The sequence below is a fragment of the Furipterus horrens genome, unplaced genomic scaffold (genome assembly GCF_987537825.1).
Source record: "Furipterus horrens unplaced genomic scaffold, mFurHor1.1.pri manual_scaffold_8, whole genome shotgun sequence".
Lineage (NCBI taxonomy): Eukaryota > Metazoa > Chordata > Mammalia > Chiroptera > Furipteridae > Furipterus > Furipterus horrens.
In genome coordinates this window covers 87,686,264-87,829,297 of record NW_028327178.1, presented here as the reverse complement: position 1 = coordinate 87,829,297, position 143,034 = coordinate 87,686,264, and the positions used below count along the sequence as shown (strand labels likewise).

Genomic DNA, 143,034 nt, shown 5'->3' with positions numbered 1-143,034 from the left:
CGACTAAGGCCACGTACTGTTACCGAGATACAAAGTCCCTTCCTTGAAGGAGTTTATGTTCTAGTGAGACAGACTATAAACCAAATGAATAGGTATAGAAAGTAACATCAGAGTGATTTGTGAAAAAAAAAAAATGAAGTAGGGTAGGGGGACTGAGGGTGATGGGTTGTCACTTTGGCTAGATGATCAGGGAAAGCCTCTCTGAGGAGTGCATGTGAACGAAGACCTGAATGAAGGACATTGGGACATTTCTTACAAAGGAATTCATATAGTACGTGGTCTTCAGTGACTGCCTTATTTCACTTAGCATGTGCTTTTTTAAATTTCATTGTATTTTTCCCATTACCATTTAAACCCCTATACCCTCTTCCCCCCCAACCAACCCCCTTCACCCCCTCACTTAGCATGTTTCTGAAGTTCATCCATGTTGTGGCACATATCAGTACTTCATTTCTTTTTCATGGCTAAATAATATTTCATTCTATGGATATATCACTTTTGTTTATCCATTCACAGTTGATAGACATAAAGTTGTTTCCACCCTTTAGTTATGAATAATGCTGCATGAAACATTTATGTGCAGTTTTCATGTTGACATGTGCTTTTATTTCTCTTGTGTATATACCTAGGAGTGGAACTGCTGTGTCATATGGTAACTCCAATAGTTTGAGGAACTCCCAGATTATTTTACACCAAGTGTGTGAGAGGGTTCTGATTTCTCCACTTCTTCACTGACATGTTATTAAGTGACTTGGATTGATCCATCCTAGGGTGTGTGAACTGGTATGTATCTCAATGTGGTTTCGATTTGCATTTCCCTGATGACTAATGATGTTGAGCATCTTTTCATGTACTTATTGGCCATCTATATATCATTCTTGGATTATTTGCTTTTCTTACTGAGTTGTAAGAGTTCTTTATGTATTCTAGATACAAATCCCATATCAGATATATGATTTATAAACATTTTCTCTCATTCTTGACTGTCAAAAAAAAGGTATATCCATACACTTTCTTGATAGTGTCCTGCACAATAGTTTTTAATTTTGTTAACGATTTTATTCACTTATTTTTAGAGAGAGAGGAAGGGAGGGAGAAAGAGAGGGAAAGAAACATCATTTGGTTGCTTCTCACATGCCTCCAACTAGGGACCTGGCCTAGTTTTTAACTTTGATGAAGTCCAGTTTATCTATTTTTTCTTTTTTGCTCATGCTTTTGATGTCTAATCCTTTGCCAAATCCAAGATAATAAAGATTTGGCCATGTTTTCTTCTTCTAAGAGTTTTATAGTTTTAGTTTCTTACGTTTAGATCTTCGACACATTTTTAGTTAATTTTTAAGTATGGCATAAAGTAAGGGTTAGACTTTATTCTTTTGCAGGTAAATATCCAATTGAGGGAAAGGAAGGGAAAAAGAGAGGGAGAGAAACATTGATCAGTTGCCTCTCACATGCCCCCAACCAGGGACCTGAAATTGAACCATGACCCTTCGGTTTGCAGGCCGGCGCTCAATCCCCTGAGCCACACCAACCAGGGCTGTTGTCATTTTTTAATTTGACAATCTAAGGGAAAAAGAAGCAGTGCCCCTGGCTAAAAATTACATACACAATTCATATCTGCATCAGTCTAGGTCCAATGAGGAAACAGAAACCACACAATAATTTATATGGGAAATTTAACATAAAGAATTATCATACAGTGACAGGAGAGTAACTAATAAATACTGAAAGAAAACTCTCAGCTGAGGGAGAGCTCCTAAGGAAAGAAAAACATGGAAGGAGGGTTCCCTCCCCAAGGCTGGGGTTCAGCCCTCACTAGAGGTGCGGTTACAGCCCACTAATGGTGGAGAAGTTGATTACCTATCATAGGTAATCAAAATATTGGTCTACAATCTATCCTAGAATAGTCACTTTCCCAAGCTGCTGCATAATGGCATTAAGATTACCAGCAAGAAACAAAAAATACAAGGGTAAGTTTTATGGCCAAATTGACTCCATGTCATAATTATTCTCCATGCCAATAGTATCAGAGGGATCTCCATTATATAGGCATTATATTGGGGGAGGGGGGATTGCACAGGCCAGAGCTGGCAAACTCCAACTGAGCAAACAAATTTGCTAGAGTCTAGGCAGACCCTCTCTCCAGTGAATAGTGATTGGCACAGGACATAGAAATCAAAGCCAGGGACTGTGGAGTTTTCAAATGAGGCAATCTGGGCTCTGAGGGGCTGGGACTAGGAAAGGGTTTGGCCAAAGGGCCAGGTCCTTGAGCTGAAGAACAATGGCTGGTGTACAGCTAGGCTGTCTTGGACCAGTTAGTAGAAGGATGATGTGAGTGTCATTAGCAGGACCCTTGGATTGGAGGGCTGAGGGCACATGGCATTGAAGCTACAGTGAGGGATCTTTAGACCTCTGAGTAGCTAGAGGCCCAAAGCACCGACTCATGGCTGGAGAACAGGGCATGGTTAAAGGGCCTGAGCTTAGAATATGGAAGACAGCAGAGCAAGTGTGCTTAAAGGGTCCCTGAAAATGCAAGATGTGAACAGGCCATTAAGGAACGGTGATGCTTTGATGGGGATGAGGATTCAGCTGAAACCTGAGTAGTGCCTAGAAGGAAGAAAATCCAGGGAAGGGACTTTCACAGAAGCCAAAGGGAGAAGAGGCAACCCCAGCCTGGAGACCTGCGAAATTCCCTCCCCTCACCTGGCATGTCTGTAGAACCTCAATCATCCTCTCCATGCAAAGGCTCAGATTCTGCAACAAATCTATTAGATTTATTTGGGGCTTATTTTTTCTCAAGGGTTGGATTCATGCAGGAAATCTGGGCTGTGAATGTGAATTCTTTTCCAGGTGGATGAGAGACTAAGGTGCAAGCTTGAGATTATTAAAGATTCTACTGGAACAAAAAGACAAGAAAACATGAGAAAAAATTGGTGTATGAAAATAAAACAAGTTGGTCATTTTTAGGTTACTTAAATAAAACCTTTTACTTGTTTGTTCCATCTGATGACAAAAAATGGAAGAAAACATGTCTCTTTAGTTGCCAGTGCCATCTTCACTCTCATACAAGAGACTGGGGTGGGGTCAAGACTTCTGGAACACCCTCAAAGGTGAGTGAGGTAGTGGTTTGTGGTGGCAAGAATGTCCTCTTAGTCTGCGGAGGAGGTACATCATGATAAAGCTCCACCCACAAACCCTGCCTGAGTGTCCTCTGCTGGAAGATGAGATAAAACATTGCTAAAGCATCTCACAGACTCCATCCCTATCGATGTAAAGCTTCTCCCAATGTAGCTGTTCTCTGATGTATCCTGAGGTGTGCTTTTCCTGAGTCTATGCCCATTCTGCCCACACACACAGAGCTTCTATGTATGAATACATGCTGGGGTTTGCGAGGGGTGACATGGCCACAACCACGTCCACGCTCCTTGTACCCAGAAGATGTCTTACAGTGGAGTCCCTGGAGAAACAATGAGATAAGAGAATTGGGTGGGGTTTGGGGGAATAAGGGCTGGACTGGGCAGAGGAAGGAGCTCACCTGCAATGTGTTCACAACTGAGATCTTAAATGAGCATCTCTGGATCCAGGATGACCCTTTGGACCCAACTGAGTCAAGGAGTGGGGTTTTGTCTTCCCGTATCAAGCAGTCATTGGCCAGGAGTGAGCCCTGAGGAAGGTGCAGTTCCCCGCGGCGAAGGGCAGGTCTTAGGGAAGAGTTCCTCTCTGCAGCCAACAGCAGTTTTCAGGAGCTGCAGGCGTGCCGGGCCTGATGAGGTTATCTGGGCAGAGCTCCACAGTACCCCACAGAAAGATCTCCCTATGGCATGAAAGGCGGGCTGATCCCAAGAGCCTTGCCTACCACCCCTGCAAACACACAGCTCCTCCCGAGAGTGCCATCTTGTGCCTACCCTTCGGCCACGGAATGTTCAAGAAATGTTGACTTACTGCTAGTGCCTCACCCACAGTCCCTGTACACACACACTTCCCTCCTAAGTGTGTCCTCCTTGTGCAATGACAGTTGACTTACAGCTAGAGTTACCTGCACTCTGCATGCGTAAGGCTCCTCTGCTGAATGTGTCCCTGATGCCTGATGAGAGTCAATACATCTCTGAAGGTTCACTCACTGCACACACATAGGACTATTCCCCAGGTGTCTCTGTGATATAACAGGAGGTTTGCCTGATTGCTTAAGTCTTGCCCATGATTCCTGCATACACAAGGCTTCTCTCAGTGTGTCCTCCGGTGCCTGATGACATTTGACTTGTAGCTAAAGTTCCACCCTGCAAACATGATGCTTCTCCTTGAGTGTGTCCTCTGTTGAATAAGGAGGAGTGATTTCCAGGTAAAGCCTCGTCCACACTCACTGCACGCATAAGGCCTCTTCCCCCAGTGCGTCTTTTCATGTATGATGAGGGTCGACTTATCGAAAAAGCCTCACCCACACTCCCTGCATATATAAGGCTTCATGCCTGAGTGTGTCCTCTGTTGAATAAGGAGGAATGACTTCCGGCTAAAGTCTCGGCCACACTCACCACACACATAAAGCTTCTCCCCTGAGTTGAGTCCTCTGGAGTTTTCTGAGGGTTGACTTATCACCAAATCGTCGTCCACACTCCAAGCACACATAGGGCTTCTCCCCTGAGTGCATCCTCTGGTGTCTGATGAAGGATGACTTCTTGCTGAAGCCATGCCCACACTCCTGACAAACATAGGGCTTCTCCCCAGAGTGAGTCCGCTGATGTCTAATGAGGATGGAGTTATTTCAAAAGCTCTGCCCACACTCCCTGCACGAATAAGGCTTCTCTTCTGCATGTGTCCTCGTGTGTCTATTCAGGTTGGACTACTGGCTAAAGCCTTGCCCACACTCCTTGCACACATACAGACTCTCTCCTGAGTGTGTTCTCTGGTGATTAATGAGGACTGCCATGAGGCTGAAGCCTCAGCCACATTCACTACACACATAAGGCTTCTCCACTGAGTGTGTCTGATACTGTCTGATGAGGTTTGACTTATCTTTAAAGCCTCGCCCACACTCTTTGCAAACATAGGGCTTCTCCCCTGAGAGGATTACCTGGTTTGTAATAGTTTGATTTCAGGCTACAGTCTAGTTCATGCTCGCTACAGCTGACTGCTCCAGATCTTGGGGTTTCTAATTCCTTCATCCTTTTGTCTGTCTGCACAGGGTTTACCCTTTGGGATAAGTTGGGCTCTATTTCTGCCACTGTGTTGCATTCTCTAGAACTCACTGACTGTCGTCGGGGTGGGCTGGGGAACGCGCCTGAGCTTTTTCTCTCCTCTGTCCTCACAAACAAGAGCCTGAAGCCACCTTCTCTCTCTTGACCTTCTGTGTTTTCACTCCAGGAGCTTTGAGAAGTAAAGTTCAACTCCTGATGCCCTGGGCCAGAATGTCCTGGATGGAAGTCACATAAGTCTGAGAAGAGTGGAAGCACATGTTGGCTGAGGAGTGTCTGACGGGAGAAGGCCAGAAGGCAGGAGGAACAGGGGTCTGTTTCTGGCTTTGGTTCTGCTGGAGAAAGAGTGTGCATTAGAGAAGCCCTAAGTGGGGCTGCTGCACTGTTCCACCTTGTCTTAGGACAAAGGGGGTCTTCCTGCCATGCCTGGTATTGATAATAGATATACAACATAATTTGTTTTCTTCCTGCCACGCCTGTTATTGATAATAGGTATACAACATAATTTGTTTTCTTCCTGCCACGCCTGTTATTGATAATAGATATACAACATAATTTGTTTTCTTCCTGCCACGCCTGTTATTGATAATAGATATATAACATAATTTATTCCTACCAATATTTCCTTTATATTCCATTTCTACACATTCCATTTTCTATTGCAATCCAGTAAAACCATACCAGAAACATCTTCTACATGTTGCTCACACTAGGAGCCTTTCAAGTAAGCATTCTACTTTGTAAACAGTTTCAATACCATCAGCCATTTCTTTCTAGTAAATCATCTAAGTCATCAACACTCACACTGATATACTGTTCACGACCCTGTTGTACTTGGAGGTAATAGTCTCTATGACCTATGTGGAAATCTCCTTTTATGATACACATAAAAGTCATTTGATCTGGAGGGCTTCCAAACATAGAAGACAGTATATGAAACAATGGTTACAGAGATTGTATATGAAATAAATCTGAATTTCAGGTTGCCCAACCTCAAACAAATACTTATTTAAAGAGGTGGTCCATGATTTGAGGAGTCTGGCACCTTGTGCCCAAACCAATCCCATCACAATGACATCAGACTTGGCTACAGCATTTGTTTTTGCCAATGGAGATGGATGAAAAGTTAGTGCCGCTTTCAAACACATTTTAAGAGCCACAGTGTAGTTCCTCACTGCTCTTTTCCCCTCGTCTTTAAGAATCCCATGACAGACAGAGGCTGGTCCTTTTGCCTAGATGCCAGAGTCAGAAGAGCTGAACCCCACCTGAACTGTAGACAAGAGGTAATATAAGTAAGAAATGAACATCTGCCAAAGTTTGGGGTTGTTTGTTATCACAGCATTACCTAGCCTATACTAACTGAAATATCTCTTATGAAAGCTTTAAGTATTATTTCAGGGGAAATGGGCCCATTTATTTCTAAGAGTACACTTAAAGAAGAGACATTGTAACATGAATTTGTGAAGAATTAAAGAGAAAGAGGTTTAGGAGGGAAAATAGTATGATCTCAATTTTTGATAAGTTTGAGAATAAACTTGTACTGTCTTGTAACCAAACAGAAAAGCACAGGTGAGACAGTGATAGAGAAAGTGGTGGGTTCATCATAATATGTGATGAGTAAAATCATTCAAGTTCACAAATCATTTAAGGGTGTGAATATAGACCCAGAAAAAAAGAGCATGTGACACTAGTCCAAAAAATAAAAAGAAAAGCCAAAAAGAGAGACTTAAGAGGCTGGGGAGCTACAGGATATTGTGGTGTTGAGTAAGACACAGGAAACAATTTCAGGAAATCCAGGCTTTCCATATCAAGATTAATTTGGATCAGATCATTTTAATATTTTTCTCTGAACCCATTCAATGTATTAACATAAAGAGAATAATATGACCAGACCCCAAAAATAAAAAATAAAAGCAAAATCTAGTTAGGTTGACTAGCTAAGGCCAAATCAAAACAGACAGAACAAGAGTCAAATGGATAAATCCACACTTAATTAGATGGAGCACAAACTAGATAGAATCAGATCAAAATGTATCAAAGAAGATGAAAATGGAACAAAGAACATCAGATTAACTGATATCAGGGAAACAGCCATGCCATTTGAAGAAAACTCCTGAAGGAACTCCTGCCTGAAACTAGTTTGTGTCTCCAAAAATGTGACTCTCTCAACATGTATCTACATGGTCAGTGTTACCTCCTCATTGATTTCAAATACCTGACTTCAAAATTCAGCCAGCCACCCTGTCACACTCAATACTCCTTTATCCCGCTTCATTTTATTTTTATTATTTGTTTTTAATTCTCACCTGAGGATATGTTTATTAATTTTAGAGAGGAAGGAGGGGAGAGAAACACCAATGTGAGAGAGAAACATCCATCAGTTGCCTCCCATATGCGCCCCAACCAAGGAGATCAAACCTGCAACCTTGGTATGTGCCCTGACCAGGGATTGAACCTGCAACCTTTTTGGTGTACAAGATGACTCTGCAACCAACTGAGCCACCCGGCCAGGGCTTCATTTTATTACTTTTTACTAGGTAGTGCTTATCCCCTTCTAAAATACCATATCATAATATCCCTGTATGTGAAGCTTTTTGCTTCTTGTCTGTTTCCATACACTAGAAAAATTAAGCCCGCCACAGGCAGGGGTTACTGTTTCATTTACTAATGTGTTTTAAATATCTAGAACATTTTCTGGCACGTAGTAGGTAGTCAATAAATTAATGAAGGAAAGAACACAGCCTTACCCAGTGAGAGCAGATTCCTGTAATTCTCCAGTATCACTTCTTTGTATAGGCTCCTCTGCTCAGAGCTCAGTCTCTTCCGTTCTGCCTCTGTGAAGACCACAGTCACATCCCTGAATGTAACTGGTACCTACAAACAAGCAATCCATTCGTGAACAGCAAGTCACCAGCAATTTCCCAGTGTGAGGAGTATATCCAGTAACCACAAAGAGTCTGGATATGAAAGGCGCTGGTCTAATTCTTTTCAGGGTGCACATACTAAATTCTCCTGGCCATTACTACAGCTTTGTTTTAAAATCTGATGGGAGCATATCTGGTGCACACAACACATTCCTGGCCCCTGGACACTTATGATTTCACTGGAGAAATAATTTGTGAATCAATCTGAAGCATGAAGCAGTGCTCAAGAAAGTGACCTTGAGGATTTGTTATGGAGGAATTTTATGACGGAAGAGTTCAGCCCCGACCAGTGTGACTCGGTTGGGCGACATTTCTCTCACACACTGATGTTTCTCTCCTTCTCTTTTTCCCTCCCTCCCTCTCTTGCTTTAAAAAAAAAAGAAAAGAAAAGACGGAAGAGTTCAGAATGGGCTGGAAAACTCCCATTTAAAAGGAACTTTGTGTTCCCAGTGTATCTTCCAACAACTCATAACCTATAAGGGGAGGATAAATTTACAACCCAGTGAGATTATAATTTAACACAGAACTGAAAAGTTTTCATTTACATACCAGGAAAATTTATTTAGACTTTCTCTCATGCCCATATTCATATATTCTTTCTTTCTTTCTCTCCCTGCCTCTCTCCCTATCTATATAATTTTTTGTTGAATACTGGACATTTTAGGTAAAATACTGCAGCAACTCTGTACAACAGCCCTGTTCCCTTCCCAAGCTGTTGCTTTGGTCACTTATTCAAGTTTTCTGACTTGTCCGGACTAGTTCAATAAAAGGCTATTGCCCTGAAGAATGTCAAATGCCTTGCAACTGGATGTCTTTCTGATAAGACAGTCCTACAGATTTAGAGACTTGTATGTGGGTTATGTTACATAAATTAACATGTGTTTTCTGTTTTCAAAGGGCATAAGCCTATGATCTCATTACCTGAGTGATTGTCTCTACTATAGGCCTCACTTAATCCTGTCTGCATCGCTGCCTCCTGAGACTCAATGGTTTGGCTGAACTAAGTGGCTGGGTTGGTGAAGTATGGGGTGGTCTGTGGGCTTCACTTTAAAACTGGTTTCTCTTTTCTGTCCTAATGGCTTGGACAGAAAGAGTCCAGAGGTCTGAGAGGGGGGAAACCTAAAATATTTCCCTCAGCCCAAACTAAATATAATGGGCAAAAGGGTTTTGGACAGGTGAGATATACCTGGCCCACCTTCCTCCAAAGAAGCCCTTCTTTTCCCTAATGTGGGACATTGAAAAATTAATACCTGTCTTTTGTCATCTAGTGGTTATGGATTGAATGATGTCTTTTAACCCTGTTGCCAAATCTGTTGTCTCCAGAATACAACAAGGATGCCAGCCTGTTAAACCAAGCATGCCGTTGTCCGGGGACAGCCAGCTAACCTGGAGTCTGCACAATCCTTCCCCATATGGGAAGGCCACCCTCCCCTCCACACCCCCACTCTTATTAGGGATTTCTGGACCCAAGGGTAGGTAGGACGACGACCATGTCCAGCTTGAAGCAGCTAGAAGAGCTCGAGACCTTTGCCCATTGTCCTTTATAAGATTATAAAGGGTCTTAAGTCTGAGAGGGAGGGATTGTTCTTTTTTATTGTTTAATTAATTAATTAATTAATTTTAAAAAGAAGAATAATAGTATATGAAAGGGTGAGGCAGGAGAGCTTGTATGTACAACCCATGGGCATGGACTTGGGGGGGCGATTGTTGGGGGAGGGGGGGTGCTGGATGGAGGGGAGCAAAGGGGAAAAAATTGGAACTACTGTAACAATATAATCAATAAAATATACTAAAAAAAAAAAAAGGCTATTGCCCTGAGGATGTGCCTCATCAGCAGGTGAAGCCTCAGACATGCATAGTCACTTGGACCATCCCTGTAATGGGGTAGGTCAGAGGAGAGGTCCCCTGAAAGTAGGGGAACCCCACCATCCCCCCAAATTCTGCATAAAGGCAGGGAGGGGGTGGGGAAGGATGCCCAGAGTGGAAAGCACAGCCTTTGAGACACATTGCATAAGGAAGGCAGATTAACAGAACCTCCCTGAAGGGAGGAGCTGTGGAAGAAGGCTGTTGCCCGGGGCAAATTGTGAACAGGACTGGGACAACAAGCCCTGGCAGAGTGACTTGGCAGCGGACTCCTGACATAGCCAGGGGGAATCTCATACAGCACCTGCATGAGCTGCAGGGGGCTGGATGCACACCCTGGATGCCCGTGCGAAGCTGATAAACTCTTGCCCTGACTAAAGATGGCGGCTGAAAGAGGGTTACAGACACTGGGGAGCTGACAAAAATGGTGGGCACTAATGCACCATGGGAAGAGTCAGAAGTTAGGCGGCACAGGAAGTTCCGAGCCAAGACTTTACGCTGGAGCATGCTGAGAAACAAGAGGTTGGCCTGTGGGTTGGTCTGTGGGTCTGTTAGTGGGTCTGTCTGTAGGTCAGTAGGTGCAATGGAAATGTCCTCAGTGCTCCTTCTGCACAGAAGATGGTGACAGAGCTGGAGGCACCGCGGGGGACCTGCCCGGCCAAGAACACAGACACACTGGTGAGTTGATGTCTGGAGTAAAGGCAGCTCCAGAGGAGAGAAACGGACACTGTGATGACTCAGGCCGGCGCACACAGATTGGTGAGAGATGCTTGGAGCGGAACTGTGACCAGGAATGCTGAGCTGCAGACTTCTGCTTTTCTGAAGGATGGTACTTTTGAATAGCACATTCTGAAACTGGTCTGGCAGAGCGAGGCAGGGCTATGCATCCTTGGGTGTTTTTAAAGGGAGTAGGAGTTAACGGCATAAGGCTCTCGCTACTGCTCTCTCTCTCTCTCTCTCTCTCTCTCTCTCTCTCTCTCTCTCGTGCTTGGTATTGTAAGGGACACAGAAACTGGTGACTCTCAAACCAGTAGGAAATAATTAGCAGCAAAGGACAAATGTAATCTCGAATTAGGGGTTCTCCGAGTCAGAGTCCACAGTATTAGCACACTTACAAATCAGGAAGGTGTAACAGAACCCCTGGGCTGCTCCAATTGAAACAGAACCCACGGGCTGTTTAGTTAGGGGCACAATTGCCCGCCGCCAGAATCTAACTCTGAATACCAGAGTTTGGTGAAAAGAAAAAGAATTGTTTATTTACACAAAGTCCTGCATCCCCCTCCCAGACCTGGCCAGTCTTAGGAAAGTCAGAAACACTGTTTCCCTACTCTAGGCACAGTTCAGCTTTACCAGTAGCTGCCAATCACTCAGTTCTGATTGGGGCGGTCCTTTCTGTGCTGTGGTGCCCTCCAGCTCTCAATGCAGGACCGCCTGGATTCTCAGCCTCCTTGCAAACTGCCTTCTTCCTGCAAACCGCATGGACCTCCTCTCCTTCTCCAAGCAGCCTGGCAAGAGCCTCTTCTTAAAGCAGCCTGGAGACCCTTGCTCCAAGCCAGATGGAGGGAGCCCACAAGAGCCAGAGAGTGAGGGCGTGAGGGCCAGAGAGAGCCTGAGAGAGAGAGCCTCCTAGAGCCAGAGCCAGCCCAGAATGTCCGCAGCTGCTTCTCTCTTCCTCCCTGCCTCCTCTCTCCCCCTGCGTCCTCTCACGCAGTGGGTGTTGCAAACAGTTCTGACCAGTCACAGAACCCTACGTAGGCTCTGTCTGCTTCTTCCCTACCAGCCCACAGTCCAAGATCCCTCCCATCTTCCTGAGTCTTGGAAGTAAAGCGGATCTTTGCAACAATGTATCCAGCCACTAGCTCCAGGCATGCAAGGGCATCCTGAAAGCTGCTTCCTGCTGCCTATCTCCCAGCCGAAAACTCTGGGGTTTGTTTTTGGACTCCCCTGTTTCTGTAACAAAGGGACATTCCGCAGCTCAGCACAAATGCCTGCCTCTGAGATCAAAGGAGGAAGCTATTCATCACCAAACACAGGGAAATGGGAAAATGTAGCTGGACAGCCCAGCAAAGAAGTTAGGAAAACTTCAAGGGAGAGCTGGAGATAGAACTATAACCAGATCACCCTTAGTTAGTTACTATCAGTTAATTTAGTTAATCGCATTATATTGTAACTCTGGAGTATCCAGCATGGAAAAATGAATGCAGGGGTGGGGGGTGTTACTCGCATTAGGATAAAACCAGCCTGCTCCATTTGTCAGCCTGCACCTTTGATTTGGCTGCAGCCGGACCTGCAGACCCGGGAATAAACAATGCCTTATCTACTGCTTAAGTCCTGCGTCCCAGTGTTTTTATTGTGAGCGTTTCTCACAGTATGAAGACATCACTCCCTTGGTAGAGGGGCTCTTGATATGGGACTTTGGAACTTGGTACAAGCTCTTTCCCTCTGGGCTTTTGGCATTTGGATGTTCTGGACCTCTGGCCCTGCTCCCCGCATGGATGGGAGCCCTTGTGGGACCAGGAGCTGCTAGGTACACCAGGGGCTTTGACCCTGCAGAGGATGGAAGTCCACTCCTGAAGGCAGGGTCCCATGCAGGGACACATGCAACCCTGGGCCCCAGCCTCTGGGACACTGTGATCCAGTGTAGCACAGCACACGGTTCCGGGACTGCTATGTGAAGACTGAGAACAGTGCATCCCAGATCCTGAACGAGAGAGCTGCTGTGAGAAGATGGCAACTCTGAAACCCACGGGTGCACATTCCACAGAGAATGGAGATTTGTTTGTGTGACCCGCTTAAGGACAGATAAGAAAATGGAGAACTTCTGGGCACAGTTTTGGCTTGTAGTCTTTTGGGGAGCAAGAGAAGTTCTGGGTCTCGAGAGAGAGACAGGCTCAGAGCAGGAGTGCTATCAGTACCCCCAAGGCTGGAACCCTGTTAATAAAAACCTGTTTCCTTCATCACAAATCGAGTCATATATAAGGGCGCCAAGCAGCCAAAACCCAGTTTGCATGGTTACATCCCCTCCAGAAATGGCAGTCCTTTTAGCAAGGCTCTCTTTGTATCTCTCCCTGATCTCTCCGGTAAGGCTCTGGCTGGCCTGCCTAGTTTGGTACCAGACCCACGCTCCACCAATCACTAGCTGATTGCACTACTGTTTTCAACAATGTCTTAGGGAATAAAGGGCTCCACTGTCTGACTCAATTAAAAGTCAGGTCCTTTTACAGGGGTAGTTTTAAGGCCAGTATTTGAGACTCCAGCAGGGCTCGTTAGCTCTGTCTTTCCTGCTTCTCTCCATTAAACCTTCATCTGATCTGCCATTTTGCTTGTTGCTATCATGGACCTGCCTCATTGCTCACCACCAAAATCTCCATTGTTTTCAAGAGCACCCTTATGTTTCAACTTCCTTGTGCTCTGTTCCAAATAAAGCCAGTGCCCGTAGGGAGTGCCCTATTGGTCTCTGTTCTTCCAGCCTGCCTGTCCCCCTTGGCAGGATCTCTGCGCCAGTGCTTAGATTGGGGAAGGAGGATCAGAAGCCACTTATCTCAGTGACACTCCAGCTCTAAGAGCAGGAAACTGGGGAGTGGGGGATGGAGGCTCCTTTTTTCTCAGCTCCTTTCGTCTGTTGGCACAGAATCTCTGCCCTCTGAGCAAGCTGGGGAGAAGGCAATCAGGTCCCTACTGATCCTTGACCTCCTTACCAATAGGGGTTGGGGGAGAAAGAAAACCCCAGACCTCTCAGCCAGCTTCCTTGCCAACACTGATCAAGGGGGAATGAGAATTGCTGGTGGCCTGCCCCTCCCAGGGAAGAAGTATGGTCCTAGACTGGGAACTGGGAGGACAAAGAGTCCCATCTTCTTGACTGTACCACTTGGAGTAGAGCTTTCATTACGCTGAGCTGAAGAGTGGACAGACGGAGCAGGCTGTGGGACTAATGCCAGACTTGGTGTTCTCAATGAGACTTGGAAGATTTTCTAGAATAAATGTTTCTCTATTTGTTATATGCCCTTAGGACAATTTCCAGAGACTTTAAGTGGCTGAGTTTAATGGGTTTTTAAAACTCATTTGGCTGTTTCACTGGGGAGAGTGTCTGCGGAGCTCCTCACCACCATTCCAAAGGGGCTCCCCGAGTCCTGTAAGCTTGACTGGCAGTAAACTGAGTGGCTGTACAGTGTTATGAAAGCTTTAGGCTGGCACTTTGTAGTGGCTTTTACTGCACCATTATGTAACCATTTCAACCATTATAGCAAAAATTACTGTTATTGTCACCATTTTTTGTTTTTATACATTACTTTTCCAAAGAACTTGTAGGTTCCTTGAGGATAAGGATGGTCTACTTATAAACCTATTACTCCAGCTTGCAGAATCTTGCACACCCCATTCACATGAAAGAATACAACAAATTTCTCATAAAGGAGAGAACGGGAACAAAGGGAGCAGAGTGGAGGCGAAGCACTATATTTACAGAAAACATTCTATATGAGTCATTCATCATATAATACAGGCCCATTCCCCCATACTAGATAATACGCTGCCATATTTCTAGATAGGGATTTATGTGGCAGAAAGAGTCCAAAAGGCAAATACAATACATTGGAAGATGCAGGAGCTTGAGAATCAGAGAAAACTAAGTTCAAATCCTGGCTCTACCATCAACTAGATCACAAGCCATAAACCCGCCTAAGCCATGCTCTGGAATAAATAAAATGACCATCACCACTGCCCTCTTACCACTGCTGTGTGTTTTTTTTTTAATCCTCACTTGAGGATATGTTTATTGATTTGAGAGAAGAAAGGAGAGAAAGAAAGAGAGAAACATCAGTGTGAGAGAGAAACATCGATCCGTTGCCCCCCACACGTGCCTTAACCAGGGAATCAAACCTGCAACCTAGGTATGTGCCTGACTAGGGAACAAACCCACAATCCTTTGGTGTATAGGATGATCCTCCAACCAACTGAGCCATGCAGCCAGGCCCCTCTTACCAATGCTTTTTAAGAATTATGGAGAAAATGTTATAATCTCTGAGACTTGTCTAAAATAATCCAGTGAGGGACATGAGAAGGGTAGAAATTACACAGGACTGGCCATTGTAGATGATTATTCAAGCTGGATGATGTACCTAAGGCCCTATTATTGCTATGCTTTCTACTTCTATATATGTTCAAAAGTGTCAATAGTAAAAAAGTAAAAAGATGTCCAGTGCAACAGATATCATTAGATAGTGTGGATATGAAATGAAGTTTAATAGTACATTTAAAAATTTTAATAGCCCTGGCTGGTATGGCTCAGCGGATTGAGCGCTGGCCTGTGAACCAAAGGGTTTCCAGTTGGATTCCCAGTCAGGGCACATGCCTGGGTTGCAGGCCAGGTCCTCAGTTGGCGGCGTGCAAGAGGCCACCAGTCAATGTATCTCTCACACATCGATGTTTCTCTCCCTCTCTTTCTCCCTCCCTTCCCACCTCTCTAAATAAGATAATACCTTTTTAAAAGTTTTTTTAAATTTTTAATAATCTCAGTCTTTCAAAAATATTTCTTATGTTTCAAAGTTTCCTGGACTCTAACTATTAATCTTGGGTAAATTTTTCAACAAGGAAAATAAAACACAAATGCAGGTATCATTATAAAGTGACTAACACAGTACCTGACACAGGCATGAACCTGCCTAAATGCTGATTGCCTTTTCTCTTCCCAAGAAAGAGAATATACAGCATGCCTATTCGCTGGAAAATGAGCCAGCATTTCAGGGAAAAAAAAAAAGTAACCGCTACTCACCAATATTTCAGGCTTCTCCTCCTTTTCTTGGAGCCAGTCGGTATCATTAGAAGGAAAACCTACAGGAAGAAAAAAAGCTATGAGACAGCAGCCCCCCGCCCCCCCCCCCCAGGAATGCTCCCAGAGTAGCTCCTCTGAGTCTTGGGATGGAGGAAGTAGTCTTTATTCACCTAACCCTGGAGTCTTGCTCCCCTGTCTTCACCTCTCCAGACTCTTCACAACTCTCACCTTTTGCCTTATAATTTTGAGTTTATTTCTTCACGATCTGCATATCTTCCCTATTCTTCAAAGGCAAAATCTGCCCCCAGTCCTGCTCTCCCCAGGCAGAAGGATCAGGCAACATTACGGTCCCAGAGTCAGCCCAATGTTTGCCTTGAAATTCTGCCATAAGGCCAGATAGAACTTATTTCATCGCAAGACTGATTTCTGCTGCCCGGGCTGCTCCAAACTTCACTTGCAAAAGTTCACCTTGTTTGCATGAAGCCAGGACCTGTGGAATAGAGAAGCAATTTGACTTTGCAAGGATATTTATTGGAGGCCCTAAACCCACACCTCCTCTGCAAGGATCCTGTCCTCTCACACGCTCCTCATTCAATAAATGTGGCCATCTCAGTCCACAGGGGGTCTTTGGGGTGGTTTTTTTTTGTTGTTGTTGTTGTTTTTTTTTTTACCTCATTTCTTTCCAGCCTGAAGAAGACAGGACCCTCAGCGTGAAGTGGAGAAAGTGGTCTATAAGTTAGGATGGGCCAAGTTATTCTGTAGTAGCAAATACTTCTGCCAAAAAAATCTCAGTGACTTAAAGTCATGAAAATTTATTTTTCACTCCATCTCCATGTCCATCATGTGTAAACTGTAACTGTTTTCAAAGCCATCTTCACTCCAGGACCAAGGCTAACAGTGCAGCCTCTAGTTGGAACATGGCCAGTAGGAGCAGCAGAGAGGAATGAAAAATGGAGAGCCATACTCAAGCTCTTAAAAATTCTACTCCAAGTGACACGTCTGACTACATAGGCAAATCAAGTTGTTACAGAAACAGGGGAGTCCAAAAACAAACCCCAGAGTTTTCGGCAGGGAGATAGGGAAAAGAAAGCAGCTTTCAGGATGCCTTTGCATGCCTGGGGCTAGTGGCTGGAAACTTTGTTGCACAAAGATCCGCTTTGAAATTTCCAAGGCCCAGGAAGATGGGAGGGTCTTGGACCGTGGAATGGTATGGAAAGAGCCTACAGAGCCTGCGTAGGGTTCTGTGAATGGTCAGAACTGGTGGCTACACCCACTGTATCAGAGGACGCAGTCAGGAATTTAAAAGCAGCAGCAGACATTTTAGCAGGCGTCTCCAAGCTGCTTTAAGAAGGGCTCTCGCCATGCTGTTCTGAGAAGGAGAGGAGACCCACGTGGTTTGCAGGAAGAAGGCAGTTTGCAAGGAGGCTGAGAATCCAGGCGGTCCTGCATTAAGAGCTGGAGGGCACCACAACACAGAAAGGACCTCCCCAATCAAAACTGAATGATTGGCAGCCGCTGGTAAAGCTGAACTGTGTGTAGGAAGTAGGGAAACAGTATCTCTAATTTTTCTAAAACTAGCCTGGTTTGGTAGGGGGAGGCAGAACTATGTGTTTGTGGGTGTTTTAAAGAACATAAGACCTAGCGGCAGAAATCTGCAAATAATCTAAATATATATATCTTTTAAATAAACAATTCTTTTTCTTTTCATTAAATTCTGGTATTGAGAGTCATAATTCTGGCGGCGGGCAATCGGGCCCCTAACTAAACAGTCTGTGGGTTCTGTTTCAATCGGAGCAGCCCAGGGGTTCTGCTACAAAGTCACATGGTCACTCTTAAGTTCAATACAGTAGAGGCATATACTTACAGGGGGAGGACACACAGAAGGAGGTCATACAGGGAGAGGCCAGGATATCTGATAAACAATGACATTTACTACTAGGTCTCTAGCCCATAAATCAGTTCTCGCCCAGCCCAGTCCTCACTATTAATTGGGACTTCAGTGAGCTAGGATCTGTGGCTATGTCCAGGATACAAAAATAAGGCACACAGTCTCTGTATTTGCCACACCATCAGAGAACAGGCAAGGATACTGATGAAGAAAAACCTGACTCAGCACAGAAAGAGTAGGACTATCGGGGAAGATCCAAAGAAAGAAAAGAATGCTGCTGTTTAAAGCATAACATGAAGTCTGCTCACCTATCTAAGAAGAAACACTCCAGGCAAAGGGGGTAATCTGATCAAGCAGGTGAGGGAGGAACAGGGAGGGAGGGACAGGGATAGAAAAGAGAGGGGAGAGAGAGAAGACCAAGAAAAATGGGGAATTTCCTGGGAGAAAAATTTGGCTACAAATCAAGTCAAAAAGAAAAGAGAAGAAAAGAAAAAAATAAAGATATTATTAACCAAAGAAGAAAATGAGAAGATAGTCAAAGATCTTCTCTTCCAAAGGCAATTTTACCCCCTACTCCAGTAAAACTCTGAGGAGTAAGTCATTCCTGCAATACACAGTAAGGGTCCAAAAGAGATTTTTTTTTAATCTCCCTAACCCATTCATCAAGGACACCAAAAGCAAGCAAGCACATGGCAGAAAAATAAACTAGAGGTCATTTCCATGCATAAAAGCAGATGCAAAAATCCTAAATAATACACTAGTAAACCATCGGCTATACTTTAAACAAATACTAATACATCATGACATGTAGCCTTTATCCCAAAAATGACAGGATAGTTTAACATCAGAAAACCTCTTAGTAACCTAACAATTTAGTATACTTTTGTTACCATAGATTAGCTAATTATTAAATAGAGGGAGTAAAGGGAATTAGATGTTGAGTTTCATAAACTGAGGAGCACAAGTCTGCTTGCCTAGCAGCAGGCTATAACCTTTACAGAATCACTCACACACTCCGGGGACTCTGCCAAGGAGACTTAATTCTAAAAGCATAGCAAATCTCCGCAGATGCACTGTCCACTCTCCAGTACCAGATTGTTGGGGGGATCAGAAGGAGGTGCTTAACCATAGAGGCCTGTCATCCTAATGTTACAGAAACACGGGAGTCCAAACACAAACCCCAGAGTTTTCGGCTGGGAGATAGACAGCAGGAAGCAGCTTTCAGGATGCCCTTGCATGCCTGGAGCTAGTGGCTGGATACATTGTTGCAAAGATCCGCTTTACTTCCAAGACTCAGGAAGATGGGAGGGATCTTGGACTGTGGGCTGGTAGGGAAGAAGCAGACAGAGCCTACGTAGGGTTCTGTGACTGGTCAGAACTGTTTGCAACACCCACTGCGTGAGAGGACGCAGGGGGAGAGAGGAGGCAGGGAGGAAGAGAGAAGCAGCTGCAGACATTTTGGGCTGGCTCTGGCTCTAGGAGGCTCTCTCTCTCAGGCTCTCTCTGGCCCTCACGCCCTCACTCTCTGGCTCTTGTGGGCTCCCTCCATCTGGCTTGGAGCAGGGGTCTCTAGGCGGCTTTAAGAGGCTCTTGCCAGGCTGCTTGGAGAAGGAGAGGAGATCCATGTGGTTTGCAGGAAGAAGGCAGTTTGCAAGGAGGCTGAGAATCCAGGCGGCCCTGCATTGAGAGCTGGAGGGCACCACAGCACAGAAAGGACCTCCCCAATCAGAACTGAGTGATTGGCAGCTACTGGTAAAGCTGAACTGTGCCTAGGAAGTAGGGAAACGGTGTTTCTGACTTTCCTAAGACTGGCCAGGTCTGGGAGGGGGATGCAGGACTTTGTGTAAATAAACAATTCTTTTTCTTTTCACCAAACTCTGGTATTCAGAGTTATGATTCTGGTGGCAGGCAATCGGACCCCTAACTAAACAGCCCGTGGGTTCTGTTTCAATCAAAGCAGCCCAAGGGTTCTGTTACAGTAACTAGGGAGCGGACTTATCAAAAACCCGAAAAAGCTTGGGAAGTTAGTCATTTTGAAAAAGCTCCTGGTTATAACCCCAGAGGAACTAAGAAGCACACACTCATGGGCTCACATGCTCTCTCTCTCTCTCTCTCTCTCTCTCTCTCTCTCTCTCTCTCTCTCTCTCTCTCTGCCTTTGCTTTGGCCTTGCTGAGGTCAAGGTTGGACTTTTCCCATGGTGGGACAGAGGGAGGTGGGAAATTGGAAATCCAAGGAAAGATTTCCACTCAAATAAACCATCTTGCCACATCATAACACTTTTACCTGAGAAAGTCAAATTTCTAGCTTACACCTTACATAAAAATAAACTTCAAGTAGAGTAAGTGCTGAACATTAAAGCCAAAAAAACACATAAATTATATAGGAATATATAAGCAAACTTTATTTAAAAAGAAAAATACTTAAAATCCAGAAGCTACCAAGGAAGAACTGTATAAATTTTACTACATATCAATTAAAAACTTCAGTTTAACCAAAGACAACTTTAGGAAAGGTGGAGGAGGAGCAAAAATATGTAGGTGTGTGTTTAATAAAACTGATCATCTATGAGAGCCCTGCTGGTGTGGCTCAGCTGGAGTGCCATTCCATACCCTAAGGATAGAAGGCCTGGTCTGCAGTCAGGGCACATGCCTAGGTTGCAGGTTTGGTCCCCGGTCCAGGTGAATGCAATCCCCAGTCCGGGCACGTGCAATCCCCAGGCGGGGCATGTACAAAAGGGAGCCAATCAATACTTCTCTCTCACATCCATGTTTTTCTCTCTCCTTTTCTTTCTCTCTAAAAGCAATGAAAAAAAAAAAAATGTCCTCGGGTGAAGATTTTTAAAACAACTTGATAATCTATGGGAAATAAACCTGTGTTTATTTGAATTGACATGATTGTGTCTAAGAATCAAAAACAAAAAACAAAAACCTAGAATAGTGAATTTAAATTTAGCAAAGTGGCAGGATATGAAGGGTCAATATCAAAGCATCAATTGTATTTTTAAATACCAGTTGGGAACAAAGGGAAAAAGTACTTTAAAAATATTTCCAAAAGCATCAAGAACATAGAATGACTAGGAATAAACTTTAAGGGTGTCAGAAAGTAAACAAGCCCAAAATGGAGTCACCATTTTAGTGACATCAAACCAAGACTTAAGTGCAGCTTTAACCTCTCCCATGAATGTGACCTTTAAAGTCAAGTGGAAATTCCTGATCAGCACTAGTAAGGTTACTCTGTATAACAGACCCTCTGCCCTATCCCAGAGGAAGGTGACCTTGCCTGAAACAAGCCTTTTTCTTTTGCTAGTAACTTCCTTGTCCTGCCCCATTTCTTCCATTTTGTATAGCTCCCCAGAGCTCCTTTCTATTTGCTAGATGGGATGTAGCTCTACTTGTGAATCATTGAATAAAACCAATAAGGTCTTCAAAGTTACTCCATTGAACTTTTTTTTTTTTTAACAAGAGAAATGTTGCTGGGGCAAGGATAGTAGTAACCTAAATGGCAGCACTGAATGGGGTAATAATGGGCACTTGCCCATAAATCAGCCCTGGTATCCTAGGGAAATAAGCAAGGGATCTGAGTCTCAAACGGGATACTTCAGGACACAGATGTCAAGATGAGCAAAGAAAATTCACCCATGGTTTGAAGTAAAAGCAAACACTATAAGAATGTGAAAAGTGAGTGGCACCCACCTTAACAGGGGCTGTCAGGAGCCCACTTTCTCTACACAGTCCACTCTGGGCTGGCTGAGATCTGAGTACGTGGACCTGAGGATAAAACAGGCAGTGTAAGCTTCGGAACTGTCTCAGCTCCAGATACCAGGCTAGAAATCTCCAAGTTTAAAATGAGGGTGCTCCTCACCCTTTAAAAAGTCTCAGATCTGTCAGAAAAGAAGGTAGACAGCTTCTGGAGACAGAGTCAAGTGTGGGCATCAGAATACAGCCTGCCCTGGTATGTTGCTACTAAGTAAGAAATCCATCTCTTTTACCTTGTGAGGAAGAAATTTTCCTTTAGCCTTCTAGATTCTTCTAGCTGGCCTAATAATTAAATCTACCTGAGAGATTAGATGAACAAGAGAAAATAACCAAATATAATTACATACATACCTATGCGAACCCCACATACATGAAACTCAAAGACCATACACACATGAAAGGGAAAATGAGGTATGTATGGCATTCTGGGTTCAGGATGAAGTAAGGCACCTTGGGGCTTTAGAGAGGAAGCAGACCATTGCAGGATGATAAGAAGAGCAGATATTCAGTAATTACATGTTTGCCCTGTCCCATTGGTCATAAAAAGTTATTTCTGGTGATAACTCTTATAGGCAAGGCCCCAAACTTAAATTCTTTAAAGGAGAAGTAAAAGTTTCTTGTGAGCCCACAGGGTCTCAGCTCCCTTCAACTCAAAATCACATGTCAAAGCAGCATATCTTGGGGAGGCCTATTCTGAATCCTTCAGTGTCTATGGGCCTCAAGTTGTAATATTATTAGTAATATTTAACAATTACTAAAAACTCTTACAATATACCACGCACTATACAACTTTAACCTCCCAAAGGCCCCATGAGTTAGGTCCTGGGATAAACTGAGGCAGAGTTATGAATCTTGCTCAAGTCAAAGAGACTTGAACTCTAGCTGGGGAGTACATGTCCTTAGCAAGAAACGTCAGGGGTAAGGTTAGTAGTGGCAAACCCCTGTGGGGTGTGACTAGTCTCAAAGTGTATTAACACATAGGGTGGAGGACACATATATAAAACAAGATTAGCTATGAATTAATAAATGCTGGATCTAGTGATAGGTCCATGGGGTTCACCTATGGGGTAGGTTTAAAATTTGTCCTTACCAAAAATTTAAAAGGAAATTAACATCCTGATACCTGGGCCCAGCCAGATGCCAGAAATGATCTGGATAGTCAGCCAACATCCCTCAGAGGTTCCCACCCTACCTAACTTCCCTAAACCCTAATCCAGAGGTTTGACCCCAATACATGAGGGAAAAGCAGACAAGGAGAGTGAGAATCAGGCAAACTTGCCACCAACATTACAACCAAACTGGGATCTTTGCCACAAAGCAGAGTGGGCCCCAGCCTCCTGACAAGCCCTGGGACAACAGGTCCCACTGAAGTAGACTTGCCCCCGTCAAAAAACTGCCTAGATGCAGGTCCGGCGGTACAGTATTCCCCCACTTATCGCGGGTATTACGTTCTAGACATCCCCTGTGATAGGTGAAAATCTGCGAAGAAGGAACCTTACATTTATTTTAGTATTTATATATATTTTAAGGCTTTATAAGCCCTTCCCACACACTTATAAACCATTCCCAGTCCCTTATTAACCTTTCCCACTCCCTTATTAACCTTTTCCACATTTTATAAACACTACTTATGTTCTTAAACATATTCAACACTCTTAAACCTATGTAACTTTAACAACATACGTATAAAGTACCGCAAAGTCCCGCGAGATAGCGAAAAATCCGCGATAAATAATTAAATATAATATTTTTTTAAATCCCATGATACAGTGAGGCCACAATAAATGAACCGCGATATAGAGAGGGACTACTGTATACCCCACCATCACTGGAGGATGTTTGTCCTCGACGAAAACCGCCCCACCCTCTAAAGCCTTGGGGCCTCCAGACCCAAACCCTCCTCACACCTCCTAGTGCTATTCTGCCCACGTCAAGCTCACCCACCTCCAACAAACCTAGGAATTGCAGGTCCTGAGATTCTCCCACCCTAAACCAGCCTTCACTCGGTCACCACTTGGGCCACATTCAGCCCCACCAAAACAAAACAACAACAACAAAAAATAAATAAATAAATAAATAAAAATAAAACGCCCTGGCTGGTGTGGCTCGGTTGGAACATCCTCCCATAACCAAAAGTTTGCGGGTTCAATTCCCAGGTTGTGGATCCTGAGTCTACGCGCCTACAATCCCTGGTCCAGGCACAGAAGGGAGGCAACCAGTCTATGTATTTCTCAGATCGATGTTTCTCTCTCCCTTCCTCTCTGAAAGCAATGAATCCCTTGCTAGAAACAAGGCGGGGGGGGGGGCAGGATAAGGCTGAATCCGCGCCCCCACCCCAACACAGTGGATGTCTATTTGGCCCTGACGGAACTCGTGCCCCAACCCAAATAAACCCGGGGGTACACAACTTCAGCCGCATCCCTATTCGTTAATTGTAGGGATCCCACCTCCTTTTAAAAAATGAGAGTTCCAGGTCACTCGCTGCAGCTGGAGAAGGAAGATCCGCGTGGCGCCCAAGAACTCAGGTATTTCCAGCGAATGGAGTCTCACCCTACTTCCCGCCCTCAAATGCGAGTCTCCAGCCGCGCCCCCTTCAGCGCCCACCTTATCCCGCCCCCCCCTAAAAAAACTTGCCAGCCTAGCCACAGCACTCCACAACCAGCCTCAGTCTATCCAGGTCCCTAACTCTATGATAGGGCTTCCCCCGCCCCTCCCTTCGGCACCGTAAAGGACCCTGGAAGCCTTTGCTCACCAAAGCCAGCAACAGAGGTCCATCCAGCCCTCTGGCTCAACTACGCTGGAACTACCGTTTCCAGAATCCCTATGGGTTCCGCCTCCCATTGGCCGCCACGGGAGCGGCTTCCGTACGAGTTTATTTTACCTGGACAATGTCTATTGTAGTGACAGCTTACCCGTCTCTTTTCTTAAGATACTCACGCATAAAATAGGCAATGATTCCGGAATGAAGCCTGTTCCCTCTGCCCATTCGCTCAGAGGACTACACTTCCCAGAAACCTCTGCAGCAGCTTCTTCAAAGGGTTTCCGCATCACACCCCTCCCGGGCTGCGCTGCGGTCAGGTCCCTTGTACCGGCTGCTTGGGTCTTATACGCCTTGGGTTGTCTTTTTCCCCCTCCCAAAACCAAGTTAAATCCCCTGGCATAGGCTGTATAGCGTACACACCATCTTCTGTGAGCACAGTTTAAGTGTGGCTTCTGGCTACCCGCGTACCCCTGCGGGCATCCCCATTTTGCTGACACGAGAAACGGAGGGCAAAGCATTCTCCCACTTTGATGCTGTGTAGTCGATTTCCTCTGTGCAAGTTCTCAAAATTAGTGATAATTCCCATCCAGTTCCTGGAGGACAGAAGCCTCACACAGGCTGGAGCTTGGCTCTCTGTCCTTTTATCTGAGTACATTTGAAGATCTAATTGGCTTTATTCAACTGTTGAAGTAGCAACCCATCTAGCAGATAGAAAGGAGCGCCAAGGGGCTCTACAGAATAGCAGACTTTCATAAGCAGAAAGGGGTGGAAGGGGGACAAGGAAGATATGCCAACGGGTGGATTGTTTCAGGCAAGATCACCTCAGGCAAGGAAGGGGTCAATGGGCAGGTTACCTCACTAGTGCTGACCAGGTCATTCCAGACTGACTGGTTTAAGATTTTGCTTTTGGGAGAGGTTGAAACTAAGATACTAGTTTTTGGTTTTGTGGCATGGGCTTAGCCCAAGTGACTTTTGGGGCCTGTTGTCTCTTTTTGTAACAGGCTCTGCAAAGCAGACCTGCAAGATCTGTTCGGAAAAAGTCCAGCCGTTGTTACTATAATGAGAACCATTTGCAGGACATCGATGTAACCTGGCAGCCAAGGAGAGTAGACTAGAATGCACAAGCATGAACAATGATGACTTCACTATACTAGACAGTGGGGGCAGTAGACGCCATTGAGTGAGCATGTGTACCGTGTGGTCATCACATTCAAAATGACTGAGTGAGTAGAACAAAGAATATGCATCAAATTTTGCATTAAGGTTGAACATTCCTCCGCAGAAACTATTCAGATGATTCAGAAGGCTGCAGCTACAGGCAGCTGGGAACTGGCAGCTTCATCACAACAGTGTGCCCACTTGTGCATCATGTCTCCTGCAGAGTTTTTTGTTGAAGCATGAAATCACTCAGATGACTCAGCCCCACTATAGCCCAGATTTGGCACCCTGCAACTTCTGGCTTTCCCTAAAACTAAAATCACCTTTGGAAGGGAAGAGATTTCAGACCATAGATGAGATTCAGGAAAATATGACAGGGCATCTGATGGCGATTGGGAGAACTGTGTGAGGTCCCAAGGTACCTACTTTGAAGGGGAATGAGACATCATTGTCCTATGTACAATGTTTCTTGTATCTTGTATCTTCTTTTTTTATTGCATGGCTGGATACTTTCTGGACAGAGCTTTGTATTTCAGTTCATAGGAAGGACATTTAAACAGTAATGGTAAATGAAATTTAAATTTAAATTCACCTTTGCCAAAAAGGAAATAGGTCATTTCTTGTGCCCTTTTTTCAGAATGTTTCATTGAGAAACTTATTTATAAATGTACTGTCGTCGTCGTCGTCGTCGGCGGCGGCAGCCGTCCGTCTCAAGGGACGATGGCGTAGCTTCTTGAGAGTCTATCTGCACCGCCGAGAATGGCTGTGCAGTCCGACTCAGTAGTGACAATCCCTGCCGCACTTGGTACAGGTGAAGGCAGATGGCCGTTGTTGCTGCTGTTGACGCTGCTTCCGCCTCGATCTTTTCTGGGCCGCCTCCTCGTTGCGCGCAGCCTCTGCGCGTGACGTACCTTGCCTGACCGCGAGCCTCCAGGCTAGGCGGTCGTCTGCTTGAACTTCCCATGTGTTGAGATTGATGGAGCATTGTGTCATGTCCTTTTTGCAGATGTCTTTGAACCGCAGTTTTGGGCGCCCTGTCATCCTCCGGCCTTCTGCTAGCTCGCCGTAGAGGAGGTCTTTGGGAATACGGCCTGCATCCATTCTTTTGACATGGCCGAGCCACCTGAGGCGTCTCTCACTAAGAACTGCATGCAAACTGCTCATGTTGGCTCGCTTCAGCACCTCGGTGTTGGGGACCTTATCCTGCCAGGCGACATGCAGGACGCGTCGCAGGCACCTCATGTGGAAGCTGTTGAGTTTCCTTTCGTGCCTTGCGTAGGTGGTCCACGTCTCGCTGCCATAGAGGAGAGTGCTGAGTACGCAGGCTTGGTAGATGCGCAGTCTGGTTTTCTCAGTGAGGCTGGAATTGTTCCACGCTCGCCGGTTCAGTTTGGCCATAAATGTACCACTTTGATATATATGTAAGTATTTGTAAAGGTTGATCATTTTATAAGCTAGGAATGTTTTTCTTAAAGAACTGAGAGCCATGTCTTTGAAATGTAAACATTAAGGAAGATACTGTTTCTTTCTTTCCGTCGCTCTGAAAGTTTAGCTTAGATGCCTTACTCCAAACTGTAAACACCTGCTCATCACAGAGATAAGAGGACTTCCATTTTTATTTCAAATAAAGGCAATTAACTAGCACAGGCAGCTACCCCAGTTACCAGGTGACTGTGTTAAGTGTGGAAAACATATATAGCAAACAGTGTTGTAAAATCCTCTTATAAGAGAACAATTTACCATTGATTTTGAGAATATGTGATGGATTGTATCTACTCAACTATTTAAAAAGTGGAATTTCTCATTGTCTTTGCAATCGCATTAGTAGATTGCCTATAGTGTGTTTTGCAGTCTGGTTTAATTTATTCAATATAATAATAATAAGCTTTTCTTTTTTCATTTGTGGAGAGGATTTTCTGAGTTGGTAGGAGATTTTATTTTTAATTTTTTCCAAAGCCATCTCTTCTTCCACCCTCTCATTTCTCTTCACCTTCCTTGTATCAGCCTTTTGAGCTTCTGTGTTGTTGAGTACTCAGGAGACAGAAAAATGGCCACAAGACAACTATGAGTCAGAAGAGAGATAAGACTTTTCTGAAATTCTGTCCTGGCTGTCACAGAAGGGACTAATTCCCTTCTGTTGTCTTGAAGACTGCTGCAAGGTCAATACATGGCTCTCCCACCACTCCTGACGAGGGCTGGCCAATGGGCCTCTGACCAGAAGGAATGTGTACTGTTTTGGGAATGGATTGTAACTCCTTTTTATCTCCTTTTGGGAGGGGCTTCTTGTCCTGTAACTGTTTCTTGCTGAATGTACGCACTGAGGTAATGTAGCTCTGGGCCACACATAGGTTTGTACTACCTGGACCCATGCTGCCTTTGTCTGGGACCCCTTATAATGAGCCTCAGACTGAAGGAGGTGCGATCTCTCTCCAACCCACTGCCATTGGTGCACTCCCCTGTAATGTGGGTAATAAACGGAATGTCCACATCTGCTAGCCCTCTGGGTGGATTTTTTGGAATATCACGAACACTTCAGCAGCAACCTGATTTGGGATTGGAGCTCCTGTGCTACAACTGCCATGTTAGCACTGAGTATAATAAACATGCCCTAAATCTGAACAACTCTCTCAGCATCTCTCTGTGTTCTATTGTGACTCCTTTATTATTCACCATGAGAACAACATACAAGGATCAGGTCAAATAAAAATACAACAAAGGGGATGTCAATAAAAAGAAGGAGGTAGCTCCAAAGACCTGTCTCTTCACAAAACATGAAAAATTAAGCAAAATATATCAGAATCAGCTTTGTCAGAACACTGGAAAAGAGTCAAATTTTTACAGAAATCAAGTGAACTCTGAATTAAGAAAATGTTGATTTAAAAATGGTAGGAAATTTGGGAGAAAATATTTGCAAAAGACCCATTTGTAAAGAACTGTTATCCAAAATATACAAAGAACTCTTAAAACTAAACAATAAGAAAACTATCAACCCAATTAAAAAGTGGGCAAAACGTATGAACAGATACCTCACCAAAGAAGATGTACAGATGGTAAATAAGCATACGAAAAGGTGCGCAACATCTTATGTAATTAGGAAATGGCAAATTAAAACAACAATAAGATATCACTATACACCTATTAGAATGGCCAAAATCCAAAACACTGACAACTCCAAATGCTAGAGAAGATGTGGAACAACAGGAACTCGCATCCATTGCTGGTGAAGATGCAAATTGGTATGGCCACTTTGGAAGACAGTTTGACATTTTCTTACAAAACTAAATACAGGGCAGAGCAAAAGCAGGTTTACGTTTGTTTGTATGGAAAATAACACAATAATGAATTATAACGCAAGAATAAACTATTTCACATACAATTGTAAACCTACTTTTGCCTCACCCTCTATACTCTTACCATATGATCCAACCATCATGGTTCTTGGCATTTACCCAAAGGAGCTGAAAACTTATGATCACACGAAAACCTTTACATACATGTTTATTACAGCTCTATTCACAATTGCCAAAAATTGGAAGCAACCAAGTTGTCCTACAATAAATGACAGACGAATAAACTATGGTACATCCAGAAAATGGAATATTAGTCAGTGCCAAGAAAAAATGAATTATCAAGCCATGAAAACATAGAGTAAACTTAGATGCATATTGATAAATGAAAGAAATGGATCTGAAAGGCTACATACTATATGATTCTAACTATACAACACTCTGTAAAAGGCAAAACTATGGAGACAGTAAAGAGATCACTGGTTGTCAAGGTTGAGGAGAGGAGGGTATGAATAGGCAGAGCAAAGGGTATTGGACTTCCGGCCAAGATGGAGGCCTAGATAGACACGCTGCTTTTCTCTCCACAACTAGAGACAACCAGAAGTTCCAGAAAATTGAGCTTCATGGAAGTCCAACAAACAAAGATATAAAGAAGAAATACTCATCCAGACAGGAGGGATGAAGCCAGGGCAGTGTGGCAGCAGCAGCAGGCCAGCAGAAAGCACAGTCACACATTTTTAAAAAGTAGGGAGGGACACCTGGAGAGCGCTCCCAGCACAAGACCAGACCACACAGCTCACGGTTCCAGTGCCGGGGAAAATAAAGCCTCATTGCTTCTGACTGTGCAAACCAGTGGGGATTGGGGCAGAGGAAGAAACTGCCAGTCTCTCAGTAGAGTCCGCTTGTTTAAAGGGCCCTCACAGCCCTAGAGCATCCACAGACCCACCCACTCTGGGAACGACGGCCAGGGCAACAGCTAGAGGGGCACCAGTCCCATATAGGAAGTTGGAGATGTGCCTAAAAATGGACAAGTGCTGAGCAAGCGGCATTGTTCCCTCTCAGACCCCTCCGCCACATACAGCTCCACAACATGGTGAAACGGATCACCGGTACTGATGAATACCTAAGGCTCCGCCCCTTGCAACATAATAGGTGCAACAGCTCTACCTAAGACACAGAGGCAAACAAACACAGGAGCCTGTCAAGATGAGGAGACAGAGAAGTATGGCCCAAAAGAGGGAACGGATCAAGAGTCCAGTGGGAGAACTAAACGACGAGGAGATAGCAACCCTAACAGACAAGGAGACAGCCAACCTAACAGATGTAGAGTTCAAAGCACTGGTGACAAAGATGCTCACAGACTTGACAGATATGCTAAAGTATGACAAAGGCATAAGGAAATAAGTGAAGGCTATGCTAAGTGAAGTGAAGGGAAATCCACATGAAACCAATGGTGAAGGAAAGGAAACCGGGGTTCAAATCAATGATTTGGAACATAAGGAAGAAAAAAACAGTCAACCAGTACAGAATGAAGAAAGAAGAAATGAAAAAAATGAGGAGAGACTTAGGAACCTCTGGGACAACTTTAAACGTGCCAACATCCAAATCATAGAGATACCAGAAAGAAAAGAGCAAGAAATTGAAAGTTTATGTGAAAAAATAATGAAGGAAAATTTCTCAAATTTAGCAGAGGAAATAGACATACAAGTCCAGGAAGCACAGAGAGTCCTAAACAAGCTAGACCCAAAAAGGACCACACCAAGACACATCATAATTAAAATGCCGAAGGTTCAAGATAAAGAGAGAATTTTAAAAGCAGCGAGAGAAAATCAGAGAGTTACCTACAAAAGCGTGCCTGTAAGACTCTCAGCTGATTTCTGAAAAGAAACTCTCCAGGCAAGAAAGGACTGGCAAGAAGTATTCAATGTGATGAAAAGCAAGGAGCTACAACCAAGATTACTCTATCCAGCAAAGCTATCATTTAGAATGGATGGGCAGATAAAGTGCTTCCCAGACAAGGTAAAGCTAAAGGAGTTCATCATCACTAAGCCATTATTATATGAAACATTAAAGGGACTTAAGAAAAAGAAGATCAAAACTATGAACATTAAAATGACAACAAATTCACAACTATCAACAACTGAATCTAAAAAGTAAAAACAAAATCCAACTAAGCAAACCAGAACAAGAACAGAATCACTGGTATAGGGATCATTTGGAGGGTGATCAGCTGGAAGGGGGATGGGGGAGAAATGGGGAAATGGTGCAGGGACTAAGAAACATAATTAGTTGGTACAAAATAGACAGGGGGAAGTTAAGAATAATATAGGAAAGAGTGAGGCCAAAGAACTTATATGCATGACCCATGGACATGAACTAAGTAGGGTGGGATTGCTGGGGGAAGGAGGGTACTGGGCAGAGGGGAGCAAAGGGAAAAAAACTGGGACTACTATAACAACATAATCAATAAAATATACTTTAAAAAAACAACACAGAGTATTTTTAGAGCAGTGAAACTATTCTATATGATACTCTTGGTGGTTACATGTCACACATTTTTGAAAACCCATAGAATGTACTATACCTTCTGCTCAATCTTGCTGTGAACCTAAAACTGCTCTTTTTCTAAAAAAAAAATAAAAATTATATTTATTGATTCTTAGAGAAAGGGGAAGAGAGAGAGAAAGGGAGAGAAACATCAGTTGCTTCTCACATGTACCCTGACTGGAGACTGAGCCTGCAACCCATGCAGGTGCCCCTATTACAGTCGAATGAGTAGCAAATAATGGCAGGACCCTCACCATTGCAACCTAACAACTTAATAGAGGAGGCTATAAGCAGAGGAGACATGTCTCACCTGCTAACTCAGCGGTCCTGGGCCTGGTCTGGTAATATTGCCAGGTGTTATAACATCACAAGAAAACACCATGCTAACATGGGAGGAGAACAGTCTTTGAAATTCTACGTATCCTTTCCACTATCTGGGAAAGAGAAAGCCTTTGAAACTGCTTTCATCCCAAGGCCAGAAAGGCGGGAGAGGGTCCACAGTGCCCCCCCCCCCCCAAAGCCCGTAAAACAACTTTGGCTTATTGCCTAACTCTGGTCACTATCTGTTTTACAGACTCCCTAATGCTTACAGAAAGAGCCCATAAATAACTTTGGGTAACTGCTCCAACTTTAATTACTGCCTCCCTTCACCTATGTGTTTTACATCAGGATAAATAAATGGAGTCTAGAGCAAGATAAGGATTCGGGCTAACAGACCCCCCCCCGCCACGTGCCCAAGTTTGGATCATGTTCCCCCTTGAGAAAAGCTGGCTCCACCGTTACCCATCAACCAATACGTGACTTCTTCACCCCATTCCCCGTCCCAACAACTGTAAGTCCTCAGAACAAAGGACTCAGTCTCTTGCCGCTTTTGTCACATGGGGGGCCTCTGGTCACTCTCTTGGCTCTCATGGTGCTCTTGGTGCTCTTGGCCTTCTGGCCGCAGGGTTTCTAACCACCCTAGGGTGACCTTGCCACTCGGCCTTTGGCCACCTTTACTTTTGCTCTCCCATTCACTAATAAACTTTGCGTGCACACTAACAGGCTCACTGGTCTGTAATTCTTTACTGCATCAATGAGAAGAACCAGGGTATCTCTGATAACACCCTGACCAGGAATTGAATTGGAGACCGTTTGCTTCATGAGATGATACCTAACCAACTGAACCACACCACCCAGGGCCTAAAACTGCTCTTTAAAAATAATTTTTTTTTCTTTTTTTAAATAAAAGCAGTGGTAGGAAAGCTCTGCAGTTTGTACTTGCCTTGCCCAATTCCCCTCCCTGGCTCAGTGATGGTCTTGAAGATGGTAGACCCCTTCACAGCATAGAACCCTGGTCCCTGCTTCCAGAGTAAGCAGAGCAAAACATATTCTCAAAGAATTCTAATTTTTTTTAAAAAGTTCTCAGTCCTGGCTGGTGTGGCTCAGTAGATTGAGTGCGGGCCTGTGAACCAAAGGGTCACTGGTTCAATTCCCAGTCAGGGCACATGCCTGGGTTGCAGGCCAGGTCCCCTGTTGGGGGCACATGAGATGAAAACACACATTGATGTTTCTCTCCCTCTCTTTCTCCCTCCCTTACTCTATCTCTAAAGATAAATAAATAAAGTATTTAAAAATAAAAATAAATGAACAGAAATCTTAAAAATATATATAAAAACTTCCCTAAGAATTCTGTTCTAACCTGTCTGGAGACTGCCCAAAGGACTGACATAAGTAAGGCACCTGCCTTTGTTTCGCCTAAGGAACTCACTCAAAACAGAAAATACCATATTTTTCTCTCCATAAGATGCAATTTTTTCCCCCCAAAGTGGGGGGAAATGTCTGTGCATCTTATGGAGCGAATATGGCATCACAGACAGTGATGTGTATTACCTGACCTGTCAGCGGTGGTAACAGCTCTTAAAAGAGGAAGCAGTGGGCTGACGTGAAACCCCTGGGGACACTTAAATGTCCCACTTTACTGCTGAATCTCAGGGCTTCTGGTCAGTATGAAGATAGTGGAGAAAATGATATCAGTGATTGTGAGCAGCTCAACTTCATAAATTCTGACACTAGGGATGATGAGTTCTTGAGGTTTCCAGAAAACTAGAAGAGTACTTGAACCTTAAAGTCTCTCCTCATTTGTTAATGACAGTGATGATGGTGCTGCCAGCCCCATGCAGAGGAGGGGAAGTCCCCCTGCTGAGCACATGCGGAAAGGAAGTCAAAACAGCACAGAGGCAGGGTGCTTCTGTGAGGCACAAGAAGCAGGAGCCAAGATAGTGACCACAGAGGCCTGTCAGTCTAAGCTGGTGAAAGAATGAATTAGCTAGACGGTGGGCCCAGAACAAGCCTGTGAAAGCTTGGGAAGTTCATTGGTTATTTTGAAAAAGGGCTTGGCCCTTCCCAAGCCTGAGATAATACATATCATCAAACTCCCCTCCTCTCTCTCTCTCTCTCTCTCTCTCTCCTCTGCCCCACCCCCCACCCCTGCACTGTCTCCTCTCTCTCCATAACAGGTGCTCATCCCATTCATTTCTGTGTTCTCTTTGTAGCGACCATATGGGTCTAGCAGCCACCAGGGTCCCCACAGCAGACCCCACAGGCTCCAAAGGACTAAGCTTTCACATGAAATGGAAGCTCTGGACACTGGCCTTTGCTTTGGCCTTGCTGAAGACAAGACTGGATTTTTTCCATGGCGGGACAGATGGAGATGTGACACTGGAAATCCAGGGGCAGCCTTCTATTTCCACCCGAATAACTCTTGCCACACCACAGTCTCCCACGCGTGAGTCCATAGACTCCCATGCATGAAAGAACATGATTCTCACTGGCAGCAGAGCTTTGAAGAGAGCATTCCCACAAGACACTGGAAGGAAAATGAACAACCAGCTGCCATCTGGAGCAAAGATTATGGCTGAGCCAAAAGCCTGGGAGGAAAAGCTGGGGAGATCATTTATTTGGGAAATTAGGGCATTAAAATCTCCTTATAAATACTGGGTAATTTTAAAAGCTATGCATGTGCCCAAGATAGAACACATGTTCAGAAAAAACCTGAGCTAAAAAAAAAAAAAAATTTTAAACACACAACAAAAAACATGAGGAAAACATTTGCCTCAACTACATTTTTTTCTGTGAATGAGACCAAACTCAATGTAGCTAAGCAGTATTTATGAAAATGAGCATGAACCACATACTGTTCTCAAAAGAACCTTCAAAAGGATTCAAAAGTACTTGAAAGTCCTCAAACTTTCAAAGATCTCAGAATTTCTCTTTGGAGAGTTATAAACAACTATAATGAATCAAAGTAGTACTTGTGAAAATGAGTTCATAATCATGCATGTTCTTAAATAATCTTCTTATTACTAGTGAGGGAAGCCGAGTTTTCCACCCCACAATGTGCTTTTTGGGATCCTGATCATTTTAGGCTGGTTATTTTTAAGAAACAAAAGACTCAAAGAAACTTTGACCTTTCCCCTTACCTGCCTAAAGGAATTCAGATAGGAAAACCTGCTTAAAGAAAGGGAGCTATCATCTTAGCATCAGAAAGTGAACTGATGAAGAACAGGGAGAAATCTAACAAGACCAGTTTGTTAGATTCCTCTCTGTGTCCAGTTGTTTCTGGGTGGCCCAGCAAGAATCTTTTAATCGTGTTTGCTCTTTCTCATCTACCTGTGAGTTGCCTACTTTCTCTTTGAAGTTCCAAGTCCCTGCCTCACTCACTTTCGTCCAGAATGGCATATTACCCCTAAGCTCAGTTTGTCCTGGGTTCCCATATCCTTGTAAAACCCTGTATGTACAAATATAATAAATTTGGTCGTTTTCTCCTGTCAATCTGTCTCATGTCAATTTAATTATCCACCCAGCCAGAAAAACTTAGAACAGGAAAAGAAAATTTATTTTTCATCTCCCACACTAGTCAAATCAAAGCATTGTACTGTTGAGGCAGGGTAGTGGGAAGCCAGGAGAATTTCTAGGCAAGTGCAATGGGGAAGCTGAGACAAAATAATTAAAACGAGGCAAACAAATTGACCAACATGCAGCCAACTAGTGAATCACAAGACCTTATCTTTCCTAACCAAGGACACTTGAAAGCAAATGGTTTATATGTCTCCTCCCTAACCAGAGAATAAATAACTTAAATCACACTGGTCAGGGGGATAGAGAACAAAGACCCATTTAGCGCCATTTGGGGCAGCCAAAGCCAAGGACGATGAAGACAGACGAACAAATAACAAAAAAAAAAAAAAAAAAGATTAGAGCCAAGATAAAAGAGTGGTGAAACTGACCAGAGAATCATTTCAAACTCCCTTATACGCTTATTTTGATAAATGAACATATTGAGGAAAACTAATGGATACTCTGTTAAGTGCCTCCCCTGAGATCTTTCCTAGGATTCCTGCCCACAGGAAGTTAGAAAACAATGTGGTTGTAAGCTTCTCTCTAACCCTGCTTCAATGTAACTCATCATATTTGCTCTAACTCGTCTACATTTGCTGTACCTCACCATTTCACACTTCTCAAGAGGAGAATATCCGGCTCTTAGCTTGTCTACAAATGTACTGCTTGACTGCACATAGTTTCATTTTCATTCAACATAGTAAAATACTTCTGAGAATAATGTGAGCTTCTGAGCTAGGTTTTAGTAATGCTTTTTAGATTCACCTTAATCTTGTAATTTTTCAGTTGTGTTTGTATTGTACATATGTTTCTAAGCTGGATTGTATTTATAGTTTATAGAGTACTTACGAAGCTTAACGTTTTCACTTATAATGAATGAGTATTTTGAGCTTGATGTCACATATACTAATTTAGCTATCCTGAAACTCTCCCTAAGATGTTACATTTACTTTTGAGAACAATGTCTCATTCTGAGCTTGTTCTTATTAATATACTGCTTAATTTTGACTAGAAACACTGTAATTCCCCTTAAAGAGAAGGGGAATCCACAGGACTCTGGGCTGGGAATATCACCTGTCAGCTCTGGTCCCAGCAATTTGGTCAGCAACCCCCAAAAAGCACTTGTGAACACAGAGACCAGTCTTCTGTGAGTATCAGTGGGGACTTAGTTGGGGGCAGGCAGCAGAAGCACAGCCTCCGGAGCAGGTTAGAGGGGACAGACACTAGCAGCACAGGTTGGCAGTTAGCCTCTGGAGCTGAAATGGGGACTCCACCTCCGGAAAGGGGACTGGGACTTAGGCTCCGGGGCCAGCAACGGGTTCTTATCCTCTGGAGAGAGAAGCAGGGTTGTAGCCTTTGGGGTGAGAGGTAGGGACTTCCTACGAAGCCAAAATCCAGACTCAGCCTCTGGAGGGGGAAGCAGGAGCATAGTTGCTGGTGGTCTCCTGAAAATTATTCTCTTTGTGCCAGGCCTGAGGCACTACCTTTAGCAAGGGATGGAAGCAAGACATTTTGAGATGCATGTGTGTTTCTGAGCTTGTTTGTACACTTAAAGTTTATGAAGTACTTCAAAAGATTGTAATATCTGTTTGAAATGAATGAGTGATTTCAAGCTTGATTTCACATAAACTCTTAGATATAATTTATTGAGAATGCTTGAGTCTGCACTTGTTTCAGTATCAACTGTTACATATTATTTCTAAGAAGCAATAAGAAGTTTTCTTTAAAATAAGTGAGTGAGCCCTGGCCAACGTGGCTCACTTGGTTGGAGCATCCTCCCATACACCAAAAGGCTGGGGGTTCAATTTCCGGTAAGGGCATGTGCCTAGGTCCCATGTTCAGTCCCCTGTCAGGGCGCATATGAGGCAACTGATTGATGTTTCTCTCTCACATCAATATTTCTCTCTCTCTTTCTCTCTAAAATCAACAAACAAATTTTAAAAAATAAAATAAATGAGTGATTTTGAGCTTTTACTCTAACTCCTCATAACAAGGTAGATTAAGGAATAATGACATATTTCCCAATACTGCTTAGATTTATCTAAATTGGTTGTAACTCATTTTTATTCGCTCACCACATACTGCTTGTTTATACACATAGTTTAGTTTCATCTTCATTTTCACTAATTCAAGATAATAAGGTACTTTAAATTTAGCTTACTTATACATTGTTTTTACTTAACCTACTTACTTTGCACTAAGATAGTACATTTAAGGTGACTGTGTTTCTAAGATTGTTTGCCATAAAAATTTTGTGTAGCACTTTAAAGCTCATATATCTTATTTTAAGGGAGTGATTTAGAGCTTGATTTCACATAAACCGATTTGTTCTCTAATTTCCCATATGAAGTTATGTTTAGTACTACTACTTAGATTTATCTTAATGTGCTCTAACTTGCAATAAGACATTTAGATGTGTGTGGCTGTGTCTTCCTGAGTCAATTTAATTTGTCTTTCCAAACTAATGTGCTCTAGCTCACAATAAGAAGTCAATAGAGCTTAGTTTTCATTTTGACATAAATAGCTTAGTTACATTTATATTCCGTTCCAACTCACAATAAGTTACTTTCGAGATTAAAGATCTGAGCCTCTTAATTATACTGCTCAGATTCATGTAAGGTTGCTCTAAATCACAACAAATGCTTACTTTGGCAAAGGACGTGTGATTTGTTTTTTGTTTTGTTTTTCCCGCTTACACTGGCTACGTCTGCCCGTGCTGCCATCCCCTGAATCAGTCTCTCCTTGCCACCCAAAGGCTGTTCCCGGTTCTGGCTCCAGTTTGTCCCTGGGTTTGCCACAATGGCCAAGTCACTACTTGGCCAACAGGGGGCGCCTGACAGAACCTCCAGGACCAGGGTGGACAAGGGAGCTTCCCCGCCCAATTTCGCTGTTGGGGGGTCCAGTTTCACTGTTGGGGGGTGGGGGGTGGTCAGCGACGGAAACCGCAGGAGACCCTCCACGGGCCTGTGGGAAGCCCTGGATCCCACTGACAGCAGCCAGTGAGTGCCCTCCATCACCTGGTCCCTTCCCGGCCCCTGTTCTAAGGACTTTGACCTGCAAACCTCTGGGGGTGTCCGCAGAGCATGCGGGGCCTCTTATGGGGGACCCTATGCACAGATGGAACAGAGGCCAAGGTCCCGTTCTCAATTCAGAAACTGAGTCCCTCCCTCAAAACCTACCTAGACCCCTGATGACCACACTGGTTGCTTGGTCCCCTCTCCCCCTCCAGAGGCTAAAGCCACACTGCTCCTTCGGGAGTCCCAAATTGTCCACCCCAGAAGCTGGATCTGGAATTTTTGACCCAGAGTCTAAGTCCAGATCTTTGGTTCCCGAGACTAAGATCAAGGAGGCACAGACAATAAAAATAAACTCCAAAATCGTGAGGACCCTCCAAAGAGGACATACAGATGGCCAATAGACACATGCACCAAAACACCAGAGTCCAAGACTGAGGACTGAATGAGAGTTGATCCAAATGACTAAGAGAGATAAATATTGTCCACTACAGACATACACATCTCAATAAGTGCAGTCCCCCTGCGTCTTTTCCAACTCTCTTTACCAAGGTCCAAGAGGGTGGTTTCCCAGGAGTCTTAAAAGAGGAGTAATCTACAGTTCAGTTAAGGTCTTTTTCTCCTCCCCAAATCAAGCGTGATTACTCTCATATTCTAGTTTATCAGATGAGCAATGTCTTGCTAGGAAGCGCGAGTGCTAGACACAAAGTGGCAGGTGGAATTACTGGGGCTAGGGAGTGGCAGGCAGTTCCTTCTGTGCCAGAAATGGCCAAGGAACTTCAAGCAGTTAAATTGTCCCTGTGGGCATTTCCTGTCCTGGGCTCTGATACAACCACACTGAGTTACGGCAAGCGATTGCACACCAGAGCCTGGGCTTAGTGCAGCACCGTGGAATGGAATAGAGGCTACCCCCCTCCTACAGCTAAATGGTCCCCAGAGAGGACAGCAGAGGCCAGAAGTGAAGTAACAGCAGGGTGAATTTGATGGCGCCCCCCCACCCCCACCCCTGCCACCATGTGGCCACACCTTGGTGAAGCAGTCAGACACTATAACGAACTTTGTGGCAGGTGTGTGGAGGATCAGAGGAAAAGGTGCTGGTCTATACCCTGGTAAAAGTGGGGTTTGAGATGCACCAAGGCCCAAGTACCAGGACTGTGAGCGAAGTGACAGTGAACAGGAATTCCACAGAGAACCCTCTGAACTTTTCAGGGCTTCAGGGTGTTCTGGTTACAGCCACATAATTTCACTCAATTCCCCAGGACCCTTGTGGGAGTCAGAGCAGAATTACCTCCACCAAATAGATGAAAAAAATGAAGGCATAGAAGTCTTCCATATCTTGCTTATAGCCCATACATAGTGAGGGACTGAAGAGGGGTCTTGTCACCTGTGATTCAGATGACATAAATGCAGTTTGACTTTACTCATTTGACACATTTGCTTGTGAGGAGCATTCCGCTTATTAATTTGTCCTTATCCACTATGGGAAGAAGAAATAGAATGCTGGCTCCCAGCTCTTTGTCCCATCCTCTGCCTCCTGGGGTGGGGGAGGTGGGGGAGAGGCAGACACATAACATCAGGGCCCACAGACACTGCCTGGCTGCTGTTTTCCTCACAGGCTGTGCAGGGCGTGCCAAGCCAAATCTCTTGTTCTGCCTGGCTTAACTCAGGCAGGAATCATCCCCTGCCCTAGTGGTAATGCTCCCTTGGATCCCAAGTACCTGGGTGTAGGTCTCCCTTCCTGAATAAGAGCCGAAATGGCAGAGAAAACACCAATAGTTCCTTCCAAACAAGTCCCTTCCGCTCCACAGTCAATGACGACAGAGTTAAGTCGAGGAACTAAGACACTACCCAAAGGAGCCTTAGAAACGCCCTGTTCATAATACACGCCCCAAAGCTTACAGGGATCAATGGCTGCCATCCAGCTCTCCACGGCCCCTCTGCTGCCCTGCACCACAAACTGCCCCAGTAGGGAGCTCTTTGGTGCAGGCAGTAGGTAAAGGGCAGCAGCCTGGCCACAGCACCAGCTCCCGTTATGGCCCAGCTGAGGTGTTACTTCCCGTCACCGGATCCTCTCTATTGTGCAGCTTTACAAGGTTCTGGGAGCGACACTGATGTTTTGTAAGCAGATCCCCATAGCTAATTATGTATATGTATTTTTAATTGGAGAGATAAATTAACAAGGTGGCCTGAGATGCTTTCCCATTAACAAGGGGTTTTGAGAAAAAAGCACCCCTGGATTTGGATACCCTGTGACTTATGGTTGAAGTCACCCATATTATTTTGTCATTGCCATATAAAATTTTAGGGTTTTGTTTTCTCAGCTCAAGCCACAACCCTGAAAGAGAATTACTGCAGCACTTAGCCATCCTCAACCCTAGCAATAGAAATGTTCATCATCCCCATAAAATATTAAAGAGCACACCATTCCAATATTGTTACTCTTTGAAACAATGTTTACTTATGTTGAATAAATACTCAATAAATGTAACTCAAGTACTAATTTGCCAAAACCTGTGTTAAGCAGAATGAAAACAAGAATATTTTAAAAAATATTTTATTTAGTAATTTTTTAGAGAGAGGGGAAGGGAGGAAGAGAGGGAGAGAACCATCAGTGTATAGTTGCCTCTCTCACTACAACTGCGGACCTGGCCCACAACCCAGGCAGGTGCCCTGACTGGGAATCAAACCAGCAGCCCTTTGGTTCACAGGCGGACACGCAACCCACTGAGCCACACCAGCCAGGGCTAAAAACAAGAATATTTTATGAAAAGCTAAAAGACATGTTTTTGTGCCACCTGACTTGGTTTCACTGTCCTCAAACTAGATGGGCTCTTAAAACTTGGGAATGTGTGAAGTCAAGAGGTTTCATGTTACAGACATAATGAAATCACCACAAAGGAAAGGCAAATCTTGATGAGGCAAAACTCCAAAGCAGAGCAAAGAATTGTCCCAGAGACTTGAAGGATCTCCTCAGACACCAGACCCTACCTGACACTTAGTTGGGACATAGTTTATTCTCAGAGATGAACTCCTGACCTTGCTGCATCTCCCCCAAATAAGGAGCAGAGCTTGTCTTTTTTAAAAAATATTTTTTAATTTATTTTTTAGATTTTATTTATTTATTTTTAGAGAGAGGGGAAAGGAGGGAAAAAGAAGAGAAACATCAATGTGTGGTTGCCTCTCGTGTGCCCCCCAACTGGGGAACTGGCCCTCAACCCAAGTATTTGCCCTGACTGGGAATCAAACTGGTGACCCTTTGGTTTGCAGGCCAGTGCTCAATCCACTGAGCCACACCAGCCAAGGCAAAGTTTGCTTTCTAACAGGAAGTCTCTGGATGGTCTCCGGAGCACCACTTCCTCATCCTCTGGAAGGAATCTACCTTGTGCCCCAGGGGAAGTGGCATGTCCAAGTCCTTTTTTGTCCCTCCCACCCTAGAGCAGACAGCAAAGATGCAAAGGAATTATAAACCAGAATCAGACATTTGTCAAAACATTGATTTTATCACCAGTGGACTTGGGAGCTCCACAGGAAAGAAGTATAACAAAAGCAACCTTGCTCTAACTGTGATGCCCAGTCCTGCCGCGGGAAAAGATCTTCCACAGCTATGGCTGCCCCACCAGAGGCCACAGGCAGGATACCTGTTCTCGCTGACGGGTAGTCGTAGTTGAATATTGTTTTCTGATTCTCCATAGCCAATGGCTGGTGGTCCTTAAGGATGGCAAAACCGTTAGGATTCAATGACTCAGCAGCATAGAGGTGATGACTCACCTGCTTCTAACCCTCTGTTAGTTTGAGACCTGTTTTACCCTGGAGCAAAACACTTCAGAGTTTTTTATCCTTGAAAAATGATTTGTATTCTTCCAGGGTCAAAGGTGCTATATCCTCAAAAGACAGTTGCAAAGTCTCCTCCTCAATCTTCCCAGCCGGCCCATTGGCCTCACCATCCTCTGGCCTTGCCTCAAACTTATGCACCAGCACCGCCAAGGACATGAGGAGCACTTCTTGCCTTGTTCCTGCTGTTACCTCAGCCCAAGAAGCCCTCCTCTGGCCCCTTCTCATCTTTTAAAACTCAGCTTGGCACACTGATTCCTGGAGGTCTCCCCTGACCCCTCCCCACAAACAAGATAGGGCACCCCTTTTCCTGGCATGTGGTGGGTCAAGGCCTGTTTCATACTTGAGGGAACACAGGGGCGGGAGACATAGATTCAAGCTGTCAAGTGTGGTCAACACAATCAAAGAGGCAAGGGAAGTGGGCTGGGGCTGGGCTGGGTTCCATGGGTCCAAACAACCAAACGTGTGTGTGCCTGGCCACCTGCGATGAGAGCACTGGCTGCCTCCATTGATGAGTTTTCTCTGCTTGTGAATCTTTCATAAGTAGGCACCAGAGTGAAGCATCCCAAAGGGTAGTGTGTCAGTGAGAAGAGCAGCTTAAAGAGGGAGTAAGCACCCCTGGTTGGGAAGGATGTTGCCCAAAGCCCTAAAAAATATCATTTCAGAGTAGAAAAGTCAGTCTGCATGGGCTCAGCTGCCCAGCCACAGCTCTCCTGGAGGAGCTGTTCTGTACTCTGGCTTGGGTTGAGTCCAGGTGCTTCCCTGCTGACAGGTAATCATAGCTTCTTGGCTGGCACAGCACTGGCATTGGGACCTTCCTGTGACAAAGAAAAGACAAGGACTCTTCGCATGGCTACCACAGGCACACAGAGGCATGAATGGGGATCATGGAGTGAGGGGAGATAAACGAGGTCCTGGAGGACCCAAAGCATGCAGCAAGGGCGGGCAATGCGACATGCTTTCCATTTACTGGAGTTTTCTGGCCTCTGCAGACCCTGTTACCTCCCTTCATACACTTATCCCTCACAAGTCCCCAAAGGGATCCTCTTATCCCCATTTTCCAGAAGAGGAAACAGAGGCTCAGGAAAAATAAATAACATGCATACGGTCATGCAAAACTAGACTCTGATTTCCAAGCTCATGTTCCAAATCGCTTTCATAGGCTGCCCTTGCTGGGCATCCAAAAAATTCAAGAAACATCTTTACAAGACATAATTTTAAATGTTGACTGTCCAGGCCCTGGCCTGGTGGCTCAGTAGATTGCAGTATCATCCCATACACCAAAAGTTTATGGGTTTGAGTCCCTCTCGGTGCATGTACTGGAGGCAACTGATCAATGTCTCTCTCTCTCTCTCTCTCTCTCTCTCTTTCTCAAATCAGTAAAAACATACCCTTGGGAAGCAGAAAAGTCGTGTATTCCATTGTGCAGACAGGGCTGGTGCTGGAACAAAAGAGAATTCTCCAGAGATGAAGATGAGGTAGGAAACCTTCCTCCTTTAACAGGAGAGAAACAGGAAGGGCAGGGCAAAGAGCTGCTGTGAGAGTCCTCACTCATCAGAGGACAGAGAAGGGGCAAGAGAGCTGGGAGTGCCCTCAGCCGGAAGCTGCTCCTCATTCTTCTGGGCAGGCAGCATGTTAGTGCCCAGTCAGGGGCTCTGCAGTGGGATCGTCTAGCTGGGAGAGGGGCTAGCTGCAGGCACCCCAGGGTCCCAGTTATATAGCACAAAGGACAGAGAAAAGGAGTCACCTAGCTGTCCTTGAGCTCTGCGGCAGGAACTATCAGATCAGAAAGAAAGGCGAGGTGACAAAGAGACAGTTTTAAAGCTTGAGTGTCATGTGTGCATTTCAGAGGCTGTCACATGTGGTGGCTCTTTTGCCCTTTCCCTTTACCAAGGTCACCAGCAGGTCTGAGGCTAGGTCTGCCTGCGACACCTACTTAAGCCTTGTCTAGGGGCAGGTTCTTAATCCTATTGTCACAGAATCCAAAGACCCCTCCCCACTTCTCAGAACATTGATTTTAAATCCATAAGATAAAATACTAAGATTATTGAGGAGACCAACCATCCTGAAATAGGTAACAAAATAGTTTTTAAAAACCTAGTAATTAAATAGCAAGATCTAGGAGCAGGTCTATGATTCATAATTTCAAAGTAGTGATAAGCATAAATGATATTTTAAGATAGCCATAATAGCTTAATGTACTAAGAAAAGATCTGTGACTTCTACTGGGGACAAAATCACACATTCTTAGGGAAATGGTAAATTTCAGTTAAAGGCTAGGAAAAATAAAAATATAATGTTTTCCCCCTGATCCTGTTTACAGACCCAAAAAAATTCCATACACAATTCTCAGAGTTCCAGGGACCAGGTGAAGAGCCCAGCACTCCAGGGCCTGTGACTGTCTGGCAGGGGTCTACTCTGAAACTCTAGTCATGGTTTTCAAAGCCCCCAAAGCTGCCCTGTTTGAAGCTGGGCAGCCGCAGGCAGAGCTGCCTATCTGGTACGCAGGAGGCAGCAGCAGGAAAAGTTCATTGTGGGCTCAGGACATGGTCCATCAGGATTCAGAGTGCAGAACGCTGCCTAGATCTCCCGATTTAAATGCCCAGTGGTAATCCCAGGAATCTGCGTTTTAAACAGAGCCCTGACAATAACTTTCACAAATGTCCTCGAACTTCCCTGGTGCCTTGTGCCAACACAGAACAAGGTAGGGAGAGGGAAAGGAACCTGGGATGCCCCACACCTACCCCGGCCCCGTGCAAGTGGAGATGAACAGCATCTCCAGGGCCCGCTGTTGTAAGTGATGCCTGAAAGGTGAGGCCACACCGCCTCCCTCCAGGGAAAGCTGAGCTGAGGAGTGTGTGGCCGGATTGAAGGGCTCGGCACTCCCCACCTCTCCTCCTTCCTGCCTCTCTCCTGCACTTCACCGACCTCCTCCTCGTCAGTCTCAATCGAGCCTTGGAGCCCTGGCTGCTCTGGAGCCTAAGAAGGGGGAACAGGCACTATGAGGGCAGGAAATCAGCCCAGGATAAAGGTGTGTGTGAACCAGCAAGCCCACTGAGCCAGCCCTGCTGACCATGAGCCACCAGCCAAAGGGCCTGGGGAAAGAAGGTGAGTCTGTCCCCATCTCTGTGGGGCCCAGCCCCATGGTTTCTGGGCAGCAGCAGGGGACAAGGAAGCAGAAAGGGTCTTTTGAGACACAGGGACCTGAGTTTGAGTCCAGGGCCTGCCGTCCGCTTGCTGAGCAACCTCAGTCTGGTTATCCAGCCTCTTCCTGGCTCATCTGTGAGATGAAGGCAGCCATCATTCCTTGCAAGTCCGTTGGAGGCAAAGTATGTGCGCAACTGAGCAGCTGAGGCAGGCAGAGCCTGCCAGGGTCTTTCAGTCTCCTGCTGTCTTGGTTAGAATTGCCTTTCCTCAGCAATCCCCTCAGCCAATCCTTCTGTCTGTCAGTTTGTCAGTCAGTCTGACTCTCTGCGGCAGGGGTTTGTGGGTATGTTCTGACCTCCTAACAGTTCCAGGGTGTCAGAGAAATGTCAAGACCAGGGATTCTGGAGCTTGTTAGTAAAATAAGGGGAGCCAGGCTGCAGGCTGAGGCAGCTGTAAACCAGCTGAGGGTTCCCATAGTGAAATGGGGGTGGTCCAGGGAGGGGGCTTTCCAGAGGTCAACCATTCATCCCTGTCCATCTCTTACAGCAGGAGGTGGAGTGAGAGGGAGGCCAAGGAGCGGCTCTCCAGGCACAGGTGAGATGGGCGATTCGTTTCTGGGGAGCCTGCAGTGCCCTCTCAGCCTGGCAGTCCAGCCACCATCTCTTTCATCTTCCTTCCTCTGTTCCCCCTCCCCCTCCCCCTCCCTCCATGCTGCACAGGAAGGGAGGTGCCCAGAGTTAGTGACACTTCTTTCTTTTAACATTTTATTTATTTTGAGAGAGAGGGGAAGGGAAGGAGAGCGGGAGGGAAACATTTGTGAGAGAAACCTCCACTGTTGCCACCCAAGCATGTGCCCCAACTGGGACTCGAACAGTGGCCTTCCAGTTTGCAGGTCGGCACTCAATCCACTGAGCCACACCAGCCAGAGTGAGTTAGTGACACTTTGAGTTGAGTCTTGGGAAGTGGTGAGCCCTCACCGCCTGAAGGGCAGGGAAGCTGACGGCAGGCAGCTGGTAGGTGGTGGAGCCGGGACTCGCAGCCAGGCCAGCTGACTCCAGCCGGCACACTCCTAACCTCCACAAAGGGCCAGCAGTAGTGGGTGTCATCCCCCTACCCATCCAGAATGTGACCATGGCTTTTCTGTGAGCCAGTGAGGGCTTTACCTGCTCTAGAAAAAGCCAGAGGACATCACAGGCTGAAGAGAAGACCCCACACACACACACACTGCCATTGGGAGGGCAAAAGCCCTACCCACAGGGCGGGTGCCCTGCATGTCACACCATGAGATGTATTATGGATACAATGCCATTTTCTCCCCCCTTACATCCCAGCCAGGGCCCCACTTGCAGGTGAGGAAGCAGAATCTGAGGTGCAATGGACTTGGGGGGATATGGACAAGATCTCCTCATTCCACTTTGAGGAGAAGGGACTTGTTCTGGCCCCCACCCTGGCACACAGGCCGTGGAGAAGCTGACCCCAAGGTCCACCTCAGATGCCTCCTCTGCCAAGCCCTCCTCTCTTGTCCCCCAATGCTCCCCTATTGCTTCCCCACTGCCAGGGGCCCGAGTCCTTGGTGAGGCAGCTCGATGATAAGAGGCTGTGCAGAGAAGCCAGGGCTCTGGGCAGCAGGGCAGAGGTGTGGAGGCGGCGCTGGCACCTCGACACTCCAGCTGCCCGTTGGTCACTGTCCCGCCTCCTTACTCCCACCTGCTTACCCCCACCCAGTCCTTACCTCCCTCCAGAGCCGTGACAGTGAGCACAAGGGGTCCATGGGGACAGCCAGAGCAGAGAGGAGGGCAGCTCCACTGGTGACGGTTGCCTGCGGGAGGCTTGGGTCTGCTTCTCCACATGTCATTCCCCTATTGTCTTCCAGTCACTGTTCCTTCTGCCCCCATCCTGGCTCCCCCTCCACCCCAACGGAATGGGCTGGCCTTGCGGGCAAATGGTCTTTGGGAAGGACTGAAATGGGAAGTTGTTTTGCCTAAAACACATTTTCCTACTGAAACACACACACACACACACACACAAACCCTCTACCACATTTTCCCTTTCTCGTAGAAAAAAAGGAAATGGGCCAGTATTTTTGCTTCAGGGACCCAAATGGTCAAGGGATGCAGTGAAGTTAAATAAGGGGAATCCATTAAATAAACTGAAGCCCAGTTACACAAAGATTCCAATTAAAATCTCCTCTGGACTCATCTCTGAGGGGACCTAATAGCCTATTCTTTCAGTTGATACTCTACAAGGAGAAAAATAATCCCTGAGAATGTAAAGGTCTTTTCTCAAAATAATTCCAATTCCTCATCCCGTTCGCTGAAATGGCAGGTCAGCACTGCCCTCTCCCTGCGCCTCTGCATCATTTGGGGAATGCACTAACTGTCAAGGTCTCTGAGTGAGAGACTGAGCCGGCCTTCCAGCTCCTCCTCAGCCTGTTGTTTCTCCTCTGACTTGAGTCAGGTACCTACACACAGGAGGAGGTGTTACATGTAAGCAGTGTGTGCTGGGCTTGGAGGGCTGTCCAGTGTGGCAGCTGTCTTTCTAGTTTCTAAATTATGACTCATTTGAAATCCATTGAAAACTATGGAAAAAAAACTAAAAAATATCTTGTTCTCTGTGTAGAAGAGGTTTGGGGAAGATTTAAGGACAAATTCAGGCTTGCTTTCTACATTCCTTGTGAACTTCATTCTGTTGGGAAATGCGATTACAATTGAAATTGTAGCTTGGGGAAAAAATGTATAACCCCCACCCCCAGATATCTGTACAGTTAACTGTACCCAGAATACGTGGTACAGTTCACAACCAAAAAATATATATTAGCTGATTGAGGCCACACAGAGTTCAGAAGAGGAGGCAAACATATGTTGACTTTCTTGTCCAGTCCTTGCAAACAATATGGAGCCCATCTTAGGTGAGGGCCCAGGAGACCCTTCTCCTTAATCTCTTGCCCACTCTGAGAACCTACCTCAGTCCTAGGGCTCTCCTGGGGGTCATGGCTGCGGTGACACATACTGTCTCACACCCACTCCCATGTCTTTGGAGGGACTGGATTTGTTTCTGGTCCCATCTCTCCTCCCAGAGGGGAAAGAGCCTCCCAGAGCCATGGAAGAGCATCTACAAGACAAGCCCAGCTCTCATTGGCTGATAATGACCAGCTTCCTAACTTGGATGAATTATTATGATGGTCAAAAAATCTGTCTTTACGTTGTCTTCCAAAAGCCTTTTCCCATAGGAGGTGAGAAGCAGAGAGAGGTTAGGGCAGGACTGGGGGAAGAACACCTGTCCTGCCACACACACGATGGCCTGTCTTCGAACCTGCAAATAGCACCCAACACCTTTCACTGTGCTTATTTACACCAGCCATCTCAGCGGACCCTGCAGTAATAGCAGTAGCTGGAAATCGAGTCTCAAAGACAAGGAGATGAGTAGTGGTGGAGTCAGACCCCTGTTTGACGCCTCTCCTTGCCTTCACAGCTAGTGAAGCAACCACAGCAAACATGCTCACAGGCACTGCCCTACAGTGACTGGGAGCCAGTGTCCCCACCCCACAACAGCCTCTTCAATGCTCCAGGCATGCTCCATCGATGCAGGCCACATCCCGCAAAACATTCTCCAGCTCACACCCTTACCCTCCCCAAAGGCACGTACTGCTTTCTGGGTAACCTGTTCTCTCCACGCTTCCCGCCCCAGCACCAGATCTTACCCTAAACTCAGCTCTGCCGGAGCCTCCCATGCCAGACCCCTTGGCATTTCCACTGGGGTCCCTCAATCCCCTGTTTCCCATGCTCACAACCCCTCTAACCTTGTGACCACCACCCCCTCTCTATCTCTACCCTCTTCTTCTCTTGGCAAACTCCTGTTCATCCTTCAAGATGAAGCATTTTCAACCATCCTTATCATAATCCATCACTCTATTTCCGTGGCCTTTTTTCTTTAGTACGCCATTTAGTACGCAAAATATATTTAGCTAGTTTATTGTCAAAAGCTGGCTCCCTAAATATCAAGAACACAACCTGTTGATAAGACAGAGCTGATTCATTGCTTACACCCAAAGCAGATTGCTTGCTTACAGGCAAAGCTTCGGCAGGTCTCAGAGAGGAGAAGGAAAGGTCGGAATTGATGAGAACTGAAAGTTCGATTTAAGGCAGGTCTTTCAAAGAGGGGGCTTGGTTAGGGTTGGGGAAGAATCACAATATAACAGTCCACAATAAGCAGCAAGGCCAGGATGTTGAGGCAAGGCATTCAGAAAATCTTAGGGTGTAAATTGTCTGTGATGCTTGTCATTGGAGAGTTGATGCATCTGTGGGAAAATCCTGTAATGAGCCACATGCCTGGGCAGGAGATCCCTGGAAAAATAAAGTCATGCTAACAAAGACAGGCATAGCACAAAGTCATTTTGTATAAACACCAAGGCGTAGTTTGGGTTCTCTGTGTCCAGGCTGAGCATGGGGTAGAGGGTTTCAATTCTCACTCTGTCCTGGTGGTCGTTCTCCAGCCTGAGCTGAACAGTTTTAGATGTACAGAAAAATTGCACAGAAAATAGAGTGTTTCCATGTACAATCCTCTTTTTTTTCCCCACCTCCCCCCACAGAGTCCCTTATTATTAACATCTTGCATTAATGTGGTGCATTTGTTACAATGGATGAGCCAATATTAATATACTATTATTAGCTGAAGTCCACAGTTTACATAAGGGCTGCTCTTTGTGTTGTCCATACTAGGTCTGACAAATGTATAATGTCATGCACTCATCATTACAGTATCATACACACTAGTATGTCCTAAAAAAAAATGCCCTGTGCTCCACCTATCATCCCTTGTCCCGTCCCCCTCCCCTCCTGGCAACCACTGATCTTTTTACTCTCTCTATAGTTTTGCCTTTCCCAGAATGTCAGAGTTGCAATCATACAGTATGTAGTCTTTTCAGATTGTCTTCTTTCACTTAGGAAGATGCATTTAAGTTTCCTCCATGTCCTTTCATGGCTCAGTAGTGCATTTTGTTTATCCCTCAATAATATTCCATTGTTTAGATATTCCACAATTTATTTACCCATTCACCTATTGAAGAACATTTTGTTTGCCTCTAATTTTTGGCAATTAGAAATGAAATAGGTTTTTATGTGGGCATAAGGCTTCAATTTGTTTGTGTAAACACCTCCAAGGTGATTGCTGAAGTCCATGGTAAACCTATGCTTAGCATTGTAAGAATCTGCCAAACTGTGTTCCAAAGTGACTGTAACATTTTGCATACCTGCTAGCAATAAATGAGTTTCTGTTGCTCTACATCAGAAATGGATGTTGTTAGTGTATCAGATTTAGTCATTTCAATAAATATGTAGGAGTATCTTGTTTTAATTCACAGTTCCCTGATGGAATGCGATGTTTGCTTCTTTTTATATGCTTATCTGCCATCTGTATATGTCTTTGGGAAGGTACCTGTTCAAATCTGTTGCCTATTTTTAAACTGAGTTGTTTCCTTATTGCTGAGTTTTAATAGTTCTTTGTATACTTTGGATACAAATCCTTTGTCAGATATGTGTTTTGCAAATGCTTTCTTCCAGCCTATGGCTTGTCTTTTTACTTTCTTAACAGTGACTTACAGAGCAGAATTTTTAATTTTAATGAAGTCCAATTTGTCAATTTTTTCTTTCACAGATTATGTTTCAGGTGTTATATTCAAAATGTCTTTGTAAAACCCAAGATCACCTAGATTTCCTCTTATGTCATCTTCTAGGAGTTTTATATGTTGCATTTTACATTTAGGTCTATGATCCATTCTGAGTTAGTTTTTGTGAAAGGTCTGTGTGCAGATTATTATTATTTTGCATGTGATATGATGTCCAGTTGTTCCATCACCATTTGGTGAAACATACTATCTCTATTTAACTGCCTTAGCTTCTTTGTGAAAGCTCATTTGGCTATATTTATGTGAGTCTATTTCTGGGCTCCCTATTCTGGTCTATTGGTGTATTTGTCTATTCTTTCACTAATACCACACTGTCTTGATTATTGTAGCTTTATAGTAAATCTTGATATTAGATAGCGTCTGTCAACCAACTTTGTTCTTCTTCAATATTATGTAAGCTATTCTGGGTCTTTCTGAAATTATTCAAACCAGCCAGCCCTAACCCTGCTTATTCTGCCTCATCCATTTCTTCTCTCAGAAATTACCACAAAGGCTTTTGCCCACATTTCCCCTCTCTTCCTCTGCCTCCTGACTGAACCTATGGCCCAGCACGCAGTGTTGAGGAAGAGGATCTGAACTGACTGCTGCTATTATCTCCCACTCTTTCCCTCGTGCCAGGCAAGGAATATGAGGGCGAAAACCCCTGGAGGATGGAGCCAGCTGAGCCCTTCCTGTCTCAGTGGTCCAATCTTACCAAACAGAAGCCCAGACTTGGCCTTGACCCTTAACCCTTAGGGTCAGGAGATGATTCAGCTCTGACTCCAAAGGACTACACACCCAAGAAGAAAAAAGACACGTGCCTAGATCACTATCTGAGGATAGACAAGAGTGTGTAGGAGTGCCAACTGGTCAAAAGAGGGAGACATTAATCCTCATCCCAGATCAGAGGCTCCAAAAGAGGCCTTTGGAGCCAACAAGCTCTAGGAAGCATCTTAAACGTCTGATTTCTCACAGCTGGGGGCACTGTCTGTTTCCTGCCCCTGCAGGTGACAGGTCTGGAAGGAGACCCTCCAGGAAGAGGGCCCCCAAAGCCCAGGGTGCGTTAGGCAGGCGCGTAGCCCCTCCTGGCCAGAAGGAGCGGGCCAGGGGTAGCCCAAGGCCAGAGTCTCCCCGGAGGAAGCAGGCGGAGCACAGGAGACACCAAGAGGAGCTAAGGGAACGGGAGTGGAGCACGACCCAGAGGACCCGTGAAGGTAAAAGGAAGAGGGATGGGAGGGCTTCCTTCAAGGAGCAGAGAGCACCCTCAAAGAAGGAAAAGAAGGCGCCAAGGAAAGAGGAGATGTGGAAGCAACTGAAGAAACACAGGTGTGTTGTACCTCTGATTCAGGTGTGTTTTCAATCATGCTTTCCTTCTCCTGCTGGTCTTTCCCCTTCTCCTGATGAGGGCCTGATGTTCCCCCAACCCTTGTGAATAGGCAGCCCCTGCTCTCTTCTCCGGCTTCTGTTTGCCCTGCCCATCTCTCCACATTTGGGGCAGAAGCTGGAGGAGGATCACGGCCATCTGAGTGCAGTGGTCACTGGGTACTTTCCACTCAACACCTCATGTCACACCAGAGCAAGTGGAAGCTCCTAGTGGGGAGGTGATATAGCAGCAGGGTGGGACAGGATTCCAAGACTCCTGAATTCCAGCAGGTGACTTGCCACAGCTCTTGCAGAGGAGCTGAGATTGATGAAAAAAATTGGATTTAGGACTCACTGGAGGGCTATAAATACACCATTTTCCCAGTCTGGACCTGTGTCCTCTTCTGTGAAATGCAGCATTGCTCTAAAAGACCTCCGAGGGTTCCACCAGCCCTGACGCTCTAAGAGCTGGGGTTTGTTCCATCTGTTTTCTTTCCTTTGTTCATTAGTGTAACCAAGCAACCTGTGTTCAGCCACGTGGCACCTTGACACATGACCCAACAATCAGTGTTGAAGGAAACAGGTTTTTATTAACAGGATTTCAAACTGGGGCATGGAGCTCCTGCTCAGAGCCCTCCTCTCCCACAAGAACCAGTACTTCTCTTGTTCCCCAAAAGTCTATAAGCCAAAACCATGCCCAGAAGTTCCCCATATCCTTGTCTGTTCTTGAGCTGACTGCGCAAACAGATGTTCACCCTCCCCGGAATGTGCACTTGTGGGTTTCAGACTCTTCATCCTCTCACAGCAGCTCTCTCCTTCAGGATCTGGGGTGCACTGTTCTCAGCCTCCATGTAGTGATTCAGGGAAACATGTGTCATGTTACACTGGATCATCTGGATCATGGTGGAGTCCAGGGAGACACATGTCCCAAGAGAGCAGCTTCTCCATACATCCTTTAGGAAGCAGAAGTCTGCAATTCAGCACTTCCGGTCACAGCTCAGCCCTAAGCATCTCCCACGAATCCGTGCTTGGGTAGGCAGGTCCCCACACAGCTCCATCAGCTCTGCCACCATCTTCTCCTTCTTACACCAGACCTTGTAGCATGCTCTTACTCTAAACCGCGTACCTTCCCCCTTACACACCAGACCTCGTAGCTGACTCCCGTCTATACCCTTTCAGCCCATGTTGTTTCTACATCCTTCTCTCTCCTTCCACCCTTATTTTAAATGCTCAGCCTGGAACTTCCTATGTGACCTCATATCCAGCCCCTCCTATGACGTGCTGCTTTTGCCAGTTCCCCCATCTTTTTAACCCTCTTTCAGCTGCCATCTCTACTCAGGGCCAGGGTTCCCCATCACATGGAGCATCTGCCTACCCTGGCTACGTCACAAGCCACTATACACTTTCAGAGTCATGTACACCTTCTGCCCTGAGTGGCAGTCCTCTCTGTTCAAGTTAGGCACAGCTATTAACTTGTTATTGTTATGCAAATTATCTTTAGACACCATATCATCCACTTTCCCCTATCCTCAACTGAGGAATGTGGGGATATTTCAGGGGACCCACCCCGCTCTGTACCCCATTACATTAGCGCTAGCACACGTGGGTTAGTGAACAGAACCAGCTTACAGAATCAACAAGTCAGGATTCTAGTTCCATGTTTTGCTCCCAATTGTGATGGGATGGCTGCCTCTCTTTGCTTCCCTCTCTCGCTTTACTCACGTCTCGGGATGTGTGAAGAATTCCTGTTGGTAATGGGTGAGAGGCTTTTGAAATAGTTGGAGGTATTAGGGGTGTGGGGAAGCTGACTCTTCTTCCCGTGGTGAAGTTGACACTCTTTCCCACTGGGTTCCAACAAACCCTCTTCACCTACACCCTCAGTTATTATCCATGGTACCGCTCCACCTTTACAGAGATAGAACTCAGGCTTTCAAACGGGGCCACTGATTCCTTCTGTCCCCCATGTCAGCCCTCGTTGGCTCAATTAGGTCTTCTGTCTACTGTCTGGTTGTCCCTGGACATGAGCTCACAGGGTAAAGGATATATAGTGCCCTTAACAACTTAAAAGAACTTGAATGCATCATCCATGGGCCCTGAAGTGTCCTGAACTTTAGAAAGAGGCTGCACCATCCTAAACAGACCACCGGTATCTGGATGGCAGATACAAAGTAAGGGGTACAGACAAGAACTCATTCATGCCCATGGCAGGGCACAGGGAGATGAAAAAGACTCAGCTCCTCTCCTCCCCAGATGTTGATAGACTAGTAGGGGAGACAGAACATGGGTGTCAGTCACCATAAGACAAGGCAGAAAGCAATATGTGTATTAGAAAGGATTTGATTGGAGCTGGGGCACCCAGGGTTCCTCCATGGAGAAGATAAGCATTTCAATAAGTCCTTTAGAAGCAAAGGTGGAATTGGAATAAGCAATGACTGAGTGCCCTACAGACGGAGGGAACACCCTATGGAAAGACCCAAAGGCAAACATCATGGAGTTTGCATGAGGTATACCCTAGGCTTTCCCATGTTCAAGGGCTAGGGCCCCCTCCTCTGCACCTCCCTGCTATGACTTCTCTGTTGCTCCTCTGGAGTTCATTAGAGGCTAAAACTCATGCAAACTGCTGCGAACTGGTGTCTAAAATCTGTAGGAACTGAAGTGTACATCCTACATTTCCATTATTGAACCTTGCTGAGAAGGCTGCCCTTGCAGAACTCTTTGTCTAGCCCCTCCCTTATCCCACACCCCTGGCCGCTGTCAACTCAGCTGAGAGCCACTGTTCTTACGCCAAAAGGAGGCTGTGAGGAGCATGTACAAGAATTTTAATTTTGTGGCAGCTGGAAGTTCTCTGCAGCCAAACAATAGCCCCCAGCCACACATTGGGCACTTGAAAAATGGCTAGTGTGACCAAGGAACTGAATTTCCAATTTTATTTAATTTTAACTTGATATTAATACAAAGTTGTTGCAAGAGTCAATAAATTTACTTAACTTGGACAGGCAGATGTCGTTTTGAAATCAATTTTACTTTGAAGCCAAAGCATTTCTCTTAAAAAAAAAAAAAAAAAAAAAGACTAATTTTGTCAATGCAGATGCGAATGTCAAAAGAAAATGATATTCTGCTGCTTGGTTCATTTATCAGGAAACTTTTAAGTATGTCTCAAAAAGTTTGGGTATATGAACCTACTTTTTCAATTATACATGTTACAAAATTCAAATACAGATCAAATATGCTTAATAAAAATTTAATGTCTGATTTGACAGGCACTATGAGTATTAAGATGAACACCTAACTTTGAAGAGAGTACAAAAAGAATGTAAAATATCTCATTAATAATTTTTCTATTGATTACATGTCGAAGTTGTAATTTTTAATATATTGGATTAAAAGAAAGGCGTTATTAAAACTAACTTTACCTGTTTCCTTTTACCATGTTAATGTGGTTTCTAAAAAAATTAAAATTACAGTATGTGGCTCACATTATATTTCTACTGGGCAGCACTGTGTTCGAGTGCAGTGTGCAGGGGGAACTCAGAGAAATAAAATTTGGAGAGGCATCGCTCCCAGTGCCTTGGGCTACACCACCAAGTTGTGGACACTTCAGACAGGTGGTGGGAGTCGCTGAGTGCTTCTGAGCAGGGGCAGGCCAGCGAGGGGTGGTCAGAGCTGTGAGTGTTGGGCTCATAGCCCATCTGGCTTGCTGTGGGCTCCTCCAATTCCACGCTCACCTCCTTTTCACTCTCCTCTGCTCCACCCTGGCTGTCCTCCAGATCGCCCTCCTTGGCCTCCAACGCCTCTGGTGTGGAGTCTCTGTCTGAGGAGGAACTGGCCCGGATCCTGGAGCAGGTGGAAGACAAGAAGAAGCTCATTACCAACATGCGCAACAAGCCCTGGCCCATGGCGAAGAAGCTTACGGAGCTCAGGTGAGCAGGTGGTGGTGGGCCAGGGTCTCTCAATGTCCAAAAGGCTCCCTTCCTCCTCTCTGCCCCAAGGAGGCCTAACAGGAAGGGGGATTCACCCTCCTACACTGCTTTGGTCCCCTTCTGCAGCACAAGCACAGTTCCGTGGGGGGAGGCGGGGGGCAGGTTTGCCATTATAGCCAAGACAAGCCTGGGCCATGACTGTTGACTGAGGCCCCGCAGTTCGGCCAGATGGAGCAGGGCCCAGCTAGAGAGACAGAGAATCATGATGCTCTAGTCCACACTCATCCTTCCACTGCCTGGCTGTGCCCTTTGTCTCACTTCCTCCTCATCTGGTGGCTTCTGTGTTTCCCTTGGGGCAGGGGGGTGGATCTTTCTATAATGCCCCCTACCTGAACAGGTTCAGACCTTTCTTGTGTTCCAAGCACCCAGAATCTCTCCATGTGTAGCAGGGAGGGGGTCTATGTCAGGCCCTCACATGTCCTGAGTGCCTAGCACAGGGCCAAGCTTGCAGTCATGATCTGTGAACACCACCAGCCTTGTACTCATGCCCCTGAGTCCTAGTCTCAACTCAGCCGTTACTCTGGCTTCCATATGATGTCTGTCTGGCACATCATGTATTTTATGATTCTTGAGTCCTGACTGCAGTTTTGAGGTAAGAGCAGGAGTCACATTGCTTAACTTCTGGTTTTTCACTAGAAAAATTCCCATTCAACATTACCATTTCCCCCAAGTCTTTCCTCTGCGTTTCTGCCACAGGGTCGGGGGTGACACTGGCTTTCCTCTCTATAAAGCCACTTTCTCTGGCTCCTCTCACACCTGCGTTTTCTCATGGCTCAATTCAACTGCCTCCCCCTTTATTATGTAGAAAAATTTGGCAATTTTTTTTTAATCCTCACCTGAAGACCCGCTCATTGATTTTAGAGAAAGAGGAAGAGAGAGAGAGAGAGACGTCGATGTGAGGGAGAAACATTAATTGGGAATTGAACCGGCCACCTGAGTGTGTGCCCTGACTGGGGATCAAACCCGCAACCTTTTGGTGTATGGGATGACACTCCAACCAACTGAGCTACTCATCCAGGGCCGGCAGTTTAATTTGAACTCTGTTTGCTCCCAGGAGCATAGCAGACACTGGCTGCACAAACGTGGTTCAGACTCTGACAAGGGTCCTGGCAGAGCTTACTCCACTGTCCGCAAATTATTACATTGTCTCCTACGCAGCTGGGGGAGGAAATACCTCCGTGGGTACCTGCGGGCCCATGCTGACCCACAGAGCTTTCTGGGGTGATGGAAATGCTCTAAATCTGCACTAACAAAGCAGCCACCAGCATCTCTTGAGCACTTAAAGAGCAGTTAGTGTGACCAAGAAACAGAATTGTTTTTGTTTTATATTAATTTATTTAAATTTAAATCATCACAAGTGGTGCAAGATGAACCACAGATTTTGAAGACAGAATAAAAAGAAAGTAAAATGTCTCATTAATAATTTTTATATTGATTACATATGGAAATTGTAATGTTTTAATATATTGGATTAAATGGCTGCGGTTTAGGCTGTAGGTACCGCTCCAGGCAGTGGCTGTCTGATCTCTTCTCTTTGCTCCCTCAGGGCCTACTTCTTCCTCCTGTTACCCAGAACACAACAGCCACCTGTCACTCTAACAGAATCTCGTCCCCACTCAAGTGTCACCTGAACACATCTTTTATTAACAGTGGAAAAAGAGCAGCCATAATGATTATGGAAATGAGATCTCCAGCTGGCTGGAAGTCTCGGGGACCATGAAGATCCCCCAGGGCTATTCAGCTTGCCCAGAGGAGAAGTCTGACATCCCCTTCCTCCTTACTGCCCCCCCCACCAGCCCCCAAAGTGTGACGGAGAGTTCCTGTCATAGGTGGGGGTGAGAAGTGCCTGAGGCCTGAACAACTGGGAAGAATTGGCTCTTCACTTGCTCCCTGGGGCAGGTCTCCCGGCAGACAGTGGTCTCCTTCCTCCAGATCACCTTCCTTCCTCTTCAGTCTGTCAAGACTCCTTATCCCAGACTCAAGTCTGAGGCTCTCCAGCCTCGGGGTCTCCACTCCAGCTAGTGCCTGTTCCTAGAAAATTTCTACTATCTACCAGCTTACCTGTCTACCTCCCACATACCTGTAAGACTCAGACCAAGTGTCTCCTCTGCAGCAAAGTCCCTGTTGCCCCTCTCTGCATTCAGGCTGAGTTATACTACCCCTCTGATCCCCAGGCACTGCCCCCTCACTTGACAGGATGCTCTTGTTTGCAGAACCAAATCTTATCTTCTAATGTTCTTTCTTTTATATATGTAATCAACATGTGCTGAGCACTCCCTATGCGCCAGGCACTGGTCTGAGTGTCATATGTGTGTTAGGTAGGATGGATAGTAAACCAAGGCGAGGAGGAGGAGGGAGACCTGTCTCACCTCTAACTCAGCAGTCTTTAGCCTGGTCCGATACTATTGCCAGGTGTTCGGAACATCACAAGAAACACCATGATAGCACTGGAGGAGGGAAGTTCTTGAAATTCTATATATCATTTGACACTATTCATTCCAAGGTCTAGAAGGAGGAAGAGGAGGGGGTTCACAGTGCCCAAAGAAAAAGCCCATAAAACACCTTTGGTTAATTGTCTACCTCTGTTTTAGGAGGGAGTCCCTAATGCTTACAGAAAGAGCCCATAAACAACTTTGGGTAACTGCCCCAACTTTAATTAACTGCCTTTTGTCACATACCTGTTTTACAACAAGATAAATAAATGGGGTCTGGAGCAAGATAAGGATTTGGGCTAATAGACCCCTACACATACCTACATTCTGGTAGTTACATCTCTCCAGAGAAAGCTGGCACCACCTTTACCAATCAATCAATATGTAACTTCTCCACCCCCATCCCACCAACTATATAAGTCCTCAGAACAAAGGACCAGGGCTCTTGGCACCCCTGCTCTTGCTGCCCTGAACCTATGCCTTTCACCCCCACCAGGCCAATTCTCTTCCATAAGAATGTATCATTAATAAGCCCTGCTTACATGCTAATGGACTTGCTGATCTGTAGTTCTTTTCTTTTTCAGATTTCGTTTATTTATTTTTAGGGAGGGGAAGGGAGGGAGAAAGAGAGGGAGAGAAACATCAATGTGCAAGAGATACAGTGATAGATTGCCTCTCACAGGCTCCCAAATGGGGAACCTGGTCCACAACCCAGCCATGTGCCCTGACTGGGAATTGAACCGCCAACCTTTCGGTTCAGAAACCGGCACTCAGTCCACTGAGCCACACCAGCCAGAGCTGATCTGTAATTCTTTACTGTGTCAGCAAAAAGAACCAGGTTTCTCTCATTAACATAAATGGTACCAAAACCTGGAAATCCTGGCTTGGATCCTACCCTTTGTCTTCTCCCGTTAACATGTATAACAGTTCATTTAATCATCATATCCATCCTGTGGTGTAGGAGAGTAGTATTGTCCCCACTTTACTGATGGGCAACTGAGACACAGAGCAGTCAAGTCATTTGCCCAAAGTCACACAGTAAGTTAAGTGGCCTGGCCAGGATTTGAACTCAGTAATCCTGGCTCTAGAACTTGCATTCTTTATTTGTAATCAGATCTCCAGAATTACTAGACATTCTAGAATGCACCCCTTGGTCTTATGTATGATTTCCTCTTCTGACAGTAAAGTATTCAACAGCAGATAGCATTCCCAGACTACATTCTCTTTTCTAGAAGCAATGGTATGGGGACCCTAGTCTCTCACCCACTCAGGCAGCTGGCTGAACTGGGCACAGCTGTCATAGACAATGAAAAAAGGATGGTGCCCTGGCCAGGTGGCCCAGCTGATTGAAGCATCATCCATACACCAAAAGTTTGTGGGTTCAATCCCGATCAGGGCACATACCTAAGCTGCAGATTCAATCTGAGTTTGGGGTGCATATGGGAGGCAATCCATCGATGTTTCTCGCACATCGATGTTACTCTCTCTCTCTTCCCTCCTCTCTAAAATCAATAAATATATCCTCGGGTAAGAATTTAAAAAAGAAAGTATGGCATGGCAAGGTATAAGGAGCAGTAGCAGTGAATTGGGGCAAGCCTGCATTCACACCTCTGCCACATCTGGGTGGCTTGGCTGGCTACTCAATCCCTCTCGGTCTGGGTTCCTTCCCTTAACCTCTCCGAGCCTCATACTCATTTATGAAATAGGAACAATAATATCCACCTCATGCAGTTGTTCTGACAAATTCAAAATATTTATATTAAGGCCCAGCACGTAAAATGCAATTAATAAATAGTAGTTATTATTATTAAAGCTTGAACGTCTCTTATGCCAGACACTATGCTGAGCCCTGAGAGATGAGAATGGGAACAAAGATCAATCATAAAAGGCATTATTAATGGACTCCACTAATAGTGACACAAGGTGGGCTGTGATGTCAGCAAAAGAGCACCTGGTGCCCACAAGTCAGGGATGTTGGCTTTAATCATAGACTTAATTGGATATGTCCCTCAGCTTTGTCAGTAGCCTGATCATTAGGAAATTACCCAGACTGCTTGCTTCTTCTGAAAGGGATCAGAGGAAACTGAGTAGGGAGCAGGGACTTTCATCCCCACTGGGCTGTCATGGCAGCACCCCCCTTTACCTCCTGAAGCAGAGTCAGAGGACGCCTGCGGACACGCATTCAGATGAGATCCAGTCTCACAGTGGGATATACCAAATGCCCAGGCCTCACCGGGAAACCACGCATCGTACCAAGAACCGGGAAGATCTCAAGCTGGACTGTAAAAGACAATCAACAGATGCTAATACCAAGATGACATGGATGTTAGAATTATCTGATGAAGACTTTAAAGTAACTATTATATTATGAACACAGGAAGCAAACGAAGAAATAGAAAGTCTAAGAAGAGAAATAGGAGCTATAAAGAACAACTAGAAATTTTAAAAGTGAGAAATGAAACTGAAATTTGTAACAGCTCAATAATTGGGCTCAACATCACAATGAAGACAACAGAGTAAAACAACAATGAAGTTGAAGGTAGAGCAAGAGAAGTTACCCAGTCTGAGCAACAGAGAGAAGATAGTGGGGGTGCGGGGAGAGTGAACAGAGCCTCGGGGGCCTGTGGGACTATAATAAATGATCTAACGTTAGTGTCTTCTCCAAATCCATCAAGGGGGATAATTGTGGGTCCCAGAAGAAGAGAAGAAAGAGAGTGGGACCGAAAGTTCTCAACGAAATAATGACTGAAAATTTCTCAAATTTGAGTTTTGCCCTCAGTCTGAAAGGACACCGCTGACAGGAGGTAGGGTAAGATTTGCAACGGTTGGCAAGTGCAGGGCAGGAGCCAGTGTTTCCACAAACCAAATGCTAGCTCTGGTAAGGAAAGGCGTGATAGTCTGAATCACAGGGAACATGTTTAAAGGAGTTTGCTGGAAAAATGTTAGATTACTGTGTCCATCAAAATTCTTTTTTTTTTTTAGCAAGAGAAAATAGCCAAATTTAATACATACATATGTATAGGAACTGTGCATACAAGAGAAAGTCAGAGACCCCACATGCATGAGAGGTTCCTCCAACAAAACTCTTAAATGAGGTGGGGTCTTCACAGCGAATGGTCCTTTTGTGCTTATACTCAGTGCTGACACCCCTTCTCTGGAGGGCCCTCTGGGGAGCTAGATATTGAGAAAAAGTATTTGCTGCTGCGCCCAGTGATTCAGGCACAAAAGTGGCTTCTACTTTTGAGAGTTCTTATCTGAAGACTTCAAATCTTAAAAGGTGGCACATTTAAACTCAAAACTCTTAAGTGCTTACAAGTCTCTGCCCACTCGTAAGATACAAGAAGAGGACAAAAGTACGAATTTCATGAAAACAATCTTTGGTGTCTCACAATGTTGTTAGTCACAGAGAAGTCACTGCCAGGTTATGTCCTGCCTGGAGGGGGCACAGACTGCTGACCTCATTATGTAGCCTTAACCCATACAGCCCAGGTTCTGACCCTGGGCTCAGGAGCTAGGCTGTCAGCCTCATTAGTATTGATACGTTATGGAGACATCCTGACACAAACAGCCTTGGGATAAACCCCAGGTTAGGGTGTGACTTTGACACGTGCCCACGGCCCGCACTTGCCCTTTGGAGGTGGTGTGGTTTGGTGTAGCCGGCAGTGGGGGCTGTGGCAACAGCAGTGAGACACACGGCTTCGCCAGTCTTCATTCACCTGTTCGGGTTTATCCAGTAGTTGCTGACAAATTGGTTCTCTGGGGGGATGGTGTAGAGGAGCCCTGCTCTTGTGGCATGTGCTGATTTCCGTGGTCTAAATGCTCCCACCACAGCCAACTTCCAGGTACCAACAGTTCAACAAATGGTCGGCCACGTTCCTCAATAGTTAGCAAAAGGTTCTCAGGAGCCAAGCCTCACCAGCTGCGGCACACCACCCCAAAAGATTTAATTGATCCATGCATTTCTCATCCAACCTTCTCACTCATTCAACATTCATGCAGTCCACAAGTATCTCCTGAACGCTGTATTTGTTTTCTGTCACTGCAGTCGCAGATCGCCGCAAGCCTCACAGTTCCGCAGCTCGCATTTGTTTGCTCTCAGTTCCGTTGCTCAGAAGTCCAGCGCGGCACGGCTGGATTCTCTGCTCACTGGGCTAAAATCAAAGGACCAGCAGGGCTGCAGTTCCCGGCTGAGACTCTGGGTCCTCCTCGAAGCTCACTGGTTTGGGGCGGAATTCATTTCCTTCTTTTGCTTTCCATGTGGGACCCTAGCAACAGAGCGTCAGAAATTTTCCTGTTTCTAATGTCCTTGAATTTCCTTCCTGCCGCATCTCTCTCTGACTCTTCTGCCATCCTCCTCTGTTTTCACAAGGTCATGTGATTACAGTGGGCTCTTCCAGATAATCCAAAATCATGTCCCTGCTTTATTATTTTAAAGATTTTATTTATTATTTTTTAGAAAGAGGGGAAGGAGGGAGAAAGAGAGGGAGAGAAACATCAATGTGTGGTTTTCTCTGGGTCACCTCCAACTGGGGACCACCCAGGTATGGGTCCTGACTGGGAATTGAACCAGTGACTCTAGCTCACAGGCCAACACTCAGTCCACGTGTTTCTATTTTAAAGTCAGAAATAGTACATCTGCAAAATCCCTTTTGCCATTCATGGGTGTACCACCAGGGGGCGAAGGTCACAGGAGCCAAAATTCTGCCTACAGATACCTAACCTGTAGCAAGCACTATGCTTACATTTGGGAATTTGGGGGCCCAAACAGACAAAATGCCTTTCCTTCATGAAACTTACATTATACTCAACTAGGAGTATAAAAACACTGCTTTCAGCCACAGGCACCCTCACAGTTCAGATTTTTTTTTTTTGGCTGGGTGTTAACTGAATTTCTGCCCTCGTCCCTTTTTTTCCTAACCAGGGAGGCCCAAGAATTTGTGGAGAAGTATGAAGGAGCCTTGGGAAAGGGGAAAGGCAAGCAACTCTACGCCTATAAGATGCTGATGGCTAAGGTGTGTGATGCAGAGGCTGCAAAATTCTGGTGACTATCGCAGGCACCTCCCAGCCTCAGCGCTGGGGTCCAGCTGCCCCAGAATCCTGAGCGTGAGGTCCAGTTGGCCACTCCGATTCCTCCAGTAATGGAAACCAGCTGTGTTCTGCCAATTTCTCTATACTTTTCTGTGAGGGTTTCAACGTATTTAGAACCTGTTTCCTCTCCCGTGAAGACCTAAACTCATGAAATTAACAATGTTAAAACCACTGGTATCTTATTTTCCAAATCCTACATGTTGTTTGATGAATTGTCTTTTTTTATAGTACATCTTGATAATTTTTCATTTATTTCCTGGTTACTGGTGTATTCAAGTTTTAACGTATTCTTGGGGCCATTTTGAAATTTTATATTCTTCCAAAAACTAGATCATTTTTGTAAAATCTTCATATGTATTACCAGAAAGTTGTAGATGGTTGTCCTATAATTTTTGTAATTACTTTCTACATATATTGGGTTTGAATCTTTTGTTCCTAATATTATTTTTTCTCCTTTTTCAGTTTTAATTGCCCGACAACTATCTATGAGCCATTGTATTAATTTTCTTTAGAAACTATTTACCACTTAACAACTGCACACTCATATCTTTTCTTTCCGACTGAGGAGTGTGCTCTTCAACTATATCTTTGATAAATAATTTTGTTCAATCACGTTTCTATTCACATAGTTCTACCTTCTTCTTTATAAAAAGATTCCTACCCATCCTCTGTCCCCTGTATTTACCTTCCTTCATTATTATTAATTCTTTGCTCTCTCTCTTTGCATTCTCTCCAAATTTCTCAGGTTTATTCTCAAGATCATTTAATCAATTTTCTTCTATCTCAATTATAATATAATGTTTATTGTCATTCTATTTCTATGCTATTACTTTTTGCTTCCTTGTAAGCCTTCCACACTCCACCTATATTCTTTTTTTATATCAAATTTTTACCCTTTACTCTAGAAGCCATATTTCTCATATCTTATTAAGAATGTTGAATCATTTCTCAAAATGTGTTAATGTATCCTAGAGGAAATTCTTTCCAAAAATTTCAAAGAGTGGTGTCTGTTAGGTCTGGCAGAAGAAATGACAGGAGAACAGGCCATGAGTTTAAAAGGTTTATTTGGCCAGCTGAGACAGGCGGGCTGAGACCAGGAAGGCAGGAAGGTGTCAGCACTGAACAATAGTAAGGCAGGGGTTTTTTAAGGGGAGTAGGGAGTTGATTAGGGCGGGAGTTGGAGGGACTCCCTGCAGATAGCTCTGATGGAGGAGCAGGAGTTGATTCTGAGGACAGAGTAGTTGCTAAATTCCTGTCTGCAGATGAGGATGCCTTTGAAGGACACAGGCAGTCGCTGGCAGTACCAGCAGTTACTGTGGGGGCTTGCTAAAACCAGACCTAGATTCCCAGAACCTAGGTCTTATGCTTAAGAATGTCCCTTTTTCCTTGTGCTGCGGTACTGTTTCTCAGGCCTCATTGGTTGTTTTTAGTCATTCAGATTTCATCCACAGACAGGATGTATAGCTTACCTTGTCTTATTCAATCCCTATCTGAAATCTTTTTTCCTATGAGAGCCAGGTGACAGGAATAACTAATAACCCAGTCCTGGGGCAGCAGCTACCATCTCACCGAGCTCCGAGGAAGGGTGTGGGGATGTTCTGCCCACACCCTGGCCCAGTTTTCTGATTCTCTAAGCCAATGAAAGATACAAGTTTCAATGCAGAGCTTCTCTCAGGCCTCCCGCTGCCTCTACTCCACCTCCAGGGCATTGCTTTTCAGGCTGAGATGTCTACAGCCTTGAGGGGCTGCCAGATGGTTGCCAAGTGACCAAGTGGCAGGCTGGGTCTCCAGGGGCCTCACTTGGCAGCATTCATTACCCTCATTGGCCTCAGTCTTGCAAGCCTATAGTTTGTACTGATTTTATCAGCACCCTGACAGGAGATCCATCTGCGGGGTGGACTCACATTAATAAAGCTTATGAGACTGATATATAAAACCAGACACTGGGTTATCAATTTACAAGGAGAAATAACTGACACAAGAAGTGGAAAGTTTGAAGTCCACATCAGTAATGCCTTTTATTTTTAGTAGTATTAATTATACGGAGAGCTAAACCATAATCCCAATTCCAATCTATTAATTTTCAATACAAAATTACTGCCGTAGAAACCAAACTACTCAGAGCCCAGATGATGAGCAAAACTTCCCTTACAGATGGACCTACGTAGGAAGCCAAATAGGCCAAAGATGACTTTTGAGCACAGAGTCAGAACTAAGAAAAGTGGACGAAGCAATGAGACTGAGGTGCCCAATGTCCACCACCTGCCATTCCCTACATCCTTCCCTTCTTGTCCTAGGAATATCTTTGCAGTATTATCAATCAGTCTTTTGCCTATGAGCCCCTCTTCTCCTTTGCATCTGTGACCATTTCCCTCTTCTGACAGGTGGTTTCCTTCCTTGTGTAATAGTCGCCCAATTAGGATATGATCCAAACCTTCAGGTCTGGCAGCCTGTCTGATTCCTTCGGACAAATTTTCCCTTTCATCCTTAGTGAATTTACAAGGGAAAATCTCATTTTCTCATGAACAAGTTCTTACGAGACCTTTGTAATAATAGAAACTGACCTTAGGACCTTCTCCCTACTACCCCTTTGCTGTTTTCTATGAATCTTCAGGATTCCAAATGGATTTATCACCAGGGGATGGAGTTGTTGGAAGCAGCCAGGCAGCTGCTCAGGTGTCTGATGGGTACAAACTCTGACTGTTGCAACTGGGAAAAGACTATGGCAAGGGGCATGATGTCCTCCTAATGTTTTTTCAGGGGGAAACAAACAAACAAACAAAAACACCAGGCTATTGTTTCACCAGGAAAAGATTGGGAAGCCATGGGCTGAAGCCTCTACCAGTTCTACCAGCATCATACTTTAGCAAAAATTCCTATCGAATTTTGACACTTGGCTATCTGCCAAATGTGGGGGTGAAAGTTGTGAGATTTCTTTTTCCCCTGAATTTTTGTTTTAAGGTAAAGAAAGTTGTATCACAGGTTGCTAACCCATTGGATCCCCCAACCAGAAATTATACACAAAATTTCTAAATTCATATGTAAACTGTCCAATCATGAAATTTTTTCAGCGCTGTAGACAGAGGCGAAGTATTGTGTTGCCCTGCAATACCTTGCCTCCAGGCCCCAAGGCAGCATGTTAATGAACTAAGGGTATTGACTGTTTAATTTCAGAAATGGGTCAAGTTTAAGAGAGACTTTGATAATTTCAAGACTCAATGTATTCCCTGGGAAATGAAGATCAAGGACATTGAAAGTGAGTATTTTGTTGTCACTGTTGTTAGCTGGTTTACTGGAGTTTTTTAAGGGCGGGGATTGTGTTCTTGACCATCTGACTAGATTATTTTGTAGGCCCTGCTGTGTTAGCAAAAAGAACGGGCTTTGGACTAGCTACAAAGATTTGAATTCTGCTTCTTCACTTTCAGATTATGGGTGGTTGGGCAGATCCATAGAGCCTCAGGCTATTTATTTGGAAAAAGAAAACGGAGATCATAATGTCTGTACCACAGACTAATGTGTCAATTGGATCCATCACACACGAAAAGTGCTCAGTAGCGTTCACTTCTTCCTCCTGCAACACTTAAGTCCATCATCTTTTCTCTCTCCAGGTCACTTTGGTTCTTCAGTGGCATCGTATTTCATCTTCCTCCGATGGATGTATGGCGTTAACCTTGTCCTTTTTGGCTTAATATTTGGTCTAGTCATAATTCCAGAGGTAAGAAAAGAACTTCTATCTTTGGATAGTGTTGAGGCTTATCATGACCACCATCTTCATTTATATTAAATACTCTTTGTTTTACAAAGACTCAGTCATTATTATGGATCCTATACTCACATCAATTGCCCAGATAGTTCAGTTAATAAAAAAAAGGAACCAAAATATTTGTGTTTCTGAATTAATAGGTGGACCCTACATTCTTCTACCTCTCAATTTACTTTAATATCAGTGGAAAATTGATATCTCAGTGAGTTTTTTCTCTTTTACCCTAAAAAAAAAAAAAATAGAATGCATGATATCATAACTTATTACCTAAAAGCATTGGATTTAAATAGCGCTCCAAACTGTTCTTTCAAGTGTAACCTTACTGTACATATAGGTAGATCCTTACCTATAAATGTGCAACTAAGAGACAAAAAAGGAATGAGTGACTTGTGCAAAGTTATACAGTAAACTTATGTGAGTGAGCTCCCAAGTCTTCAGAGTGATGGCCTCTCATCCTTTCCAACGGCGCCTCTGGTCCATTAAGCACTGAGCACACACATTGCAATAGTCTTGCCTGAGCTGCTGGTGCTGGTGCTGGGTACACAAGTGGATTTACTTCATGGTAACAAGGTAACAATAAGTCTGTATTTAGTATTTTCTTCCTTCCCATTTATTGATCGGTTCTATGATAGTTTACTGATCCCTATTTTATTATAAAGGGTTCCACAAGTATACTGGAGTCAATTCTATCTACAGTCATATCCTTGTGAAACTTTTCTGCAAGTCTGTTTTTTAGGAAATTAAAAGGACTTCCATATAATGTGAATGAAATCAGATTAGTTGGAAGAGGCTGATGGTGTATTATAATCGCGCCTGGGAGCAAAGCTCTGTTACATTATTTATAAAACCACTGAATTCTTTTCTACATGACTTAAAAAGTGTAGTGACAAATATATCATTAACTAGCTTTCATACTCCTTTATATACATAGCTGGAAATCCAGGGTTATAAGTCCACTTAGTCCTGTGTATATCCATCCTTAAGCCAGTATCACTCTCCCACCAAGAGATAAGGATTCTAATCTTTCAGCAAGTGTGTGCAAATGCTCTTTCACCAAGCCCAGTTCTCCCCACAGTGAAAATATTGTCAGAAGCCACTGGGGAAATTTACCTTCACAGAGCCTTTGCTTTCTTCCTGGGAGTTTTTTATTACAAAAGAATTTATTTCCATGAGAAGATTAAACATTAAAATGCTGTAGGCCTATTAGACATTGCTGGAATTTCGCTATACAGTATTTCAGAAAGGCGGTCTTTAGGGTAAGTTGAATAAGTGTAAGGACACTGAGGTTCTTTTTTTCCCCTGAAAGGAAATGTTAAATATTATGTAATTTACGTAAGTTGGTATAATTCATAAATATTTCATATCAAAGGGTTTGTTTCTTTCAAGCAATAAAAGCTTATTGATTGGTGGATTCTGATGAAGCAGCCATAGCTGGAACTGTCCAGGCAAAAGCGCCTTGGCTTGATTGGGTGATAGGTAAAGTCACATGGGAGCAGGGTGGGGGAAAGGAGAGAGATGTGGGACTGGCTGGAATGAGGAGCCCTGGCAGAGAGGAGGGACAACTTGGAGAGAGGCAGAGAGGCAGAGACCAATCAAGAGCCTGATATTAAATACCTCAGTCCCAGATCAGGGTATTACTAATGGTAATGGATTAAAAGAAAGGAATTAGAAGTAGAATAGACAAGACTTGATGGCAGTTTGGATAACAGCAGCTGAGGATGTCAGGTGTCCCAAGGTGCCTTCCTAGTTAGGAAATGGGAAATTGGCCCCAAGGGAATCGCACATATCCAAACTCGCTGCAAATTGCCCTGTTGGTCAAAGGCACGAATAACTTCAGGGCCCAAAGGTTTTCAGCCGAAGCCTAATAATCAGATATTCCCATGGCTAATGGGTGTTTAGGCTAACCATGATGAGTCAGAGCATCTGGGAATAAGAATATTATAAGTGCTCAAATGTTAGACAACTTTAATAGAATTTCTCCTCATACTTATATTTCTTTGCCACAAATTATTAATGCCACTTTAATGGAATTAAATAGCTCTGAATGCTAGAATGAATCTTGTTCAGCTTTAACGACAACTGCCTGCAGAGCCCAGGGTGCCTACATGACCCCTGGGGGAGATATGCTGCAGAAGCTGACTGTCAAGGCCCTACTGGATGACAAGTTCTTATACTTCTTGTCTCAGCATTGTCTGGCTATGAAAATTATGTATGGAGTTAAAAAAAGAAAAGAAAAGAAAAGAAACCTACCAGGCCCTGGGTCCACCCCAATTAATTCTGATTGTTTGAATATGACTCTCTGAGACTCTGGTTGTGGCATCCTTATTTTATAAGCTCCTGTGATAGCAGATACCTAAGATTGTCCCCAATCATCTCTCCCTCCTCCCACTGAGTACAGGCTTGATTAATGACTTGCTTTGAACAGACTGTAACCAAAGCTGTCACATGATTCAACTATAGAAGGCTGTGACTTCCATTTTACTGGCATTCTCTTTCGGTTCCCTTCTTGGCTTGCATGCTTTGATGAAGCAACCTGCCAGATTGCAGAGGCCCACCTGACAAGGAACTGAGTGTGACCTTTGGGCAGCCAGCAAGGAACTGAGGCCCTCAGTCCAACAGCCCATCTAAATCCTGCCAACAACCACATGAGTGCATTTGGAATTAGATACTTTCCCAGCCAGACCTTCAGATGAGACCCCAGCCCTGGCAGGCACCTGACTGCAGCCCGTAAGAGACCCTGAGCAGAGAACCCAGCTAGGCCACGCCCAGATTCCTGACCCACAGAAACTTGGAGATATAAATGTGATTGTTTTAAGTTTTTAAGTGTTAAGGTAATTTGTTAAACAGCATTAGATGAATAATACAACTCCTCAGATGATTCTAATATGCAGCAAAGGTTGATAATTGTTGGTATACATTAATTAATTTAATTAAATCTTCAAAATACTTTACAAGCTCTACTCTAGGGATCACATAGACAGCATTCAGTCGGTAAGCCTAATATTTTTATTTCCTCTAAGAATAACTATTAAAATATTTCAGACATATGGGAAGAAATAAAGAAGACTATTTGCTTATGACTAATTTTAAACATTACAAAATTATATCTACACTGAAGTCCTCTATTTCTCCCAATTGTATTATCTACATAACCCTCACATGTGATCAGTCTCCTGAACTTGCTGTTCAACTTATATTTTTAAGTGTACTGGCTTAAAGTTAATTTCTTGTTTTTTTCAAATCATGTGTGAATCTGAAGTTATAGCCTCTTTTACATTACAGTGTAATTTTTTCCTCATTCACATCAAAGTTTTGTCTCTCGGGTATTTTATTAAAGGAACAACTTTGGATTTGTTGATTCTCTTTTTAATTTTTATCTATTGATTTTTAAGGAGGCAGGCAGCGAGGGAGGTAGGGAAGGAGGGAGAGAAGGAGAGAAACATTGATTTGTTGTTCCACTTATTTATGCACTCATTCATTGCTGGTTGTATGTGCCCAGACCCAGGATTAAACCCATAACCTTGGCATATTGGGATGATGCTCTAATCAACTGAGGTACCAGGCCAGGATCTGTTGGTTTTCTCTCTTTTTTTTTAAATGTTGATTTTTCTCTTATATGTCTTTTTTTTTTTTTAATTCAGGTTTTTTTGGGAAATAATTTATGCAATGTTGAATTTACTCTTTTAGGGTGTACCATTCAATGAGTTATGACAAATATATATAGAGTTAGGTAGCCATCACTACAATTGAAATGTAGAATATTTCCATCACCTCCCCAAAATTCCCTTGTGATCTTTTTGCAAGCAATCTCCTCTCCTTACCTCCAGCCCTCAACAAGCAATGATCTGATTTCTGTTATGAAAGTTTTGCCTTTTCCAGAATAGCATAGAAATAGAATCATGTAGAATGCAGTTATTTTACATCTAGCTTCTTTCATTTAGCACAATGTCTTTGAGATTCATCCATGTTCTTGCATGTATCAATAGTTTGTTCCTTTATTGCTGATTAATATTCCATTGTTTGGTTGTACTGTAGTTTGTTGTCTATTCATCAGTTGTGGACATTTGGGTTGTTCCCAGTTTGGGGCTATTATAAATACAGCTACTATAACTATTCACATTTAGGTCTTTGTCTTATGTATCTTTATTTTCTATGTCATTAACTTTTACTCTTATTACTTCTTTCCGGATATGTGAGTTTGTATTAGTTATTTATGGCTGTGTAACAAAAATACCCCAAAAGTTTTTGCTGAAAACAGCAAGCATTTATTATGTCACAGTTTCTGTGGATCACGGAGGGCATATCCAGGGTGTTATAAAGGCCTAATGATGCTCTGTTTCTTAAACTAGGTAGTGGACACACAGTAGCTAATTTTCTTTTTGTTATGAACAAGTATATATATATATATATATGATTTTATATACCACATATTTCCCAATAAGAATATAAATTTAAAACAAACAAAAAGATATAGAGAATTACCTAGAAATTATGAACTAATAAAAAACAAAAGTAATGTTACATTATATAGTGAAATACTAAAGCTCGTGTTACTAAAAATCAAGAGCAGCGTCAGATGCTTCGTCCCCACTACTTTTCAACGTTATTTTGAAATTTCTACCTAATGCAGTAAGTCAAGAACATCAAACTTATGTATTTTGTAGAAAAAGCACAAAATTACTTTAGTTTGTAGGTAATATTATTGAGTACTCCTCCAAATTCCAATGAGTCTACCAAAAGTTCTTGAATTAATGAAAGAGCATATTGAGATGGCTGGATCACTTTAAATAAGCAAACATCAGCAGCATTTTGTATACTCTCAATAATCCAGTTTGAAATGAAATTTAAAATTCTCACACTCACAATAGTAGTAAATCTATGAAATAACTATTAATAAATTCAACAACTTAGAAGATGTTTTCTGAGGAACATTATAAAGCATTACAGGACAAAAGTACAACTGAATAAACAGGAGAACACATTCTTGGAATAGAAAACTAAATATAATAAAAAAGTCAATCCTTCCTAAATCAACATGTAAATTTAGTATAATTATGATATATATATATAAAGGCATTAATCACAGAACTGTGTATACATGAAGAACTAGAATTAGTCTAATGTCCAAAAATAGGGATTTGTTAAATTTATGCTAGATACATGTGATTAGGTATTCTGAAGCCATTGCATTTTGAGAATACCATATGATACAGGGAACTGGTCGTAAAATAATATTAAGCTAAATAAATAGACTGAAATATATATAAAATTCAGAAATAATTGAAAGGAAATATGTGACTAACAATCATTATCTTTAAGATGGGGAGATAGTAGGTGATTTTTTAAGTTCTCTTCTGTACTTTCTCACATTTTCTTTATTTTTTGTCTATTTTTTATTGAATTCATTGGGGTGACATTGGTTAATAAAATTATATGGGTTTCAGGTGTATTATTCTGTAATACACCATCTGTATATTGTATTGTGTGTTCAGCAACCCATGTCAAGTCTCCTTCCACCACTATTTACCCCCCCTTTACCACCTTGGTACAATACCTCTCACATTTTCTACAATAAGTGTGTTACTTGCAAAATCAGGAACATGATTAATGTCATTTAAAGAAGAAAATGGGCCCTGGCTGGTGTGGCTCAGTGGATTGAGCAACAGCCTGCAAACCAAAGGGTCCCTGGTTCGATTCCCAGTCAGGGCACATGCCTGGGCTGCAGGCCAGGTCCCCAGTTATGGGTGCACAAGAGACAACCATACATTGATGTTTTTCTCTCTCTTTCTCTCTCTCTTCCCCTTTCTCTAAAAATAAGTAAATACAATCTTTAAAAAAAAAGAAAATGAGTGAATCCTATTCTGAGAAAGAAAGTCTCTGTGTGTTTATATTTTCTCCATATCTAATGTGTCATTCTGTTCCTGCACAGATACTGATGGGCATGCCCTATGGAAGTATACCCAGGAAGACGGTGCCTCGGGCTGAGGAGGAAAGAGCCATGGATTTTTCTGTCCTTTGGGATTTTGAGGTACCATTGCTAATATGCCAATGCACTTTCACTTGGTGATTGTGAGACCTAAAAATTGCATGGCTACATGAGACGTGTTCAATTATTTCAATTATTGAAAAGCCAGTGCTTTAATCAAATAGAATTCTAGCACTGTGTAAAATGAGTCAGCCAACTCTGTCCTCCTCAGCCCCCTTCACAGGTCCCTCTCTCCAGGGACACAATCTGATAAGTGTGAGTCCCCATGAGAACCCTGCCCCCCTCATTCTGTCAGGTCAATGTAAGCTGACCCTGCAGTATGGTTTTTCCTCCCTGTACCCATATGAAGACCTCAAGTCTATTGCTACTCCAGCCTTCCCCCAAGTGCCTCATGGCATCTTCAAGTGAATTTACTGCTCTGTAAATTCCAGCATTTATTTAACCAAACCCACATCTTTTCCCCATCTCCTTTTTTGGAACCAACCATCCATCCAATCATTTGGCTCTGAAACCTGAATGTCATCCTACACTTCTCACCCACCACTGCCCCCACACCCAATCAATCACTCAGTCTGAGCCTATCTACTAAATATTTCTTGAACTGGTCCCCTTGTCTCTATCCTCCCTTGCCTCTCCTTTGAGTAACACCTCACTCTACCAGGATTACTGTTGAAATCTTCTACCTCTGCTCCCTGCCAAGGCTTGGCTCCTACAACCTCTATTCCTTCTGCTGCCAGAGTGATCTTTTTACAATGCAAACCTGACTCTGTCATCCGCTACCTCTGATATTCATTTATTCCCATTTGCAAATGGAATTAAATCCAGTGTTCTGAATTGGGTTTACAAAAGAACTATTCATGACCTGGCTGTTTCCTACTTCTTCAGTCCCTTGTCTATCTAAGACCTCACACTTTATGCCCCAATGTTATCAAGTTTGGGGGAAGACCCTGAATGCATCACACACTTTCTGTGCCTTCCTGCCTTTGCTCAGGGTCTTATGCTCAGGGTAAGAATTTGAAGCTATTTATGCATGTGCATGCAGACACACACACACACACACACACACACACACACACACACATCTGATCCTTAGTTTTATCCCTAATGTTAACAACATCCTCCTCTCCATACTGTATCTCTTTGCACTCTGTATAATGGAGAAATAGAAAGAATGAAGAAAAGAAAGAGGGAGACATGGATAGACTTGGGAGCAATTGGGGAAAGTGAAGGGAAGAACAAGAGCGTCCAGAACTATTCCTTCCCCCTCTCAGACTCCCACTAAACCCCTGAGAAAGACATGCCTGGTAGAGTGGAAGTGTCTGATGACTGCGCTGAGCTTACAAACCCAGAGCCTTTGGATTTGCTGTCCCACAGGGCTACATTAAATACTCTGCTCTCTTCTACGGCTACTACAACAACCAGAGGACCATCGGGTGGCTGAGGTACAGATTGCCCATGGCTTACTTTATGGTGGGGGTCAGCGTGTTCGGCTATAGCCTGATGATTGTCATTAGATCGTAAGTATGACCATCTTATTTACAGGCTTTTAATTTTTTTAAAATTTTATTTACATATTTTTAGAGAGAGGGAAAGGGAGGGAGAAAGAGAGGGAAAGAAACATCAGTGTGTGGTTGCCTCTTGCACGCTCCCAACTGGGATCCTGGCCCACAACCCAGGTATGTCCCCTGACTGGAAATCAAACCGGCAACACTTTGGTTTACAGGTCAGCACTCAATCCACTGAGCCACACCAGCCAGGGCCTCCCCCCTCCCCATAGGCGTTTAAATTTTTTCACGCAAACATCCCACTCCCATGGCCACTCTGTGACTACTTACCCTCTTGTGGGGGATTTAGAGAGAAAAAAAAAAAACACACAAATAAGCAAAGCAAATGGAGATTGTCATATGTGGTATAAAAGACAAACAGGGTAGTGTGAGAAGTTCTGGGAAATGGGATAGAAACGCCTTTCTGTTAGGCTGAGAACTGCCAGCCATGCTGAAAGCCTGGAGCATTTTAGACAAAAGAAGAGCAGGTACAAAGGCCCTGAGATAGGAAATATCCTAGTGAGTTTCAGAAACTCTCAGAAGGCCAGTATGGCTTGAGGGAAAGCACGGTACCTAGCAAGGTAAGGCTAGAGAAGTTTGCAAGACTTGTTTTTGCTTTCCCCAGAGTTTACTTTTCTCAGAAAAACTCTTCTGTTTCTCTATAACTCTAGCTTGCATGTGAGAACCCAGCCCAGCACTTACAATGATATAAACAATAAGCGTAAATGAATGTATGTGGCTCTGATTAACTACGGTATCCCCACTGGCCTCAACTCAACCTGTCTCAGTGGTCAGAAATGGACTTCGTTCTTAATTGTGTCTTAATTCATACTCTCTAAAGAAAAATTTGACCCATCCCATGAATTGCCTTCTTCTAAGTCAGGGGACCCCAATCAACAAAGGCTGTTGCAGGGTGCACACACCTGACCACCAGGGCTCACCACCCTTCAGCAGAGCCACAAGGGGTCACTTCTCCCAGAAGAGCAGGGGTAGCTAGCTGTGTCTGCAGGAGAAGAGCAGAGAACCTTCAAAGCCTGGTTAGAACCCCTGCAAGCGCCACGTGCAGGCCCAGTGTGGCTTGCTATTGTATCATGTCAGGGGAAATGCTGCTGTTCATGAGAACTTGCCCAGCACGCAACAGTGACGAGGAGGTAGTATGTGGCTGCCCAGCTCTATCAAGCAACAGGGAAGGAAACAAGGAGACAGACTTGGTTTTATTCTTAGCCTCATGTTGTTATGCTTTCCCTGCTATTATCCCAGATTCATCTAAGGATATGGAATGTTTCCATAATGAACCAAAGAGCTAACTAAGCCAAACAAGGCCCTGGAACACAAATCCCAAAAGCCAATACCTAAGAGAGTTAGAGAGGAGTGCACCCCCCGCCCACACACACACATTGTGTCTGATAGAGCCCCTGATTGGAATTGTGTGGTTCCCAGGGAGCTGAGCTCCAGAGAGAAAACTCCACAAAGAGAGGTTGAGAATAGGTAGAACAAAAATGCGTGGGTAATAAGGCAGGTCCAAGGTGCTTTCAAACCAAACTTACTTAAGAAAAGTACCAGCTATCTCAAGGCTTATTGGATTTTATATCAGAATAGATTTTCTATCAAAGAAAATAGATAAATTAGAAGGGAATGTTCCTCTGTGAGAATAAAGAGTTCTAAAATATTTGTAGGCAAGTCAAGCCACAGGAAATCAGACATCGGGGTAGAAAACACAGTTAAGTGTCCTATATCCTGGGGCTTCTTACACAAGTGACACCATGTGCACTTGCAGGGGACTCTGAATTTGGGAAGAAAGTGCCCTGAATCAAGTCTGTCTTTGCCCGTGTCCCTGTGTGGTTCATTCCCTTTATTGGATGCCTGCTACCTGTGCCCAAGTTGGCTCAAGCCAAGGTTCCCTTGGGTTGACGCAGCAAAAACAGAGCAGATATGACAATGTGCTGTGTACCCTACAGGATGGCCACCAACAGCCAAGGCAGCACGGGTGAGGGGGAAAGTGATAACTTCACATTCAGCTTCAAGATGTTCACCAGCTGGGACTACCTGATTGGGAATTCAGAGACGGCTGACAACAAATTTGCCTCCATCACCACCAGCTTCAAGGTAGCCGCCCAGAGCAGTTCCCACTTCCTGGGGGAACTCAGGGTGCCTCTAGTCATTGAGAGACTTCTCCCAGCTGAGTCATAGAAAATAAGATTACCAAATAATCTGTAGCAAGAGTTTTACTAGAAGCAGGAGCCCAGCTTTCAAACCTTTAGAACAAAAAATGCTCATAGCTGGTACCCACTATCTGTTTCTTAATATGTCAAAGAATCATGGATGTTGGGACCTGCTCCTGCCTGTTTCCTTGTGGAACTGTTTTCTGTTGAGGGACATGAAAGGATGACATTGGGACAGATGTTCTTAACCTGTTATACATTTCTGAATCACCTAAGGGGCTTTAAAAATCTTCCTGGTCCCACCCCCAGAGAATATGGGGTAATTGGTCTTAGGCAGGGTCCTGGCATTGGATTTTTTAAAAAGCTCCTCTCAAGTGACTAGAAATCCCAGAAAAAGTTAAGAACCTTGGTTTGGGGATGTGGGAATAAAAGAATTAATTATGTGCTCAACTCCACATTTAATTATCTCATTAACTGGTTCATAAAGGAGGTGTGAGATGACCTACACACCTCTCTCTATTTTATAATATAAAAACAAACCGGAGGGTAACCGAATTAATGAGGGCAGAAGCTGTAACACTGAAGCATTGAACATCTTATTCCTTTTCTCCATGACTGTAAAAACCATTCAGAGTTGCAGTATTGATAATTCAATATGCCTCCTGTTTGATCAGTCAGACTTTCCACTAGGATCCGGAAATGGTCAGATTTATAACACGACTGTGCTTGGTTTTCTTGTCTTTTTCCCTCTCCCCTCTCCTGGCCCTCCCTGGGAGAAGTGAGCGGCTGCCCACTGATTGATACCTGCAGATGGCATGTACACACACCAGGAACAGGGCTTGGGCTCAGCAATGCACTTACATGGTTTTCGTGAGCCCCACAGTCCTGTCAGGTTGTCAGTGGGTGGAGCAGGCAGCAGACTCAGTTCTCCCCACCTTCTTCTCACAGCAATGGGGAGCCTCTGATGGGGTATCCAAGGACAAGGCAGGGGTCAGTGGGGGCTTTGTCTCTTCCTCTGGGCCTACCAGAGAGAGACAAAAAAGATCAATGCCTATGAAGCACTTGGAACATCTGGGAAGGAGAAGACTTCTCCTCTGAGTATATTAAAAACCAAGATGACAGGGTACATGTTGTGAGACTGTGTATTCATGTATATTAACTGCTTGATGAATTAATGAGGCCTGAACATGAACACAGTAACTGTTAATTGATTGGCCAAATCTCCTCCCACGTACTTTTGTATCCAAGAGACCTCATTTTCCATCCTGGTCTATCATATACTAATTGTGTCTTCATAGAGTTACTGATGCAGAAGACAAGGTTAATAACAAAAAATCTATCATGTTTTTATACATGAGCAGTAAACAATTAGAAAATAATTTTGAATTTCATTTACAATAATATTATATAAACTATTAAAAAATTCCTAAGATTACCCTGGCCAGTAGCTCAGTTGGTTAGAGCATCATCCTGATACACCAAAGTTGTAGGTTTAATCTCCAGTTAGGGCACATACAAGTAGCAACCAATGAATGCATTAAAAAATGAAACAATAAATTAATGTTTCTCTCTCTTTTTCCTTTCCTCTCTCTTTCTCTCCTTCCCTCTCTCTCTCTAAAACCAATTTTTTTAATTTAATTAAAAAATTCCTGGTTATAGATTTAACCAAATACGAAGATTGCTACACTAAAAGTATAAAATATTGCTGAAAGAGATTAAGAAACTCTAAATAAATAGAGAGATATACCATGCTCATGAAGTAGAATAGGGGTCACCAAATTATGGCCCAGGGTCCAAATCCAGCCTGCTGCCTAATTTTGTAAATAAGATATCATTGAAACAAATCCATGCCCATATATTTATATCTTCATTGTGGTTGCTTTCATGCTACCATGTCATAGTTGAGTAGCTGTGAGAGAGACCGCCTGACCTGCAAAGCCAAAAAGATTTACTATCAAGCTGTTTATAAAAAAAATTTGGCCAGAACTTTTTTATAGGAAAAACTAGCCTCTGGATTAGAAGACTCAATAATAATAATCAATTTTAATCTATTTGATCTATAGATTTAAAACAATCCCAGTTACTGAAATTTCTCTGCTCTTTAGTACCTGTGATATGGGTAATAATAGTAATGAGTGTTGGTTTGTTGTTGGGATTAAGAGGGAAAATGCATGGGAAACATTTAGTACCACATCTAGTACATAGCAATTATTTAATAAATCTAAGCTTTTGTCATTATGTAACAAAAAATATATATGTTTTCTTAAAGGAAAGAACTAATTCTCCATAGGATACCAGTACTTTATATCACCCCTCTATATTATTTTATTTATGGAAATACAAAAAGTGGTCATCTCAGGAACTCAACAATGGCTCCTGTTGGTTCTTGGCCTCGCATTATTCAAATCTCATTTTCACACATTAAGGAATCAATAGTGGATGAACAAGAGAGTAATAAAGAGGAAAATATCCACCTGACAAGATTTCTCCGTGTCCTGGCCAACTTCCTTATCATCTGCTGTCTGTGTGGGAGTGGGTACCTCATTTACTTTGTGGTGAAGCGATCCCAGGAATTCTCCAAAATGCAGAATGTGAGCTGGTATGAAAGGAATGAGGTAAGGAAGACATCTCTGTTGAAGTGCATATTAGGAGCAGATATTGAAATTACATTGGTTCCTATTCCATTCAGCTGAATTAGTGAAAGTCTGGATTATAGGGCTTGTTTTAAAAAGTGAAATTACATCTTTTTCCAAACTACTGGTATAAACATCTTGAACCAAGAGTCATTCATTATTAGGCTTTTGTAGCAGATATAGCTGGTTTTAATTAGCATGTCAGTCAACACCATTTATTAACAAGGTGATCCTTTCCTCACAGCTGTGCAGTGCCGTATCTCATAAATCAAACGCTTATTAATGCATGGCTGTGATCCGGCTCCCTTCTCTACTCCACTGGTTTATTTGTCTATACACTAATAACACACTCATAAATGATGACTTTATAGTATGTGTTAATATCTGGTAGAGTGATTTGCTCATTGAGATACACAATAAAACGCATTAAGGTTTTATTGTAACTATATTGAATCCATAAATCTTTTTTTGGAATTTGACATCTGTGGCAGCTGGCAAAATGACTACAAATTCTTCCCATCCATGCATGCACATTTCTTTGCAGTGTGATTTCCTAGCTCTTCCTATGAAGAGGTAGAATCTGTTTCCCCATCCCTTGGATCCAGCTGAGCTTGGCCATGTGACTTGCTTTAACCAATGGGACAGTGGCTGCCATGATATAAGCAGACTTGAAAAATGCTTATGTATTGTGCTCTTGGGAACCCTGAGACCTCCATGATTTGAACAATTACAGGTTAGCCTGCTAAATGATGAAACACATAACCCAGTAACCTCATCACCCCAGGTGATAACCAGGCAACCAGCAGACATGTGAATGAAGCCATCAACCATCAGTTGACCACAGATTCATGAATGAATCCTGGTGAGACCAGCAGAAGAACCACCTTGCCAAGCCCAGAAACAAATATTGACACACAGAATCATAAGCTAAATAAATTAAATAAGAAGAAGAAAATCTGTCTAGTCCCACAAAACAAGAAAGGATAGAACAATAAATAGGAAACTGGTAGGACAAATAGAAGGCACAAAATTAGATAGAATTAAATCTAAATGTATCAGTGATCACAGTGAATATAAATGGATTAAAACTACAGTTTAAAAGCAATAATCAGAGTGAATTTTTTAAAGGTGTATGCTATTTACGATTAACTCATCTAAAGCATCAAGTCACTAAGCTATGTGAGAGTATGAAAGATGCTCAAGATGGATTCTGCTCTTAAACAAATTATAATTTCCTTAAGAAGAAGGCTTGACAAGAATAAACCAAAGCACAAACAGGAGGAGGCAGGAATAACATGATCAGGATTTTGTGGCAAAGGCAGGAATTAGTCTGAGCATTCGACAGATATGTAAAAAAGGACAGTGATGGGAAGAACTAAGCAGGTATGGGGGTATGAAGGTGATGAGAAGCCAAACCAGTGGTCATGTGAGAGAGTGAGGGAGTCTGGAGCAGCCCAGAAGTACTGACCAACCTGCAATTTGGTCAGCAGCTCAGGAATTTACCCTCCACTGGGTGAGCAGTTTTAGTTGCAGAGAGACTATTCTGCTGTGGTCAGGATCAGTTATAGAGTCAGGATTCTCCCAAAATTGGAGGCAAAATTGAATGCTTACCATTTACCATTCATTATCTCTTCTGATTCTCCCAAGAACTGTCATTATGTCACAAATGAAGAAATAAGAAGCTCAGAGAAGTTGGGTAACTTTTCCTAAATTACAAAACCAGCAGGGAATAGTGTTGGGGCTCAAACCCAGAGCTGACTCCTAATGCCAGACTCTCGACCACATCCCCATTTTGTTAAACCCCTGCTGTGATCTGAGCTTCCTGTCTTCCACGTTCCTTAGATGAGGGCAGCCACGGTGACTCTTACCTAGTTCACAACTTTACAGAACACAAAGCAGTGTCCCCGACGTTCATCATTTACTTCTCAAAGAAAGTTTGCTATTTCATCAATACTACTAAGAGCAACAATTATGATAGCAGCCAGTCACAGATGATGTGTGGGATGTACGCTGACTGTGCAGGGCATGTTGGTGCCTTTGCCACAGTCACATGGCAAGTTGTGGAGACCCCAGGGCATCTCCAGAGACAGAGGAGAGGGCAACAAGGAGGTGGAGATGCATGGCCCTGAGGAGGGTGTCTGTGCACAGAGATGGCAGCCAGCCAAGTGCTATGGAAGGCGCAAGTAATCCGGGTTTTCCTGACCTCTCAGGTAGAAATTGTGATGTCTCTGCTTGGGATGTTTTGTCCCCCTCTCTTTGAGACGATCGCTGCTCTGGAGAACTACCACCCACGTGTTGGACTGAAGTGGCAGCTGGGACGCATCTTTGCACTCTTCCTGGGGAACCTCTACACGTTTCTCTTGGCCTTGATGGATGACGTCCACCTCAAGGTAAAGACCAGAAACTGCCCCCAGTCTCTGGTGCCCACCAGATTTCCTTTTTAAAATATAATAATTTCCTAATGCCTATTCATATTAATTAAATACATTTTGGAAAGTTCAGAAAAGTAAAATGAAGAAAAAATATCCCCTAAGACAGCCATTGTTTCCATTTTGCTGCAGTTCTTGGCTGTCTTCTTCTTAGGTTGTCTCTTTTCACACCGAACACCCACCCAATGGAACCCTTCAGACTACCTGCACCCTTTCCCGTAGCTTCATAGCTTCCATAAGCATTTACCAGCTGAGTAAGTGTCCACTGAGATATTTCATAGCTGACTTTCATCACTGCTCACCAGATGTCATTGGAGCGGGTGCTATGTCAGGCCCTCAGGGGACAGCAGAGGACTGAACGCAGTCCTGTCCCAAGGGTGTTCACACTCCAGGCCGGGAGACAGACTCACACTGCAGGGTGTGCTTCAGTAGGGGGAGCCCAGGGCAGCAAGGCAGTGCATCAGAGGGGCTCCAGGACCCCCTGAGGGATCTTAGCAGAGATTGGAAAAAGCAGAGGGAACAGCTGGTGCAAACAGAGAATGCAGGATTGCTGAGCAACAGAGCAGAGGGGAAGTAGGGAGAAAATGCAAGTGGGGAAGGCCCAGACCATGACGCTCCTCTTCCTCACCCCTCCCTTCTCATTACTGAGCTGCATAACCTTTCTCCTGAGGTTAACAGGAAAGCTAGGAGAAGGTTCTAAGCATGGAAGTGATTGGATCTGGCCCTGGCCTACGCTCCATCCTTGTCTCTGGCTTCCCTCCCACCCAGTAGACTGTGCCACCCTCCTAAACCTCACGTTTCCTCCACGGGGCAAAATTCTCTCCTGCCTTCTTCCTGTCCACCCACCTCCCCATGTTTGACTAGTTCACTAATCCTCCCTGAGGGTTTGACTCAGATGCCTCTTCCTCCAGAAAGTCTTCGGTGGCGTCCCATTGTCTGATGTGAATTTCCTCAATCCCCAGAGAAAATTCCCCACTACTCTTACCACTCTGTCCTGCAATTGTCTGTTCAACTGTCATTTACCAGACTGTGAACTTTCTGGGGAGTGCCCCATCTCTCTTGTTCACTCTTGTGTCACCACGGCCTTATACGCTCAGAATAGACTCTGAATAAATTATTCTAAAAGAAGAACGAATGACTGGGCGGGTGGACAGATGAATGGGTGGACTGATGGATGATGGATGATGGATGGATGGAAGATGACTTCATGGAAAAGACCCAAGGATATTTGGGGGAGACTCTGTTGAGGGGCAGGGCAGAGACAAGGTGGTAAGGTTGTGGCATGTGCTGGCTTTAAATGATGTTCCTGTGGAAATGGTAGGATCATCATCGCTGGTTCCTTTCACCCCGTGTCCCCATCTTCTGTTCCAGCTTTCTAATGAAGAGACAATAAAGAACATCACCCACTGGACTCTGTTTAACTACTACAACTCCTCAGGCTGGAATGAGAGTTTCCCCCGGCCACCCCTGCACCCCGCTGATGTGCCCCGCGGTCCTTGCTGGGAGACGGCCGTGGGCATTGTGAGTAGTTGCGCTTTCCTGAAAAGGTTATCCTCGTTTTCAATTCCTGTTATCTCTTCCTTGATGTTTCCATTTTTGAGCCACCAAAATGTCCTACTATTTCTTAGGAAAGTTTTACTTTTTTCACTTTCCCATTTTTCCAGTGTCCCACGTATTTCTTTTTATGTTTCATTCATCAATCTAATATCACTTGAATTTACTTAGAGTTTTACTGTAGCTTTTGCTGAAAGCCTCAGCTTCTCCACATGGAAGTCATGAATAAATACTTCTAAAAATTGGAGGCAGGACTTGGTGTGTATGTGCATCTGTGAATTTTTCTGTAAACAGAATTCACGGTTTTCATTAGAGTCTCAAAAATAAACAGCTACTATTTCCCCTTGCCACTTTTACCACTATTCCCGAAACTTGCACAGGGTGGACTTCAAGACCTAGTATTCTTTGCCTTCTTAGGCAGAAACTTGGAGTATTCACAGGTAACACAGGGATCAGCTGCCTTCTCTTCCTCAACTCCAGCTCTTTGCTTGGGGCTTCTATTCATTGATCACCCCACTGAGATGCAGAGTTGATGACTTTCTTGGGTTCCCTGAAGAATACACTCACATAGAGCAACAAACAACTGTGTTTTTAGCTGAGGATGATCAAGTACAACAAAGGAAGGAATTACATCACACACTCCATTGAACAGCGCCTGCAGGTTCACCATCTGCAAATCCTTCAAGGGGAAGTATCTGTTCTTTCCCATGGGGTCCTGGGGGCCTTTTCTCCCCACTTCCTTCATAGAGGGTTCAGACTCACCATTTCTTGCCTCCTCCAGTCCAAGTTCCCCATGCTCTTCAAATCCTCCTCATCTTCAGGGTGCAGAGCCACTGAGCTTCCTCAGCTCCTGCTTTCAACCCATCACAATGTGTAACAGAGAATGAATGAATCTTCAAGTCAATAAAACTATTCTTTAGAAGGCCAAAGAGGGTTCATGACCTACATGATTCTTTTGGATTATTCTGCTATAGACTCTCTAATTTGCTGCTTCATATCCTTGGGAGGCATCCTTCTTGCCCTCTTCCCCTGATGCCTATCACTGTACCTGTCACTGGTGAAAGCTTGTTTCTTTCTGAGCAAGTTGGTAATGATGGGTATGAGGCATTATGTCCTGCTCCCTTGTATCCTCCACCACCTCCACCTAGGTCTCAGAGCATCACACTGCACAGCATGGAGACCTGACACATGTTAGGTTGCCTACTAGAATATTTAGGAGCATTAGCCTGAATTCTTACTGAGGAATAACTCTAAAAACTCATCAGCTGTTCATCCAGCAGAAATTTACTAATCATCTTGGAGGATACAGATATAAATAAAATAGACCCTGTACCCCCCCCCAAGAAATAGAAATCTACTAGATGTCTTAAAGTTATAATGACATCTAGTAGTTCTTTAAATTTTTCCCAAAACACATAATAAACTATATATACTCTACAAAGAACAATCTTTGTTCCTTTGTTTTTGCCTCTTCTGATATGTGCCTCTGTGAAAAACCTACATTATTTTCGCTATATAACAAGAAAAAGATCCAATTAGCCAGAGGTAAGGAAAGCCAGCTTTTGTCCCCCATGACAACGATGAGATTCAGTCTTAGCTGGGAGAGCTGGTGTTTCAGAGTAGGTGGGGGAAGTAAGGGGTGAGCCTTCAGATTGTATATCTGTGAAAAAGTGCTGATAATTACCACCCATTGGGCATTGCCAGCACACCAGGCAATTTGCATACATAATCACTAAGCTTCCCATTAACCCTGCAAGGTTAATACTAACTTCAAGAGGTTTAGAGACTATTGCAAAGCAATGCGATTAGTAATTATAGAGCTGAGGCCTGTATAAACATTCTCAAAAGCCTGGGTCCTTGCTTGGCATCACCATCGCTCTGCCCCATCATCGCTCTGCCCCCAAGACTCAAAGGCTCACAGAGAAGAATGCAAGTGGTGGGGGGAGTCTGCATGGCTGCCCTCAGCTGGGAGAAGTGGGCAAGCTCCAACCCTGACCATCCCCTGTCTCTGTGCTCCTCCTTGCAGGAATTCATGAGGCTGACGGTGTCTGACATGCTGGTCACATACATCACCATCCTGGTGGGGGACTTCCTGCGGGCTTGTTTCGTCCGGTTCATGAACTACTGCTGGTGCTGGGACCTGGAGGCTGGATTTGTAGGTCACCGTTTCACAGACATTCTACAGAAAGTTGTTTGACCCATCCTCCGTGATGGACACAGATGCATTCTTGTGCATTTCTTTAGGTGCTTAATGCCAGTCTCTGCTCTGTGAAGTAGAAAAGTATTTAATGTGCATCGCCTTGAAGATTCCTACCTGCCTTTTCCCAATGCAATTAACAACATGACCTTCTCATCTGGGAAATGGAGGTTTTGGGCCTTGGGAAAGGCAGGCCACACGCTTCATTGCTGAGCAGATGGCTGGTGGAGACGTGCTGAAGCAGCCTCACCTCTCACTAGGGAAGGCAAAGGACACTAGGTCTCCAAGTCCATACTGTGTGAGCTACAGGAACAGGGTGAAAGCGATAGGGGACATGGTAGTTCCTAAGTTTTGAAACTAATAAAATCCTGGAGTGGGGTAGGGCAGATGTGGATGCGACTGTTTCAGAAATTCCTGGAACACACCAAGAACACGATAACCATTGGTTCTGTCTTCTGGATTGTGCTTTGACAAACCTCTTTGACTCCTATTCCCTCCACCTGGGCTACCCCTCTTTGCCACCTACCTGGGAAACTGCTCATTCTAAATGTGTGCCAGTTCCTCTCTGTAGTGGCCTTCTATGATCTGGCACAACCTCTGGCCCCATCTGTCCTGTGAGTGTCTCTCCCAAAACACCTCATCCACCCACCCCAGTGGGCACCGATGTTGGGAGGAACCTCCTCTTGGACTGAACTCCATGCCTTCTTTACTATGTCATCCTCACCCTGGCCTGCAGCAGGGTACCTGGCCCAAGTAAGGGCCCAAGTATAGGTCTCTGTGATTTTTTTCTTTTTCTTTTAGTCACTAGCCAGTTTTACACAGGCCTACTCAACTCCTCCTCAAGGGGGAAACTTCATAATCTTAACTGAGAACAGGAGTTCATGAACCTCATTCTCAAAGAAGATGGAATCCTTTATGTCATAACATTTCTAAGATGTCATTGCTCTCAAATTAATTTATACGCTCAATGAGATCCCAAAATAATACTAAAGTTTGTTTGAAAAATAAGTGTGTGGAAATAGCCAGCAAGTATTTTAAACCCGCAGGATGAAAGGGTCTGGAGCTACCCTTATATTAAAACATACTGAGAAGTTATAGTAACTACAACTGCTATGAGGGGATAAACAAACTTAGCAATGTGTAGAATAGAAAGTGCAGAAATAGGTACAATCTGTATGGGAATTTAATAAAGGGATTCTTTCATACCAGTGGGAAAATTAAGGATTGTATAACAAATGGATTGATACAACTGGTTAACCATTGGAAGGAGAGCTACCTCTCTCACTCATTTCACCTAAATAAGTAAATTGTAGGTGAGTCAAAATTTTAAACATCAAAAACTGAAATCATACATTTTTAAAAGAAATTATATATAGTATAAAACTTATAATCTTGTGGTGAGGCAGATTTTTCTAAACAAGATACAATACCCAGTAGATAAAAGTTTTTTTTTAATATTTTAAGCCCTGGCTGGTGTGGCTCAGTGAATGGAGTGCCAGCCTGTGAGCCAAAGGGTCACCAGTTTGAGTCCCAGTCAGGGCACATGCCTGGGTTGTGGGCCAGGTCCCCAGTTGGGGGCTTGTGAGAGGCAATCACACATTGATGTTTCTCTCCTTCTCTTTATCTCTCCCTTCCCCTCTCTCTGAAAATAAATAAATAAAATCTTAAAAAACAAAATAAAATATTTTAAATTTTTTAATTTCTAAGATTTAACCTTCATGTGTTAATTAAGCATGCTTCCTCCTTTGAGTCATGCTTGCCTGACCTTCCTTTTTCTCTCTCCTAACTCCTCATTCCTACTTCTCTCATTCCTGTAACCTTTCATCTCCATTCCTGGAAGACAAATTGGAAAACAGGTTTAAGCATGTTTCCTGAGGACCCCTTGACTTCCCAGTGCTCACAGATTTGTATGCTTTCAAATGCTTCACAGATTTCCCAAACTGCAGATCAGAGTCAGACTGAAAAGTTTGTCTAGCTGAGCTCTTTCTTTACCATGAATGCTCTCAGATTAGAGGAAGATGAGGAGAAAAGAGAGTTAGAGGAGTGGTTTGTATGTTTGTCTGTTTGTTTTTTAAGTTTGTTTGCATATGACTACCATTTAATTATATGCATTTCATTATTTATTAGAGTTACTCCTTGATTATAGTTTCAAGGTACATTTCTGATAAGAGTATTGATAAAATGTTCTCTTGGGGGCCTGGGTCCTCCCAAGAGCACACAGTCAGCCCACAGTCCTTAAAAGATAAAAACTCACATTTTTTTCCTTGAAAAAAGTTTCAACGTTGAGAACTTCAAAACATTTCTTTAAAAGTTGAAAACATGTTGAAGAAGCAAAACCCTGAATCGGAAGTTCCTCTCCGGCCACCAGAGCAGGCTCTTCGGGATGGAGTGGCCCTGGCTTGGCCAGTTGGCTGGTAGCAGGGTCGGAATGACACTATCTAACATGTTTTCTCTCTCGCTCTCTCTCTCAAGCCTTCCTATGCTGAATTTGACATTAGTGGAAATGTGCTCGGGTTGATCTTTAACCAAGGAATGATCTGGTGAGTTATCCAGTTTGTCCGGGCACCACCTCCTTTGGGAAGTCTAAAAAATGGAATCCCAAGGTTGGCCTCTCAGCTAGCAGGGGAGAGCCTGGAAAACTCATCTGGCCTGTCTGTGATCCCTTCTTTCACATGAAAAATGGAGGACAGGACTAGATGAGAACCAGGGTAGTATCTGTAGTATCTGTCCTGCCCCTGGGCTTCCGTGGCCATAGGGAGGGAAGGAGAGGAGAGGTAGAGAGAGAGAAAGAGAAGGGAAACAGAAAGAAGAGAGATGGCAGAGGGAGGAGAGAGGACAGAAGGAAGAAAGGAACACATTGGGAAGGATGGGAGGGAAAGAAAGAAGAAGGGGGGCAGGAGAAAGGAGAAGGAGAAAGATAAGGGAATTAAGGGACTTCCTCCTTTGAGAAGGGAGTTAGAGGAGGGTGCATAGCTTCAGCCCAAGACTTTCAAGATGCCAACGGCTGAGAGCAAGTCAATATCCAACTCTCTTAATTTAAGAATTTTTCCAATACTTTTCTGAGCAGTGATGTTATTTTAGGGAAACCATGGAGAAACCGGCCAGAGGCCATGGAATTTGCTAGATGCCTGGTGGTGAGGCAGTAATGTTTGGAGTGTCTCCTTCTCCTCAGGACTGAATGTCTATGGTTTGGTGATAAATGTCCTGGTTAAATGGGAAGCCCCTTCCCTTGGGACCTGCGGAGAAAGCAGTGCCACCTCATGCCCCTAACCCATCAATCCCATTTCCTTCTGTCATCCTTCCCTCGCTTCTCCTACTGCTGGGCCAACCAGGTGTTTCTGCCCTTCCAGGATGGGCTCCTTTTATGCACCTGGACTGGTGGGCATCAACGTGCTGCGCCTGCTGACCTCCATGTACTTCCAGTGCTGGGCAGTGATGAGCAGTAATGTTCCCCACGAACGTGTGTTCAAAGCCTCGCGATCCAACAACTTCTACATGGGCCTCCTGCTGCTGGTGCTCTTCCTCAGCCTCCTGCCAGTGGCCTATACCATCATGTCTCTCCCACCCTCCTTTGACTGTGGGCCATTCAGGTGAATAAGAGAAGCTTTCCCCACCCCCATGCAATCTGCTCAGTGAGCACTGGCTCAAAATTCCAGTTCTGATGTCATATCAGCCTAGGAAAGGCCATGGAGCTTTGGGAAAATTATTAGTGCTGCTCAGCAGTTTTCTGCAGGATGGAAATATTTTATGTGTGTGTGATCCAATATTGGTGCCCCCAGCCACAGAGTTGTTGAACACTTGACATGAGGACTGAGAAACTGACCTTCTAATGTTCTTTCGGTTGAATTAATTTTCATTTAAATAACCCGATGTGACTAATGGCTACCATATTGGACAGCGCAGTTCTAACCTTTTAACATATGGATAATCTACTGCCCTGGATTACCTCACCATAGGATGAGTAACATAATGGGGTGGGGGTGGGGGTATTCTGGAGATAAAGTGACCGTATATTGACAAATGCCATTCAAATGTGAAGCAGCTACTGAGACTCTTGACTGGGTCCCCATGATTTATGGAGCATTTCTCAGCAGGAGACTGGATGTTGTATAAAGAGATAATTATGTAAAGAGGTAGATTGAGAAATAATGTGCATCTACTGCTCTCTTTCCAAGTGTGAGACCCTCTGGAAACAGCCCTCTCTTTACTCCATCAAAAGGGGTCTGTGGTTAAAGCAGTTTAGAACATGCTACCACTTTGTTTTGCCACCTCCTCACTTAGAAATGCTCGATGCATGATCCTTTATTGAAGGCTTGGAAGAACTGTGCAATAAGATAAGGTGTGCAAGCCAGTGATTTCATCCTCGTTGGCCACAAACCCCTTCCTCTATATACCCGCCCAGGGCCGGGAGAGGAGCCAACCCTGCACTTGCATGACCCTAAGAGCGAATACCTCCTTAAATTGTGCACCCCAGAGCCTCACCCGCCCCACTCTGCTCCCTGCCGTGGCTCCTTGTGTGGGTCAGTCAACACGCTTTGGGAAACGCTGATCTGCCACTTCTCAGTTTATAAGGGACTTAGCTAGATAAAGCCTTTGGTTAGTACCCCACGATGAGTGCTGTGGAAGCTCAGAGGAGACAATAGCAGAGTGCCCGCAGCAGACTGTAGCCTGGATGAACAGAGGTTCAGAAAGAAGGATAAGGGGCACTAGATCCAGGGTGGAAGAACATCTGAGCTGTAGGAGGCCTGGAATGCCAGGCTGAAGGGAGAACCACGTGGCACAAGCAGTGGAAGCCTTCCTGAGCAAGGTTAGGGGCTTTGGGTCAGGTGCAAACGCCAGTTCCCCTTCGCTCAAGATGCCCACCTGTCCCAGGCAGGAGGCCAGTGAGCGGGCCTGTGCCATGCCTGGCCCTCACCACTGCCCCCCCAGCCCCCCCACCCCCCTGCCGGTTCCATCTGCTACCCTGAGAGGCCCTGACAGCCTCCACCCAGACAGTAGGGGAAGGGTCCTGAAAATGGAACTCAGAAGGAAATGTGGTTGCCACCTTCTTCCTGTCACTGTTCTGATTAAAACCCAGCAACAGCTGGAATGTTCATTCCTTAGATATTTTCACAGCTGTCCCCTCATTTCCTTTAGATCTTTACTCAAATGTCACCTTTTCAGTGAGACTTTCTCTGGAGACCCTAACTAAAATGTCACACACGTGCGCATACACACACACACACACACACACACACACACACGTTTCTGCTTATATCTTCTTATCAACATCTAGCACGCCATTCCTCCTGCCTGTTTATCTTGTTTGTGGTCTGTCTCCCCCACCAGGACATAAGCTCCATGAGGGTGGGATCTTTGCTTCCCTTTTCACTGCTTTATACCCACTCTCTAGAATAGAACACCTGGTTTATGGTCAATGCTTAAACTAGACCCTTCACCTCACAGGAATTCCCTTTTACATGGAAGGACTTAGGGTTTAGATCAGACCCAGACAGGCAACATAAATGAGTGATGGGCAGCACTGCATAGCATATAGTTAAAGCAGAGGTTGGTAAACTATAGCCCATGGACCAATCCAGACCACCACCTGTTTGTGTATATACAGTTTTATTGGAACATGCCACACCTGCTTGCTTACATATAATCTATGTTTGCTTTCTTGCTACAACAGCAGAATTGAGTAGTTTCAACAGAGATCTTCTAGCTCACAAAACCTAAAATCTTTATTATCTAGCACTTTTCAAAAAAAAATTGCCAACCCTCTGATTGAGAGCATAGACTCTAGAGCCAGCTCTGTCATTTGCCAGCTGGGTCATCTTGAGCAAGTTACTTAGCTTCCTAAACCAGAAGTCCATTGCTATAAGATGGAAATAATGGTAGGGCCTACCTCATACTGTTGTTTTGAGGATTTAGTGTGTTACTATTTGTAAAGTACTTAGAGGAGTGTGCCAATCCATAGTAAGGCATATATACAAGTTTGTTATGCCTGACCCCTGCCCAGGTTGGGGGTAGCTGGTACTCATAATAATATTATGAGGTGGGAAGTATTACCTACACCAAGGATCAGCTAACCTTTTCTATAAAGAGCCTGATATTAAATAGTTTAGGCTTTGGGGATCAGGAGACAAAACAAGACTTATGTAGATATACTTACATAACAGAAAAGAAATATACAAACATGAAGTTTTAATTGACAAAATGCAAGATGTGATAATACTAGAGTATAATTTTTTGTAAGACAGGACTACCAATGAAAATAATGGAATTCTTTTGGGGGGGAGGAGGTGATGATATTTCAATTGATAGAGGTTCAGAGTTATTGTTACCTATCATCAAAGGTCAAGTTTACTGCCCAGATCTCCATGCTTTCTACCTGGATCCATCATTGTACCAGATGTGGCAACTCATTTACCACCATAGAAAAATATTGCCACTGCTAAGCCACTGAACTACTGTCATATGACAAGTCAGGACATTCAGCTTTTAACAAAAATTTACAGATATGAGAATTATTAGGTCATGCGAGCAAATGAAGTTCACCGTTGACACTATTAATTCAATTGCACATGATAGATTCAGATATTTTCTGCAAATTACCATGGATAAATAAGACAATGACACACCTAAAATTTCACAAGCTTTGTAAATTTGTCCAGCTAAGCCTTCTTCTTTTTGCCATATATATTTGTTATTTGTTGTGTTTTAATTATTACATTTTTAAATTTTTCAATTACAGTTGACATCCAGCATATTTTATATTGGTTTCAGGTGTATAGCATAGTGGTTAGTCTACATGTACCTTGACCATCATCAGTTGTAGCACACATAGGAGATTCACTTCATTCAGTTGTACTGACTTCCGTTCCACTCAGTTGTATTGAACTCGTGTTTTCTCAGTTTCTTTGAGGAAATTTCACTCATATTTGTTCCACACAGAATATTCATAGAAGTTAATTCTTCATTCACTTCAAACTTGGCATTAACTCCTCAAATAGACACCTCAGCAGTAAGAGCATCATCTATTAACTAATCAAAAACCAAGGGAAACCACTTGAAATCATTTGCCTTGTTTTGAGTAGTACATTGCTCTCAATGTCGTCCACACTTCAAGCAGCTGTTCTTGCTGAAAATTCTAAAAGTCTTATACATGTTTATTTTCTCTGGATACATTTCTTTAGCTCCTGCCTTCAAACACAATTTAATTAGTTCATCACTGGTCAATGAGGAATGTGATTTTGGAAAGTGGAGGAAAGAAAATCCTCATTATATAAGAGATAGAACACTTAGACAAATATAACCTACAGTTGTATGGAAAGTTGAAGTTGTGAATGATGACGTTGGATATTTCACTGAGGAGATTTCTATGCAAAGTATTAAAAGTGCAGTCTCATTTCTTGTTGTTTATACTAAAGTGTGAGAAGAAAGAGATACATTGAAGAAAGAAAATTGATAAGCAAAAAGGAACCAGGATTGATGATATTGAAAAATTTCAGTCTATCTAGATTGCAAAAGATATCAAAATGAGATTCACTGTAAGCAACATATGCTCTAAAAAGAAAGCCAAAAGGGATGTTGGGCAACTTTTGCTAGTGCTTCTGAAGAATCAAAAGATCTGAAGATTCATTCACACAGAGGGTTCTTTTAAGCATGTGACTCAGACCCTCTCATTCATTCCAGCAGAAGCCAGAGATAGAGCTAGATTTACCCAGCAAAGATTTATGTAGGACCTTCTTGTTTAATGGAGTGAATTCCCATGACATACACAAAAGACCCAGGAGGCTTTTGAGAATGATATACGAGCAGTAACACTACCAGCTCAGGCTGAAAAGGACAGAGAAGAGCCAAAATAAAGGAAAGCTGTTGGACTCCAAAAAATTTTTCAGGCAGTTAACAAGCTGATAAAATCTACTTGCCTGAACCTCATGCTACTCTTCAAGAAAAGGGAAGGATGACTCTGAGGCAGAGTCTTGGGCCTGGAGGCAGAGCTACAGGTGCAAAGGGTGAGGCAAGAGCCCAGAGGATTATTTTTAGGTCTTTTAATCTAATGGAATTTGGCTGACTGGACTTAAAAATCACTGGGAACTGGTGATTCTTTTTTTCTTTCCATTTTCTCCCTTTTGGAATGAGAACATCTATAACTGTTATCTTATGGCTGACCTAACATTGTATTTTGGGAGTAAATAACTTGTTTTCTAGTTTCATAGGCCCACGGTTTAGAGAAATTTTGCCCCAAGGTGGATCCTGCCCAGTCTCATCTATACCTGATTTAGATGATGAGATCTGGGACTTTTGAGATGATGATAATCAGATGAGATTTTAGACTTTGAGTCAATGGGCTGAGACTTTGGAGGAGGTCGAGATGTATTTTACGGGGGAGATGAATGTGAATCTTTGGGGGCCACCGAGCAGATGGGGTGGCTGAATGATGGCTCTCCAGGTCCTAATCTGTGAACCTGTGGGTGTCATCCTCACAAAGCAAAGGTACCTTTGTCAGTGTGATTAAGTCAAGGATCCTGAGATAGAGAGATTATCCAGGTGAGCCCTAAATCACAAGTGTCCTTATAAGTGCTCTTATAAGAAAAATGGAAAATGATGTGGCTATGAAAACAAAGAGAGATTTGAAGATTTTATGCTTCTGGCTTTGAAGATGGAGGAAGGAAGGGGCTATAAACCAAGGGATGCAAGGCGTGAAATTCTAGAAGCTGAATAAAGGCAAGGAAACAGAATCTTTCCTAGAGCCTCCCTCAGGAGGGAGAACAGCCCTGCCAACACCTTGGTTGCAGCCCATTGAAACCATTTCAGAGTTCTGACTTCTGGAACTGTAAGGGAATACATTTGTATTGTTTTAAACCACCAATGTGGTCATTTGTTACAGCAGACACTGAAAACTAATACATCATCTAATATATCATAATCCAATGACAAAATAATCTACACTCGACTGTGATTTAAGAGCATAATATTTGAAGTCCACTTTACTTTTCTTGTTTTCACATGATGGGTATACACTGGCAATTAAAAAATAATAATTCAATGTCATATGATAGTGAGATACATGGCACATGAAATGCTGTCATGTTATAACTGCATCATTGCAGTGTGTATGTGCTGTGCAGCAGTGCTGAGCATTGCAAAGGCCCCAAGTGGTCTCGGATGCTATTTTGTGCCTGCTGTTATCGCACAAAAACAGCCACAGACCATGAGTAAATGAGTGATTGTGGCTGTACTCTGATAACACTTTATTTATAGGCACAGAAGTATGAATTTCATACTTCTATTTTTATGTGTCACAAAAAAATTATCCTTCTTTTGATATCTTTCCAACCATTTAAAAACATAAAAAGCATGCTTAGCCCTCACACCATATAAAAGCAGGTAGCAAGCTGAATCTGGTCCATGGGCCATTATTTGTCATCCTCCTTTATATAAGAGAAAAATGAAGCCTCTAGCTGTGACATTTTGGAGGGCACTTAAGATTTGACAGCCCCCATACCCAGTGTTTTATAGGAATTGATAACAATCTTCTGAGGAAAACACTATTATGATAGTTATAATACCATCTTATACAGATGTGGACATGAGGGCCCAGAAACTTTCAGTATCTTGCCCAGAGATACCAAACCTCTAGAGGCAGCACTGTCCAATAGAATTTTCTATATGATGAAAAAAAATACATATCTGCTCTTCAAATAGAGTAGCAACTAGTAACATGATTATTGGGCACTTAAAGTATGTGACTAATAACTGAATTTTTAATTTAATTTTAAATAATTTTAATCGCATTTTTAATAGCTGCTTTGGACAGTACAGCTCTAGTGGGGAGAGTAAGGGTGTGAACATAGGCCAGAAAGAAAAGAAATAGATTGCCTATGGTGTTCTACGGTTAATAAATGGAGGAGCAAAGATTTAAAGCAGGAATTTTAAACCCCAAAGTCCACTTCTTGGCACCAAAACTACCATCCAAAAGCCAGCAGTGGGCAGTCATCTCTGGGCAAGCATTTGTGGAAGCCAGTAGCATGAGACTGTCACTTATGAGTGCCCTCCAAAATGTTACAGCCAGAAGCTTCCGTTTTCTCTTATGTGAAGTGTGGATCAGGGGTTTGCAATCCAACCTCCTGGAATTCTAATCTGGAGACTAATTCTAAGTGTTTTGAGAGGCACAACCATGAGGTTGTCCATCACATCAGCCTATGGAGAACTACCTCTGAACAGAGGAAGCTCTGCATCTGTCTCGTAGCTGCATCACTCTCCCATGAGAGTAGGCGAAGGCCCAGAAGATGTCAGACACAGGAAACCGGTGTAGTCTGAGAAGTCCTGAGGTACTAAGGACTGAAGCTGGCGAGCCAGGGGGCTGACCCAGCTATAATCCCCAGCCAAAATGGCAGCCCTGGTGTGGCATTTTTTACTTGCAGTCCACTTGGAGCCAAGTTCTGGTTTTTCCAAAGCAGTGGTAAGTGGCAGCTTTGGAATTGCTCAGAGGGGAGGGGGCATGCACACGGTCATGTGCCACGTGAGCTTTGCAACATGCCATAAAGTGTCCTCTTCTTTCCAGTGGGAAAAACAGAATGTACGATGTCATCCAAGAGACTGTTGAAAACGATTTCCCAGCCTTCCTGGGCAAGGTCTTTGCGTTCCTTGCCAATCCAGGCCTGATCGTTCCAGCCATCCTGCTGATGTTGTAAGTTAGCCAAGACTCATGGCTCTGCCTCATGAAAACCTCCCCTTCACAGTTCAGACTTCCTTAGTCAGTCCTTCTTTCTTACGCTCTTAGTCTGGATTTCCCAGAAGCAGATCCTGAGACAAAGACACAAATGCAAGTAGTTTGGGGTAGTGGGACAAGGGGTAGGGGAGACAGACAGAAGGAACAGGAGGCTGTTTTATTATCACTAGGATGACTTTAGTCCTGCTGGAGAACTCTGGAAAACAATGTGTTTCAGATTAACTCTGCTCAAGAGTGAGGGATCTGGGGCATTTGTATACCGGCTCCCATCAGTCACTGGTTGAGTGCTATCGGGAATCACAGGAGGAGCAAGGTGTTGGTTCATTGCAGGGCAATGTGGGTCAGATGTGTTCCTGAGTAGAATGGTGTCTAGGAGGGAGGTGCAGGGGAAGCGTCAGGCACAGAAGTAAAGGTACTAGCAGTTGCAGGTCTTTCAGGGAACAGACTGAAAGATAGGGGCCAAGGAATATGGGTGGGAGCTGATAGTATCTGCAACACCCTCGTAAACAGTCACAGACCTCTGGGCTCTTAGTCTCTGAGAAAGCTAAGGGTCTGCTTCATTCAGCCCATCCCTGGCAGGGCCCATGGGACTTCACAGAGCACCCTGTGCCTTAAAACATCTAGTTCACTCATTCATCATTTTGCCTCTCAAAGACCAAGAAACCCCTGAGGACAGTGGGTGGGTCTGATGATTTCTGTATCCCCAACACCAGCCCCAGGCCTAGGGCATAGGAGGCAAACAAGGAATGCTCAAGGAAGGAACAGGGGAAGAAAAAAGAAGGCAGGAAGCAATAGCCATCATCAAAAATAGCCCTGGCCAGTGGGACTCAGTTGGAGTGTCATCCCATAAACTGAAAGGTTGCAAGTTCAATTTCAGGTCAGAGCACATGCCTAGGTTTTGGGTTTGTTATACAGAGGCAACCCAGCAATGTTTCTCTCCCTCTTTCTCTCCCTCCCTTCCCTTCTCTCTAAAAATCAATGAGCATGTCCTCGGGTGAGGATTTAAAAAACTACTAGTGAAAATATTAGGTTTTTTTTTTCTTTATAAATACCTATTTTTGTCATACATCTTTTTAAATTTTTAAATATTCCTAATATACAGAAAAGTACAACCACATATGCGATCACAAGATTAGATGTTAATATTTAGCAATATTTGCTTCAGATCTTTTTAAGAGAAATAAAATGTCACAGATATACTTCAAGCTCTACCCAATTCTTCTCTTTTCTTGTCTCTGCAAAAGGAACCACTATTTTGATTAGTTTTAATCATTTCCATACTTATTTTAGTACTTTTTATCATTCTTTTCTGAGTTTAAAATTTTTTCATGAATGGTTCATATCACATACCTTTCTTCATTCAACATTATGTTTAGGGGGTTTACCCATGTGGTACATGAACACAGATTTTAACATCTTATTATGTTCCATTGTATGATGAATAAACCACAGTTTATTCATTTCTCTGCAGAAACATAGTTTTGTCATTTCCCCTTTTTTGCTAAGGCAAATGTGCTCCTTGTATGTGTCTCCTCATGAGGGTGTCTCTAAGACAGACCTCCAGACGTGTAACCGCTGGGTCATGGGAATGTGTTTCTTTGCTCTTTTTAGATAGTGCTGAATTGCTTTCCGAAACAGGTGTATTTCCTCACATCCTCAGTTTCAAACATCCTCTGCTTCTAGTCCTGCACGAGAGAGGGCTGACGTGATATAACAACCCAAGCTGCCTTGTGACCCCCTGAGAAAATTCTGGAACCCAGACACCAAACCCGACCCTGGCAGGCAGCCTCAGGAGGAATACAGCCACACATAAGCACTGGATCCTCTCTGACCTCCAGTTGCTCCCTAATAAATGGGTTGTTAATCATGAGAAAGGGCAAGGCCTGATGCAGACCAAGTACTGAAACAGACAGTGGTCCTTTTACGTGCCCGCCCTCTCTCCTTTGCTCCAAGAGGCTCACTACTCATACGTTCTGCTCCAAAGGCAGCATGGTTCCTCTTCTCTGTGTGGAGAGAGCTTGTTGTAGACTCTACTGAAGAGGCTACAGGTAGCTCCACCCTGAGGGGAAGGCTCAAAAGACCCAAGCTGGAGTGGTTAAGGCTTGAAATTCATGGAGAAATGTGACAATTAGGATGAACCTAAAAAGCTCCCAGGCAACAGGCTGGCTGAGCATCCAATCCAGGGGGCCTCTCAGTTCTCAGGGGGTTACAGTCCAGGTCAAAGCCCACAGCAGGTCCTGTGAAAGGAAAGCCTCAGCTACAGCCTCAAAGGACACCCAGTCCTGAAGTCAGCCCGTGGGGGCTGGGGGCTGAAAACCAGCAGCCCAGGGCAGGCATTCCCATCAGCCCACCCTGGGCAGGGCATGGCCAGGGCACCTGCAGTTTTGTTTCTAGGCAAACTTGGGACAGGTACTTAGCAGCTCTGCCTGTCTCCATACTTGAAGATGGTAAAAAGAGCTTTGGCTTCAAATGTGAGCTCTGAGGAGTACAATAGATGGGTGACCTTGGGCAAAGAGCTTAACTCTCTGAGTTCCAGGATACTCTGTAAAGATGAGAGTCATCCTTTCTACTTCATGGAGTTTTGTCAAAACCAGGGAGAGATGGGGGTGGGATGCATGTGGCACAGAGCCTGGCATTGGGCAGGTGCCCAAGGAACGCAGCAGCTTCTTCTGCAGACAGGAAACCCTGCTGTTCCCCCACCTTTTCAGATTTCCTGAAAGAAGGATGATTCCTTTAGCCAACTTTTATTGAGCACTCTGAGAGGGAGAAATGTGTAGGTCATTTCCATGTTCCATCAAACAGAGAGAGAGCAGGGATGTCCAGGCCATTTTTTCCATGTTAAGGGTGGGTACTGAGGATGGTAGGACCTCCCTCCACCCTGCCCAGAGGCACCTATTCCAGGAAGCCTGCCCTGATTCCCCGGGAAAGGCATCCAGCTCTTGCCATTTTCCAAGACAGCAGTACCACAGCAGGCATGCTTCCCTCTTACAGCTTGGCCATCTACTACCTGAACTCAGTTTCCAAAAGCCTTTCCCGAGCCAACGCCCAGCTGAGGAAGAAAATCCAAGCGGTGAGTCTGTCTCAAATTTCCTTCTGTCACACGTTTCACTCTGGAAGGTAAAGATGAAGTCGTGTTTTTGTTTCTTGCTAATTTGCTCTGTGAACCCAACTGTATGCTCTAAACAGCTTTCTTCTAAACCAAAGCCAAAAATATCTGTATGATAGGCAGCAGCCTGTGAAATTCAACAGCATGCATTTATATTCTGGGAATACTTGGGAATATAAAACAATAATTATTTAAATTTTGAGAGGCTGCTGAAGAACAAGAGAAATTCAATGGATTCAACCAATGTTCATACATAATAAAACCAGTACAGATTAAAACTAATACCATAAATAATAAAGAAAACAGTCTGGTCAAAACCACATATTGCTTGTGACCGAGCCATGGCCTAAGAGGTCTTGGAAGTCCCCTCCATGCACGGGCAGCATCTCTCAACATTAGCTGACTCCTGATTGCTCTCTTCCACTCTCCAGGCCCCCCACCCCCGCCTCCCACACACGGCAAACCTTCTCTAAGCCCCATCCTCCTTGCTTCCTCAATGCCTCTTCTGGAACTAATCTCATCTGCCTCGCAGCCGGTTCCCCATCCCCATCCCCATCCCTATCCCCACTTCTTTAACCTTACTGGGCTCCTGCTCAGATAAAGAAAACCATGGAACTGGAGGCTTGGTGGCTTCCATCCTCCCCTGGCCTGATGCTCCTTCAAAGGCGGTGCAAGCCTGAGTCTCTGCTGCCCTCTGCAGTCAGTCGGTGAGGACTAATAGGCAATTTAAGGTAGTTCCCAAGATCTGAAGATTGAGTCCTTGCCCAGTACGTACGTGTCACCATCCTGGGCTTTGAGCCTCAAGCACCCATTTCCCTGGCCAAGATCAACCATTAGTTTTTTCCTGCAGCTCCGTGAAGTTGAGAAGAGCCACAAATCTGTCAAAGGCAGGGCCACAGCCAGAGATTCAGAGGACACAGCTAAGGACAGCTCCAAAAATGCCACCCAGCTCCAACTCACCAAAACAGGTAAATTGTGTTTTCATGACTGATTAGTTTTCACAAGGCCACGTGGGAAGGTGTAAAGAGCATATGTTGTGAAATCAGACAGATCTGGGGTTGAAATCAGAGTTTGGATGATTATTAGCTGTATGAAGCTGGGCCAGTGAAAATAGGGATAAATTATAGCGCCGACCTCACGCAGTGGTGGAAATGAGATGGAACATGTGCTAAATGTAGTGCCTCACAAAATTCTTGGCAGAGAGAAAGGACCAATGAAAACGAGCTGGTAGGAGGTGCAGGTGTCTCTGTGAAATGGGGAAGGAGCACCACGTGTCTTGCAGGGTTGTGTCAGGCATGTCCCTCCTCCGAGTCCCTCATGACATCTTCAGTGCTGACTTTTCTTCTTTATGTTCCGCATAATTTAGTTGTCGTTTCTGATATGATTTTGTCTTCTTTTTCAGTTTCTTTCTGAATCTTTGTTCTCACGTCATATCCTCTTAACGTCTGGCTACTTAACCCAACATCGGGGCACTGTTGCTGTCCCACAACACCCCTTTAAGATGCTCAAAGAGTCCGCTGACATGGGTCACAGCTGCCTGGGAGATACTTGTTTTTATGTTGTGTTGCATGATTCCTTTAGGGGGAGGAATAGGGAGATTTGTATCTAGCAGATGCTACATTTGTATTCTCTTTAAAAAGAAAAGAAAGCACTAGAATATTTAGAATAAAAGGATAAGAAATGGTCACGTATGTTCCAAAGAAAGTGTCACAGGGCTTCAGAGAGGACTAATCAGAAACCATCCCCACCTTGGGAGTAAGAAAGGGTCAAACTGAAAAAGACTGTCTGAGGTGATCCCATTTTCCAAAGATTGTCTGTGTTTTAAAATTAAACAGTGCCAGTGTGCACTGTTCTGGCCTTTGGTGTGAGAATTGAACAAAAGGCACAAGAAATGACTGATAGTTTAGGGGTTATAATTTTTAGTGCAGAAATTATCAATTATTTCATAAATTTAGAACATGTAGGCAAGGCAAGAAGAATGTAAGCACATCGTAGTATTTCCCTGCAAGATGAAAATCCTCCATCAGTTTACATTCTGTTCTCCAATCTACTAGTAAAGGCAGTGACTGTGGAAACAGGTCGGGAGAACACCCATGTACATCCCTAGCCAATGTTTTGTTGGTATTGGAATAGTAACAAGTATTCTAGTACCCAGTGTTGATATCAGAATGGTAACAAGTTACTATTGAATAGTAACAAGTAAACAAGTAAATGTTTACAAAAAGAGGCCAAGTCTGTGTCAAAATCAAACCTATCCCTGGTGAGTTCTTCCAAAATCAATGGAAGACAGTTTGAAGCTACAGACCTTCTTGTCGGTAAGGTCAGCTGGCAGTCCATCAGTGTTCTCACCGACTGGTTCAGAGAGGAAATGCAGAAGAGTGACTGACTATTCCGGCCAAGATGGAGGCTTAGACGGATACGCTAGGTCTCCCTCTACAACTAGAGAGGAATACAACTACTTCAAAACAAAGGCTAACTAGAAATTCCAGAAAATAAAACTACACGGAAGCCCAACATATGAAGTTATAAACCAGCGGTGCCATTTGGGCAGGTAAGAGTTAAAGAGGGCAGTGCTGTTTGCGGTCGCACCTGGAGCGGCGGGCGGCGAGGAATCCCGGCAGCAGTCAAGCCCCTGGCGGTGCGCGACCCCGGCGCTGGGGAGAGCAGCCGACGCATCGCCTTGAACAGTGAGGCCCGGGGGGGCGGGAGGACGGATCCCGGTCTCCTAGCTGAATAACTGTGTGAATCCATCTTGGACCCCCGCCCCCAAAGAAAGCACCACAGGGCTGCGAAATAGGTCGCGGACAGGCAGGCGCCGGTTGCTGATTTATGACGCGTACACAGGCACTGCCCCCGACAGCCGGCCCAAGAAAACAAAACGCATCTGTCAAAATGAGGCAGACAACTATAGAAATCCCGGTGGCACAGCTCACCAGGCAACAGATAGAGAACCTGACAGATGAACAGATAAGAAACCTGTCAGAGGCTCAGTTCTGGGCCATTGTTATCAGGTGGCTTACAGAATTAACAAAAGAGCAGGAAAAAGATAAGAAAGAAGCAAAAAACATTCATAACGAAAGGAACAAAACCACATACGAGACAGATGGTGAGGAAAAAAAATCCAGAGTTCATTTCAACAAACTGGAATATGGAGAAGGAACAAGCAGTCAACCAATGCAGCGAGAGGAAATGGGAAGCAACAATGAGAGGATCAGAAACCTCTGGGACAGCTATAAAAGGCCCAACATAAGAATCATTGGTTTGCCAGAGAGCGAGGAAGATGAACTAGAACTTGAAAAATTGAGTGAAAATATAATAAAGGAGAACTTCCCAGACTTGGGGAAGGGAATAGACTTGCAGGTCCAGGAAGCAAGGAGAGTTCCCAAGAGACTGGACCCAGGGAGAACCACTCCAAGACACATTATAATCAAAATGTAAAAAAATTAAAGATAAAGAGAGAATCTTAAAAGCAGCAAGAGAGAAGAAAAGAATTATGTACAAAGGGGTCCCAATTAGACTATCAGCTGACTTCTCAAGAGAGACCCTACAGGCAAGAAGGGACTGGCAAGAAATATTCAAAGTAATGAAAATCCAAAACCTACAACCACGAATACTCTATCCAGCGAAATTGTCATTCAGAATAGAAGGACAGAGAAAGTGTTTCCAGGACAAAATAAAACTGAAAGAGTTCATTAGATCCAAACCACTGTTATATGAGATGTTAAAGGGACTGGTTTAAAAAACAGAAGCTAGGGAGATGAAACAAAGGCAAACTAAACAGGCAACGAGAGTGGAAAAGGAACTGTGGGTACGTGAAGCATATTGGGGGGAGGTCAACAGGGAGGGGGAGTGGGGAGAGGGAGGGAGATGATATAGGAATTGGGGATCATGGTAGGAGGGAATGGAATAGACGGAGAGAGGTTGGGAGGAACTGTATGCACAACTAATGGACATAATCTAAAAGGGGGGGACAACTGGAGGGAGGGGGGCCACCGGGTGGAGGGGAGCAGAGGGAAGGGAAATTGGCACAAATGTAATATTTTAATCAATAAAACACATTAAATCTGAAAAAAAAAAAAAAAAGAAGAGTGACTGACTAGCAGCTTAATATTGCGAAGCTGAGGAAAACATTTGAAATCACCTAATTTTTCCACATAGGTTAGGAAATGGAGTAAATGCAATACTATGTTGCAATATCACCAACAAAACAAAACCTGAAACAGATGTATTTGGACACTGATGGACTTAAGTATGGAAGGAAAAAATAGGTGTACAAAATGCTTTCCATGAGAGAAGCCTAGACTGGCCTGACAGTGGTCAATGCATGTCCCCAGAATCCCAAAGTGCCTGTGCACCTGACCCACCCTTTACCCTCCTTTCTGTGTTGGCTGCTGTTTTCCAGTTTTCCTTTCTTCAAATTTTAATTTTTTTGTTGAATTTACTGGGGTTACATTGGTTAATAAAACTATATAGGTTTTAGGTGTACAATTCTTTTTTATTTTTTCCATTTTTTATTGTTGTTCTATTATATTTGTCCCATTTTTCCCAATTGTAAGTGTACAATTCTATACCACATCATCTGTATATTGTACTGTGTGTTCACCACCCCAAGTCCTGTCTCTTTCCAATCCCATTGAACCCCCCTTTACCCTCTCCTGCCTCCCCTCACCCCCCTTTCCCTCTGGCAATGACCATACTGTTGTCTATGAGGGTTTTGTTGTTGTCGTTCTTTGCTCTTTCCATTTTATATTGATTAAATCAGTCTGCAGTATTTGATTTTTTTTTTAATGAAAATGTTATCTGAACATATGCATTGGAGCTTAGGAAGAAGGGTCAGCCTTTAGTCTGAAAATTCCAACAGCCTCATTGCCTCCCTCACTTAGCTTCTCTTCTTGAAGTATTCACTGGAATGATCTTCACTGCTGTAACAAACAGCTAATGGCTCAAACACAATAAAAGTGTACTTCTCACTCAACATAACGTCAAATTGGATGTTTCCCTCTGATGGCCACTTTCTTCCCAAGTGACGAGGCAGACACCCTGGCTCCTTCCATCCTGAGACTCTGTCTATGTCAAGCTAGTGCAGGGGGATGATCTAGAAGACACACCTGGAAGGGGTGCACATCAAAGCCTGGACTTCAGTCACAGGCCACACCATCAACCATGGAAACTTAGTCCATTACTGTGTCCCAGAAACTGGGTTTGGTGAAAAACGAGCCAGTAATTGCCCCTAACTTGGAGTTAAGGAAAGGGAAGGAAACAAGCAAAAGAGCTCAGCTGGAAACTGGATCTGATTCCAGATTACACAGCCCCTTCCCTCATACACAGCCACCTGTAAGGTTCTTGTTATTGTCCCAACTGTATACACAAGAAAACTTAGGGCCAGCATCAATATCTAGTTCTCCAGCCAACAGATCATACCCCTCCAGCAGATCTGTTCATGCAAAGGTTAGGCCAAGTTGCCCCCAGATGCCTGAGAGTGATGCGACCTTTCTCAAATCACCAAACAGGACTGAAATCTACTTACAGTGCAGGGCAGCTCCAGAGGGCTCCAATTTGATACCAAAAAGCTGTAGCAAAATCTCTCATATCCTCGTTTTTGTCTTGGTTCTTTTCCCAGGGACCATGCCACACTCTGCCAGCCAAAGCCAGACCCTGGACAGGAAGGCACCAGGCCCTGCAACCTCCAGTTCTGCCGGTGGGACCACGCTGTCTGTCTCCAGTCATCTTCCTATATCTCGGCCGCCTGGCCTTCGACCAGATTCTGGCCAAGCCCAGCCTCAGACTCATCCTGGGAGGCCAGCCCCTAAAAAGACCGCTCAGAGACCTCCCCACTGACAGCTGGGACTCACAGGAGCTCCACCAGCTCACACACCCAAATTGGTGTTCTCTCCTCTTACTGAATGTGGGGACTTTGATTACTTAGTCTAAGGCCCCTGTTGGCTCCCAAAACTGGAGGGCAATGGCTCCATCTGCCCTTTAGGGGAGCTGAGCCTCCTGCCTCCTGCCTCCTCCAAGTGTTCTTCCCAGTATCTTAGTTCAGGCAGCTCTGGACCTGGCTCTCATGGTGGATTCCCTTGGCTCCAGGCTTTAGGAGGAGGGGGCAGGGCTGTGACCATCATCATAGGCTTTTTTCATGGTGCCCATGTTGGGACACAGGTTCCTGCCAGCTCCACCAACTGGGAGGAGGGTGCAGAGGGGCCTGTATTCCTGACCATCACCTCTATCTGAAGGAGGTAAGATGGATAAAATAAAAGGTACAAGAAGCCAATGAAAATAAAAGTAAATGGACCAAAGTCCAGCCATGGTGAGTGAGAAGATGATGACCCAGAATCCAATTTGAGGTCATGAAATATCAAAAATGCACTGGGGCCCCCGAGCAGTGGGGCCAGGAGGAGTGAGCAACACAGTCCTTCTCATCTGAACGAGGGTTGCTCAGAACAGAAAAATATTTTTCATGCACCAAATTCTAAAAAGAACTTGATAGCCTGTTTATTGTATAAGAGAAGATGAAGATGATTCCTTTGAGGAGGTTTGCAAAGGGTGCGATGCAGAACCTTGACCCCATGATTCTGTGTTCACCTAGTGTCACAGGGCTTCTGTGCAGAAGGTCTCCCAGGCAGCATAAGCAGGGAGGCCAGACCACTGCTAAGACCTTGCCAGCAAGGGCAAAGGCTCAGCACCGCCACAGTCCAAGACTTTTCAACAGCCCAAGTAACTTGCAGGCAGTTGCCTCCTTTTTTCTATCTAGTGCTCCCAGACCCTGTGGCTTCAGGATCAAGGGACCATCTCGCTCCATGTCTGAATGTCCTAAAATGAGTTCTTTCCCTCAGCCACCACCCAGTCATGTCCCCAGGGGTTCTCAGGAGAATTGCCCTCACCCTGCAAGTCAGGCTAAGTCCCAGTGGAGATATTCAGAGATTTTATAAGCTATACAATTAAAATAATTTCCAACTTCCCATCTAATTCCTTCCCCTTTCCAACCCAGCTCCAAAAATTCACACACAACCTGGGATGGAGTGGGAATGACGACACATGACCAGGATAAATTATAAATTAGTTCCCCCCCCCCCCCGTCCATCTCCAGGCAAGGCTAAGTAAGATATAGCTGATGCCTTATCTCCATGGAAGCAAGATCCAATCCCCAAATCCAAAAATGTTTGTGCATCATATGCCTTCTTCTGAAGGATACACTCAGGTTCTGAACTAACCTACCTGAGACCTTGACACAAGAATCCACAGAATCTAACTCATCCAATCAGGACTGGAAGACCCAATGACAGCTGCCACACTGACACCTGGCCTTTGAGTCATCCTGTCTGAGGATAATGCCAGTTCCTGGGGAAGGGAGCAAGAGAATCCTTGGTCATCAGCCCCCTAGTGATCACTGCCAGGCTACTGATGGCTATCAATATACCTAAACACCCACCATAAACAAAAACAAATGACCTTGTTCTGATGTGAGAGAATATTCGCTCTCTATTGCTGCACAACAAATTGTTCCCCAAATTTAACAACTTAAAACAACAAACATTCATTATCTCATACAGTTTCTATGGATCAAAAATTTGGGAGTGAGACTCAATAATGTTGTAATAACAATGTAGGGTTTCAGTTGGCTACTTGAATTATAGGGGGATTACTTCATAAATTATATAATTATTTAACCACTATGCTGTACATCTGAAACTAATATAATATTGAAAGTCAGCTGTAATTGAAAAATAAAATTTTAAAAATAATTTGGGAGTGGCTTCACTGGGCAGTTATGGTTCTGGATAGTGCAGTCAAGATGTCAGGCAGGGGTGCCCTGGCTGGTGTGGCTCAGTAGATTGAGCGCCAGCCTGCAAACCAAAAGGTCACTAGTTCGATTCCCTGTCAGGGCACATGCCTGGGTTGTGGACTGGGTCCCCAGTTGGGGGCATGTGAGAGGCAACTAACTGATTGATGTTCCTCTCACCCATTGATGTTTCTCTCCCTCTCTTGCTCCCTCTCTTCTCCTCTCTCTGAAAATAAATGAATAAAATATATATATATATATTTTTTTTTTTTTAACTAGCATTAAAAAAAATCTCAGGCAGGGCTACAGCCATTGGACGACTTGAGTGGGGCTGGAAGATTTGTTCACAAGATGGCACATGCACATGGCCATCGGCAAAAAGCTTTGGTTCCTTGCTGGCTATCAACAGGAAACTTTGAATACTCCCCACATGGACCTCTCCCTAGAGCTGATGGCGTGTCCTCACAACATAGCAGGTGGTTTTCCCCAGAACAAGTAATCCAAGAGAGAGAGAGAAAGGAGGAAGCCACCATTCAATACCTTCTATGACCTAGACTCAGAAGTTACATCATCAATTCTACCGCTTTCTACTCATTAGAACTGAGTCACTAAGTCTAGCCCACACTCAAAGGGAAGGAGATTGGGCTGTATTTATTGAAGGGGGTGGCTATCGAACAATTTTTGAACATATATTAAGAGGAGGTTTCTTAATTCAAATAGTTACAAGAACTCTACTGAAAGACATCCATCAGAGGATTAAATAATGGTGGCTCTTAGGACCCTCAAGCAATAGGAAACTTCCAGTGAGCTAGGGAGATGGGTAGAGGAAGAAGGCATAGGTAAGAGAGGAAGGGTGTTGATGTGGCGTGGCTTTATGGCTGGGACATGTTATTAGAGAAGAATCTAAAGATTGTTATAATCTCTGCATTCTTGGGTTTGACTTCCAGCTCATTCCATCTTAAAACTTCACTATTCAGCCTCTCCAGGGGTCATCAGGCATGAAGACCACCTCCTTTCCTTACTTCCTTCTCTCTTTCCTTTCTCCCTCCCTCCCTCCCACTCCTGCTCTTTTTCTTTCTTTCCTCAGATCACCTAAGAATGATTTGAATTATAAAGTCCATTTAATAATTTATCCAGAGAATAACTGGTTTCTTACAGATATTAGTCTAGTTTGTCTGTGCATTCCTTACTGGGAAAAAATATAACAATAAATTTTATTTGTCAGAAGCTATTTTCGCAGACAGATCCTTTCATTTCTAATGATATACATGCTCAATATGCATAAAGAGCTCCATTTCACACAGAATCCCATGAGTAGGAACACAGTTTGGGTGAAGATCAAGGTGGACACCTGATGTCCCCTTGACCTGCACACTCACAGAAACTGGAGAGTAATGCACTGGCCAGTAAGGGGACCTGGGCAGGGTACCAACAGCATCCACTACACTGGTGATCCTCAGCTCAGCAAAGTCACTTCCAATATGCTCTGTAGAGCTCCACTCAAAGCTGGGACATCAAAGTTCCACATGCTCTGTAAGGAACAATAAGAAATAAACATGCCATGCAGAAACATTTCTCTCTCTTGATCTTGGCAGAAGTGGAAGAGAAAAAGTCTCCCTTGAGAACTTGAAAATTTATATCCACAAGGCAGCCCTCACACAGAGAATCTAAATTCCTGTAACAACTGTATGTTCCAAAAAAAGTCACCTGGAAAAATTTTAAGTGATCTTAGGTTAATAGAACCTCCAAGAAAGGGTGGGGAAGCAAAGAAACAACGACAAAAAATCACATGAAATAGAAAGCAGGTAAGAGGATAGAAATAAAATATGTCAGGAATCAAAATAAATGCTAATGGACTAAACCCTCCAGAGAGAAGAAAAAGAATATCAAATAAATATTATAAGCCCCATGAATTGTTTCCAAGAGATACCTTTAAAATCTAAGACTAGGGAAAGTAGGCTCTCTATCCCTTTTGGTTCCTAGGAAACAAGAACTAAAATATAATCTTCAAGGGTAAAATCACCAGGTATGGGAACACTATGCAAACTTGTAAGCTGGACTTGTTTTTGCATGCTGACAATTTCTGTTGAGGACAGCTAGCTGTCTGCAGCACTATGCCAGATAATTTATTCTTCAATGAAATATTGGTTTGAAACACAAAGAAACCCCAAGCTCATGGTTGGGGCACATGAGGTATACACAGTACACAGATATCTCCATCACCAAACTGTGTCTGGAAAATGAGCCATATAAACCCAAGTTCTGTTACAAAGATTCAACAAGTTGACACATGTAAGACCAAGTACAAAGCATTAAGCTTAAGTGATCAATAAATAACAGATATTATCACAGGTATGGATAAGACAAAATATCCTCAGGCTCAGGTTATGAACACAAACACCATCAACTTAACAAAACTTTTACCCTGTAATTCTAATCAACTCTGGGCCTCAAAAGCTGCACCCAAAAAGACGAGGCACGCTGGGCTAGATGGTCTTCCTCAGATGCTTTTCATTCTTCCATGTCTATGGAAAGAAATGTCAAATATATGGGTAACTCATTACCAAAGACTTTTGTAGGGTTTCTCTCCACATTTGAGAAAAGAGCCAAGGAATTGCTAGAAGCCTTTCCACGTTGATGGGGTTTCTCTTTCAAGAAATTAGTGTAAGTGCCACCATCTTGTGGTTGTTTCATGCAATTACTTGCCTTTCCTGGGGCTCTCTTAGGCACTGGAATTTAAAGTCATGCTCGGTTTAACCTTGGATATAGTTATGAGAAATGCATCGTTAGGCAATTTTGTCATCGTGCGAACATCATAGAGTATACTTAACACAAATCTAGACGGTATAATAGCCTACCACACCTAGGCTATATGGTATACTACCCTCATGTATAAGGTCAGTCCTTAAGTGGCCCAGAACTAGCACATTCCATTTCCAGAAGCCCCCATTAGCATTGCCCAGAATAAAAACTCTGGGTTAATTTACATCAAAATGACACAGTGAGCCATAGACTGGGCTAAATAAAAGAGTTATAGGTATTACAGTGCATAGTCCTTTACAATGGTGAACAATTCTATTTATCCAGAGGAAGAAAAGGCCCCAGACCCGCAGCTTCCCCTCAGACCTGCTGCCCATGAAGGACATCTTCTCAGCTGGAACTTTTTGGGAAATCTGTCTTGCATTATCACCTCCAAATTAACCTCCAACCAAACAATTTCATGGAGAGGAAGTTTCCATTAAACCAAGCCATTCACCCTGACCTTCATTCAAGGCTTATGCTTTAGATTTTACATGCCTAGATCCTTGTCTTTGTCCAACTACTGACCAGGATGAATCTTACACCTCTGGCATGTTCTTCTCGTTTCTGGCTTTTGCTTGTACTCTCCCTTCTTCATCTCTTAAGAACCTAAACATTCTTCTATAAATACCTAAAGCCCTGGCCAGGTGGCTCAGTTGGTAGTGTTGTTCAAATATGCCAAGGTTGTGGGTTCAACCCTCAGTCAGGGCACATACAAGAATAAACCAATGAACGCTTAAATAAGTAAAACAGCAAATCAAAGTTTCTCTTTCTCTCTTCTCTCTCTAAAATCAATAAAAATAAATAGATAAATAAATACCTAAAACCCCTTCCTCAGGAGCATTGGCCCTTCTAAATAGTCTTCTGGTCCATCTCCCATACTACTGCATTTCAGCACTTGGTTCTGTTCATTCTCCCAGGATTATAAAGTCTCTAAAGTCAGAAGTCAAGGGTTATTTTTTCCTCTCTCTCAGATCTCTGCATTGCTTACTCCTTTGCTTAAGATCTCTGCCCAAATGTTACCTCTTTACTACGGGCTTCTATAAAACAATGCAACATTCCTTAATACTTATCAACATATGTACTTGATTTTCCATCTCCCCATAGAACATAAATTCCATGATAGCATTGACTTGCTTTGCTTACTACTGTATCCCTGCATCTAGAAAGGTATCTGACATGCAATAGGCATTTGAACTGGTGAACTTCTAAGAGAGTGGACAGAAGCCTCAAAATTTGGAGGATGGGACTCAGTGGAGCACAGCCATTTTCCTGAGAGATGCCTCTGCATATCTATGGCTGGTAGCTAGTTTCTTAGTTTTGCAAATAGCTATGGCCATGGAGGTTGTCAAGGAGATGGGAGGGGCTTTGACCATAGAATAATAAAAAAAGCTTACGGGGCCTGTGCAAGATTCTGCAAGTGGCCAGGACTAGTCACCACACTGATGTGTCACAGGCCACAGTCAGGGTTTAAGAAATAAGGCGGCAACCATTGCTCACAGAGATCCATGTGGATGTAGAGGGACTCCCATGAGATCTGATATGTGAGAGCCATAATGTAGCAGCTATGTAGTTTGCAGTGAAGCTGGTCCGTGGTGAGAAGGAAGCAGCAGCAAGCTATCAGGGAGCTATTTGGTTCATAGGGATTACCCAGCCATGCAGCCTGGGCTAGTAAGAAAGTAGGCATGCTGCTGCTTTGCTCATGCCCACTCCAGCTGACTCAGAAGCCACCGAGGACTCCGCCTTGCAGAGCCGGACTCTCTCTGGACTCTTGGAACTCTGGACATACAGACAGGACACTTTCTTAGGACTTGTACCTTTCCTGAAATTCACCGTGATCCAGTGTAGTGCAGCGCATGCTTTCCTGGACTATTATTATATGACACTGATGAGATCATATTCCAGATCCTGAAGGAGAGAGCTGACAGATAAAGAATGGGGAACTATTGGGTTTGGGGTTGGCTTCTAGCCTTTTGGGGAGCAAGTGCTGGGTCTCGTGGGAGAACAGGGCTCTGAGCAGAAGTGCTCCCAGCATTACCCACTCCAGGTTGGAATTTTGTGAATAAAGGCCTGTTTTTCTCAACACTGATTGTTGGGTCTTACACCAAGGTGCCACGTGATCAAGCCCCACCTTTGCTCAGTAACAAACTGGCCCTCTCAAATGTGGATGGCAATCATGCAATTTTTCAAGTGCCAGAACAGAACAAAAGGTGAAGGAAGAGCAAATTACAGTAGTACCTCAGTACTCGTCATCATTAATTCATTCCAGAACTTGTGACAAGTGCTGAAACTGACAGGTACCAAACAATGAAGCATTTTCTTGAGTCATGACTCATACAAATTCTAGCAAGTGCAACAAATCCTGAGCGAATGCAGAGTGCTTTTTTTTTTTTTCATCAAAATGAAGCGAGTACAGGGTTAAGCGAGTACAGGGTTTCGCAAGTTCTGAAGCTGATGAGTACCAAGGCATGACTGTAGTTCTACCTCTGCTTGAGCTAAAAATTCCATCTTCTCCTTCCCTTGGAGATTGATGCTCCTGGTTTTCATGCTTTCAGACTCAGGCACAGATTTATGTATCCAAAATATGACTGTGGCTAGCTTTTAGTTCAGTAATTCTCAGGGTTTTTTAATTTAATCCACAGAAAGATATATACATATATATGTGTGTATATATGTACTTCTATATATTTTTGTATATAAGTATAACGTGTATGTTTAGCTGAGACAAGTTTTACAAATGACTACCCCTTACTCTGTGTGATGGACTGTTATTTCCTATTCTCTTTCATCCTATTTCTGAATTAATTCTGCAATCCATTAATGGATTCTGACTTCTTTGAAAGCCCCTACCTTAGCAAATAAGCACCTGTAACCCCAGGAATATTTAGAATTAAGTACAAAAGTAATGAACTAAGTCAGTCATAGCATTTTTATTTTCCATTAAATTTTGAAACCATCTATTTAATATGGTATTTTTAACATTTAAGAGAATTTAACATTATGGATTAATTTTGCAATTCCATTTTAAAACATGAAGTGGAATAACTGGTTTAGACTCATGATTGTAAGTGGATATATGTAACAGAACTTAACGTTTGCAAGCAATATTGAGATTATGGAATTTTAAGATTTACCAACCATATTTTTAAGTTTAATATAATAGACTTTAAGAGTGAGCTCAGTACTTGGATTTTGTCAGGTAACTGAATTGCTTAAGAAGAAAATAAAATATATTCAATTTACAAATGTGCTTTAGTTATGTTTAAAACTCTTAAAATAATTTCTTAATTTATCAGCATATATACTACTTCAGAATAACCAAGATTTTTTTTTTTTCAGCCCCGGTGGGCGAAAAAGCTAGAATAACCAAGTTTTAATATCAATTATTAAAGCAAAAATAATGTCCAAAGTCGCCTGAATGTCCAAAAGCCAGCCTCGTGCACATGGCAACAGCGGCAATGCACTTGGAGCTAACTGGTTAATATTTAAGGACCCTTCAATAGGGCTAGCAACACGTGTTCCCGCAAAAGGAGCTTAAGGGGAATGAGAACCCTACCTAGGAAAAGGTGGGATAGTCTTTTCTACTTATCGCCGGCCACCCGCATTTTAAGAAAGGAAACACATAAAATATACAATTTAAAAGCACAAAACCATCCACCAGAAGCGATGTTTCCTCAGGGTCCGCGCCAGCACGCTCCAGGCCCCGCTTCTGTCCCCGTGAGAAGGAAAGGGTGCCAGGCCCTCGGAGCTCCTGGAAGGGTCGGCCCCTAGTGAAAGGAGGGAACGAAGGGGTCCTGGGGGGCGGGGTTAGGGGGCTAGGCCCCTATGTCACCGGCGCTGCGGAAAGCGGGTTCAGCAACAGTTTCTTGCCTGGGAATGGTCCCCGCAGCCCAAGCAGCGCCTCCCGTCCGGATTTCACCTAGCTCTGTAGCCAGTAGTTTATATGATGAGAACATGACGACCTAGACTATTACCCAGAAAAGCGTTTTTCCAGACCGTTCTGAGGCCAGGAGGACTCGGCCGGCCCGCGCCGCAGCACAGGCCGGGAAAGGTTGCCTTACCCGCGCTCGCACCACCCCCACAGCCCGCCGGGCGATACCACGCCGCGGACCCCTCCGAAGGCCCGGAAAGGTATCGTCCCCGGCCTCTGATTGGCCGGAGGCTAGGGGGCGTGGCCTCCAGGGTCTAGTTCCGCGCTCCAGAGCCGGGTCGCCGCATTGCGAGCTGGGCCAGGAGCAGGCGCCATGGTAAGGAATGGTGGTGGGGTGCGAGCTAGGCCAAGGCTGCCATTCGGGCCTGGGTTCGGTCCGCAGCCCTTGCTGGAGCCGGGCCCCGCCTGGGGGCTTAGGCTGGACAAACGCGATGACCGCGCTGACGCTTGTGCCCCGGGTCCCTTTCCAGGTGCTGTTGCACGTGCTGTTCGAGCACGCGGTCGGCTACGCGCTGCTGGCGCTGAAGGAGGTGGAGGAAATAAGCTTGCTGCAGCCGCAGGTGGGTGAAAGAGGTGGTATCGCGGACCGCAGCGGCCCCAGCGTGCGTGGCGCGCTCCCACGTGGCCGGCTGCGCGCGTTGGGTTGTGCGCTGGGCCCGGAAGCTCCGGAGCAGGGGTTCCTTATCTACATTTGTGATTAGAATCGCGTTAGGATCATTTAGAAGCCTTCCGTACTCCACCGCTACCGAAGAATCAGAACCAGAATTTAGTGCCGGTAATAGGTTCACTCTAAGCGTTCAGTTGGGTCTACTGTACTCCCAGGGCTGAGAACCGCTGCTTTGCTGCGTTCTAGAGGCAAGAATGAGAGAAGAAAGACACTTACACACTTTCTCCCCCGCAGGTGGAGGAGTGCGTGCTCAACCTGGGCAAGTTCCACAACATTGTTCGTCTCGTGGCCTTTTGTCCCTTTGCCTCATCCCAGGTTGCCTTGGAAAATGCCAACTCTGTGTCTGAAGGTGAGTAGGCCACCTCCAGTTATTTTAGGAAGATAAGCCGTCATATTTAAAGCACACAGTCCAGCATGCAATGTTAACCTTGTGGTCACTAGTAATAAATGATGTGTAAATCAATTAAATCTGACAGGAGTGACTGGTTCAGTGCTAAACCCAATCACATGTGGTTATCTGCTACTTGATTCAATTGATTGGAAAGAGCATTAGTGATACATAAAAACCAAGAAGAATATTTGGTCCCGGAAGGCAAGTCGGGTACAAAGTATATTCATAGTGCTCCAGGGTGTGCTTTAAGCTTTCAATTAATGTATTTCACACTTGTGACACTGGATCTGAGTCCTGTTTTTCCCATGGTTAATGCAGGCTTTGCAGTGATGACTTGAGTCTGTCAATCCCCTGAGTGCAATCACTGATGTCTCCATGTCTCTGAGCAAAGCCTGAAGGGGAGGGTTCTGGACATGCCATCCCAGCATGCTCTGCTGGACCAGTTGGTCTGTCCCATAATCAGCAGTTGAAGGGACAGGATCCCTTTTATGATGTCAGCATTCTTCAGTCTGTTAGTGGGAGCTCTGTTTTTTTGCCCTGAGGTGTTGTTCATGAGGACCTCCGCCTGTTCTTGGAGACTCACCTGCCATCCAAAAAGAAGAAAGTACTTTTGGGGGTTGGGGACCCCAAGATTGGTGCAGCTATACAAGAGGAGTTAGGATACAATTGCCAGACTGGAGGTGTGATAGCTGAGATTCTTCGAGGTGAGATCATAATCTGTTAATATTCATGGCATTCTTAGCATCTTTGAGGGGGGTTCTGGAAATATTAGGGTGCCTAAGGTTGCTTCTGCGGAGCTGTCCTGCTTATTTGGTGTCCATGGGTATAGGAGCTAGCTCAGAGCCTTTGCTCATAGTTTTACCCTCCTCTAGGGGTTCGTCTGCACTTCCACAACTTGGTGAAGGGCCTGACTGATCTGTCTGCTTGTAAAGCCCAGCTGGGGTTGGGACACAGTTATTCTCGTGCCAAAGTTAAGTTTAATGTGAACCGGGTGGACAATATGATTATACAGTCCATCAGCCTCCTAGACCAGCTGGATAAGGACATCAATACTTTCTCCATGCGTGTCAGGTAAACTGCAGGGGTAACCCTTGAGAATGGGGTCTGTGGCTGTGGTTTAGCTAATTTTGAATGCTGAGGTGAGGGCTGGCTCCCATGGGTATAACAGTGGGGGGTGGGACTGGGCCTCCCAGTGCTTACCACAGGCTGTGTTTTTACACTGACTGTACAGAAAGAGGAGGCAGAGTAAACCCACCCCATATACACCTCAGCTCAGGCCCTTTGCCTGGTCTGTATTGTGAATGGGGGGACATGGAGTTGAGGAGGTTTGTGATCTGGCTTGTTTTCACTTCCTCCAGGCAGAGTAGATGTGGAGAGGGCTAAGGCTGTAACTTTGAGACGTGGCAGCTGGGCCAAGGAGTCACTGTGGCTCTTTGCAGGGAGTGGTATGGGTATCATTTTCCCGAGCTGGTGAAGATCATCAATGACAATGCTACATACTGCCGCGTTGCTCAGTTCATCGGAAACCGAAGGGAGCTGAATGAAGAAAAGTTGGAGAAGCTGGAGGAGCTGACAATGGATGGAGCCAAGGCTAAGGCTATTCTCGACGCCTCGCGGTCCTCCATGGGTCAGTACAGAGCCTGGCAGCCAAAATGAGGTTCTGGACTCTGAATATCTGGCTCCTACATTCATGCTCTGTGTCCTTCAGGCATGGACATATCAGCCATCGATTTGATAAACATTGAGAGCTTCTCCAGTCGTGTGGTGTCTTTGTCAGAGTACCGCCAGAGCCTGCACACTTACCTGCGGTCCAAGATGAGCCAAGTCGCCCCCAGCCTATCAGCCCTAATTGGGGAAGCGGTACGTCATGGGAAACACAAAAATGGAGGAATTAGGAATGTTACCATGTATTTCCATTCTTCTGTATTTCCTGACCCACTATGTTCTCCCCATGTGCACTTGATGGGGAGAGGTGAAGCAGGATTTTGCAGTTGTTAGGTTGGCAAATCAGGTTTCTGTGACTAATTCCTTGAATCATTCTCCAGGTAGGCGCACGTCTCATTGCTCATGCTGGCAGCCTCACCAACCTGGCCAAGTATCCAGCATCCACAGTGCAGATCCTTGGGGCCGAAAAGGCCCTGTTCAGGTACCAGTGAGGGCACCTGCCCGCACTCAGGTACCACTTCTGGTGCCCACTGCTTGTTTGGGGATCACAGTGATGGCTGACCAGGGCATCCTGACCTATACAGGCCTCTGCTATGGGGGTGATGGCCAGTCCTGGTGTCTGAGTGATTCCCTGGGCCCAGCAAAGGGACCAAGTTTCCAGGTCAGCGACATTGGATGCCTTCGCTCTGCTTCTGGGAGCTATGGGTTGGCCTGAGGTGGGATAGAGACCCAGCCCAGCCTGAGGCTCACTCTGGAGACTAGGCGGGGAGGGGAAGAGCTGCCTTGGTTAATAGGGTTGAAATTTCTGATCTTAAACTTTCCGCTGAATATTCTTCTCCCAGAGCCTTGAAGACAAGGGGTAACACCCCAAAATATGGACTCATTTTCCACTCCACTTTCATTGGCCGAGCAGCTGCCAAGAACAAAGGCCGCATCTCCCGTTACCTGGCAAACAAATGCAGTATTGCCTCACGAATTGACTGCTTCTCTGGTATGGCTAGGGGAGTTGGCAGTTGGGGGGTGGGAGGCCCTGAATACCTTAGCAGCTTCTACAATGATGGTAACATTTTTCGTCAACAGCAGTTCACATTGTGAGTGTTGAGACTTTGGGTCTGAGTGGAGCTGAGGGTAGAGGAAACACTAGGAGTGGGGAGTAATTTGTCCCTTTAGGAGCTGACAGGCTTTGTTTACCCACATACACACATCCAGAGGTACCCACAAGTGTATTTGGGGAGAAGCTTCGAGAACAAGTGGAGGAGCGGCTCTCCTTCTATGAGACTGGAGAGATTCCACGAAAGAACCTGGAGGTCATGAAGGAGGCAATGGTTCAGGTCAGTCTGGGCTTTGCTGGGGGTGGGGGACCAAGGCTGACTGTTGGAGGTGATGAATGGTCTCAGCCTGACCTTGTAGAGTGGAGGCAAAAAACTGATTTAATGAGCCTGATCCAATCAAGCCAGGAGAGGCCTGCAGGGCCAGAGGTCGTCGGAGCCTTTTCAGCACTTTTTTTCGGCCAGGCAGAGGAAGCGGCTGCTGAGATTACTAGGAAGCTGGAGAAGCAGGAGAGAAAACGCTTAAAGAAGGAAAAGAAACGGCTGGCTGCAATTGCCCTCGCGTCTTCAGAGAACAGCAGTGCACTGGAGGAGTGTGAGGTCAGTAGGCAGGTCAACCCTACGTGAAGGGCAGGATTTTCAACAGCAGGACAAAGGATGTGCGTCCAGGCCTTTGGACTGAAACGAGGACCGGAAACATCTCAAACTGCCTCTTGATTCTGTAGGAAGGAGACAGGTGCTGAGAGAACTTACTCAAGAGCCCAGAGAGCTGGTTGTAGCACACACCGGTTCCCTGGGCAAGTGTGTTCTGTCCTTGGCTGCCTCCCAGGAGTCCTCAACTGGGGGTAGTATGAATTCCTGCTGTCTGTACTCGGCCGTGTGTCCGGAGGTGGTAGAGTTTCAGAGTGGGGATGGGGGCAGGGAGGTCTCCAGCCTGTTAGGTTAAAACTCTCCCTCGGATTTTTACAGTGCCTAGTTTGTCAACTAGTGTTTCAGGGTCCCCTCTGGAACCTTGGCATGGTGGGTTTTCTCTTTCAACAATTATAAACCATCCCAGAAACATTTGGCAATTTAACCACATTTCCACCAGTCTTTCTGGCCCACTTTACTGCTGGAATTCCAATGGGGTGGTTGGGAGGGGATGTTCATTCACTGGGTGGTGACCATTTCTTGCCCATTTTCCCTTTTAGGAGACGAGTGAAAAACCCAAAAAGAAGAAAAAGCAAAAACTCCAGGAGGTTCCTCAGGAGAATGGAATGGAAGACCCACCTGTCTCTTTATCCAAACCCAAGAAAAAGAAATCTTTTTCCAAGGAGGAGCTGGTTAGTAGTGATCTGGAGGAGACCACTGGCAGTGGGAATCTCCCCAAGAGGAAGAAATCTTTCTCCAGGGAGGAACCAGTCAGTGACCTTGAAGAGGCAGGAAACAGGAGAGTTCCCAAGAAAAAAAGGAAATTTTCTTCCAAAGAGGAGCCTCTCAGCAGCGGACCTGAAGAAGCTGCCAGCAGCAAGAGCAGCTCCAAGAAAAAGAAAAAGCTCCAAAAGCTCTCCAAGGAAGATTAGAACGGACAGTACCCTGGTGGGATGTAACCACCCAGTGACCCATCCCTTATATCCCAATAAAAACAAATTTACAAGATTTGATGTACATGTTTTATTAAACACCTTGATGTGGGTGGGACAGGGCATCAATGACAGCGTCAGTGAAGTCTCGGCAAGTGGCATAGCCACCCATGTCAGGAGTTCGAACCTGTGGGGGAGAACTGTCATCATCCCTGTGGCCTGGGCCTATCCCTAACCCTCCCCGCCCCCAATATACACAGTTCCCTAAGGAAGCCAGCCCCAGGACAACCTAGGCTCTGCCCAGGTGATTATGGTCTATGGATTTAAGGGCTCTTCTCTGGTCCACTGTACTGAAGGGAGGTGTAGGTAGTATGGTCCTCATGAGGTTGGAGGGAATAAAGGGCTCTAGCCCCCATATGGGTGCAGGTGGCCGATGACAGACTTGATGAAGTCCGTTGTGGTGCTGTAGCCGCCCATGTCTCGTGTCCGCACCTACATCCACCACCGGCAGCAGCCGTGGGGAAGAAGAGAAGAGAGCCCATGAAGGGGGGTAGGGTGGTGTGATGGAAATGGGAGTCCAAGAAGGGGTGACAGGGCCAGAAAGAAGACATGCAGCAGAGATACAAGGAGGTGACCAGGTTTGGAAGAGCACAGACTTCCACTCAGGTCTTCTGAGGGCCAGAGCCACTATTAAAGCTATGCTACAGCCTGCACAGAATGAATGGGAAGCTGAGCAGGAAGTAAGATGGGAAATACAGGCTGGAGACAGGATGAAGATGCCTTAGAGGAAATGAGAGAGACCAAGTGGGAGGAAAGAAAATGGCAGGAGAATGCAAATGAGGATGAGCTTCCAGGGTGGAGAAGGAGACCGACACCCCTGCCGCATCCTGCCTGTTACCTCCCTCTGCTCCTCCACCCCCCCAAGCGCTCCCCCCAGATGCAAGTTCAGCCTTGAGATGTCCCAATAAAGGAGCCAAAGGACGGAGCAGGAAAGGGAATAGCAGACGGGAACTAAAAGGCCAAAGAGATCAAGAGGATGAAACAGCCAAGAGAAGAAAGGCGAAGAGCAGCCCAAAGAGGACGGGCAAGATCAGAGAGCAGATGTTCTGGGAACCTAGAGGGAAAGGAGACCCCAATTCGGGCTACCCAGAGAGTAGTGCTGAGGCTTGAACCCCACAGCCTTTCTAACTCACCTTGCCAACTTTGATCACCTTCTTCACCGCTTCTGCGATCATGTTGGAGTGATATTCTAGACTGTCAATGTGGACAGAAAGAAACTGAGATTCCCCCCTCATTGGCCCCAATTTCCCCCCCTGTGCTCCCCTCACAACACCCAGCCTCCCCCCCCCCCCCCCCCCAGGCCACCGCAACGTACTTCAGGTGCCGCAGCATGTTGGAAGCGGAGAGCAGCATGGCTGTGGGGTTGGCTATATTCCTGCCCACTGCCTGGGCGAATGGGTGCCGCGCTCCCTGTGGGGAGAGGGGCAGGCCAGAGTCACTGGGAGCACACATTATGCAGAAATGAAGACCAGGGAAGAGAGAGGTCAGGCTAGGAACATTGAGAAAACACATGGGGGGAAGCTATGGAGGACCTGAGGTCAGAAGGGCACACAGAGGGCTAAGAGGAGGTGACCTCACTCACCATTTCAAAAACTGCATACTCTGCACTGTAGCTCTCACCAGGTACCACACCAGCTCCCCCAACCAGGCCAGCAGCCAGATTGTCAATAATGTTCCCATAGAGATTGGGCATCACCAGCACATCAAACTGGTAAGGATTCTGCACCAGCTGGCAGGGAAAATGTGGGCACAGAGGAGAGAAGTAAATTGCACTCCCTGCCCGCCCTCAGCACTGTGAGGGTGCAGACGTGGGGAAGGGCCTTACCTGCATGCAGCAGTTGTCTATGATCATTGTCTCAAACTTGATTTTGGGGTACAGTTCAGCAACTTCCTCGCAGCACTGCAGGAACAACCCATCCCCAAGCTTCCTGTCCATGGGCCAAAGGAAACAGATTCAGCCAAGAGCACAGGGGACTACCTTCACAGGAACCTCCCCCACACAAAGCCATGTCCCTCACATGATGTTGGCCTTGTGCACAGCCGTGACCTTATTCCGCCCCTTCTTAGTGGCATAGTCAAAGGCAAACTTGGCAATCCGCTGAGATTTGGTTCGAGTGACAATCTTCAAGCACTCAATCACGCCCCTGGCACTCTGGGTGAGAGGGAAACAGCTGATATGGGAAAGCAAAGGAGGAGGAGCTATGCCTCTTTCCCACCTTCACCCTTGCCCCCCCAAGTTCTAGGGCATCACCTCATGTTCCAGAGAGCTGTACTCCCCTTCTGTCTGCTCTCGAATGATCACCAGATCTAGATTGTTGTGTCGAGTCACGTACCCAGGAAGTGACTTCACATGGACCACATTGGCAAACAAGTCCAACTTACGCCTGGGGATGGGGCAGAGCCATCAGCACCATGCCTGGTGCCCCAGTACCCATGACCCACGGCCCACCACCACCTACCTACCTCAGTCGCATATCATACGAGGCTAGTTCCCCCTTATACTCCATCGGGGTGTGGATTTTTCCTGCATAAACAAAGTTGCAGGAGTGGGAATGTCAGGCACAAGCCAAGCCCAAGGGAACCCAGATCACTGTCTAATCCCCTCAGTGACATAATGCAACCCTCCCACATTCCACTCCCAATCAATGACCCTTAACCTCCTCTAGAGGCGAGGAGCAAAGGAGAATAATGCAGTTAAAACCAGAAACATTTTGTCTACTGTTTTATTTTTAGTCACCATATTTATGTTGAAACCTCAAAATGACCTAAAAAGAGGGCAGATTTTTTCATGTTATCAAAAAGTGTGAGTTTAATATGTTGAGAAACAATGCTAGGGGATCATTGACCTTTTTTGATGTTTCTGTGTCTACCTATTTGAGGTTTTTTTTCAACCAACAATTACTGAATATCCACTATGTGTAAGGTACTAGAGATATCAACTAAAAACACAACACACAACTCCTATCCCCAAGGGGCAACCAATGCAATGGGGAAGACAGATAATATAATCATGATTATATAATGACATGATAATATAATAACATGATTTTTTTTTAAATGAGAGAAGTATTAATGGCATGCATAGAAACATAGAAAAGAAATTCCCTCTGGCAATATCAGGAAATGTCACAGAACAGCTGGCACTTCAGCCAAATCTTAGGTTACGTGAGTGTAATAGATTGAATAGTGACCCCCAAAATTATATATCCCACCCCCAGAAGCTGTACATGTGACCTTATTTAGGAAAAATAGTGTTTGCAGATATAATTAAGGATCTTGACATGAAATCAACCTGGATTAGGATGGACCCAAAAACCAGTGACAAGCCCTTATACAAGAAAAGCAGGAGAAACAGATACTCAGGCATGGAGAGGAGAAAGCCATATGAAGACAGGGGCAGAGATTGGAGGGCCGCGTCTACAAGCCAAAGAATGCCCGGAGCCACCAAGCACCACCAGTATCTAGAAGAGCCAAGGAAGGTTTCTCCCCTAAGCCTTCAGAGAGAATCCTGCCAAGACCTTAATGTTGGAATTCTGGCCTCCAGAACTGAGAAAGGATAGATGTCTGTTATTTTAAGCCGCCAGTTGTGTGGTAACTGGTTACGACACCTCTAGGAAACTAATGCAGTGAGTGAGGATGATTCTGACAGGTAGCATCAGAACATTCCAGCCAGAAGAAATAGCGTAATTCAAGATAGTACATGTATTTGGAAACTAACACAGCCTAGTGTGGCCAAAGCACAGAACAAGTGTGGAAACAAAGCCAGAAAAGCTGAGAGTCACTGAGTAAAGAACTTACTTTCCTATGCTAAGACTGGGCATGGCAAAGTCATGCTGGTCTTTCCAAGAGAACAAATGTAGAAGATGGTCTGCAGGGGCAGAACAGGAACCCAAAAATACCTAATGAGTCAAGTAGGGAAGCAGGGGGAAGACAGAAGAGGCAGCTAGAAGTGGCATTCCAGAAATACGATTAACAAGACTGATGACCCATGGCGTAGACTCATGATAAACTCGCAATCCTTGGAGACTTCCTGCGTAAACAACTCACATGATTTCTCTCCTCCTGTGTTCCCAACTGGAAGGAACAAATGGCCACGAACCTGCTGGGAGCTCAGGGGAATTAATGTATTGATATGCACAGAGGGAAGCTTAATGAACATTTGTTCATTTGATTTTAAATGACATGTGGGCAAGGGGGCACACATACCAATGAGGGCCACCTTGTTCTCCTTCATGGAACTCAGAACTTGCTCCAGCTTCTCCTCGGAAGCCATGTTCTGCACCTCGCTTAAGTAATGCTCCTGGAACTCCACTGGGACACAGGCAGCCTTCAGGGACAGGTCCCAAAAATTACAGGGTCAGGATGGAGTAAGTTCTTTCCAACCCACTCCATGGTCCAGGCCGGCCGATTCCCCCAGGCCACTCGCCTTGAACACCTCCTTGACAGCGTGCATCAGCTCGGGCCCCACGCCGTCTCCTGGCACCATGGTCACGGGAAAGGCGCCCTCCACCCTCAAGTCCTCGGCCTGTGACTGGAGCCACAGAGCCAGAGCTGGAGTGGGAGCAGGAGTCCGGGGAAGGGGGTGGGAGTAGGGGTTGGGGGACGGGCTGGAGGTGGGGATCGGGTCTTTCTCTTACCTGGCTCCGCGAGGAGGCATGCGCCAAAGCCGAAGTACAGAGGCCCCTCCATGCCCCGGGGGTCGGGGCGGCGACCAGCGCCTGCGACAGACACACACAAGCCTGTGAGGTCGGGTCAGGGAGTTTTGCACTGAGCAGGGTAAACCCGCCGAGCCCCAGCCCGGCCCCGCCCGGCCTGCTCCCGGGTCTCACTCGGGTCAGCCAGCGGGCACAACTGAGAGCCGCCATGTTCACTGCGGGAAGTCGCGACGGAAGTGACGCCAGAAGTCTGCGTGGCCCTGGCACCCTGACTTCCGGTCTGTCCTAGGACCCTGGATCGTTCTCTTTTGCTCCAAAGAGCACCTTCGCCCACTCCTCTTCATCCTTTTCTTGAATGGTCTTGTATTTACCCCTTCCCCCGGAGGCTGACACGCAACCACTTTGTTTATTGCTTTATTTTCAGTCACCATGTTTAATTGATGTTGAAACGTCAAAATAACATTAAAAAAGAATATGAGATTTTACGAGAAGGGCCCGCCTCCACCCCCTAGAAACCGGAATTTATTTATTAAAAATTGTGCATTCTTACATGTTTAAAATTCAGTCACCTTCATAGTACTCTCCATTTGATGCAATACAGCTATGATGGTGTTTTTTCCGCTGCTCAAACCAGTTTTTGAACTCATCAATTTTGGTGCCTTTTAGTGCTTCTGCTGTTTTTAGCTCCCCACCCCCCCACCCCCTGCCTCCATCGGCAAAACGTTTCCCTTTGAGGACTTTTTTTCACCTGGGGGGAAAAAAGTAGGTCAAGGTGAGATTGGGTGAATACAGAGGGTGGGTCACAGTGGTCATGCTGTTTTTGGTCAAAAACTGCTGAACACTCAGCGCAGTGTGGGCAGGTGTGCTCCTAAATCACACATAAAAAGGGAAAACACGTTGAAAGTCTTCAAAAAAATTCACTGAAGCTGAACACAGCCACTCACAACACCAGCTGGTACGCTGATACAGATGGGTTCCTAGAACACTCACCTAGTAGGGGAAGCCTGTACTACAGGGGGCCACCCTCCAGAAGATAATTCTGGGCTTTGGGGGACCTCCTTGTAGTATGTTTATCAAACAAAGACCTAAATTGAATAAAAAGCTGAGAACCAATACTGGGGAATCTGTCTTAATGTGTCTACCTGTTTGTTATTCTTTGAACCACTACTTGCTGAACATTCATATGGCAAGCACTAAAGTCGTGAATGAACATGACACACTCCATGCAAGAAGGTGTGTGTGTCCAGTTTCTCCCTCAATCTCAGCCTGTCCAGTTACTTGGCATTAATCAAGTCTCCTCATTGTTTTTTCCTATGCGGTCTCATCTTTGCTCAGACAGTTGTTTCTCTAAGAGTGCGCCCCAGGCCTGAACTCCCCTGAGCAGTACTATAAATAGAGACAGAATTTAGTTTAAGCATGTAAATGTGACTAAAGGGAAATTTCAGACTGATTTATAAAATTCTAGTTGCATGCTTTTTACAAGTGACATGCCTAAAAACAAAATTACAGCAGGATTTGCCCTCCAAATCACCTATACCCATGTGTATGTTTCCATTATGAATGTGTTCTGCTGCAATAAACAGAAAACTCATTAAACAAATAAGGGTTATTGTGTTTTTCCCCTTTGCTTCTGATGGTAAGGAGTTCCTGGGATTATTTTTAGCTGCTTGGAGATGTCCCTTATGATCCAGGCTCTAACTTTCCACTCTGGCAGCCTAGTCTGTTGCCTGAGATCCTTGTCCTTGGTTCCTCATACTAACCATATGGCTGCTGCAGCTTGGGACATTGTTTCTGCATTGAGAGTTGGAAATGGGGAGAAAGAACAGTTCCAGACATATCTGCTGCTTCTTATCAGAAATCCAAAAGCTGCTTTGGCTGGTGTGGCTCAGTGGATTGAGCACCAGCCTATGAACCAAAAGGTTGCTGGTTTTATTACAGAAACAGGAGAGTCCAAAAATCCCCGGAGTTTGTGGCTGGGGGATGGGGAGAAGGAAGCAGCTTTCAGAATGCCTCCACATGCCTGAGGCTGATGGCCGGTGTCTTTCATTATGTAAATTGCTTTAATGCATCCAAAGCCTCAGGTGGATGGGAGGAGTCTTGAACCAGGTGATGGTATGGAAAGCACACAGAGCCTGCGTGGGGTTCTGTGAATGGTCAGAACTACTGGCAATACCCACTGCGTCAGAGGACGCAGTCAGGGATATATAGGCAGCTGCGAACACTTTAGGGGGGCCACGCTCGGGGGCACGCTTGGGGGGCTGTCTCCCTCGCTGGTGAGTGTTCGCAGAGGTGCTCTGGAGAAGGAGAGGAGATCCACGCTGTTTACAGAAAGAAGACAGTTCGCAAGGAGGCTGAGAATCCAGGTGGTCCTGCATTGAGAGCTGGAAGACACCACAGCACAGAAAGGACCTCGCCAATCAGATTGAGTGATTGGCAGCTAGCTGCTGGTAAAGCTGAACTGTGCCTAGGAAGTAGGGAAACGGTGTTTCTGACCCCCCCCCAAAAAAAAAACTGGTTAGGTTTGGTAGAGGGGAGGCAAGGATATGTGTAAAGGTTAAATAAACAATTTTTCTTTTCACTCAAATATAATGTTCAGAGTTGTAATTTTGGCGGCGGGCAATCGGACCCCTAACTAAAGAGTCCGTGGGTTTGTTTTCAATTGGAGCAGCCCAGGGGCTCTGTAACAGTTTGATTCCCAGTCAGGGAACATGTTTGGGTTATGGACCAGGTCCCCAGTAGGGGGAGTGCGAGAGGCAACCAATCGATGTTTCTCTCACACATCAATGTTTCCCTCTCTTTCCCTTCCTTCCTCTCTTTCTGAAAATAAATACATAAAATCTGATCTGTCAAAATGAGGCAGACAACTATAGAAATCCCGGTGGCGCAGCTCACCAGGCAACAGATGAAGAATCTGACAGATGAACAAATAAGAAACCTGTCAGAGGCTCAGTACAGGGCCATTGTTATCAGGTGGCTTACAGAATTAACAAAAGATCTGGAAAAAGATGAGAAAGAATCGAAAAACACTCATACTGAAAGGAACAAAACCACATATGAGACAGATGGTGAGGGAATAAAATCCAGAGTTCAAATCAACAAACCAGAACACAAAGAAGGAACAAACAGTCAACCAGTGCAGAGAGAAAAAACGGGAAGCAAGGAAAATGATGAGAGGATCAGAAACCTCTGGGACAGCTATAAAAGGCCCAACATAAGAATCATTGGTTTGCCAGAGGGCAAAGAAGATGAACTAGAAATTGAAAAATTAAGTGAAAATATAATAAAGCAGGACTTCCCAAACTTGGGGAAGGAAATAGACTTACAGGTCCAGGAAGCACAGAGAATTCCAAAAAAATCTGGACCCAGGGAGAACCACTCCAAGACACATTATAATCAAAATGTCAAAAGTTAAAGAGAGAATCTTAAAAGCAGCAAGAGAGAAGAAAAGAATCATGTACAAAGGGGTCCCAATTAGACTATCAGCTGACTTCTCAAGGGAGACCCTGCAGGCAAGAAGGGACTGGCAAGAAATATTCAAAGTAATGAAAATCCAAAACCTATAACCACGAATACTCTATCCAGTGAAAGTGTCATTCAGAATAGAAGGGCAGAGAAAGTGTTTCCAGGACAAAATAAAACTGAAAGAGTTCATTATATTCAAACCACTGGACTGGTTTAGAAAAAGGAGGATCAAAACTATGAACATTAAAATGAAAACTGCATCACAAGAAACAACAACAGAAGCTAGGGAATTGAAACAAAGGCAAACTAAACAGGCAATGAGAGTGGAAAAAGAACTATAGGTATGGGGAGCATATTGGGGGGAGGTCAGCAGGGAGGGGCAAGGGGGAGAGGGAGGAAGATGATAAAGGAATTAAGGAGCATGGTAGGAGGGAATGGAATAGACAGAGAGAGGTTGAGAAGAACTATATGCACAACTAATGGACATGGTCTAAAAGGGGAGGACAACTGGAGGGAGGGGGGCCACCGGGTGGAGGGGAGAAGAGGGAAGGGAAATTGGGACAAATGTAACATTATAATCAATAAAACACATTAAAATAAATAAATAAATAAATAAATTGGAAAATAAATAAATAAATACATAAAATCTTTGAAAAACAAAAAACCCAAAAGCTTTCCCAGAAACACTCTTAGCAGATTTCCACTTAGGTATCACAGGCCAGAAGTAGGTCCATGACCACTCCTACTACAAGAAAAACTGGGAAGAGTGGGAAGAGGCTTGTCCTGGTTGGCTTTAACTAATTCTTCACAGCCTAGATCCAAACTAGACTCACCTGGGAAACTTTTTAAAAACACCTGTGTCTGGATCCCACAACCAGAGGTTTTGATGTAACTGTTCTGGTTTGGTGTTCTTTAAAAGTTCCCTGTGGGTGGGGGAGAGAAATTAGGGGAAAAGGGGACAACTGTAATTGAAAAACCAAAATAAAAAAATAAAAATAAAAAATAAAAAAGTACCCTGGATGGCCCTGGCTAGTGTGGCTCAGTGGATTGAGCACTGGCCTGTGAACCAAAGGGTTGCCGGTTTGATTGCCAGTCAGGGCACATGCCTGGGTTGCGGGCCAGGTCCCCAGTTGGGGGTGCACAAGAGGCAACAACACACGGATGTTTCTCCCTCTCTGTCTCCCTCTATTCCCCTCTCTCTAAAAGTAAATAACTAAATAAATAAAATATATTTTTTTTAAAGTTCCCTGGATGACTCTGAAAGAGGATCAGAGTTGAGAACCAGCAGTTTACACTAATCACGATCCTTCACCTGGGAGTGGGCAGTTGTACCAGTTAGGATTAATGAGTGACAATGCAGAGCATAACTACAGCCCAAACAAGAGAGGGCTTTATTTCTCATTCACATAAAAGATCAGTAATAGTTGGTTCAAGGCTGGATTGGCCCTCCATACAGTCAGAGGCTCAGACTCCATTATCTTGTTTATCCATCTTGCAAGGCTTCCATTCCCAAGTTCATTCAAGACCCAAGGCAGTTATTCCACCTCCAACCATCATGCATGTATTTCAACCAGCAAAAAGGACAGGCAAGAAGAAGAGCAGAGTCCCCCAGCCCTTTAATGGCACTCCCTAGAAGTCGCACACACTCTTTCTGCTGGCACCCCATGTGATACAGAAATGTGTCAACCTTTTTCTTCAAAGCTCTAGCTTTTGCCCCAGAAGGCCTCCTTGCCCTTAAGATAATAAGCATATTCTCCAATACTTTTTTTAATGCTGTTACAGTTTTGTGTATTTATATGGTTTAGACTATTAATTTATCTGAAATGTAGTTTTGTAAAAAGTGAAAGATAAATACCTAACTTTATTTTTTTCAAAAGGTTAGCTAATTGCCTCACTATCATTTGTTATATTTCCTCCAGATAAGAATTTCTACCTTTATCAAATACTAAATTCCTACATATATATTAAGTCAAACCATGTGAAACTATTAATAATTAGTAATTACCTCACTCGGCTTTATTTTCTCAATTATATCAGTCACTTGTTTATTTGTTTGTTGTTTATTATCTGTATTCCTCAGTTGAATGTAAGTGCAATGAAGGCTGGGATTTTTTCATTTTTGTCAACCACTGTCTCCTATATACTCATATATCAGTTAATTGAATGAATGAAATTTATCCTTGAATCTGCTAATATATATTGATACACTTTTCAATGTTGAGTTATCCTTATATGTTTGTTAGAAAAGCCATCTTGTTTGTGATGCGATTATTATTATTATTATTATTATTATTATTATTATTATTATTACTGTTCTTGAGAAAGTTTATTTTAAAAATCACAGAGGTAGAAGAAGTGAGCGGTAGAAGAAATGGGCTCAGGAAACAAGTTACAGAGGCAAAAAGAAGGGTCCGTGGAGCTTAACAGAAAGGAAGGTAAAATAACTGGCCTGAGGAAAGAGGAGGGGGAGGAGAAAGGCACTGGAGTGCTGCTAGGAGGGAGAACAGCCTATTCTTTAAGTATACTACTCTTTTGATCAGCTAACACCTGTTTAAGTAATTTGCATCTGTGATCTTAAAAGAGTTTGGATTTCTCTTTTCTTTGTTTCTTCTGCCATCATCCAGTTTGGGCATCAGGACTGAGACACAGGACTTTTAAGAAAGAGAGAGGCGTGACCCGGAAGTGGACATGGGGTAGGAATTATTAGGAGAGACAATTGGACATGGGCCCTGAGTGACCCTGCACATTCTTGCTGGGTATTCCAAGGATACAACGTCCCAACTGCTTCTTTGCCTATGACATTTCTCAGACTTGTATTTGTGGTGAGCAACCTTGAGAGATGATGTAATATCTCCCTCTAACACTAAAAGCGAGCTTACTCATTTCTTGCTAATATAAAGGGGGGATCCCCAAACTCCATGTTGCTCAGATGCAACACAAACCCACTGCATGCACAGCATCTACTGGGCCTGCCATGTTGCCCCTGTGGGACTTGGGGGAAAGGAAGCCAAGTAAACATTATGTTGTGTTGCTTGCTGTACCATATATAATAAAGTCCTTTGTCTCCGACCCAAGAATCTCCCCTTGGCCAGCATCCATGAAATAGTAAGAGACTATTGATTCACTTATCAGCAGGGTTAACTCAGATGCCAGACCCTGACAGTTTGGCAATGAGGATGTGATGCTGACAGAGACGTTGCTTTCTGGAACAGTGAGGACAAGGACCCTGTGGACCAGATCAGGGTATATGAAAAGACCCTTGGCATATGTTCGTAAATCTTCCAAATGGTGGGCGGCAGGCCAAGGGTGGCTAGAGTGAGGATCTCACACTGTCCTATCTGTTAATGAGGCCAAGCAGTGAGAAGCAAGATGTAAACAAGCCACCTAAATGGTGCTTTGCTCCTGCTCCCTCCTCCCTGTCTGCGGTAGAAGGGATACTATGACAACAGAGCAGCAAGCCCCACAGCCCCACCCAAAAGGCAATATGGATGTGGCTGCTGAATCAGAGTCTTAAAGGCTAAAATAAAATGGTATTAGCCAGGGTGTTTAAAATAGAGCTTTAGGTGAACCAAAAACATTGCCTGTGTATTTGGTTGATTCAAACCCAAAGTGAACAAGTCTTGCTTATTTGCACAGACCTGTGCTCTCCCCCTGTGCTCCCTCACCTCTCTCCCCACACTGTCCCACCCTCAGCTGCTTTAAAGGAAAAGTGGAGTATGCTGGGACCTTTTATAGAGGCGGAGGCCTCAAATGTTTGTAGCTCTGTGCAGGAACCCATGTGGCCATCTTGCCCAGCCCTATTCCAGCCCTGTTGTTGGATGCAGGCATGGGTGGCTGAAGGCACCAAGGAGGAGGTGGGAGCCAGGGTAGAGGAGGATGGTCTTGAGCTGGGGTGCGGTCTGTACTGAAGCTGGAGGCACAGGGAGAGAATACCGACCCTGAAGCCAGAGGCCAAGAGAAAATAAAAGCCCCGCCCCTGTGGGCTAGCCTCCCCCACCATTGAGCACTCCTGGCTCTACCTTCCGGAATAGGACGATCTTTAGCTGTTGCCATAGCTCCTGATCCGTACACACTGAACTCCTTGCTTTGTTTTCCCACAAGGTAAATAAATAAATAAAAATAAAAAATCACCCAATTTCAACTGATGGGCTCTGAGCAAAGTTTTCAGTGAGAAAGGGAAATTACAGTGGCCTGTAAGTGGGTCCTTAAGGCCAATTCAATATACTGCATTGTCATTGGGGCTGCCACTGCTGAAGGTATAACGGGTGTTGATGTTTGTCCAGGCTTGTACTGTAAGCGTCCATAAGCGTCAGAGGGGATTCGCCTATTCCGAGACTGCTGCGTATACAGAGGTGATTCCTGAAAACCTCTGGGATTGTTCGGAAGAAACCATATAGGCTTCAAAGAGAAGAAACATAATCAGGAGAAATAAACTCAATGACTCCAATTACTGAGGCCATTTTCAGCACAACAGCGCCACCTGCCGGAAATTGTCCCTTTTTAAAAAGGAACGAAACTACTGACCCATACAGGTCCTGTGACTTTCCAACCTGACTTCCCCATTTGGGGATGATAGAAATCAACTTGGATTTGGTGATTATCAAGGGAAGGGCACAAAAGGCTTACTAGTCCAATGGAAATTCTGTATTCAGGAACACGGCGGGCTTAGCCCTAACATTATCTGGGTTTCACAAGAAAGAGTGGAAGCAATTTCTTTAGAGAAAATTTCACTCCTCACTTTATCACTTAGGCAAAGCTGCTAGCTCAGTGAAGTCCTCATTCACAAAGGTCCCCTAAGTGCTGCCTCGTTCACTGGTGGTTCGACTATGCTGACACCCAATGGGGTCCACGTTCAACTTCAGCACAGCTGTGCAGAATTGAAAAAGCAGGCATGGTCATTCTGCTCAATGGGCAGAACTCAAGGCAGTGCTAATAGTCCTGGCCAGCACCTCCCCCAATGAAGCCTCGTACATTTTTACTGCCTTTGTGCTCTTGCCAATGGCCTAGCTGTCTTGTTTGCAAGATTGGAAGATTAAAGACATTCTTCTTTGGAGCTACAAACTGCAGAAACAAATTCAGCTGCTAATCAGACAGCCTGGATCATTGGTGGAGATGCTGATGGTAGGGGGATCTAATAGGACCAGCTGGAATCAAGCTGCTGGTCCAGCCTGCACTGCCCATACAACCGCTACCACTGCCGGGGTCACTGCACCAACCATGGTCACACATCCACCATCAGACACTGGGCACAAAGTAAAGAACTGTATGTTTCTGATGTAGAACCACTGCTACATGCCAGACTTGTGGCACTTCCCAAAAATCTTACAGTGGCCCTGGCCGGTGTGGCTCAGTGGGTTGAGTGCCAGCCTGTGAACCCAAAGGTTGCTGGGTGAATTCCCAGTCAGGGCACATGCCTGGGTTTTGGGCCAGGTCCTCAGTTAAGGGTGTGCAAGAGGCAACCAATCAATGTATCTCTCACACATCGATGTTTCTCTCCCTCTCTTTCTCCCTTACTTCTTTTCTATATAAAATCTTAAAATATATATCTTATAGTAAAGGGGCCTCATTGCACAGGAGTGGCTACCACATGCTTCTGGATAACTGACTACTTGAGACCTTTGACCCCTTCTCTGGACCATCATTGGTGCCTCACTGCTGGGAGCACATTTTCAAACTACAGTGTTGCTGTTCTAGTCTGATCAGGAGACTCTGGCCGTACCATTGTTGCCCTTGTAACTAAGCCATATCTAGTTTTTGGCTTTTCAGACCATCTACAGTCTGACAATGGTGTGACCTTTGTTGCAAAAGCCACCCAACAACAAGCCAGCAGTCAGGATATTTGATGGCCATTCCATGCTCCCTTCCATCTGCAGGCATCCCCTATGAGGTCCAGAATGGCTTCTTCAAAAGTAAACTCAAACAGCTTCTGACCGTCTCCCCTGTCTCCTTTTGATCCACATACCTCTGTGAGACATTGTGGTCAACTAAATGCAGCTATTCTCAGACAAGAATAATTTCCTCTCATTCATTTGCTGAGTAATTATCAGGACAAACGGAGTGGAAGGTGATATAGACCTACTTTGAAAATTTTTGAATTTTGACTCTTTCTGGCCATGTTGCCCCCTCCCCAGCAACAACCACAGGCCAGCCCAGTTGGTACACCCTCCAGGTGTCAGCCTGGTGAAAAGAGGCCTAGGGGTTTAAATGTAATTCTAATTTACCACCTAGATTCTCCTGATGGATTTACATGATTTATAAAAGTGATGACAACTTGGTTAAGTACACTGCTTGCCAAGTTCGCCTGCACTCGTCCACACAGGCCAAGGTGGGAGATATAATGGGTCTCTGTAAATTTTGTCAATTTTGTCTCACTCATACCTGGCCCTTCCAGATGAAAAGACAGGGTACAGGTAGCGAACAACCAGCAAAAAAGATGAAGTTATAGCTACTGGAAAGGGACACACTGCTTTTGTGTCTGTGGAGGCCTGGTGAGAAGACATCTTACATGCCAGCAGGTGCAGGGAGAGGGGGTGGTTAATGTCCTCTTTGTCCCCTAGATCCAGCATTGCAGCTGAGCTGCAGCTGGCTACCTGACCCCTCTGGGTTTGTCATCCAGTCCTCATGCCATAGAAATAGATAGACTCATGTGGGCATGGCCATTTCTAAACTGTTCTTGCCCTTTGCCATCAATGACAGCTCCTGAATATGGTCCCTCCCCCAATCCCATATTGTACGAACACATTGTCCTTCACAACCTTGTTTCCATCTGACTGGTACAAATGCACATACAGTACTTATCCTGTCACCAAATGGCCTTAGTTCATATATGGCAACCAAGGCTGCAACTATTTGGAAACACTTCCCATGTAGCTTAAACAACCCAGTGTAATGATGATGCAAGTCAGATTTAACACTAATTCTTGAACTTACATGTGTATGTTTGTATGTGACCCTTCAGAGTGTATTTTTATACATGGGCCATGGAATGTCTCACCATTAAGGTTGGAAATTGCTTTTTGGCCAAGCTATTTTCTCCTATAATTATTGGCAATGACATAAAAAATCAGCAGATTAATCTCAAACTCACTTGTTAGCATTATAATAGGCAATAACCTAGCCTTAGACTCTATCCTGGTTGTCTGAAATAAGATGTACTGAACCTCTTAAGACTTACTCACAGGTGACTGAGTGTGGGACCCTGAGTGGCATGGCTGGAACCAACACTTCAGGTTGGCCTCATTTTGCTGCTTGAAGTTCTATTGATAGTAGCCTTAATTAAATTCTGTATGAGACAGATTGGACAGATTTGGCCCCAGCCTCTGCTGATCGGATTAATCAGAGTGGCAGGCAGAGTGGCATCCTCATGTGAATATTCACATTCAGCCAACAGTGTATAGGCCATTTGTTGAGAGAGGTAAGCTGCCATAGGCTCTGTGCATCACCGCTCATTTTTACTGGGCATGCCAAGAATATAAGGCCCTGGCCACTCTGCCTGGATTATTTCTTTTTTTTATAATTCTTTTTATTTTTCAATTACAGTTGACATACACTATTATATTAGTTTCCAGTGTACAATGTAGTAATTAGATATTTATACAACTTATAAAGTTATCACCCTAGTATGTCTAGTACCCACCTGGCACCACACATAGTTATTACAATATTACTGACTACATATGTTCCCTGTGCTGCACTTTATATCCCCATGACTGTTCTTATAACTGTCAGTTTGTACTTCTTTATCCCTTCATCTTTTTCACCCAGCCTCCTAATCTGCCTCCCACCTGGCAACCGCCCAAATGTTCTCTATATCTGTGAGATGATTTCTGTCTTGTTTGTTGCATGAACTATTTCTCAGGGTTGTGTTTGCAGCAAGTAGCCTTGAGGAATGAAGTAACCTCCCCCACCTCTCTGCTATTGCCTTCTATAAAAGATGTGGGTTTCCCATGCTCATGTTCCTCGATGCAACACAAACCCACTGCATGCACAGCACCCACGGGCTCCTCCATGTTGCCCCTGTGGGACTCGGGGGAAGAACTGACACAAACATGATGCTTTCACTACTTGCTGCACTGTAATAAACTTCTCTGTTTCTGATGCAGGGATTTCATGTCTGTGCCAGCATCCATGAAATAGTAACAGGTTAACTTATTAGCTTGAAAGTAGAGCAAGATCAAACTCCAAATATTTACATGTAGGGAGGTGAGAGAGAATAAACAGTAACTGCTAGAAAGGGCATTACCTTAGGAGAAAGTGTGTCCTTGGGTGTTGTGTTAGTCTGCTCAGGCTGCCATAGCAAAATAGCACAGACTGGGTGGCTTAAACAATAAAAAATTATTTTGTAACAGTGCTGACGGCTGGGAAGCTCAAGATCAAGGTGTCAGCTGATTCAGTTCCTGGTGATGGTGAGAACTCACTTCCCAGCTTGCAGTTGGCCACCTTCTCACTGTGTCCTCACATGGTGGAAAGAGAGCTCTGGTCTATCTTCCTCTTCTTATAAGAGCACCAGCCCTATCAGATTAGCACTCCACTCTTATGATCTCATTTAACCTTTATCACCTCTTCATGGGCCTTAGCTCCAAACACAGTCACAATGGAGGTAAGGGATTCAACATATAAATTTCAGGGGGACATAAAAATTCAGCCCATAGCAGGTATCATTCAGGTTTCAGTTAAGGCCGGAGGTGAGCAGAACCCTTAAAAGAAATGCTGGGAATGTGAGGATGCTGGCTAACAATGGAGAACGGTTTCTGAAGGTGTGACAGATGTTTTGGGAAGTGAAGCAGTGGTGGAGGACGAGTCGGGGCCAAGGAGCAACAAAGCATTATGGGACTGAGTATGTGGCCGGGGGGCCAACTATGGGATCCACAGCTTCATAAGTGAGTGAAAAAAATAGAAATGAGAAACACACAAAAAAAAAATATTTTACTAAGTTAAAGTTATTAAAAGTATGCACTAGGGTCCTGACCAGTGTGGTTCAGTTGGTTGGGCTCTGCCCTCCAAGGCAAAAGGTCACCGGTTCAATTCCCAGTCAGGGCCCAGGCCTGGGTTGCAGCATGTCCTGGTTGGATCTCCTGTGTAAGGCAGCCAATCAATGTTTCTCTCACACATCGATCTCTTTCTCCCTCCCTTCCTTTCTCTCTAAAAATAAATAAAATCTTTTTTTTTTAAATAAAGTACGCACTAGGAATACTACACAAATGAAAATAAATGAACTACTCTTATGCATGACATGGGTAAATGTCACAGATATAATGACACAAAAAACTGTATAATACATGATACCATTTATATGAACTGCAAGAATGGGAAAGTCAGTTTACAGTGCTAGATGTCAGGAAAAGGGTCACCTCTGAGGGACATGTGTGTACTGGGAGGAGGTACCAGAGACTGGATGTTGGAAACAGCTTGTATCTTAATCTGGGCAGTGGTTATATGGGTATATACATGTATAAAATTTATTGAGGTATTCATGTGCAATTTACTGTATTATGCCATAATTTAAAAATCAAATAACTTTTTTTGAAAAACTAAAAAGCAATAAAAGTTGTGCATTGGGTCTAATTGACCATCCACATACATTTCATGCACATGAAATGATCTTGCCAGTTAAAAGACATGTCTACATACAGCCTGGCACAGAGTATGAGGCCCCTTTGTCTATCACTGTTTTTCAAATAAGGGGAGACTTCTGTCATTGGGACCACACTGAGATGTGCTAGAGTCAGGTGGCATGGGCTCTAGAAAACCTATTGTGCACATCTTTTCCCAATATGCTCAGTAACAGCACACTGGTGGTCTGAAATCAGCCACAGTGAGAACATGTACATCATGAAAACTGGCAAATGCTACAAATCAGGTTTATTTTTTTGAGAGGCAATTGTTAAACACTCACCATCACACCACTGGACCCTTAGTATCTCAAGCTTATGCAGGAAGTAACTGAAGCTGAGGATAATTAGATGATAATATTTAATTACACTGAATATTATAATGATCAGACAATAATATTGCCCACTTAAGTCTCCAGACCCCAAATTCTTTTCACCATGAGCTGCATTCCAAGGACCTGGCTCCAACTGGCCATGCGGCCATTGAAGGTTAAGAGGGAGAGACCTTGACATTCTTTACCTCAGGAGTAGACCTGAGTGACAGGGCAGAGCAGGACTAAGTGACAGATAGCAGGAGTGCTGAGTCCATCTATTTGGGACACCCTGTGGGACCCCACATACCCAGTCAGTCATGAGTTCCCAACCTCCACCTCTTAGACAAGTACTAATTCCACAAATATTTGTGTGCTAGGCACTGTTCTGAATGCTATGGATACATAGAGAAGAAACAGAAATCCCCACCTATAAGAGCTGCAGGCCAGTAAGTGATAACTTTTTTTCTATTAAGAGATATCTCTCTGTTCCCCAACCTGACTTAATTTAGGTCTTTATTGTCTCCTACTTAAACTGTTCCTACCCAACTCCAGGTCCTACTGGAAGATCTAGGTTTGGGGGGTCCTGACGCTTATTCAATGGGAGTTGAATTTTTAAGAAGAAAAACAAATTATGAATACATTATAAAAATATTAAAACATTATGAATACACAATTATATATATCCATGAGGACACATTGTAGGGAGCTCTTGAGAAGCATTGGAAGGGAATGGATGAGAGTTCCTGAAGCTTACGCTTCCTGGAGAATTGGCCTCTTCCAGGTGCTCTCCCCACTTTACCCAGGACAAAGTGAACAACAGCCCCCTCCCACCTACCCTTTTCACTCCCCTCACCCCATCCCCTCCCCTGCTTTAGTTCAGAGATAATGGCTTCCTTTGCTATTGATCCCACAGCACTCAGAAAAAGTTGGCCTTGCCCCACAAGTAAAAAATATACACTTATAATTTGATTTCAGGTTTTCTGCCACTGCCTGTGGGTAGCTAAGGGGCAGCCCTTCAGGATAGTGTTGGGTGCTGTTACAGGTTTAGGTTAGAAACCTGCAGGTCCAGGACCCTCTCTTAACGCTGGAAGAGGAACAAAGGGGCCAGCCTAGTGAAGATCTTGTTGCACCAGGAAAAATGGTTCCCTTTATTTTCCTCAGTGGAGACACAGACTGGTTGTCTTTGAGATGGTTTGTGATTATTAGGGATGTGAACAGCCAGGAATATTGAGGAGATATGCAGCCTTTGCTCCAGTCCAGAGACTGCAGAAGGCAGCTCAACTCCCTGCCAAAGCGTTCACCACTATAGCTCCCATTGGGCTGTTACTCAAGATTGAATAACTCAGCCGAGACGCGGGGAATGGGATAGATCCTAAGCGAGACTAACACCTGTATGCAGGTTTTTCCTGAAGCCGTTGAAGAGACCTCAGGAGTCAACAGGAAGGCTAAGAGCTGGGTCTGCCCACCAGGAAACCTCTGGGATGGCCCTGGTCATTTTTATTTTCTTCATGGAATTATTTGAACAGCCATCTTTAATGCATGCTTTAATTTTTTTATTCTTCCTGTATTTTAATTCGCATCAGCAGTGGCTCCAAGTGCCGACCTGACCCCTCTAGCTCCTCCAGGGGGCGCTATGGCTCAACCTCTGCCGAATGCGCCACTTCGGATCTGTTTTCTACGGTGTTGCAGCCCCTTTTGGAAGAAAAAAACAGGGAGGGACACGAAAGAGCTCTAATTTTTAAAAAAAATTTATTGCATCCATTGGGGTGACATTGGTTAACAAAATTACATAGGTTTCAGCTGTACAGTTCTATATACCTATTTAAAAAATACTGTTTTAAGGCCAGGCTTACAGGAAAAATTCCAGGCTCCTCAGTGTGACATCCTAGGCACCAGCACGATGCTCCAGGTACTAAAGGCTTCCACTCTGAAACAGATGCGGCAAACCCAGTCATTGAGCTCTCCTGCTCTTACATATTCTGGCCCTTCTGTCCAAGACCCCCTGTGCCCCTTCTCAGGCCCAGGCCTTGGCCCTCCCGTGCCAGTCCCCACTTGTCCCTGCATCTTTAACAGCCCAGGTCACTCTGGAATGACCCTGAGTGTTTATAAGTCCCACACCACCACACTGTGGTGCCCATAAGGGCAGAGCCTGTGTTTTAGTATTTGCTTATTCTCTAGCACTGCGCACATTATCCTGTGGATGTGAGCATGAACGTCCATGGCAGGGAAGTCAGAAGCCTGGGGCTGGTGGGCTGGGATGAGCCTCTGCCTGGGCCAGAAAGGACTGGCATTCTCTGCGGGCTTGGACCCAGCCTCCTCTACCTGTCACTACACACCTCCAGCTCTCTGTGACCACAACCACAGCATGCACCCAAATCCCTTCCTCACAAAGAAGCTGCAGCAGTCTGAGGGGAGAAATTTGCAAAATAAAAACACACATAGAGTGGCAAGAAACAGAAGTACTGGATCTAAAACAGAGGTGATTAGCTTTGACCGCAAAGGCTGACCCAGAATTTGCTCACTGGCCTTCCACCTGCGGAGCCCCATTGGTACCCTGATCACCCTACCTCTTGGTTCAGCGGTTCTAACCCAGAAGCCTCAAACACCACCCTGGTTGGTTTCTTTTCTAATCCATATGGTTAGAATGGAATAGAAATCCATACAAGTCAGGAGCCCATCCAGAATGGCCTTAGCTCAGTATCACTTTTCCTGGATTGAGAGACTCCCTTTTCTTACCCAGGTTAATATTGAGCAACCATCTCCCAAATCTACCTTGGCAAGAATCTTCTAGAACCATGAAGATCCGCACCACCAAGGCCCTTCAACATTATGAAAAGAAATGTGGATCCCGTTGCCTCCCAGAAAAGAAAGGTGTTGCAAAAGTGAAGGCATTGCATATAGATGGGACAGCCAGAGTAAAGGCATGGAGCCGAGAGTGTGTGATCTGTATTTCAGAAACAGTAAGATCTGTCAGGTGAGTAAGAGACTCCCACAGCAAGGTAATGGAAGGAAGGCAGGCAAGAGTCATTTGGATCAAGCATCAAAAGGCCTAGAATGTCCCTAAACTGAGTCCCTAAATATCTCATTGGAGAGCCATGACAGACATTTGGAAGTTTCTAAGCAGGTTATGGCATGCTTTTAAAAAACTGTGGCAGGCCCTGGCTGGTGTGGCTCAATGGATTGCGCACCGGACTGTGAATTAGGAGGTCACTGGTTCGATTCCCAGTCAGGGCACATGCCTGGGTTGCAGGCCAGGTTCCCAGTTGGTATCTCTTGCATGTTTCTCTCCTTCTCTTCCTCACTTCCTTCCCCTCTTTCTAAAAGTAAATTTAAAATTGTTTTAAATTTTTTGAATGGCTGGGGATGGGAGGATAGCTAAAGAGGCTGTCATCAGACTGGGGTAAATTTCTCCACCAAGCCAGGGTGGAGTACAGGGGAAGACAAATAAGTTAATTGTTAAAGATATTCTCTGTGGGCCCTAGGGAGAAGGACAGGGAGGGCGAATCCTTATGATCTGACAGAAGTATCAGAGGTAAGTACCAGAAATGAATGCCTGGGCCCCAAGCCAGGTGGGCATCAGGAGGGGGTGCCATGGGCAGACATAGGGGAGCCAGGAGGAAGAGCTGGTTTGTGGGGAATGGGCAACGTGGCCGGGCATGTGGAGATGAGGCAGCCCTGGTGCAGGAGCAGAGCTATCATGACAAGGACACTAGGTGGAGGCAGGTGACCCCCTCCTCCCCAAGGGTCAAGCCCAGCTCTGCCCTCCCCAGTTGGTGTTCAGGACTGACAGAAGCAGGATGGAGGCCACACTGGATCGTTTTCCCAAAGATGTCCTCTGAGATAGTGGTAGAGCATAAGTCCTCCAAAGGATTAGGGAACAAGGTACAGAGGGGCTGAAGTACTCAGAGGGGTAAGAGGAGGGACAGGGTGCTCTGGTCATCAGGATGGCTTTCCCAGGTGGGTGGGTGGGGGAGCCCAATACTGCAGGGGGGTCAGAGGCCTGAGACAGAGAGAAGAGCCAACAGCAGCAGAGCTGAGAGGGGGTCAGACCACTAGGGCTCTGGAGTGGCTTGCCAGGGAGTAGCTTGCTGGGGGCTGGCAAGGAAGGCATTGTTTCAGGGAGTGGGCCTGTGAACTTTCTCAGAAACAGGAGGGACACAAGTTGTAGGAGAAAGTGAGGACAAAGGGAGGGTTTTAAGAATGAGGAGTTCTGAGTAGAGGAAAGAAGGAAGATCAAGACACAAACAGATCACATGAAGCAACATCATGAGCTGCAAAAGATGGAGCTGAGAAAAGAGGTCGCTGGTACTTACTTCTCTGAAGTGCAAGGAGAGGAGAGAATGGATCAAGAAACTGAGAAAGGATGAAAAAGATGGGCAGCTGAGGGACAGCGGGATCCTGTCAAGATTCCCTGTATCCTCTCCATTTAGTAAGAGGTAGGGTGTCTGCTAGAAATTGAAAAGCCAGAGGCAGGCTGGAAGGTTGGAGAGAGGGGTGGAATATGTATGCAACAGCTTTGGGGGGGTTCTTCTAGAGCAATGCTGTTCAAATGTAATGTGTGTACAAATCACTTGGGATCTTGTTAAAAGGCAGGTTCTGATTCAGCAGGTCTGAGCAGGGCCTAAGATTCTACAATTCTAACAAGCTCCCATGTAAAGCCAATGCTGCTGGTCCAGGGGCCGCACTGAGAGGAGCAAGGATTAAGAGAGCCAGGTAAGGAGATGGAGAAAGAAACTGGCCTAAGAATTCACCCGAAAGAGAGAACTACCTTTGATAAAACTCACCTGGCATAAAAGCTGAGACCTTGATTAGTCAGTCTGGGAGGGAGTGATAGGCTGCAGGTGATGGGGAGGAGGGCAGGGAGAGGGAGGGGTAGTAGAGGATAGAGGTCCAGAGGTGGGGGATGTCTGGGGTGGTAGGAGGCCCAGCAGTGTCCCTGCAGGGTAGACCACTAACTGCACACTTGGAGGCCCCCCAAAAGAGGATGGGAGTCAGCTGGGACAGGAAAGTGATATTCAAGGGGTGTCAGAGTGATACAGCAGGCAGGGTAGACCACACTTTTGCTGTTCTGCAGGAAAGTGCTGGGCTCATTCTGGGCTCCTGCAAAGTCTGGCTAAGACACGCCAGGACAGAATGTGGGGAGAGGGGCAGAGATGGCTCTGCCCCAGAGTCAAGGGCAAGATGATTTCTGGGCCAGGAATGAAATCTGAGAGGGAAGATTCTCTGGCTGAGGAGAAAGACGAAGTGAGTTGAGTCTGAGTCCTAATTCTAAGCCATAAGTCTCCAACTTGCAATAAAAAAATCAAGAGGTTTCTGAAAGGCACAGGTTGGGAAGAAAATGCCTTAGGTTTAGGCAACAGGAACTAGGGATGATGGGGGGGGGGGGTGCAGGGACTCTGCTCATGGCCCCTGGGAGCCAGTCTAAGAGAAAGAAGTTTGAGTCCTGGGCTGAGGTTAAA

General features: G+C 44.7%; 3 protein-coding genes, 5 non-coding genes and 1 pseudogene across 10 annotated transcripts; 7 read left to right on the top strand and 2 right to left on the bottom strand.

Annotated features, from left to right (window-relative positions):
* Nucleotides 1–2,992: 2,992 nt before the first annotated feature.
* ZNF343 (zinc finger protein 343) lies at nucleotides 2,993–16,014 on the bottom strand (annotated as a pseudogene).
* A 28,924-nt stretch (nucleotides 16,015–44,938) lies between these two features.
* Nucleotides 44,939–105,467, top strand: TMC2 (transmembrane channel like 2). The gene is made up of 20 exons (XM_090285236.1): nucleotides 44,939–44,972; nucleotides 45,558–45,605; nucleotides 51,681–51,999; nucleotides 55,803–55,955; nucleotides 63,369–63,459; nucleotides 66,710–66,791; nucleotides 67,144–67,250; nucleotides 73,228–73,326; nucleotides 74,659–74,801; nucleotides 76,787–76,934; nucleotides 79,417–79,605; nucleotides 81,834–82,013; nucleotides 83,424–83,573; nucleotides 85,633–85,761; nucleotides 88,276–88,343; nucleotides 89,154–89,393; nucleotides 96,356–96,481; nucleotides 99,515–99,593; nucleotides 100,480–100,597; nucleotides 105,250–105,467. The coding sequence occupies exons 1-20, from the start codon at nucleotides 44,939–44,941 to the stop codon at nucleotides 105,465–105,467; spliced, it is 2,721 nt and encodes a 906-aa protein (XP_090141362.1).
* An 8,948-nt stretch (nucleotides 105,468–114,415) lies between these two features.
* Nucleotides 114,416–119,543, top strand: NOP56 (NOP56 ribonucleoprotein). The gene is made up of 12 exons (XM_090286139.1): nucleotides 114,416–114,455; nucleotides 114,610–114,699; nucleotides 115,041–115,155; nucleotides 115,740–115,901; nucleotides 116,070–116,268; nucleotides 116,637–116,824; nucleotides 116,906–117,057; nucleotides 117,243–117,343; nucleotides 117,705–117,853; nucleotides 118,072–118,193; nucleotides 118,377–118,511; nucleotides 119,102–119,543. The coding sequence occupies exons 1-12, from the start codon at nucleotides 114,453–114,455 to the stop codon at nucleotides 119,471–119,473; spliced, it is 1,788 nt and encodes a 595-aa protein (XP_090142265.1). The 5' UTR covers nucleotides 114,416–114,452; the 3' UTR covers nucleotides 119,474–119,543.
* Nucleotides 115,519–115,586, top strand: LOC150003329 (small nucleolar RNA SNORD110). The gene has a single exon (XR_016512898.1). It is a non-coding gene; the product is annotated as a small nucleolar RNA SNORD110 (small nucleolar RNA).
* On the top strand, nucleotides 116,381–116,512 carry LOC150003328 (small nucleolar RNA SNORA51). Its single transcript, XR_016512888.1, has one exon. It is a non-coding gene; the product is annotated as a small nucleolar RNA SNORA51 (small nucleolar RNA).
* Nucleotides 117,406–117,491, top strand: LOC150003327 (small nucleolar RNA SNORD86). The gene has a single exon (XR_016512885.1). It is a non-coding gene; the product is annotated as a small nucleolar RNA SNORD86 (small nucleolar RNA).
* LOC150003326 (small nucleolar RNA SNORD56) lies at nucleotides 117,912–117,982 on the top strand. Its single transcript, XR_016512867.1, has one exon. It is a non-coding gene; the product is annotated as a small nucleolar RNA SNORD56 (small nucleolar RNA).
* On the top strand, nucleotides 118,238–118,308 carry LOC150003325 (small nucleolar RNA SNORD57). The gene has a single exon (XR_016512865.1). It is a non-coding gene; the product is annotated as a small nucleolar RNA SNORD57 (small nucleolar RNA).
* Nucleotides 119,544–119,549: 6 nt separating the features above from the next.
* IDH3B (isocitrate dehydrogenase (NAD(+)) 3 non-catalytic subunit beta) lies at nucleotides 119,550–124,421 on the bottom strand. 3 transcript variants are annotated; one of them, XR_016512756.1, is made up of 13 exons: nucleotides 124,363–124,421; nucleotides 124,171–124,251; nucleotides 123,960–124,064; nucleotides 123,740–123,860; nucleotides 121,997–122,057; nucleotides 121,785–121,917; nucleotides 121,552–121,685; nucleotides 121,359–121,461; nucleotides 121,116–121,262; nucleotides 120,849–120,943; nucleotides 120,667–120,727; nucleotides 119,763–119,965; nucleotides 119,550–119,660 (listed from the first exon to the last, which is right to left on the bottom strand). XR_016512756.1 is itself a non-coding variant. In XM_090286141.1 (12 exons), the coding sequence occupies exons 1-12, from the start codon at nucleotides 124,396–124,398 to the stop codon at nucleotides 119,879–119,881; spliced, it is 1,164 nt and encodes a 387-aa protein (XP_090142267.1). In that variant the 5' UTR covers nucleotides 124,399–124,421; the 3' UTR covers nucleotides 119,550–119,878. The 3 variants fall into 3 exon arrangements, 2 of the variants coding, with proteins under 2 accessions (XP_090142267.1, XP_090142266.1); XM_090286141.1 differs by having other exon boundaries at nucleotides 119,550–119,965; XM_090286140.1 differs by lacking the exon at nucleotides 119,763–119,965.
* Nucleotides 124,422–143,034: the final 18,613 nt, after the last annotated feature.

Bases quoted from the DNA above. Each gene is read 5' to 3' on its own strand.
- IDH3B (XM_090286140.1), bottom strand. From the start codon at position 124,398: ATGGCGGCTCTCAGTTGTGCCCGCTGGCTGACCCGA. The intron at 124,065-124,170 runs GTAAGAGAAAGA...CTGTGGCTCCAG, and splicing joins ATGCCTCCTCGCGGAGCCAG to TCACAGGCCGAGGACTTGAG. The intron at 121,263-121,358 runs GTAAGGCCCTTC...TTTCCCTGCCAG, and splicing joins TAGACAACTGCTGCATGCAG to CTGGTGCAGAATCCTTACCA.
- NOP56 (XM_090286139.1), top strand. The intron at 115,156-115,739 runs GTGAGTAGGCCA...TTTTGCCCTGAG, and splicing joins TGCCAACTCTGTGTCTGAAG to GTGTTGTTCATGAGGACCTC. The intron at 117,344-117,704 runs GTACCAGTGAGG...TTCTTCTCCCAG, and splicing joins GCCGAAAAGGCCCTGTTCAG to AGCCTTGAAGACAAGGGGTA.
- TMC2 (XM_090285236.1), top strand. From the start codon at position 44,939: ATGAGCCACCAGCCAAAGGGCCTGGGGAAAGAAG. The intron at 55,956-63,368 runs GTGAGCAGGTGG...TTTCCTAACCAG, and splicing joins AAGAAGCTTACGGAGCTCAG to GGAGGCCCAAGAATTTGTGG. The intron at 96,482-99,514 runs GTAAGTTAGCCA...TCCCTCTTACAG, and splicing joins CCAGCCATCCTGCTGATGTT to CTTGGCCATCTACTACCTGA.